The sequence below is a fragment of the Pleurodeles waltl genome, chromosome 4_1, assembly GCF_031143425.1.
Source record: "Pleurodeles waltl isolate 20211129_DDA chromosome 4_1, aPleWal1.hap1.20221129, whole genome shotgun sequence".
In the NCBI taxonomy this organism is placed as follows: domain Eukaryota; kingdom Metazoa; phylum Chordata; class Amphibia; order Caudata; family Salamandridae; genus Pleurodeles; species Pleurodeles waltl.
The window spans coordinates 13,488,913-13,633,091 of record NC_090442.1 but is presented as its reverse complement, the minus strand read 5'-3'; the positions used below and the strand labels follow the sequence as shown (position 1 = coordinate 13,633,091).

General features: G+C 47.3%; 1 pseudogene; it reads right to left on the bottom strand.

The window, feature by feature from the left end:
- Positions 1–92,856: 92,856 nt before the first annotated feature.
- On the bottom strand, positions 92,857–143,884 carry LOC138286904 (zinc finger protein ZFP2-like; annotated as a pseudogene).
- Between the last annotated feature and the right edge of the window lie 295 nt (positions 143,885–144,179).

Genomic DNA, 144,179 nt, shown 5'->3' with positions numbered 1-144,179 from the left:
TATATATAAAGCAATTCTGCTCTCTCCCTTTCACGCAATGAAAGTTGCACACTGAGACTCAGTGACCAGTCTTAGCACACAGTGATACTCAGTGACCAGCCTTGACCAATGCACTGAGACTCAGTGAACAGTATTGGCACACATTGAGACTCAGTGACCAGTCTTAGCACACACTAAGACTCAGTGACTAGTCTTGGCCCACACCAAGACTCAGTGACCAGTATTCTCATACATTGAGACTCACTGACCAGTCTTGTCACACATGAAGACTCTATGACCAGTATTGGCACACACTGAGATTCAGTGACCAGCCTTGGCACACACTGAGACTCAGTGACCAGTCCTGGCATACATTGAGACTCAGTGACCAGTCTTGACACACACAGTGACCAGTGTTGGCATGCACTGAGCTCAGTGACCAGTCTTGGCACATACACTGAGACTCAGTGACCAGTCTTAGCACACACTAAGACTGAGTGACCAATCTTGACCAGCACCAAGACTCATATATTGAGACTCAGTGACCAGTCTTGGCACACACGTGACGTAGTGAACAGTGTTGGCATGCACTGAGCTCGGTGACCAGTCTTGGCACAAACACTGAGACTCAGTGACCAGTCTTGGAAAACACAAAGACTGAGTGACCAATCTTGGCCCACATCGAGACTCAGTGAACAGTCTCCTCATATATTGAGACTCAGTGACCAGTCTTGGCACACACGTGACTTAGTGAACAGTGTTGGCATGCACTGAGCTCAGTGACGAGTCTTGATACATACACTGAGACTCAGTGACCAGTCTTAGCACACACTAAGACTGAGTGCCCAATCTTGGCACACAATGAGACTCAGTGACCAGTCTTGGTACACACTAAGACTGAGTGCCCAATCTTGGCACACAATGAGACTCAGTGACCAGTCTTAGCACACACTGAGACTCAGTAACAAGTCTTGGCATGCACTGAGCTCGATGATCAGTCTTGGCACATACATTTAGACTCAATGAACCAGTCTTAGCATACACTGAGACTCAGTGACCAGTATTGGCAGACACACTAAGGGCCTCATTCCGACCCCGGCGGGCGGCGGGCAGCGGCCGCCGGGCGGAAACCGCCAAAAGACCGCACCGCGGTCAAATGACCGCGGCGGTCATTCTAACTTTCCCGCTGGGCCGGCGGGCGATCTCCAAAAGATCGCCCGCCGGCCCGGCAGGAAAGCCCCTGCAAAGAGGAAGCCGGCTCCGAATGGAGCCGGCGGATTTGCAGGGGTGCGACGGGTGCAGTGGCACCCGTCGCGATTTTCAGTGTCTGCTAAGCAGACACTGAAAATCTTTGTGGGGCCCTGTTAGGGAGCCCCACGACACCCGTTCCCGCCAACCTGGTTCTGGCTGTGAAAACCGCCAGAAACAGGCTGGCGGGAAGGGGGTCGGAATCCCCATGGCAGCGCCGCCATGAGGACTGCAGATGAAATGAAATGGAGGCTCCTAATTCTACATTTTAACCATAGAGGGACAGTTTGTAAGATGTCATCGAGCTCAGCAGTAATGTCTGACTCAAAGGTTTATCTTAGATAGTGTTTGATATTGTACATTCTGCTGGATGATGATGGTTAGGGCGGCGATTATGGTGAAGGTCATCAATATTATTATTAATATTATTATTAATATTATTATTATTAAGTGTTCTGAGTCACAAGAGCTGTGGAAGGGGGCGCCTTGGTCAGTGATGATGATGAAGATGGTAATGATGATGATGGTTATGTGTAGGAGGCTGGCCTGGCTTATAGTGGGTATCTGATGGTACTTACACCTTGTGCCAGGTCCAGTTATCCCTTATTAGTAGATTAGTAGTGTTCTAGCAGCTTAGGCTGAACTAGGAGACATGCAAAGCTCCTACTATACCACTTATATCATATAGCACTATATCATAAGAAACACAATACTCAGAGTTACTAAAAATAAAGGTACTTTATTTTAGTGACAATGTGGCAAAATATCTCAGAGGATATACTCCCTTAGGAGGTAAGTAAAATACACAAAATATGCACACAAACCAAAATCAGGTAAGTAAACAGTTAGAAAAATAGTGCACACACTGTAGAATACAAAAGGATGCAATAGGCTTAGGGGAAACACAAACCACATACTAAGAAAGTGGAATGCGAACCACTTAGGGACCCGTGGCCTAGTGTAGTGTGTAGAGGGTCGCTGGGAGTGTAAGAAAACACTAAGGGTGTCCAAGATACCCCACCCCAAGACCCTGAAAAGTAGGAGTAAAGTGACACTACTTTCCCAGAAACACATTAAACACTTGCTAGGAGATTCTGCAAAGACCACAACAGACTGCAAAGCACTGAAGACGGATTCCTGGACCTGAGGACCCGTAAAGGAAGGGGACCAAGTCCAAGAGTAACGAAAGTGTCCAGTGGGGCAGGAGCCCACTAAACCCCGGATGAAGGTGCAAAATGGCCGCCTCCGGGTAGAAGAAGCTGAAGATTCTGCAACAACGAGAGATGCCAAGAACTTCTCCTTTATGCAGAAAACGTCCCATGGAGTGCTGGAGGATGCAGAGCTATTTCTTTGGCGAATGACTGCAAACAAGCCTTCCTAACTGCAAAGGTCATGGTTGAAGAAAAAGGGGGCTGCCCGGGCCCAGGAAGGACCAGGAGATCGCCATTCGGAAGAGAAGATAGAGGGGGCCCTCAGCAATACAGAGAGCTCACGCACAAGAAGGCAGCACCCGCAGAAGTACTTGAACAAGGGTTCAAGAAAACTGGGCACGGTGGTCATCTCAACACTACAAAAGAGGGTCCCACAAAGCTGGTGGTCAACTCAGCGCAACACCTGCTTGTGGCTGCTGATAACAACGCAAACTCCACGCAGCATGGTTTTCTAACACCGTGTGACCGTATTTCTCATGCATCGTCCCTGGGCATCAAAATGGTTGTGAATATGCACGGATCTGAGGTGCCCCATCCAGAAATCGCCGCATTGCACTCTTGCGAGGGAGAAAAACGACGAATCGCCGAGCCGATTGGAGAAGACATGACGCCGGCCTCACTTTCGAGTAAGGAATTGATGTATCTCTGACTTTTCCGATGCACGCCCACCCGTGCAGCTTTATTTTTGAGGCACACCAGGTACTGTGGGCAAAATCATAGTTTCCATTGTTTTCTATGGAGTAAGACTCTTATTCTTTTGAAAATTCATATCTTGACTTGTGTATGTTGGATTTTTGTCATTTTGGTCTTGTTTGACTTAGATAAATATTACCTATATTTCTAAACTGGTGGTGTCCATTTTGTAGTGTTTTCACTGTATTACTCTGTGTGTTGGTACAAATACTTCACACATTGCTTCTGAGTCAAGCCTGCCTGCTCCAGACAAACGACCTCCTTACCTTCAGGAAACTTCTCAAGACCTGGCTGTTCGAGCCGTAGCAGCCCTCCCCTCCCCCCCCCCCCCACCTCAGCACCTTTAGACCCTCACGGGTGAGTAGTGCACTTTACAAATTCGTGATTGATTGATTGCCTGCTCGTGCCAAGCTACCAAGGGAGTGAGTGGGGGTTAACCAGGTGTCTTTCTCCTTTGCCCTGACTAGAGTGATGTTCCTTGCTTGGACAGGGGGTAACCTGACTGCCAACCAAAGACCCAATTTCTAACAAAGAGGATGATTATTATTAAGTGTTCTGACTCTCGAAAGTGCTGTGGTCAGTGATGATGATGATTACTAAGTGTTCTGAGTCTTGAGAGCTGTGAAGGCTCCTAAATGGGTCTGTGTGGCCAGTGATGATGATGGTGATGACGATTATTAAGTGTTCTGAGTCTCGAGAGCTGTGGAAGGCTCATAAAGGGGGAGCCGTGATCAGTGTTGACGATGATGGTTGCGACAATGGTTAAGATGATAATGGTGGTGATGATGATGATGATTATTAGGTGTTCTGAGTATCGAGATGTAGAGTAGATTGGTGTAGAGTGGCGTAGAGTAGAGTAGAGTGCCATAGAGCAGAGTGATGTGAAGGTGAGTCAGGGGATGTGGAGAGGAGTGACATAGAGTGGAGTACCATAGAGTACATTGGCATAGAGCAGTACAGTTGTTGCTGTAACTAAAGCATCAATATAAATGGTAGATAAGGTGAAAGCAATATGAATAAGCTGCATACCTGTGTTGAAAGCAGTAAAGCACATTGCACGTCCGGGAGTAGTACTGGAACACTTATAAAATAGAAAAAAAGTGCATAAAGATGAGGAAGAACACATGTACTTGGACCATGCTCTAGGGAGGACCTAACACAAGAAAAGAAGGAAAGCCTATGGGAGCTAAGCAATTGAACAATCGCAAATGTGAGTGACAATGAAAACAACCAATGGGTTGCTGTGGGTGAGTTGTAAGCCCACTGAATAGTAAACAATGCGTCTCGAAGAGCAAGGTGTGTGCTGTGTAGGCGAGACATAAAAAGCTGACATTTGAGAATAGAATTTGTACTTAAAGTCAATTCGATGCTTGTTTTTTTTTAATGGTAATTTTTGCTGAGCTGGGGACATGCATTGCCAATGCCATTTACTTAGTTGTTAATTCACACTCTACACACCTCTCACATATGCTCACTAGTGCTGTTTTACCTATTCCTGTGACGCATTCCTTCTCTTTCCTCCTAAGGGACACATTTCCTAATTGGATAGTCGGCATCTACAAGACCGCCTTAATAATTCTTGCTATATCATGTGTAAATAAATACTACTACCAATGTATCCTTATTTGTACCTGTATAGTGTAATAGATTACCCACTGCGTTACTTTCAATACTTTTAGCCCTGATGATGACCCGTCTATTCATTTAGGGTCGCAACGTCATCTACATCTTTACAGCAAAGGATAGACAATTGTTTGAGTTTTCCTATGTAGAGCTGAAATCCCATGTCTTGTAATTTTCTCATGAAAGCTCTTTATAGCTAAATGTATATCGTACTACTGGGTGATTTCTTCTTCTTCTTATGTGTTATCACTTTTGCTGCCCATGTTTTTTAATTGCTCTTGTAAATCTTTAATCCTTATTTTAAATGTGGTATAAATGCACACCTCCTTTTGCAATTCTTCATGTTGGTTTCTTTAATGTAAATGTTTTGGTATTCACATCTACTAGTTCACAGATACAGTATCAGTTTCTAACTATTTTTTTGCAAATTTGCATTGTCACTAAAATCTGTTTTGAACACTCCAACTGCCAATTACCACACAAACATAGACACAGTCAGTACGTCACACAGCCCCAGCCTGCGGGCTCTGACGGCTGGTAAGAGCCCTCAACCTCCTCTCTTCCTTCTTCCTTTTTGGGGTGGGCCCTCTCCCTCCCCTGCCTAGATTAGTTCACTTCCTGAGTCTGACGTTCAGTGTCCTGAGTGTCTGTGGACCTCAGCCTCATCCCCTCTGCACTTTACACCTCAGTTGTGGCTCAGATCTGCACTGCTTTGGTTCCCCCGGCCCCTCCTCCTAGTTTCAAATTCCAGCCAACTTCTTATCTCAGATGCAGAGAGACCTCTGTTCTGCTGACCAGGCCATAGTGATCAAGTGAAACACTACAAGTATAGTCAGTAGAAATAAAGGGAAATATACCCCTCTCTTTACTCACTCATACACGTAATGTACCAATGACATTATCATATCTCACTACACAGGCTGCTCCATACATCATGAATTACAGATACACAAACAATGTCTGTAATGAAGGCTGTACAGCCTGTTAATAACAGACTCAACGACCAATGGCTGAGAACCTCTGAGATGCCACACCTGCTAGGAAGCTGGAGCTCCCTCAAGCCAGACCTAGAAATGGAGAACAGAGTTAGATGTGAGGGGGTGAAGATCATCTCCTGTACCCAAAAAAACAGTAAAACAAGCACTGGCAATGCCAAAGGCCTCTCTTAATTTTTAATTGTTTAGGTGGTATGATGACATTGATAGTTTAGTTTTATAGTTTTTCTTAATAATACAAATCTTGGCATTGTACACTAGTACAGAGTTAGTAAGATAGAAAGAGAGGAGAGGAAGTTTCTTTGTAGAAATGTCCTTGATGATTTCTTTTTTAAAATTTTGTTCAAGGAGAGTTGAATTGTCAGCAACTGAAGATGATAGAACTGTAGTTTAATTTGTTTAGTGTTGATGTTTTGACATAGAGTGACTGTTGTGAGAGTGTAGCTATGTTTGTCTTTAGTTTATTGTAAAGTTCACTATGAGTCTTTGTAAAGTGTGATGTTTGATTCTTGTCCATTTGTACAAGGTTGTGCAAATGTGAGTTTGTGTTACTGTGCAAATGATTAGGGTGTGAGAAGTATGTAGTTAGCATTTTTGAGATGTGTTAGTTTAATCACAGGGTTTAATAATTTCCAGGACACTCGTACAAAAGAAAATGTAAAATATAAAAGAGTCATGGTTAGTGACTTCTCCTTCAATGTTGTCAAATTCAACAACACACACAAAAGCTACAACTGCCAGACAGGCGTAACTTATACACAACCCAGAGGTGGAAGGAAGTTAGGCGTGGTAGGTTTGGTAAGTGGGCAGGATACGAGTAGTAGATTAGGTGTAGTAGGTTAGATAGGTATCTTACATACGGGGTGGGTTAGATAATGGCAGGTTAAGTATGGTAGGTTTGTTAACGAGGTACAAAAGGTTTGGTAGTTATGGTAGATATATATGGTAGGTTAGATAGGTATCTTATGTACAGGAGTATAGTGGGTTAGATAATGGCAGGTTAAGTATGGCAGGTATGCTAACTAGGTACAGGAGGTTTGGTATTTATGGTGGATATCTATGGTAGGTTAGGTATCTATTTTAAGTACAGGAGATATGGTGTGTTAGATAATGGCAGGTAAAACTGGTAGGTATGTTAACTAGGTACAGGAGGTTTGGTAGTTATGGTAGATATCTATGGTAGGTCAGATTGGTATTTTAAGTTTGGGAGATATGGTAGGTTAGGTATTGGCAGGTTAAGTATGGTAGGTATGGTAACTAGGTACAGGAGAGTTGGTAGTTATGGTAGATATCTATAGTTACGGTAAATATCTAAGGTATGTTAGGCAAGTATCTTACATACGGGAGGTATAGTGGGTTAGGTAATGGCAGGTTAAGTATGGTAGGTAAAGTAACCATGTACAGGAGGTTTGGTAGTTATGGTAGATATCTATGGTAGTTTAGGTGTTCTATGTTAGGTATGATAGATATGGGATGATAAGTATTGTAGGTTGGTTGTGGTAGGCAGCTGGGGTTGGTGGTATTCTAGGTCTGTGTCTGGAGAGGGTTAGCTTTAAGCCATGGTAGTGAGGAAGTGAGATGGCTTTGGAAGGTGTGGTGGATTATGTTTGACAAACAAGCCAATGGCTAAAGAAGTCGACCCAAAGCCTCTCTATGAAGATTACATGTAGTCTTGTGTGTGTTGTGCTGTTTCTATAATGTAGGAATGTGACTTATTAGTAGGTGCAGGTAGAACCACTGCTATGACCACTTCTTGAAAAGTGAGGCATATTTGTGACCCAAAATGCACTTTTTTCAAAAAATCTAAATGGGGAAAATCTCTCCTTGGAGTGCAGGTCCCTTCTCACCAAATGCCTGTATTGTTTCAGCCCTAGGCCTCTTCACACCTAATCAGGGAGCAGCCTGTCTCCGGCTGTAAACAAGCTGACCAATCAGAAGAAGCTGCTACAGGGCTGATTTAGGTAACTGCAGGATAGTACGTTCTAATGGCAAGTTGTTGGATTTATTGTAACTAGTATTTTGATACCTCGAATCAGGTTGCTAGCTAATGCCAAACAAAAGTTAGACTTTATTAAAGTTTAAGAAAGCCTTCCCATGTTAGCCGATGGGGCTCGGCTAGCAGCACTACAATGGGGACAATGACTTTGGCTGTTTTTCCCTACCAGGTCATATAAAACATATTTAACCATGTCTCTGTTTTTTATATCGAGGCCCCCACCCCTGGGGCACCTAGGGCAGACCTTAGTGGTGACATATATGTAATAAAAAGGTAGTTTATGACCTTGGAAGTTCTCTTAGTTCCAAAGTCGAATTTGGATATAGTTTTTACCAGCCTGTAAGGCAGGTCTGGGTTTAAAATGACACTAGACACCACATCAGTGCACACTTAAGTGCATTTAGTCCACTGTGATATCTAAACCTCCCTGCCCTATTATATACCAGGGACATACAGTAGAGTGTCTTGGCCAATTATAATGATACCAAATGCCATATACCTTTAGGACAGAGCACAGGCCCTGGGCCTGGTTAGCACAGCCCAGGGCCCTTTCAGAGTCAGTAACCATCAGTAACCATCAAAAGGTGGGGTGATCAGGGCAAAAAGGGTGACTTTGCTAGACATAATGTGTAGTTGTGGACTGTTGTGGTGACATGAGGTCCAGTCAAACAGCTAAAGCTTTGTGGAGCTAAAAATGAGCCCTCAAAGAAGAGAGTAATGAAAAGGAGAGAGAAGATGAGGTTGTAAGTAGAGAATAAACAGACGATGCAACATTTTGCACAGTCGATACCTATGGCTAAGTTTGAGTATTTTCATACTACACTAGGTTTGAGCACAGTGTAATAAGCCTAATCTGCCCTTCTGGTTTTCCCCCTGGGGTACATCATCCCTCATACCTGGAGTAAGAAGCCTGTAGTCTAGAGAGACACCGTCCCCATGTGGATCAGGTGTCTGGCCGTCTAATCAAGTAGCTGCAGTGAATCAGCGATTTGCACACATTCGTGGTCATTTGGCTGGAATCTCCCTCTAAAGTGTCTAGGACAAAGGGGTGTTTTATAATAAAACAGCTGACATTCTAGAAAATAGTCCCCACGTATGAGTGTGTGTTTTCTCTGAATGTTGGAGACACACCATACCACGTTTGTCAGCAACCCTGACTGTAGCCTTGGAGAATGCAGTGAAATAAATGTCCTACTAAGAACGTGATGCTTTCCTAGGCGAAAGTACAATTAGATAAAGAAAATAAAACAGCCCCACAAATGTGGCTATTGCTAGAAAAATAAAGCAATGCTGATTAATATGTAACTGGATTAAAGTGCACAGCGGCAGGCCTAGTTAGCTTAAAACACGTCTAAAACATGGTTAAAATAGCTATACAACACCCTCCCCTTGCCGATCAAAAGTGGTTTAAAAGCTCAAGGTAAAAGAAATCTAATAAAATCTTACACCACAAAAACATATATGTCAATAGTGACAATTCAAGAGACACACAAGCCGGAAAAGGACAATTGGAACAAGTAATGAGAGAAAAAATCTAAGGCCCATATTTATACTTTTTTTTGCGTCACATTTGCGTCACTTTTTGATGCAAAAGTGGCGCAAACTTACAAAATACAATTATATTTTGTAAGTTTGCACCACTTGTGCATCAAAAAATGACTCAAATGCGGTGCTAAAAAAGTATAAATGTGGGCCTAAATTCAATAGTCAGTGTCACTTTGGAAATTGCCAATTACGTCCGGGACAATTGAAGCCAGGAGACGTTCTACTTCGGAAGGGAGTAAAATATCCAGATCAAATCCAAGGAAAGCCACAGAGCACTCATGTTCCAAAGCCTGAGCTCCAGCTGAAGCAGCAGCATTCTGTGTCATGCCTGTCACTGAGTTAAGAGTCGCGGACTCCACAGAAGGCAACTCATGAACGGCTTCCTGTAGCAAACGCACCCTCAACGCGCAGGTCTGATAATGAGCCCTCATCGAGAACATCAACAGATCAGCGTCCAATGAAAGTAAGCGCTTTGTAGAAAGACAGACTTTCAGTGCACATTCGAAGAGACACCAGAGGTATCGAAACACGGGCTGCACACAATCCAAAACCGGTCCGAATGACAAAGATCAGTCACACTCCAGTGGTTCCAGGAATGGTGCTTCGAAATACTGCATCATGCATTCACGACACAGTTGTGCTGGCGGTATCGCTTTCGGTACTCCTTGTTGCAATAGGACAGCCATTGCACAGAAAAAGTAGCAACAGCAAAATGCCACCTGTTATAGCAAAAGTAATTGAAAATCCACCGAAAATACTCACAAATATTGAATGTATGGCTGGTGGTATTAAACCGAATATAAAGGAGAAGGTGTAAATAAAACCAGAACCAACAGCCTTAAAAATGTATGCGATTCCAGTAGTACTAGACACATTAAATATTCATCTCACGAGTTCACCAAAGTGTCTCAGAAAGTTTGTAGTTAAAAGGGACTGAATCTCCGCCGATGACCTCACAACCTGAAGCGCATAGGTCTTGCGTGCAGATGTAAGTGCCACATGTTTTTGAAACAATAAAGACTTTAGTCTGCTCAACTTGTCATAATTCACGTCAGAAGTAGCAATGTGAGGCCAAACGTCTGCTACTCTTTGAAACTGCGTTGGGGGAAAAAGGACATTCCTGCAACACGTAACAATTTGGGAGACAGAAACGACATAAGCTATTCAGGCTCGCCCTCCACAACAGCTCTCACTGTTAAGGAGCGCATAGCTGCCATTCGAGAGCACCTGGAATGCAGGTCTAATAAAGGAGAATGAGACTTCCATCAGATAACAAGCCAAATTTGCCATGGAGGCATTGCATGCCCTGTGCAAGGTCAGCTGTTTACAAACCATTGAATGGCTCACAGAAGTCTTGCATTCACTACAGCTAAGAAAGACCTCTTTCATGCCATTGAAACATTTGTTCAAGAAAAGAAGCTCCCACTCCTCATGTATGCAACTATCTCCCAGCCTTTCATATCTACCCACTGGAATGTGTTTCAAACAGGATGTAAATTGAAGTGTTGAAATGGGCAGATTTATAACCCCATGTATTAGCCATTCAGCAGATGGTATTTCAGCCACAGTAAAAGGCAGCTTTTCTAACTTTTCAATATTCAACATAACATATGTTGCTTCTTTCATGGCCATTATTTGTTGTTGTCGAGTTAAATTAAATGTGGAAAATATTTCCCTTGCGCTCACGTGTTGCCAGGGAACGTGACCTACTTTCAACGTTTGTAGTGTCCAATCTATCTGCATAATGGATCTTAGCTCACTTTGTCCATATTGCAAAAATGATACATCACTCTATACTATATATACTGCAGAGGATTCAATGTTACTCAAGGTGTATATTCGGTTGGACAAGGTGATAATTCCATTATCTACAATGACTAATGCTTACTGTACGTTTTTCTGATCTATATGCCTTAACCAGACAGCTGCTTCTTGTTGGGAAAGCTTCCATATTTCGTTATATGCAGCATATAAGAAGCGTTTCCTGCGTCGTCTTCTGGGGCCTAACAGGAAATCCTGTAAATCTGTGTTACTGGACAGGACACTTAGATGTTCATTGACAGCATCCAGCGAGGAATCCTTTAACCATTGCCGGCATAGTTTCCCTACACTATGGTAGTCATTATGACTTTGGCGGTCCTGCCCCGCCATGCCTGCAGTCGCGGTCTGACCGCCGACAGCGTGTGGGTGGATCACTGCCAAATGATGACAACGCTAGTGAACTGGCTGCATCGCAGCAAGTTCACCACCTGTACCGTCAAGGTGGTAGGACCGCTTGGGCCAAGGTTGACCACCTTCGACCCAGCGGTCCACCTAACGACGCCTGCGGTATTTTGAGTATCCTTACCACCAGGGATTCTGTGACTGCAGCCCTGCCACGAAATCCCTGTCAGTAAGGATACTGGTGACAAGAATACTCATTCTTGTCACCAAAACAGGACTCCCCAACCACCCCCCTCCATGGAGGAGCACCCCCTATCCCCAGAGCCCATCAGAACCCCCCCCCCAAGCAGTGACACCCCCCCTCCACGGTCTGACCCCCTGCCCCCATCAATGCACAGCCACACCACACTTACGTTTATACATGCACACATCCGCGCTCACTCATTCACACACATGCCCATACGGCCACAACACCCACCCACCCCCACATACAGGGATTCACACAAGCACACGGACATTTCCACACATGCACACACAACACCCCCGCGCCCCTCCATTCACACACACCCCCATTCATGCACACAACACTCAACATCCCCCCTCTCCTGTCGGACGATCACCTTACCTGGTGGTCGCGTTGGTCATCCGGGTGGGAATGGGGTCCATGGAGCTTGCTTCACTGCCAGCACCCCACCAACACAACACCACCGTGCTGTTTACAATGTTGTAATACGGCGGGCAGTGTAGTGGTGACATGGCGGTGGTGACGGAGCAAGCTCCACTAGAGCGCTGACCGCCAGTATGCCTGCTGGTGGCTTCCCCACCAAATAGTGGCGGAGAGCACCTAGCAGCCATAATATGGTGGTCTGAAGACTGCCAACACTGGTGGATATATGGCAGGCATGACTTCAGCGGTATACAAAATAGACCGCCAACGTCATAATGCGGGCCTACATGTTGTCACTATAGTCGAGTGTTCTGCAGACACATAGCAAGGGTCTGGCCTCTGCGTTCTAAACCCCCCCCCCCCGGAGTTAACAAAATGTGTATGGCACTCAATGGTGCCTAAAGGCCACAATAACCACCCATCAGGATGCAAAAATGATGTGTTAAATGTACGATTCTGGACCCATTCATTGAGCTGATCATCTGAGGAATTTATATACTTTTGCCATTTGTAAAATTTTGCAGGTGTAGGAATACTGGCCGCATTCAATTCCTTAATAATTGCTAAGCCTAAACAAGTTGTTTGTTGTACTGTTTCATTTAGAAATAACAGGAATCATACATGCTCTAAATAAAGCTTCTCTTCCTCTAATTTGCCAATTTTTTGTTCCCCACACACTCTTTAGGTCAATTGACTTCAACCGGTACTCATAGCCTTCTATAGACAATCAGGAAACAAAGGAATCAGAGTACATCACTGTTGTATATGTCAATAAAACATGTTGGCTGTCCATTTCTGGTAATTTGAAATAATATAACTCAGCATTTTTTACATTGCGCTTAGAAAAATATGCACATTTTTCAGTATACATTTTGGAACTCCCCACTGGCAGTCGGGCAGTGTTCCCATTGTGTATATTTAAAAATAGTCTTTGGGGTACTTGCTCTGTGAATGAAATAGTGTCCAAAGTAATTATAACAGAACATATTACCATAATTTCCTTTAAACTGGTACACATCTTAATTTTCAAATACTGTATAAAACTTCATATCAGGCATTATGGCATCAACAGTTTTCACTACACTATCATCAGAAATACACCAAGTGAGATCACTTCTGTCATAGAGAGTTTGAATACATATGGTATTTTATATGATCTTAGTAGACCCATATATATTGAATAATACTTTCTCCCAAACCATCCCATTGGGAATAGTATGGCTGTAATGTTCACCCGAGACAACTCTCTGCAAATATTGCGTGATGAAAAATGTGGTTTTAGGACCTCATCCACCAGTTCAACCGTAGAGCGTTCTGGAAGAAAATTACCATGCATATGGAGAAAAAAGACAATGACAAACCCAGTCCAAAGGAGGAAGGAAAGCAAAGTCAATAAGAGTCATAGATAAATCCATGGACAAATTAAATAGTTAAATTTAAGCCAATGTATTAGCTTACGTGCTCTTGACAGTTCTGTTGCAGTAGAGGCAGATGAGTCACTGAGAGGGTCGTTAACGTCGACAAAATACCCAGAATTTGTCTGTGCAAAAACCGGAGCTGTGTTTTGAACTTGCTGAGGACTCCCTTGGTGGTTCATAGTAAATTACAACATCCACTTGTGTAGAATTTGTAAGAAATTGCTCATTATTTTCATTACTGGTTGTAGAAGTAGTTGGAAGTGGAACCAATGAAAGCTCATTTTCCACCCTCCCCAAGCTCGGAGAGGTGTCAACATTGCTGTTGAAGACTAGTAGGGGAATATCCTGGTCTGTAGTGGGAGGGATTTGGGCACTAATCAGGGGTCCACTAGGTCTGCTGTGAAGGATCAGCCACATGGCGTAGCTTGACATTGTCGATGGAGACAAAGTGATTGTCCTTAGAGCCAGGCAGCGGTGGTAGAATCACCGTTTTGGTACTGTGTATTCCCAGGACTGGAACCGGTGCATAATAAGAAGAACCAAACTCCTTTTTCACAGCAATCTTTTCACGCACTAGATCCCCAAGTTTAGGAATCCAGTTGGTAGATGTTACTGGTACATCCCTGATTCCAAAGGAGGAAGCATTGGCAGATGCGTTGTCATCACGGAACTGTTGTAAGTCCTGCAAGACAGTGACACGTTCATTAATGTCTAAGGGTGTACCAGCCACCTCCACTCTAGGACCATCAAGATCTGGAACATACATTCAAGTTAAAAAAAGGCATTTTTATGATGTACGCCACCCCAGGGATCTTCTAGGCAGATTGTTAAGTGCTCTCTGGACTCCATATAGGTGTGTAAGCCAACTATGACCCATGCCTAAGCTGTTAATGATTGCTTTAAATCTCAGCTTTGTCGCTCCACAACACTATTTCCCTCGGGATGAAATGGAGTAATGCAGTTGGACCCCTAATGAAGCCATGACATCCCTGTAAGCCCTTGAGGCAAAGGCAGGGCCCCGGTGCGGGCAGAAAGCACTGTGGCCAAACCCATAGAAATCTGGAGCATGATTCAACAGTGACTAGGATGTATCTGTATGCACTATCTGGTGTTAGGGGACCACAATGGTCCAAGTACACACATTGTGAAGGTTTCTTGGAAATTAGGAGGGGGTGGGGTCTGTGGTGAGTGTTTCACAGTGGACCCTTTTATTTGCTGGCAGATGTCACAACAAAGGACACACTGCTTGGTCTCTTTGTAGAGCCCAGACCACCAATACTCATGGGCTGATTTTATTAAATTAGGTCTTAGGTCTTTATTGGGAATCACTTGAATTCCCACACCTGGGATCGTTACTTGGGCATCAAACAAGCCTGCCAGCCGGTAGGAATATTTTTAGGTAAAGGTGTGCCGTCGCCTGAAGCTTTCATGGCTGCAAGTGTTTCATCATCCACATTCAGCTTACAGGGAGTTACTGCAGCAATAGAAGCTAGGGCTACTGCTGATTTGGTTGCTTCATCAGCCAGAGTATTGCCTTCAACGTATATTCCTACATGCTGATGTCCTAGTGTATGCAAAACATGGACGTTAGATAGCATTTCTTTCAGCTCCGCTACTTTCCCCCCACAGAAGTCTGTGTTTAACGGTTTTGCTTTTTGAATCTCTGAATCCATTTTGGTGCCAATAATGCAGATATTCATTGAAGGACTGGAAACAATAGTGCGAATCACAGATAATCACAGTCATCTGCTCTTGATCCGTATGTTGCAGTGCCATCACCAGAGCCTTGAGCTCTGCCAGTTGTGCAGTGCAATTTCCTAGAGTCTGCGTGTAAGTATTTTGCGGATTGAACTTGCCATCCTTCATGTATCCACTCACCACTGCGCAAGCAGCGGAGTTTTGATGTTTGGTTCCTATCGCTGGTTGAGCTGAACCATTAGTGTACAAAATTCTATGATATTGTTCAATAGGCAATGTATTTGCTGGACCTGGGTACTCAAGTTCATATTGTAAGAATTATTAGGTCTGTAATTTAGAGTCAAAAACATAAGCAACATCAGTGGCTGTCAGAGACGTTGCCTATTGCGTCTAACGTGGATGTAATGCTTTAGCGTTTGGAACGCTTGCTTTGGTAACAGCCTCAAGGGCTGTAATCAGGGATACAACAATAATGCACTTCCCCTGGGCAAGAGGTCTCTCTTTAAGGACTGCCAACTGAACAGCAGTGAGTATTTTCTCAGGGGGAGCAAAGCTTTGTTCATCTGTGGAATATTAGCGTGATTTATACGCAATTGGGACGGTCTCACCCTCATTGAATATCACATAGGTGAAACAAATGGCACCAGCAATTACTCTGATAACCAAGTGTTTTTTATTGTCCCTTGTGTGCAAGTGTTTTGCTTCAAGCATGTCTTTTTTCAAAGCTTTTAGAACGCATGTATGTTCGACTGTCCAAAATGTGCTAGTAAAATCAGGACGTATTAATTCATACATAATGGTTTGATGCATTGTGCAAAATCTGGAATATATGTTCTGCTAAAGTTTAAAAAGCCCAACACTGACTGTAGCTTTTTAATTGTGTTTGGAGGTTGTAGGTGTGCGCATTTTTCTAAAAATTGGGATGCCAGGCTCCTGACTTCATCAGACAGTTTGTATCCCAAAAACAGGACACTAATGAAGGCTATTTTCATTTTTTTTAAGTTGAATTTGTAGCTGATTTCGGTAAATCCTACAACAATACGGGCTGCCCATCTTAAATGTTGCACGAGGCTGTCGTCCGTGAGATAAATGTCATTCACATATGACAACTCCTCAGGGTCAATGTCATGTAGTATAGATGTTACACGAGCTGAGAACAGCCCTGGGCTGTTCTTGTACCAATGTGGGAGTCAGCAGAATTTTTTTCTGAGAGCCAAGGGCGCTAAAGCTTGTTAAGTCCCTACTTTCAGCCGCTATATTTTGGCAGAAAAACCCGTTGGATATATCCAGGGTCATCTTGTATTTTTGCTGTGTTCTGTGCATTTTGTATAGCAAATGTTTTTGTGTGACTGGTTAAGTGTCTGTAGTCTAAGATTATTCTATATCAATGGTCGGGCTTCGAGACTGGAAATAATGGATTATTCATGGATGAGTCCGAGGGTTCAATGACACCCTGGTACTCCAATTGATTGAGGATTTCCCTCACAGGTGCTTTTGCATCATATTTGATTAGGTATTGAGGTTGCGGTTGGGGTTTTATTGGTATTACATGGTAGGGGGAATATTTGTCCCATCCTACATGATTCCGATATAACGCAGGTGCCTGTGCCACTGCCCAGTCAATGGCATGCATTTCAACGAGCTTTCTGGGAACAAGGGGGGAGAAGGCTTTTTCAATCACCTCATGTCCATAAGGGAGATTGTGGATGAATTCTGGAGGCCAATCTTTTTCAGCCAGCAAATTGTCATAAATAGAAACAACGAGTTCCAAAAGGTGGCGTCAATGCCATTTTCAATGTCTCCTTCTAACTGAGTAGTTACTCTGTACACCCTATCGGGCGTGCAGACACTCATGCCCGCAGTCTCAACTTGTAAAAAGTCATCAGTTGCTTTCACCTCCAGATGCTCTTAAAGACCCTGGCGAACTATTGTGACCTCTGCTGCACTGTTGAGCAGTGCCCACTTCCTGTTCTTCAGTGAAGCCCTCTTCTTGAGTGACATGTCGAATTGTAGCTGCTGTCACTTTTTTCATTTTAAATTGGTTTTTTTTTTGGAGAAGTTTCTCTCCTTTTTTCACTGAAACTTTTGACAAGCGTTGTGAGTCCTTTCACATACTCAATTTGTTGCTTTGACCACCTACCTCTCTCACTGCGTTTTCCCGGTGAGACCTGAAAGGAACGAGATTGGTGTGTATCAGTACATTGATATCTGTCAGATGTTTTTATATTATCCCAATTTCTTTTCTTTTTTAGGTGTTTGCTGTATTTTATCCGAGCGATTCTTGGACCCTTCAAACACTTGCTTGGTAGTATCTTTATTAGATCTGCTTTGAAATTGTGGTTTAAACGGTCTGGCACCCAGACTATCTCGACCAGTACTAGAGTAGGTCTCTGCGATAATCTTTTGTAGCTCACGTTCTTGATCCCGTAGAGGAACATCATGGAGCCAAATGCGCACTGTTAGTACAACTGTTTCCCCTTCATGGATCAAATCTGTTTATTGGTATTTAACATACAAAAACAATACAAAGCTCTATATCAATCCTCCAAACATTTCGACTATCGGCATGTCAAAAAGTCCCAAATCGTTCATGTTTAAGGGCTGTTTCACAGGACCACTGATCTTAGTCATGTTACATGGCCATGTTCGGAGTTACCATTTTGACGCTATACATAGGTAGTGACCTATGTATAGTGCACGTGTGTAATGGTGTCCCCGCACTCACAAAGTCCGGGGAATTTGCCCTGAACAATGTGGGGGCACCTTGGCTAGTGCCAAGGTGCCCACACACTAAGTAACTTGGCACCCAACCCTCACCAGGTGAAGGTTAGACATATAGGTGACTTCTAAGTTACTTATGTGCAGTCAAAAATGGCTGTGAAATAACGTGGACGTTATTTCACTCAGGCTGCAGTGGCAGGCCTGTGTAAGAATTGTCTGAGCTCCCTATGGGTGGCAAAAGAAATGCTGCAGCCCATAGGGATCTCCTGGAACCCCAGTACCCTGGGTACCTAGGTACCATATACTAGGGAATTAAAAGGGTGTTCCAGTGTGCCAATGAGAATTGGTAAATTGAGTCACTAGCCTGCAGTGACAAATTCAGAAAGCAGAGAGAGCATAACCACTGAGGTTCTGATTAGCAGAGCCTCAGTGATACGGTTAGGCATCACACAGGGATCACATACAGGGCACATACTATGAGCACTGGGGTCCTGCCTGGCAGGATCCCAGTGACACAAGGGCTAAAACAACATACATACAGTGAAATATGGGGGTAACATGCCAGGCAAGATGGTACTTTCCTACAATCATGCCACCAGTACCATTATCAGTATTGGGGTATGATTCCGACATGTTTGATACCAAACATGCCCAAGTTGCCATTATATAATTGGACCACAGGTAGTGATCAGTGGCTGGTATATAGATAAAATGTCTTTCTGCACTTATGAAGTCCAGGGAATTGGAACTGGAGTTCGTAGGGGCACCTCTGCTCATGCAGGGGTTCCAACACACACAAGGACCTGCATCCTGCCCTTTGGGCTGAAAGGTCCTACCACAGGGGTGCATGCACCATTTCACGCAGGCTGCAAATGGCAGGCCTGCAGACACAAATTTGCCTGATGGTGATTTTTAAATGTTTTCAGGGTTGAGAGCTACAGATGGCTCCTGAGGGGGGCACTGTGGCCAGTGATGATGATGATGTGATGATGATGGTCATCATCATTAAGTTCTCTTAGTCTCGAGAGCTGTGGAAGGCTCCTGAAGGGGGCGACGTAGCCAGTAGTGATGATGACGATGATGCATCCGAAAGGGCCGCGGTGAAGAGCGGTCGCTGATAAAATGTGAAAGTGATGTAACATCCTACACTGACTCTGACGGACTGAAATAAGGGCACACACATTCAGCAGGGAGTGGGGGGAACTAGGTTTTGAAGGCAAGGCACACAGTGAGCACGTCACCAATGTAATCTGGTTATAAACACTCCACTTTTCACAACCTTTGCCACCAAGTCCTCCTATTACATTAAATATTATTTGCTCCCTTCACTCCTTCAGTGACCGCTCCACCGTGGTGTCTCCTTTTATGCTTTTCCTCCTGCACCCACCTTCTTTCTCCTTCTTTAAATCCTCTCACTCTATATCACCTCCCCTCTAACTTCTCCCCCGTTGCTTCCCTCCCTCCTCAGTCCTTCTCCTTATCTTCCATGTCCCTCAGTTTGTGTCCCTCTCTCTCCATTCCACAGCAAGCTGCACTGATCCTGCCCTGAAGACCCTTCACACCCCCTCCTGGGATCACAGCTGCGTTTTGTACTAAGATGAAATCACAGTTCTAAGTCAGTGAATAGAAACAAGCGGTTTATGTCCGACTCGAGGAGCTTTAGTCTGACTTCTTAGTTATTATGATTCAGTAAAAATGTATTAAATTAAATGTACTAACATGAACTTGAAGTTGCGCACCCTAAGGAGGTGTGATGGTACCACATGAGCTATTGAAATAAATAAAATGCAAAAACCTGCCGTCACGTACCTGTGTATGTGAGGGTATTTATGAAATGTGAACCAACAGAGCTCAGAGTTAACTGGGAAGTGCAGAAGAAAACACTCTGGCCCAGATTTCAGAGGGCCTAGCGCCATTCCAATGCCACATTAGCGTCATCTTAATGATGCTAATGTGGCGTTGGAAGGCCAAAAACTCTGCACCATATTTACAAAGTGCACAGTGCGTGCATTGCACCACTTTGTATCCCCTTGCGCCACATTATGCCTGCGGCAAGCATAATGTATCCAAGGGGGGCGTTTGGGCGCTAGGGGGGATGAAAAAATGGGGCAAATAAATCTAAGAGATTTCTTTGTGTCATTTTTATCAGCATTTTTAACGCCTGCTAATAGCAGGCGTTAAAAGGAGGCTTCCATTGTTTTCAATGGGCCTCTGGGTGCTTTGCAGGATTAGCGTCAACATTTTTGGCGCTAAACCTGCAAGGCGCAGGACTACCATAAAAAATGATGATGCTAGTACCCCTGACTACTGCCATGGTGCGCCGTATGTGAAATACGGCGCACACATGGTGGCATTAAGGGGGGGTACTAAGGGGCGCAAGAAAAGAGGCGCTGCACTAGGTACAGCGCCACTTTTCAGAAATCTGCCACTCTGTATTTAGGCAGAGTCTGAAATATACAGCAGTAATTACAAAACAATTGGGCAGAAGAGTGTGGAACATACATGCATACCACTTAATCTATACCTTGAGCCATACCATGGAGAAATGAAGTGAGTTTCACTGTCAGTGGCCTTCACTGGTCCTCCTCCTACCTTTTCAATCTACACCAGCTTGTCCACATTGACACCTTCAGGTCCCAGAAGATCCCATAAACCTGCAAAGTCCCACGGAGATTGACACCAACATGTTCACAATTAACACCTCCAGGTCCCTAAAGATCCCATGAGGAGTTCCACATGGATCACCACCAGCTTGTTCACCTGGACAGCTCCAGGTCAGAGAAGATCCCATCGCCTGTGGAGTCCCACTGGTGTCACACAGGGATATACACCATCTTGTTCACTTGGACACCTCAAGGTCCCAGAAGATGCCATCACCTGCACAGTCCGATGGAGAATGACACCAACTTGTTCACAATTAACACCTTCAGGTCCCAGAACATCCCATCATCTGAGGAGTCCCACAGGGATCCACACCAGCTTGTTCACATGGACAGCTCCAGGTCCCAGAACATCCTATCACCCTCAGAGTCCCACGGGGATTGACACAAGCTTGTTCACATGGACATCTCCAGGTCCCGAAGACCCCCATCACCTGCAGAGTCTACCAGGGATCGATATTAGCTTGTTCACATGGACCCCTCCAGGGATCGACACCAGCTTGTTTACATGACCACCTCCAGATTCCAGAAGATTCCCTCACCTGCGGAGTCCCACAGGGAACCACATCAGCTTGTTCACATGGGGACTGTCATGCCCCAGAAGATCCCATCACCTTCAACATTCCACAGGGATCAACACCAGCTTGTTCCAAAGGACACTTTCAGGTCCCAGAAGATCCCATCATGTGCATCATCCCATGGGGGTCGACACCAGCTTGCTTGTTCACATGGAAACCTCCAGGTCCCAGAAGATCCCCATCACTTGCGGAGTCCCCCGGGGTTTTACACTGTCTCCTGTTATCTTCCCCTCCACAAGAAGCCCCCTGGGGCTCTAGGTACAGATAACACCATCAAGAGTCACAAACCTGCACAACACCTACTTGAAGCTCAATCCAACCTTGACAGAATTCATGTTGTTTGCCATAAACAAAAGACAAGAAATAGAACAAACCTGGCTCAATGAGAAGAACTTTGATGGCTTTGAACCCCAACGTCCACCAAGTGTCTAGTCACTTGGCTGCACCTTGGACACCAAGCTCTCCCTCAAGGAACACATTACCAAAACCACAAAGAAGGGCTAGTTCCAGCTCTCTCTCCAAAATAAAGAGGAACTGTTTCTTCCAGAAAGTGACTTCACAACTGCTCTTGCATCTGGATGGTGGTGACGCCCCGCTCCGTGCCTCCCAGTCTCCACACTGACACCCACTAATCATCATAGAAGGTGCAGCATGTCTCTTCCAGAGCCTGAACAAATATCATGTGACCCTCATCATATCACCCCCACCCCATGGCATGGTCAGTTAGATAATGTTTGTAAGCAGAGGAGGAGTGGTAGGTTAGTTAATGGTATGTTAGGTATGGTAGTTATCTATGGTAGGTTGGCTGTACTAGGTTAGGTATGATGGATATGGGAAGTTGAGTATTGTAGGTTTGGTTTGGTAGCTAAGTGTATGGTACGTTTGGTAGTTAAGGTAGGTTGGTGTACTAGGTTAGGTAAGAGAGATATGGGAAGTTAAGTATTGTAGGTTTGGTTTGGTAGCTAGGTGTATGGTACGTTTAGTAGTTATGGTAGGTTAGGTGTATTAGGTTAAGTAACAGAGATAATGGAAGTTAAGTATTGCAGGTTCGGTTTGGTAGCTAGGTGTATGGTACATTTGTTAGTTATGGTAGGTTAGGTGTACTACGGTAGGTAAGAGAGATATGGGAAGTTAAGTATTGTAGGTTTGGTTTTGTAACTAGGTGTATGGTACGTTTAGTAGTTATGGTAGGTTAGGTGTATTAGGTTAAGTAACAGAGATATAGGAAGTTAAGTATTGCAGGTTTGTCCTGCCAGTTGATTAATTTTGTTTGACCAATGACTTTGTGTTTCACTACTGCGCATATTAGTTGCTCAATGTTCACCAGTAGCACATTGTATGTTTTGTTCAGTTGAGCCGCCTATTGGCTTTGACATGGCATTAGCCATTACTTTCTGTATCTAGTTTCGCCGCCTATGGGCTTTGACATTGCATTAGCCATTACATTCTGTATTCTGCCTATTGGCTTTGACATGCTGTATTCAGTATAGTTGCCTATTGGCTTTGACATGATATTATATATTACATTTTGTATTCAGCTCAGCTGCCTATTGGCTTTGACATGATATTATATATTGCATTTTGTATTCAGCTCAGCTGCCTATTGGCTTTGATATGACATTAGACATTGCATTTGATATTTAGGTTAGCTACCTATTGCCTTTAACGTGGAGTTAGACATTGCAGTTGAGAATCCAAGCTGTATTTTTCCAAGCTGTGTTTTTGCACAAGATGAACCAAGCTGTTTTCTTCTCACAGTAGACTAGACCTGATAAGAGAGGATACATTGGTTGTTTTTCTCTCTGCTTGCGCTTGGGAAGAGGAGCAGTCTTGGAGATCTGGCCAGTCTCCAAAGGCTTGGACAGTTTTCCCGGGTCTGAGAGGAGGGGGCACACCTTTGTAACGAATGTCACAGGCTTCAGAGAATTAGATTCGAATCTGCCTGACTTTGTGCTGGAACTAGGCGCCAGTTGCCAGCATCCCGTGTGGGTAGATACATCTCTTTCTCGCAGCTGACAGGGAGTCATCAGCTTGCAGACCCTAGAAAGATGAAGCTGTAAATAGTTTCTCACACGGTGAAGTATTTGTTTTGCTTTGCATTCAATATCTTATAAATATAACCTGCTGTGTATATTGCAAACTGATATATTTTGTTTTCATTAACGTGTGCTTGAAATCTAATAATTCGTCATTCATAAAATTTGCGGTTGGGGAAGAATTAACAACAATAAAAGTCTTCTTTGAACTCAGAAGTGCATTCTTGATATGTTATGTAAGTGCTAAAAACTAGATAAGAGCAAAATCACTACATTTGGTACCAGGAGTGGGGTCGTTAAGAGGCGGTTTAGAGGTTTGACGAGTTAGTGGATTTCTATGTGCACACTGTAAAAGTGTAATTGTTTTTGTTGTTTGGAGAGTTACAGAAATTGTTTTCTGTTTTGAGAATCACAGAAGCACGGCAGACCATGTTTGAAAATGCATGTGTAGCTAAACTGCCTGATAGTGCTTTGAGAAATATTTATTGTGATAAAGCATATTTAGAAAATGTGCCTTTTGGAAGTAATGATGACAGAAAGGTTTGGATACCTTTATCTGCTTACAGAGGAATGCAGGAGAAATGTAGGCAGTTGGAACATGAAAATAGGAATTTACGTGAGCAAATTAGCCAGAATACATTAATTCAAGATAATGCTGAAAGTTATAAAAATGCTGTTTTAGAAGAATCTTTCTTTTCCCATTCCAGTAATGAGGGGGTTAAGACAGCTTCCAGCTGCACTGAGCCTTCGTGTGAGCCAGGGTTTTTGGCAGTGAAAGCGCATTCCTTAACTGATAACACGGATGAGAACGACGGAGCTCAGAATGTGATTTACGAGTTACCGTTGCAAAATGCACAAGTAAAACAAAAGATTTTAGAGCAAGAGACACTGAGTTTCATTAGCTTGTTTGATTTTTGGAAACAGAATAGCCCTCATTTGAGTGAAATCCTAACACTTTGGTATATGGTCACTGTGAAAAATAATATGCAGCTGCGCGCTTGTGATTTGGCAAATGAAATAATGCTGACTTTAGGTTTCTGCGCAGTGCAAGAAGGAAATACTTATGTACATGTAATTCAAGAACAAGGAAAGAAAAGAGTGCCCCTAGCTAGGATCATACACTGGATCTGGTACTTGCAAGACAGGGCTAGAGTACCACAGGTAAAAGAGTCACCAGTGAAATTGTGTGCACCATTTGAATTCGTGTCCACTGAAGATAAAAAGCATGTTTGTTTTACTAATGATTCATTGACTGAAATGTTGTTTTATGGCACAGGAGAAGGAACAGCGTTGTACAATGTGTGCCAGATTTTAAAGCAAGAGCTACGTGAGATGTGTCATTTTTACGCTGATTTTTGGTTCATTGCTAATGTTTTAGCTGTTTGTTTTTCCACATGGCTTGCACCTAACTGGTTCAATTACCTTGCAGATGTTAATGAGAAAAATTCAGAGAGAGAAGTGTACACCCAGAATTCTGCCTTAGTGGGGATGGCTAAGTGGGTGCCCCAGAAATGTGAACAGCTGAGAGAAAAAGCCACTTACAGGTGAGCAGAGATGAGAGAGATGCACATTCCCCTAGATTTGAAAAAAACTGTGCAGCACGCACAAAAGCAATCTGTCATGCAAGCAGTCACAGAGCAGTTGGGGAGAGGAAAGTTACCAGGACAGAAATGGCAAATTGATCAGGTTTTAGGGAGAGTGATTGCTGCAAATTACCAAGGAGAAATCGAAATTATGCTGATACCTAGAAAAGAATCTGATTTATTCATACAAATTGGAGACAGAATGGCCCAACTTGACAAAAATGCAGTGAATGGAGGTTTGGTAAAGAATGAGTCTGCCCCAGCCCTTCTGACAGTGAAAGAAAAAGGAAGCTGTGGTGCAGCAGATAAAAACCTCAGTGCTGATGTGTGGGCTGAAGCCCCAAGTGATCCTCCAGAACCTGCAGAAATCATAACAAAGGGCCCCAAAACCATCCTGCTGATTATAAAACAGGGAAAGAAAGAGGAAGGGTGCAGTTTAAATGACAAATGTTATTTGCAAGAAAAGTCATACTTGTTTCTTTTGCAGATCCTACCACGTTTCGCCACTGTCCCTGAGTGTGCTGTGTGGTCCCCCTTCCGGTGTGTGCGTGTGGGGTCGGGGAAGGGACCGAACCCCCAACCTGAACCTGGCTGAGTAAAGTGCCATCACCATGGATCCATATTGCGCAAACTGCGCCTTCAGTTCAAGTTAAACTTGTTTGATTGCATTCTTCCACTGGAACTAAGCTGTGTTTTTTTTTTTTTTTTCCCTTCTCGTATGGAACTCTGACTTTCACTTATCTTCCAGCAAACCTTTCAGGTGGACCGTGCATCTTTACATGAGTAGAACTCATGCCACATCAAATTGCTAACACTGTTGAATTAGAGACACTATAATCTCATGCAGAGTACAAATTGCTCAGTCTTTTCTATGTAGATGTATCTGATGTGAAAGGTTATGAGATCAATGTGTTAATCCACTTCTATTGCTTTACAGGTATTGCTTTGATCATTCAAATCTGATTTGCTGATAATGTTTTTTGTGCTGATGTTTTTTGTTTTTGTGTGAAACAAGAGATATGTGAAACAAAAATTCATTGGTCAAAGGATGGAATGTCCTGCCATTTGATTAATTTTGTTTGACCAATGACTTTGTGTTTCACTACTGCGCATATTAGTTGCTCAATGTTCACCAGTAGCACATTGTATGTTTTGTTCAGTTGAGCCGCCTATTGGCTTTGACATGGCATTAGCCATTACTTTCTGTATCCAGTTTTGCCACCTATGGGCTTTGACATTGCATTAGCCATTACATTCTGTATTCTGCCTATTGGCTTTGACATGCTGTATTCAGTTTAGTTGCCTATTGGCTTTGATATGATATTATATATTACATTTTGTATTCAGCTCAGCTGCCTATTGGCTTTGATATGACATTAGACATTGCATTTGATATTTAGGTTAGCTACCTATTGCCTTTAACGTGGAGTTAGACATTGCAGTTGAGAATCCAAGCTGTATTTTTCCAAGCTGTGTTTTTGCACAAGATGAACCAAGCTGTTTTCTTCTCACAGTAGACTAGACCTGATAAGAGAGGGTACATTGGTTGTTTTTCTCTCTGCTTGAGCTTGGGAAGAGGAGCAGTCTCGGAGATCTGGCCAGTCTCCAAAGGCTTGCGTAGTTTTCCCGGGTCTGAGAGGATGGGGCACACCTTTGTAACGAATGTCACAGGCTTCAGAGAATTAGATTCGAATCTGCCTGACTTCGTGCTGGAACTAGGCGCCAGTTGCCAGCATCCCGTGTGGGTAGATAAATCTCTTTCTCGCAGCTGACAGGGAGTCATCAGCTTGCAGACCCTAGAAAGATGAAGCTGTAAATAGTTTCTCACACGGTGAAGTATTTGTTTTGCTTTGCATTCAATATCTTATAAATATAACCTGCTGTGTATATTGCAAACTGATATATTTTGTTTTCATTAACGTGTGCTTGAAATCTAATAATTCGTCATTCATAAAAATTGCGGTTGGGGAAGAATTAACAACAATAAAAGTCTTCTTTGAACTCAGAAGTGCATTCTTGATATATTATGTAAGTGCTAAAAACTAGATAAGAGCAAAAGCACTACAAGGTTCGGTTTGGTAGCTAGGTGTATGGTACGTTTGGTAGTTATGGTAGGTTGGTGTACTAGGTTAGGTAAGAGAGATATGGGAAGTTAAGTATTGTAGGTTTGGTTTGGTAACTAGGTGTATGGTACGTTTAGTAGTTATGGTAGGTTAGGTGTATTAGGTTAAGTAACAGAGATAGGGGAAGTTAAGCATTGCAAGTTCGGTTTGGTAGCTAGGTGTATGGTATGTTTGGTAGTTATGGTAGGTTGGGTGTACTCGGCTAGGTATGAGAGATATGGAAAGTCAAGTATTGTACGTTAGGTATGGTCGGTGGGTGGGGATGGTGGTAATGTAGGTTTGTAGTTGGAGATGGTAGGTGTTTACGGTAGGCAGGTCTGGTAAGTTAAGTATGATAGGTAGGCATGATATATTTGGTAAGTATGATACATTATGTATGTTAGGTTAGGCATGGGAATCAGAGTAGGTAAGGTAGATTAGGTATGTGAGGAAGTTATGTAGTTAAGGTAGATAGTGTAGGTTAGGTACAGTAGGTATAGTAGGTGAGTAGGTCAGGTGAGTTAGGTATGGGGTACATGTGGTCGATAGCTAGATAGTTTAGGTATATTAGGTTTGATAGGTAAGCAGGTTAGCTATTGAAGTAATACTAGTTAGGTATGGTATATGGCTATGTAAGATCTGGTTTGTTGTGTGTGATAGATTACAAATGGCAAACAAGCAAATGGCTAAAAAAGGCTGACCCAAAGCACCTTTCTGAAGATGATATGTTGTCTTGTATGCGTTCTGTTTTTTCTACGATGTGTAGCCTGTAGCGTGTAGTGGTGACATGAGGTCTTGTCAAACAGTCACACTGTGGTGAGCTGAAGTTGTGTCCACAAAGAAGAGTGTTGTGGATGGAGTGATAAGATGACCTCTGCCCTGCAACATTTTGTATAGTTGACACCTTTGACCTAGGGCTAATATTTTTAATTGATTATTTTTATTGAATGTTTAAGAAAGCCTACATGGGCACACATGAACTAAAAATCTGTAAGTCCCACAACAGCAAAGTAAAACTTATGACTGTGCAAGGGTGATTAGTGTGGTGTCTTAAAGATGGGCTCACCCATTCATACAGCGAGCACCTAAAAAGGCATAAACCATTCTTCTCTTATAGATTGATGTTTTAAGAAAGGAGGTTTATGTGGACAACTGCATGTGACACCTTCCATGTGTGGTGCATCAATGGATTGTGGATGGTTCAAGGTTTGGGAGCCGGAACCTGTCCTGCTGGTCATTACTGCGTCCACTCTTAATAGGCCAGGCAGCGTATTACTCTTCATTCGGCGGCCCCTCCTCCATCAAAGGTAGCTTCATGTCAACAGAGTCAATGTCCACGGAAACCTTACAGTCCCGCCTTCTAATAATTAGGCAAGTAGACTGAGAGTTTGGGGGACAGGGTACTCTAAATCAGGCCCTCTGTGTCTATTTGAGCAACTGTACTGTTGCAGCCTGACTTAGCTTTTTATGGTCATCGTCAACAAATGTTTCACACCTTATTTAGAATCAGGGAAAAAAGCTACATTGGGACTTATTCACAAAGATAAGCTTACTCTTTTAGGTAAGTTTAGAATTCTTTGCTATTCACAAAGGTATTTTATGAGTAGTTTCTTGATGACAGCGGAGCCTCCACATATAAAAACAGTGTTCTATCTTTTATGTGCGGCGACTCAGAAGTCGTAAAGATACTGGTAGTAAAATACCTTTGTGAATAACAAACAAGTTTACCTTTGTGAATCAGGCTCATTCACAAGCACACAATTTTGTATCTTGAGATGAACAAGAATAATAGCGCATTGAAGTTAAACATGTCTAACACCCTGTTACTGCCCTACTAGAGGGTGCAAAGTGCTGAAGACTTTCTTGGTTATTGTCAGTGAAAGTTAATTAGGGCCCTGCAGTTTGAACTGGAAAAAATTCACACCTTCTTTCCTCCCTTAATCTCTTGTATTTGTTTTCTCTCTCTCATCTCCACCTCCCCTCTCTTCGGGTTCTACCACCCTGCAGTGGAGAGAGAAGTGTTCTACCGCCCCAGGGTGCAGAGCTGTGCTGGTCTCCAAGGCCAGGCTGGAGATGGTCAAGGGTCTTCCCAGAATCCTCCGCTCTCTCTTCTGAAAACCTCTCTGTGCCTCCATACAGGTAAAACACTTCTCTTACTTTGAGTCTACATGTTATGTCTCTGTGTCTCTACCCAGGTAAAAAGCTTCTCTTCGTGAGAAAAGGCCTCTTTTTGACATTGTTATCCCCCACTTTTTGCCTGATGTATAATGTAGCCTAGAAATAATTGTGCCCAGGGCCCCTGCTAACCAGGTTCCCTGGGCCAGAGCTCTTTCCCTAAAACTGTTGTGATGCATTGGCACAAATGGATACACTCTTAACTACCACTATAAGTCACTAGTAAAAGACTACTTAGGTACCCTGGGCATGGGGTACTATGGGTAGGCCCCTGAGGTCAGCAGCACTGATTGTGCCACCCTCTAGGGCCATGCACCCAGATGAACCCAGCACTGCCTTCGCAGGCTGAAAGTCCTGGTGCAACCTAAAACACAAACTCGACATGGCACACTGCCTGTGTGCCCTGTCCTCCATCAACTACATTTACTATGGGTAAGTGTAGGAGGCTGGCCTGGTTTGCAGTGGGTACCAAAGGAGTCATGCAAAGCTCATGCAATACTACTGTAGTCACACAGTACTTACACACATGACAGAAAATACTTTACTTTGGTGAAACAAATGCCAAAAATACCTTAGAGGCTATACTCCCTTAGAAGGTAAGTAATATACACAGTATATACACTTGAATGCAGAATTAGCTGTAAAAACAGTTCGAAAACAGTGCAAATAGTGAAAAACACAATAGTTAGAAATGGGCCTTTGGGAAACACAAACCATATACTAGAATAGTAGAATGCGAAAGTCGGTTCCCCACCCAGGCAAGTGTAGTGTGTAGAGGAGCGCTGCTGGGAGTGTAAGAAAACACCAAAGGTAAGTAATAGATCCCACCCCAGAGCCCAGGAAAGCAGGAGTAAATCACAGTAAGTTTCCCAGAACACACAAGAACACGTGATATAAGATTTGGAAGAACCAGAATGTGAGAAAGTAGCCTCTTTCTAGCATGGTTACCCCCATTTTTGGCCTGTTTGTCAGTGTGTCTTGACTGTGTCACTGGGATCCTGCTAGTCAGGACCCCAGTGCTTATGGTTTGTGGCATACTAGTTACACCATCTCTCTTTGGAAATAGGTGTCATGGGCATGGGAGGAGTAGCCTCCCCCAGCTTCTGGAAATGCTTTGAAGGGCACAGATGGTGTCCTCTTTGCATAATCCAGTCTACACCGGTTCAGGGACCCCCAGTCCCTGCTCTGGCGCGAAACTGGACAAAGGAAAGGGGAGTGACCACTCCCCTGTCCATCACCACCCCAGAGTGTCCCTGGATTTTGCCATCTTGGATTCCAAGGTCACCCCACCTAAACTTACCTGCAGAGAGCTTTTCCACATGCAGTGGCCCGCAGTGGCCCTGCATCAGATACAGATACTTTTAACCGCTGCTCCCGCCAAAACCGGGAGCCGCCTGAACTTCTCCAGCTGGCACAGTGTGCCCATTAATAACCTCGACCAACCTGCAAAAGAAGAACTTGGTAAAGCAACTGTGTGATTTGATATGTATTTTTAAAGGTAACTTTCCATTAATTCCCATGGTGCGTAATTACGCACTAAACAACTATTTTTTTTAATCTTCAAAAATCCATATATCAAAAAGTACTTAACCGATATTGAAAATCTTGGTGTTAAAAACTATATAAAACTCTGAAGTAATTTTATAAATTGGTTTCGAGTTATTCCTTTGAATGTTTGAGTTGCATGATTGATACTGTGAAAAAATGCTTTGCAGTTCTCCAAGATTGGCCTAACTGCTCAACCAACCTACCATAGAAATCAGAGCATTAGGTGAGCTAGTTTTTACCTTTGTAAACCAAAGTGTGGTTGCCGGACCCCCTGCACAGTGTGCCTAGCTTTGCACACTATATGGAGGGCCAGCCTCCTACACTCTTACTTTGAGTCAACATGCTATGTCTCTGTGTCTATGGCCAGGAAAAAAGCTTCTCTTACTTTGAGTCAACATGTTATATCTCTGTGTCGTTGGCCAGGAAAAAAGTTTCTCTTACTTTGAGTCGACATGTTATGTCTCTGTGTCTCTCTCCAGGTAAAGATTGTTTCCTGCTCTGTTCCAAGATGTTGTGGTGCATGACATCATGTCAGATGTGCATAGTGCCCCTGTGGCATGGCCTGACCTTCATGTAGGTTTGGGTTCAGCCATGTTAGTGAGCATCACTCTGGGAGAGTAGATGCTGAAAGTGAGGGTGGTGGCTGTAGACACAGGGGTGAGGTAGCAGCTCGTTCAACATATCTGTCTTGTACCAGTGGTGCAGCAGGGATGCTGAGAGCTCTAAACCAGATACAACTGGAGTGCAGTGGGCCCCTCACAGCCCTGGGCCCCTCACAGCACTGGGCCCCAAAGCCACTACACCAGCGGCACTCTTGGCAGTTACACCCCTGCCTCACACCCCTTCCACCTCACACTCTCACATGTTCCTAACATGTCATGTTGTATTGTACTAGGATGTTTGAGCTCACACCCCTTACAGCCCTGGGCCCCAGTGCCACTACACCTGCTGCACGCTTGGTGGGTACGCCCCTGCCTCACACCCCTCCCACTCTCACATGTAAGTATGTTCCTAACATGTCATATTGTACTAGGCTGTTTGAGCTCACACCCCTCACAGTCCTCCGTGACCTGGTCTGTGATACCTCCACACTGCCGATGCTCTCCTGTTACTGTGCACAGCACTTCTGTCTGAAGTTGAGCAAAGAAACACAAACACAAAGAGGGTTGAGTGTCAGAGAATCATCAACAAAATTAGGGCCTGATTACAACTTTGGAGGAAGGTGTTAATCCGTCCCAAATGTGACAGATATACCACCAGCCATATTACGAGTCCATTATATCCTATGGAACTCGTAATACGGCTGGTGGTATATCCGTCACATTTGGGACAGATTAACACCTCCTCCAAAGTTGTAATCAGGCAATGTCTTACTTTAGTATTGTGACTTAAATGTCATTTACAAAACAGCTCTCTCTTTGGCGGTTGATTTTCTATTAACTCCAGAGGGGCGATGATGGACATTTATGCCACAATGGCCCAGATTTAAGAAAAGTGGCGCTTCATTACATGATTCATTACATGGTTGATTCATTATCTGATTCACTCATTACGTTATTTGTTCATTAAATGATTCATTCATTACATGATTCATTCATTACATGATTCGTTCATTACATGATTTGTTCATTACATGATTCATTCATTACATTATTCGTTATTACATCATTAATTCATTACATGATTTGTTCATTACATGATTAATTCATTAAATGATTTGTTCATTACATGATTCATTAATTCCATTATTCGTTATTAAATCATTAATTCATTACATGATTTGTTCATTACATGAAGCGTCACTTTTCTTGCACCCCATTGCGCCCCCCTAACGCCACCATGTGTGCTCCGTATCAATGATTCAGCACCCTATGGCTCACGTTAGGATCAATAGCATAATCATTTCTGACAGTATTGTGACACTTTGGAGGACTAGCACCAAAAATGTTGCACCACTTTGTAAATTTGGCGCTGTGTTTTTGCCAACCTAACGCCACATTAGCGAGAAAAAAAATTGACGCTAATGTGGCCCTTGGTGGCGCTAGGCCCTTGTTAAATTTGGCCCAATATTTTTCTCTGACAATATATGAGATTGATCTGAACTCTTTTTCTCCTCTCTCTTTCTCTATTACTGTTTCTGTTCCTCCTTCCCTTCCTCTTCCTCCCTTCCTGTTACTCTCTGTACCCGTCTCTCCCTCCTCCCTTCCTCTATCTCTCTTTACCTGTCTGTCCCTCCCTCTATCTCTCTGTACCTGTCTCCCCCTTCCATCCCTCTACCTCTTTCTACCTGTTTCTCCTCCTTCTATCTCTGAGTACCTGTCTCTCCCTCCCTCTCTCTATCTCTCTATACCTGGCTCTCCCCCCTGCCTCCCTCTATCTCTCTGTACCTGTCTCTCCCTCCCTCTATCTCTCTGTACCTGTCTCTCCCTCCCTCTATCTCTCTGTACCTGTCTCTCCCCCCTCCCCCCATCTCTCTGTACCTGTCTCTCCCCCCTCCCTCCATCTCTCTGTACCTGTCTCTCCCCCCTCCCGTCCATCTCTCTGTACCTGTCTCTCCCTCCCTCTATCTCTCTAGCTCTCTAAACCTGGCTCTCCCCCCTGCCTCCCTCTACCTCTCTGTACCTGTCTCTCCTCCCTTTCTCTATCACACTCTACCTGTCTCTCTCTTCTATCACTCTGTACCTGTCTCTCTCTTCTTTCACTTTCTACCTGTTTCTCCCTCCTCCCTTCCTCTCTCTGTACCTGTCTCTCCCTCTAACTCTCTATACCTGTCTCCCCCTCCCTCTCTCTCTCTGTACCTGTCACTCCCTCCCTTTATCTCTCTGGACCTGTTTCTCTCTCCCTTTATGTCACTGTCTCTCTCTCCTTCCTCTATCGCCCTGTACCTGTCTCTCCTCTCCCTCCCTCTATCTCTCTGTGCCTATCTCTCTGCTGTCTCTATCGCGCTGTACCTGTCTCTACCTCCCTCTACCTCTCTGTACCTGTCTCTCCCTCCTCCTCCCTCCATCTCTTTGTACCTGTCTCCCCCTCCCTCCACCTCTCTGTGCCTATCTCTCTCCTCTCTCTATCTCTTCATACCTGTCTCTCCCTCCCTCTTTCTGTACCTATATCTCCCTTCTCCCTCTATCTCTCTGTACCTGTCTCTCCCTCCCTCTCTCTATCTCTCTATACCTGGCTCTCCACCCTGCCTCCCTTTATCTCTCTGTACCTGCCACTCCCTCCCTCTATCTCTCTGTATCTGTCTCTCCCCCCCCTCCCTCCATCTCTCTGTACCTGTCTCTCCCACCCTCTACCTCTCTATCTCTCTAAACCTGGCTCTCCCTCCTGCCTCCCTCTACCTCTCTGTACCTGTCTCTCCTCCCTTTCTCTATCACGCTCTACCTGTCTCTCTCTTCTATGACTCTGTACCTGTCTCTCTCTTCTTTCACTCTCTACCTGTTTCTCCCTCCTCCCTTCCTCTCTCTGTATTTGTCTCTCCCTCTAACTCTCTATACCTGTCTCCCCCTCCCTCTCTCTCTCTGTACCTGTCACTCCCTCCCTTTATCTCTCTGGACCTGTTTCTCTCTCCCTTTATGTCACTGTCTCTCTCTCTTTCCTCTATTGCCCTGTACCTGTCTCTCCTCTCCCTCCCTCTATCTCTCTGTGCCTATCTCTCTGCTGTCTCTATCGCTCTGTACCTGTCTCTACCTCCCTCTACCTCTCTGTACCTGTCTCTCCCTCCTCCTCTCTCCATCTCTTTGTACCTGTCTCCCCCCCTCTATCTCTCTGTGCCTATCTCTCTCCTCTCTCTATCTCTTCGTACCTGTCTCTCCCTCCCTCTTTCTGTACCTGTATCTCCCTTCTCCCTCTATCTCTCTGTACCTGTCTCTCCCTCCTCCCTCTTTTTGTCTCTCCCTCCTCACTCCATCTCTCTGAACCTGTCTCTCCTTCCTCCCTCCATCTCTCTGTACCTGATTCTCCCTCCCTCCATCTCTCTGTACCTGTCTCTACCTCCTCCCTCTCTCTGTCTCTACCTCCTCATTCCATCTCTCTGTACCTGTCTCTCCCTCTCTCTGTACCTGTCTCTCCCTCCCTCCATCTCTCTGTACCTGTCTCTCCTTGCTCCCTCCATCTCTCTGTACCTGTCTCTCCTTGCTCCCTCCATCTCTCTGTACCTGTCTCTCCCTCCCTCTCTCTCTCTGTACCTGTCTCTCCCTCCCTCCATCTCTCTGTACCTGTCTCTCCCTCCTCCCTCCATCTCTCTATACCTGTCTCTCCCTCTCTCTCTCTGTACCTGTCTCTCCCTCCTCCCTCTATCTCTCTGTACCTGTCTCTCCCTCCTCCCTCCATCTCTCTGTACCTGTCTCTCCCTCCTCCCTCCATCTCTCTGTACCTGTCTCTCCCTCCCTCCATCTCTCTGAACCTGTCTCTCCTTCCTCCCTCCATATCTCTGTACCTGATTCTCACTCCCTCCATCTCTCTGTACCTGTCTCTACCTCCTCCCTCTCTCTGTCTCTACCTCCTCATTCTATCTCTCTGTACCTGTCTCTCACTCTCTCTGTACCTGTCTCTCCCTCCTCCCTCTCTCTGTACCTGTCTCTCCCTCCCTCCATCTCTCTGTACCTGTCTCTCCTTGCTCCCTCCATCTCTCTGTACCTGTCTCTCCCTCCCTCTCTCTCTCTGTACCTGTCTCTCCCTCCCTCCATCTCTCTGTACCTGTCTCTCCCTCCTCCCTCCATCTCTCTATACCTGTCTCTCCCTCTCTCTCTCTGTACCTGTCTCTCCCTCCTCCCTCTATCTCTCTGTACCTGTCTCTCCCTCCTCCCTCCATCTCTCTGTACCTGTCTCTCCCTCCTCCCTCCATCTCTCTGTACCTGTCTCTCCCTCCCTCCATCTCTCTGTACCTGTCCCTCCTCCCTCCATCTCTCTGTACCTGTCTCTCCCTCCCTCCATCTCTCTGTACCTGTCTCTCCCTCCTCCCTCCCTCTCTCTGTACCTGTCTCTCCCTCCTCCCTCCATCTCGCTGTACCTGTCTCTCCCTCCCTCTATCTCTCTGTACCTGTCTCTCCCCCTCTATCTCTCTGTACCTGTCTCTCCCTCCTCCCTCCATCTCTCTGTACCTGTCTCTCTCTCCCTCAATCTCTCTGTACCTGTCTCTCCCTCCCTCCATCTCTCTGTACCTGTCTCTCCCTCCTCCCTCCCTCTCTCTGTACCTGTCTCTCCCTCCTCCCTCCATCTCTCTGTACCTGTCTCTCCCTCCCTCTATCTCTCTGTACCTGTCTCTCCCCCTCTATCCCTCTGTACCTGTCTCTCCCTCCTCCCTCCTTCTCTCTGTACCTGTCTCTCTCTCCCTCAATCTCTCTGTACCTGTCTCTCCCTCCCTCTCTCTCTCTGTACCTGTCTCTCTCCTCCCTCCATCTCTCTGTACCTGTCTCTCCCTCCTCCCTCCATCTCTCTGTACCTGTCTCCCCCCCTCTATCTCTCTGTACCTGCCTCTCCCTCATCTGTACCAGTTTCCCAGTGCAACCTTCATGGCAGACAAGGAAGTCTCCCTGGACAGAGCTGCCCCTGGGTGAGAGATGAGCCAGGAACAGAAGATTCCTCTTCATGGAGAGATTTACAGCCTCATCTGAGAGAGACTCTCTGTCTGCACAAAGGTGGGAATATTTTACTTTTTAGCTTTCCACACCCACATTTGATTTAGGAATAAAACAAATATTGTTTCAGAAATTTACATAACTTACACCGAACAATATTTGATTTCAATGTGCTTTTTTGAGGGTTAGTGCCTTTCATTTTTTTTTTTAGGTTTAAGATATCTTTTATTCATTTTTTAAAGGCAAGAATGATACAGTTTCTCCCACCTACAACCACCGGGCGGTGGGGAGACAGGTAGGGGGGAGGGATGGGGGAACAAAGGGGGGGATACGGCACCTACAGTGCAATAGTTTCCCCGCTCAGTATGCATACTCAAAGCGTACGTGGCGAGCGGAGAAGAATCTCAACAGGCAGCCTGTTCCAAGGGAAGTCTGGCAGGATTCGTCAGTCAAGGATGCGCGAGTAGGAAGGGCAGGTTTGTTCCCTGAATTCGTCCTACAAGTCTTGGATACGTGGTCCCCATGTTTTATCAAAGAGGGGCAACAAGCCAGTCGCTGCCGCTGTCAATCCTTCCATAGCCATAAGAGTCCAAAGCCGATGCAGGCAGTCAGTGTGGGTGGGAATGGTCTCGGTACACCAATGTGAGAGCAGCCCCCAGTGCCAAGGTAATAGCCCTCCCTTGGGTGCGCGGAGAGGATATGTTTGGGGGTTGGGGAGGCATAGTAGTACGTAGCTTGGGAAGCGCGGTATGGTTGTGTTATATATGTCCTCAATTGCTTGGAGGATGGACTGTCAGAAGGAAGTGATCTTTGGGCAGTGTCATAATATGTGAGTAAGCGTACCTTTCTGTCCGCACCAACACCAGCATTTGCTGCCGCTTTGCGCCCTCCACTGGGCCACCCATAAAGGTGTGTAGTACATGTAATGGGCTATTTTGAGAAACATTTCTTTGGTGTTCGTGGCTTGCGCTGTGACCCGTGCCCGGTGAAGGACACTGCGCAATTCCCGGTCTGTAAATGTACGCTCGCATTCCCTCTCCCATCTGCGTCTCGCTGGTGTTACAGAGAGTGTAGTTGATGTGATCAGTAGAGCATAGATGTCAGACAAGAGCCGTTTGTCCGTATCATTGGTCAGTAACCATTGCTCAAATCTCGTAAGGGGTTGAATAGAATGCGGACGTATCGCGGGCAAGGTCATCCAGTGATGGACGGCCATGAATTGCCAGTAGGTAGAATTCGGGAGACCGTACCCTGCTTGGAGGCTGTGGAAGTCCATGACTCCGTCCTCGTCAAAAAGGTTGCGTATCCTCTTGCAATTCATTTCCTGCCAAGGTAGGAAGGCAGGTTCATCAAGTGCAGGGGGAAATCTGGGTTGCCAATGACCGGTGTCTGTGGGAATACCAGTGTGGAGAGCCCTTTCAGCACCTGGTCTTTGTCCCATGCACTCATAGTGGCCCTCAGAATTGGTGAGACATACACCCCTTGTGGACGGTGTTTCCTAGGCAACCATGGTACCTTCCAGATGTGAACTCCTGCCACCTCCTGGTCGATAAAACACCAGTATTTCTCCGTCAGGGGTCGGTTCCATTCAACCATGTAGCGCAACTGTGCTGCATGGTAGTAGCTCAATAGGTGTGGAACTCCCAACCCACCTTCTGCCTGAGGAAGGTATGTTTGGACTCTGGACATTCTGGCCCTCTTTCCGGCCAAAACGTACTCCCAAATGAGTGTTTGCATTTTGTCTAGGAGGTTAGGGGGTGGTTGCAGTGGCAGGGTCTGCATGAGGTAGAGTATCTTGGGCAGGAGTGTCATCTTGACCGCAGCCAGTCACCCCTGCCAGGAGAGGCCATGTGACTTCCATTTTGCTAAGTCTGAGCGTGTAGTGTCAGGTATCTGGGTATAGTTACTGTCTATTGTGGCCTCTATGGTGGGGACTATTCAATCACAGTCCTAAGTATGTGAACCACTGTGCGGCCCACAAAAAGGGGAGGGTGGCCTCCAAGGATGGGGTGGTAAGATTCAGTATGGACGATTTTGCAAGGTTGGTTTTAAAACCTGATACCCTGCCAAAGGCTGACAATTCCGCTAGGACCCCGGAGAGAGAGGTCTGGGGCCTGGTCAGGTGAAGGAGCATGTTGTCTGCGTAGAGAGCTACTTTATGCGATCTACCACCCATTGGCACTCCAGAAATATCTGGATGTTGCCGTATGTGCTCAGCAAAGGGCTATATATATATAGAGCAAATAATAGAGGCGAGAGAGGGCATCCGTGTCGAGTGCCTCTTAATATGGGGAACTGCCGAGACAGTCCCCTATTCACAGCGACCATGGCTCTAGGCGTGTCATAATTGCATCGAATCCACTCACGGAACCTGGGGCCAAGCCCAAGTTTCCCTAAGACTGCGTGAAGATACTGCCAGTGTATTCGGTCAAATGCCTTCTCTGCATCAATGGAGAGAAGAAGAGCTGGGGTTTTAGAATGATGGACCTTGTCTAGCAAGTGGCATAGTCTCTTAGTATTATCACGACATGACCGTTCAGGTATGAAACCAGTGTGGTCCGGGTGTACCAGATGCTGCATGCACGGGTTCAACCTATGTGCTAAGATACCCATGAAGATCTTTGTGTTCACATCTAGTAGTGTGATGAGGCGGTAGGATGAGCAGAGCTGTGGATCCTTCCCTGGTTTAGGGATTACTGTCACTACACCCAGTTCCATCGTAGGCGTAGGGGGGAGAGATGAGCCCAACTCATTGTAGAGCCTGGCTAGTACCGGGGCTAGCTGGGTGCCGAAAGATTTATAAAATTCCACCCCAAAGCAATCCGTGCCTGGAGCTTTACCTGGCTGCAGCTGGTGTATGCTCACGAGGACTTCTGTGGGTGCAATATCGTTCTCCAAAGTGGCACTGTCCACGGGTAGAAGTTGAGCCACAGGCACAGAGTCCAAATAGTCCTCCACACCCGTATGGTCGATCCCCTCTGTGGAATATAGGTCTGAATAGTTCGAACTGTTGACGGATCAGCTCTTCCTGACATGTCAGTGTACCATCGGGCAACCTTAGTTCTGCCACCTGTCGCTCCGCGGCCTGCTTGTGGAGTCTATGAGCCAGCAGACGACCCGCCCTGTTCCCCCCAGCGTAGAACTTTTGCTTGGTTCGCAGTAGGGCGTATTCCACCTTATCCTTATCTAAGGCCCATAGCTGCTTTCGTTGTGTGGTGAGCTGTCTCCTCACAGCCAGGGACCCAGTCTGTCTATGTGTCACATCTAAAGCCCGTATGTCGTCCTCAAGCTGTTGGCGATTGTTACGGCGTACGGCATTCTGTCTCGCTGCTATCGATATAAACTGACCTCTAACGACTGCTTTAAAGGTTTCCCAGAGGGTCACGATATTGGTTGTGGGAGTATCATTTATAGGTAGAAAGTGGATGATTGTGTCTCTAATCTCTGCCAACGTGTCCTCATACGCTTAAAGTCTTATGTTAAGACGCCAGTGTCGTCTACTTGGTGTGTAGGCAGGTAGAGTAAGGGAGAGCGTGAGCGGGGAATGGTCTGAGATTGCCGCCACTCCAATGGCAGAGCTGGTGGACAGGGTGGTAATACGTGGAGAGGTGAGGAAGAGGTCTATACAGGTGTATGTCTGGTGAGCAGCCGAGAAGAAAGAGTATGTTCTGTCTGCTGGGTGGTGTCGGTGCCAAATGTCAGTCAGTCCCGCCCTCCCGAGCCAGTCCTGAAAGTCCTGTGAGAAGGCACCTGTCTCGCCATATCTCTGGGTGGACCTGTCTAGGTGAGGATCTGGGGCTATATTAAAATCTCCGCCTGCTACAATATCTTCGTCGGACGACACTAGGACCCTACCCAGTGCATCTTTTAGGAAGCATTCTTAGTGCTCATTTGGCCCATAAATGTTAGCTATCATCAGGCTGTGCCCTTGCATGTCAATTTTTAGCGAAAGGAGCCTCCCAGGGATCTCAGCCTGCACCCGAATCACTTTCCCTGGGAAGTTTGTGGCCAGCAAGGTCGCCACCACCGCCCTCCGTCCAGGACCCGATGAATGAAACTGACAGTCAAACCAGCGTGTCCTCATTTTTTTCCAGTCCTGACGGAGTAAATGTGTCTCCTGTAGTAGACATATGTCGCCCTTCAGGTCTCTAAGCTGTAGCAATACAGCCTGCCTCTTCACCGGGGCGTTAAAGCCTCTTACATTAAGACTAAGGTGGTCATTACAACCTCGGCGGTCTTTTTACAAGACCGCTGTGCGGAAAACCGCCAGTAGTGGAGCTTTGTCGCTCGGCGTATTATGACTGTTGGCTGGCCTCCGTCCTTTTACGGACGGAGAGCTGCCAATAGCCATACTGGCGGGCGGCGGGGAAGTGGAGGTTGCTCCACCTCCACCGCCATGCCAACAGAACACCGCCCAGCGAATCACGTCCTGTGATTCTGCACAACGGTGTTCTGTTGGCGGTGTGGTGTCGGCAGAGCAGCCCCCATGGCTCCTGTCCCCTCCCGGAGGATCGACGGAACAGGTAAGTCGATCGTCCGTTAGGGGAGGGGGTGGGGGGGGTTGTGTGGGTGCATGGGGGTGTGCGTCTGTGTATGTAGAGGGGGTGTGTGAGTGTGTGTATGCTTGCGGGGGTGTTGCGTGTTTTGGGAATGAGTGCGTGTATGTCTGTATGTATGTCTGTATGGATGTGTGCGTGTTTGTTTGTATATAAGTGTTCGTGTCTGACTGAGTGTGTGGATGCAGGCATGTATGTTGGTGTGTGTGCGTGTGTGTGTTGGTGGTGTCTGCGTGCGTGTCGTGTGTGTGTGAGTTATGTGATGTTGGGGGTCGGGTTGGGGAGGGGGGCCCTGCCACCTTTGGGGGGTGGCAGGGGTGGTGGGGGGTGTAGGGGAGGGAGTCAGGGTGGGGGGTGGGGGAGACCCCTATCAGTGCCAGGGAAGGAATTCCTTGGCACTGATAGTGCTTACCGCCATGGATTTCATGGCGGTTCCTACCGCATGAAATCCAGGGTGGTAAGCCGGGTCAAAATACCGGCGGAGGTATAGTGACGGCCGCCGGGCTGGAGACCCAGGACTCCAGCCCGGCGGGCGGAACGGAGAAGCGGCGGATGACCATGGCGGTAACCGCCACGGTCATAATACAAAAAAAAAGACAGCCAGCCTGTTGGCGGTCTTACCGCTGCTTCTCCGCCTTCCACCAGGGTCGTAATGACCCCGTAAGTGTGGTTATCATTGGGAAGGATGACGGTGTTGCTGTGCTGTACATCGTCTAGTTGGTGCAGTGTGTGAGTGTCCCCATACACATGTTCTGGAATAATAAGGTAAGAGGATGCCGCCCCCTCTGGGATAGTGTGGGGAGGTAATAAGAAATTAACATTTAACTTGGGATAAACTATTAACAACCTTCCCCACCTGGGAACAGTCATCAGCAAAGCCTGGGGTCAGTGCCTGTTCATCAGTCCGTCGAAATATCAACCACTGCTCCAGTAGACTGGAGCTCCGCCAACTGGTTATCCCAGCCTATTGTTTCCATGTCTGTAACCTCGCGCGGACGACCCGCTGACATCATCCAGGATGCATCAGATTAGGAACCGAAGGAGATCCCACATAACGGTCCAGTCCATCTCAATGGTCTGAATCCACTTCCGATATGCTGTCCTGGCTGTGTAGGCTTCTGAGCATCGCCGCTCTCTCCTTTTGGCTCTCAGCGGTTGAAGGTTTGTGAGTTTTGCATCACCGGTTGTGCGTTTTCAGGCATCCCTTGTCTGTGCCCGGCAGTTGTGCCTGTGATGCTGCTTTTTGCGCCAATCCCTTTGGTTCGGCGGCATCTCATCCAATCTCTGTGCCTCCTCCAATGTGCAGATGCCACAGAGTTTGTTTTGCCATGTGAAGTGTAGCCTGAAGGGGTTGCCCCATTTGTATCTGATACCTTCCTCCCTGAGGAGGTCTATCACAGGCCGGAGCAATCTACGTCGCTGCAGTGTTATCATCGAGAGGTCCTGATAGAGGCGGATCCAATGGCCCTCAAACTCAATAGATGTTGTGTCGTGGACCACTGCCATTATGACCTCCCTCTGTTTATAGTGATGCAGACAGGTTAGTATGTCCTGAGTCTGGCATGGCGTGTGAGCAAGCCGGCCAGCCCTATGCGTTCTGTCAAACACAATGTTCTGTTCCTTCAAGGCCGGTGCCACGTGGCGAAAAACACGCACCAAGAAATCCTTCAGGGTCCCCGTCACTGCCTGCACAGGTACTCCTCTTATCCAATGTTAGAGGGATGTGATCTGTTCTCTAGGTACTCTATTTGGTACTGCAATTCTTGGTTCTTGTCTTGTAGGGTGAGGAGTTCTCTCCTGTGATAGTCCATTTCTTCCTCTCGTGTATTGTGTGTCTGTTCTATCGTGTCCACACATTGTCCCAGATCGATCACCTCCCTTTTAAGGTCTTTAATGTCAGCCACTATTTCCTGATTCAGTGTTGTGAAGTCTTCACATAGGGACCTGAAGAGGTGTTCCATGAATGCTCTCATCAATGGTGCTCCACCACCTTCCAATGGCCCCGGCCCAGCCGTCTCTCTGCTCTTCACTTCCGGTGTCCCTGACTGTGCCACTTTTTTGGCAGGGTTTTATTGAAGAGGTCCTTAAGGGAGCCCTCCTTCTTGCTGTGCTTCTGAGACGCCATTCCTGATTACCCGTATCAGGGGGGCCTCTAGCTCGTCCAACATCGTCCTATTGCTGTCCAAGCTTACTCGTCTGCTCCGGGGACTCCATTTGAGCGGATAGCTGCGTGGGCGTTGCTCTCTCTCTGAGAAGCGGCCCGAGTAACATGATCCTTCAAATGTACAGAGGCCCCCTCCAGCCGGCTCCCATTTCGTCCTACCCGGGGACGGCTCCTGGAATGTCCTCATCTTCCTGCTTGGGGTGGTCCTGCGACCCGTGTCAGCGGGCCCGAGCAGCTCAATTCTGCTCAACTGTGGTGGGCGGCCACACGCCCAGTCCCCGTCCAGACCCCAGCCGGGGCTCCTCACCTGCTCTTGACTATCCTCTTTACTCGCACTCCGGCGGTGAATGCTATTCTTCCGTGCCTCTATGCTGTGAGCATCTGTCCTCTTCCTGTCGTGCTCAGCCCGGGCTTACAGCGCACCATGGCCCATCCGATGCACCAGGCTGTCCGGCACTTCATTCATGTGCCCAGCGCGGGTCCCCTCTTGCTCTTCTCCGCAAGGTTCTGCACTGTTTTGGCCCTTTCACTGCGCGCCTCACCAGGGTCTGTCGGCCCAGCCCCTGTTCCACTTCACTTCTCTGTCCACCCGGGGGCAGCCGGGCTCACAGTTTTTTGGGGGCCCACACTCCAGCTCGCCGCATCCACCGCCTCTGCGCGGCAATCGAGTCCCGATCACGACGCAGCCGCCATTTTCCAGCTGCTCCAGCCGCGGCTCGTCTCATCCCGCACCTCCGGTCGCTGCATGACCCAACACTGTGCCCGCCGCCCCCAGCCAAACTCAAGGGCCTCCAGGGGACATAGGCGTGTTTGGCTGTCCGTTCCGGTACGTGGTCTGGCGGCGGAGCTCCAGTGAAACGCTCCTACTCGGCGGCCATCTTGGCCACGCCCCCTTTCATGTATTTTTTTAAAACATCTTTCCTCTTGGACAGACTAAAACAAGAATTCTGAAAACAGTTAAGGTTTAAAAGTGCCTATGTCTTTTGTGAATATATACAAAAGTGATGGATGGATGCTTGAATTAATCTCAGCCACTGGTAATCACTCGGGCTGCATCGCAATCCCTTGTAATTCTGCACACAAAACCACCTCAGTTTGGACCAGCCATATGCAAATCAGTCTTGGCCCTGCTCCAATAGGAACAGTCCAGCCCGGCCAGGTCTTCTCTGAACCAGAACACAAGCAACCCAGGACCAGTTTCACCTTAGTTATGAGTTCAAGAAGACCATGAAAGATGGACGAAGGGTCTGGGGAGGGACTGAGAGAGGCAGTGGAGAGAGCGGGTGGATTTACCTGGTGCTTTGACTCCAGTTGGCCAGTTAGATTCAGCAAATCATACATGTTTGGTGTTTGGGTTTGGAGAACAAAGGAATAGTCAGAAAGACTGAGAGAGAGAGAGATAGAAATGGAGGAACACTGCATTCAGCACTGATACATATGTTTGTACATGTGTGTGTACACACACACTCATACACACATACACACACACATACAAACACACACTTACACAAAGAGATGCATACAGCCATGCAAACACAGGGATACACAGACACACAAACACAACCAGGCATACTCCAAAGACACTCAATGAGAGGCTACGTATGAGGCCTAGGTGGATATATAAGTAACACCCAATGAGAGGCCATGTATAAGGCCTGGGTGGATATATAAGTAACTCCCAATGAGAGGCCATGTAGAAGGCCTGGGTGGGTATATAAATAACACCCAATGAGAGGCCACGTATTAGGCCTGTGTGGGTATATAAATGATATCCAATGAGGGGCCACGTATGAGGCCCGGGTGGGTATATAAATAACACCCAAAGAGAGGCCACGTATGAGGCCTGTGTGGGTATATATATAATTTGCAATGAGAGGCCACGTATGAGGCCCGGGTGGGTATATAAATGTGCACCAGTATTAACTGCTGCTCCTGCCCCTCCCTCACTGCTGCACTCCCTCTTAATCACTCATCCCTACTGAGGCCTCTGCGCACAGTCCTGTTTCTGTGCTTCTGACACATGGGCTTCTCTTTAGCCCAAGAGACAAAGAGATTTGGGTTGCTGCTCTTTGTATTCTCAAGGGAAGCCTATCTCTACACCAATAACACATTCATCAAAAGCTCATGCGGCACAGTGGGTCACCTTGCTGCACTGCCGGGTGTGATGGTGAAAGGGTAGGAATGTACCGTATTCAACAATCTATGGGGCATTCCTGTCTTTCCCTCCGCTGGCACACAATCTGCTGCCCAGCGCCAACATAGGTACCCTTGCTCCATGATAGTGCAAGTGTGCCTGCGTTGTTTTTGTGCAGGAAGGATTGTTTCCTGCACAAAAACAATCTACTGAGGCATTTCCCTCTTTCTATGTGTGCTGCAAAATGCATCACACATAGAAAGAGGAAAAAGAAGGAGAAATAAAGGTATCTCTCCTCGTTACTCCCCCCGGGGATGCACACCATTTTGACACATTTCCAGGTCTACCAGTAATGGTAAATCTAGAAACGCGCCAAATCCATGGGTGGATGCGTAGGAACACCAAAGCTCCACCCATGGAACGCCTCCCCGGAGCAGAGTAACAACGCAGAAATTTGTGCTGCGTTGCATTGATCTAAATTTATCAAGCCCCTCAGGTGGCCTTGTGTGCCTTGATAAATCTAACTTAAGAATTGCATTGCTTTTGCACCCTGTTGTGTAGTGCAAGGGTGATGCAACTACTTGAAAAATCTGGCCCCATGTGCCTGGACAGGAGGTGGGTGTGTGTTAAACTTTTAATTTAATGCTTACATGTATTTTAATTACTTTTTAAAATTGAATTGTGTGTGTGAGTGTGTGTGTGTGTGTGTGTGAGAGAGAGATTGTGTGTGTATGTGTGTTGTGTGTGCATGCATGTTTGTGCATGTGATGAGATTGCCGGACACATAATGGTTGCTTTTTGGCCTGCTGTCCTGTACTCTAAAGCACTATCCAAAGTTATAAACTCTTTCATATCTTCCTCCATATTTTATACAAACGTTTTATCAGGAAATAGTCAGTTCTGGACAAGGTTTAGTTTAGGGCAGAGCAGTGGGTGCATTCAAGGGTTTATGGATTTAAAGGTCTCCATACACATGTATAACCAGTGATGTGACACCAGGTACTCTGTGGTGCAGACTGGGCATGAGGTTACCAACACAGCTATTTATGGTGGATGACAGTGTTTATAGCGCCACATGTGTGGTAAGCATTGGCTGTCGTGCATGATGGACGCGGATGTGCTCCAGTCTTCTTGCTGCACACTTGGTGCTCCGCCTTGGCATGTCAGTCATTCATAGAGAAGGGTGTGAGGACGATAGGTCATGTTAGTTAGTGTCCTGCCTGGTTTGTGTGACAGGGATGATGTATCTTCATTGTGAACGGCGTGCGTGGATTGGGGACCACTGATGCTGTTTTGCTGCAGACTTGGTGCCGTCGGTTTCAACCTATCTCAAATGATCACACCAAAGCACGCCAATGGCTGGGACCGGGAGTGGTACGGACTTTGGTGCCACCCCAATTAAACCTGTCAATGGTATATTTGAGATCAAGTTCAGTATTCAGTACTGAGGCATTCTAATGAGAATGACAGACACCGGTTATGGTTTGAAAGTTTAAATGAGGAGATTATATGCAAAATACATGGAATAGACCATCAATAAGTTAACAGCTAAAGTGCATAATTAATAAGTATAAGGAACTCAGTAAAGTTCTATATAAAATCCGTCATAGATTCGCCTCCTAAAGATGCGAGTTAGAGAGTTCCAGAGGACAGAGAAATGCTTGTCCTTTTATAGGACTTTAGACAAAGGGAATGCACCAATGAGGACAAGCTTGAAGAAACGTTATATATTAAAATATTACCATCAAATTTGGAAGGCCTGGACAAGAGACCCAGCAGCAAGGATTAAACAATCAGAGAACTCCCTTAGAGAGGTATATAGGATAGTAAATTTGTTTCTGGAGCATGATACTCCAGAATATTGCATCAGTAGAACGAAGTGAAGCTCTGGCACGTCAGTTTCTCGGGAAAGCGAGCGGCATCTATGATGCCCTGTCAGACTCTGTAGAGGAGACGGTTAGTGTAGGCGATTACATTTATTGAATGGGGCAAGACGATGGTTGGTATGTTGGCCGATATGTTCAATCTCTCTCTGGAAGAGGGTCGCCAACTTCCCTGGGTTAACGAGCCTGGGAATGATTTTAGATGAACATCTGACAATGGCGCCTCAAGGGAAACAAGTGGCCAGGAAGCTGTTTAATTGGCTCCCTGTGGAAGCACACGGAGCGGTGATCCAAGGAGTGATCCTTTCACACCTTGATTATGGAAACGCTTTCCATTCAGGAAGTCCAAAAGCAGCGATAAACAAGCTACAGGTCATCCAGAATGCCGCTGCTCGCATACTGCTAGGGATCCCAAAGCACAGTCTGCAGCCACTGCACTCAAAACGCCACAACCAGGAGCTGTTCGTCGTTCCCAGAATCCAAAGAGCAAGAAGCGGAGCGAGGTCTTTCACATACTTACCACCTAAATTATGGAATTCATTGCCCAGAAGTCTGCGAGGTGATAGTAACCTCTTGAGTTTCCTGTTTCATGAATCTTCTGGTTAGTCACTCACTCCATCTTGTTGGATAGCGGACTGGGAAACCAGAAGTTCGGGTAGCCATGAACTTTATAAATGATTTGGAATTTAGAATTTGAATTTGGACAATACATTTGAGGGTTCTCCTATGGAAGTATGACATTGGATTTAGACGTTCTCACTGTTTGTTCAAGCGGACTGGTTGATACATTGTGCACAGATAGCCTACAACAGTTAGAGAGTCCTTGGCTAAGCACGGAGCTGGGAAAAGTCTCCGGAACATTCTTCATTCATTAAACTTGTGCTCCTTTATTTAGAACAAGACACAGTAGCACAGACATCACACGGTATACTATGACAGTGATCCAAGATGGAGGACAGTGTAAACGCAGACTATGTTAGCGTGAACCCAGTTCCTAATGCATTTCATTTGAGGAGAAGGTAAACAGCGCTCACAGTGCTGCACTTGGGAGCTGGTGACAGAGATTCATCTCAGGTAGATAAGGTTTCACTTGTCAGGCCTTACCGCCTCCAGCTGGGTTCCTACTCAATGTGCAGGGACCTGGCTCTTGGGACTTGTAGGAAGCTGGCTCTGTATATACTATCTCAAAGTGAGAGATAGTGGGCACAGAGTCCAAGTGTTCCCCTTAGAGGTTGATAGTGGCAAAATTAAATAATTCTAATGCTCTCTTTTGTGGTAGCATGGTCGGACAGTAGGCTTATCAGAGGGTAGTGTTAAGCATTTGTTGTATACACACAGGCAATAAATGAGGAACACACACTCAAAGACTTACTCCAGGCCAATCGTTTTTATATAGAAAAATATATTTTCTTAGTTTATTTTAAGAACCTCAGGTTCAAGATTTGAAGTAAACACATAAAATGCAAGGTACTCCACACAGGTAGGTTAGGAACTTTGAATTAAAGCAATATCATATACAGTATTTGTTAAAATGGCAATAAGCTATTTTAAAAGTGGACACAGTGCAAAACTCAACAGTTCCTGCGGGAGGTAAGTAAAGGTTAGATTGTGAGGTAAGTAAACACTTACAATTCTTAGTTCTGGGGCATAGCAGCCCACCGTTGGGGGTTCAAGGCAACCCCAAAGTTACCACATCAGCAGCTCAGGGCCGGTCAGGTGCCGAGGTCAAAGAGGTGCCCAAAACACATAGGCTTCAATGGAGAACAGGGGTGCTCCGGTTCCAGTCTGCCAGCAGGTAAGTGCCCGCGTCCTAGGGGAGCAGACCGGGGGGGTTTTGTAGAGCAGTGGGGGGGGACACAAATAGGCACACAAAACACACCCTCAGCGGCAAAAGGGCGGCCGGGTGCAGTGTGCAAAGCAGGTGGCGAGTTTCAAATAGGAATCAATGGAGGGACCCAGGGGTCACTCTAGCGGTGCAGGCAGGCACAGGGGGGGCTTCTCGGGACAGCCACCACCTGGGCTGGGGGTGACTCTGGTGCTGAGGTTCGGTTCCTTCAGGTTCTGGGGGCTGCGGGTGCAGTGCTGGTTCCAGGCGTCGGGTCCCTTGTTACAGGCAGTCGCGGTCAGGAGGAGCCTCTGGATTCTCTCTGCAGGCCTCGCTGTGGGGGCACAAGGGGGTCGTATCTGGCTACTCACGGGCTCGCAGTCGCCAGGGAGTCCTCCTTGTGGTGTTTGTTCTCTGGATCTTGAGTCGGGGGCATCGGATGCAGAGTGTGAAGTCTCACGCTTCTGGTGGGAAACGTGAAGTCTTTGAAAGTTGTTTCTTTGTTGCAAAGAAGTTCCTGGTTTTGAGCAGAGCCGCTGCTCACAGGAGTTTCTTGGTCCTTTAGTCCAGGGCAGTCCTCTGAGGCTTCAGATGTCGCTGGTTGCAGGTTTTCGAAGTAGGAGATAGGCTGGTAGGGCTGGGGCCAAAGCAGTTGTTGTCGTCCGTCTTCTCTGCAGGCTTGTAGGTCAGCAGTCCTTCTTGTTTCTTCAGGTTGCAGGAATCTGATTTCCTGGGATCTGGGGTGCCCCTAAATACTAAATTTAGGGGCGTGTATAGGTCTGGGAGGGCAGTAGCCAATGGCTACTGTCCTTGAGGGTGGCTACACCCTCTTTGTGCCTTCTCCCTGTGGGGAGGGGGGCACATCCCTAATCCTATTGGGGAAATCCTCCAAAACTAAGATGGAGGATTTCTAAAGGCAGGGGTCACCTCAGCTCAGGACACCTTAGGGGCTGTCCTCACTGGTGGGTGACCCCTCGTTTTTCTCATTATCTCCTCCAGCCTTGCTGCCAAAAGTGGGGGCAGTGGCCGGAGGGGCGGGCCTCTCCACTAGCTGAGATGCCCTGGGGCGCTGTAACAAAAGGGGTGAGCCTTTGAGGCTCACCGCCAGGTGTTACAGTTCCTGCAGGGAGAGGTGTGAAGCACCTCCACCCAGTACAGGCTTTGTTCCTGGCCACAGAGTGACAAAGGCACTCTCCCCATGTGGCCAGCAACATGTCTGGTGTGCGGCAGGCTGGCAGAAACTGGTCAGCCTACACTAGAAGTCAGATTGGTATTCAGGAGGCATCTCTAAAATGCCCTCTGGGTGTATATTACAGTAAATTGCACACTGGCATCAGTGTGCATTTATTGTGCTGAGAAGTTTGATGCCAAACTTCCCAGTTTTCAGTGTAGCCATTATGGAACTGTGGAGTTCGTATTTGACAGACTCCCAGACCATATACTCTTATGGCTACCCTGCACTTACAATGTCTAAGGTTTTGCTTAGACACTGTAGGGGCATTGTGCTCATGCACTTATGCCCTCACCTATGGTATAGTGCACCCTGCCTTAGGGCTGTAAGGCCTGCTAGAGGGGTTACTTGCCTATGCCACAGGCAGTGTGAGGTTGGCATGGCACTCTGAGGGGAGTGCCATGTCGACTTAGTCTTTTTCTCCCCACCAGCACACACAAGCTGAGAGGCAGTGTGCATGTGCTGAGTGAGGGGTCCCCAGGGTGGCATAAGACATGCTGCAGCCCTTAGAGACCTTCCCTGGCATCAGGGCCCTTGGTACCAGGGGTACCAGTTACAAGGGACTTATCTGAGTGCCAGGGCTGTACCAATTGTGGAAGCAAAGGTACAGTTTAGGGAAAGAACACTGGTGCTGGGGCCTGGTTAGCAGGGTCTCAGCACACTTTCAATCAAAACTTAGCATCAGCAAAGGCAAAAAGTTAGGGGGTAACCATGCCAAGGAGGCATTTCCTTACAGGACTTCCAGATGATTAGGAATGTTTCTTATTCTTGCTGACAGAAGTTCCAGAGATTGGTTCTCTGTAACTCAAAGGAGGTAGGGCTCTCTAAACCTGGCAGGGGTCAGCAGTGGGACTAGTCTTGATTAGAGAGCTCTGATTGGTTGGTTGTTATGGATACTTACAAAAGAACGATCCCCAGGCTCCATGAAAGGCTTGGTGAGCTATACAGAGAGGATCTAGAAGGGATAGGTCTTCCCACTGGGAGCCAGTGACATGCTTGAAGAGCAGGCATCATGTATCACAATATTGTGTCCCGAGATCCCCTCTGTTTTGAGGTTGATACCCAGATAGATTTTTTCCAGCCATGACAGCAGTCCTTTGAAGAGAAGGAGAAAACAGACAGGCATTTTGCACCTGCTCCTCTAGTCCATGATTACAGGAGTATGGGTGTTAGACCTGGCATCCTTGGTGTGGTCTCCCCTGTCTTTTTTGCCTCTGCTTCCCTGTGTGCTGGACTCTGTTTTTACTGTTTTTGGTACTCTGGGCACTTTACCACTGCTGGCCAGTGCTAAAGTGCAAGTGTTCCCTGTGTAAATTGTATGTGCAATTGCCTTTTCCATGATTGGCATATCTGATTTACTAGTAAGTCCCTAGTAAAGTGCACTATGTGTGCCCAGGGCCTGTAAATCAAATGCTACTAGTGGGGCTGCATCACTGGTTGTGCCACCCACATGAGCAGCCCTGTAAACATGGCTCAGATCTGCCACTACTGTGTCTGTGTGTGCAGTTTTAAACTGCCAATTTGACCTGGCAAGTGTACCCACTTGCCAGGCCCACACTTACCCTTTTTGTACATGTAAGGCACCCCTAAGGTAGGCCCTAGGTAGCCTCCTGGGCAGGGTGCAGTGTATGTTAAAGGTAGGACATGTACTGATGTGTTTTACATGTCCTAAAAGTGAAATACTGCCAAATTCACTGTTGCAAGACCTATCTCTCTTATAGGTTAACATGGGAGCTGCCTTTAAATAGCCTTAAAGTTCAGTTTTCCTTTGAGAGCAGATAGAAATGTGGAGTTTGGTGTCTCTGGACTCACAATTTAAAAATACTTCTTTTAGTGAATTTGGTTTTTAGATTGTTAGTTTGAAAATGCCACTTTTAGAAAGTAGGCATTTTCTTGCTTTAACCATTCTGTTACTTTTCATGTTTGTGGTTTCCCTGTCTGGGTCAGGCTGACAGTTCGGCTATTTGTGAATCTCCTCTAGATAGTGACACAAAGGGAGTTGGGGTGTAGCCTGCATATCCTGATGAGCCATCTGAGCTAGAGTGGAGGGAGGCGTGGTCACCCACACCTGAATGGGCTGTGCCTGCCCTCACACAATGCAGTCTCCAATCCCCTGGTGTGTGTGTGTGGGGCCTGGCCTGGGCAAGTCAGGATCCTGTAAACAACAGACTTTTCTTTGAAATTGGGCAACTTCAAAGGCAGAAAGGGGTATAAGTATTGGACCCAAAAGTCCAGACTTAGGATTACTTCAAGGATTCAAGAGGAACCTCTGCAAAGGAGAAGAGCTGAAGAGCTGAGGAGACGTGCTGCCCCTGCCTGTGACTGTGCTTTGCTGGGCTATCCTGCAGTTGCTGCTTCTGTCTGTGAAAGGGGGACAAAGACTGGACTTTGTTGTGCATTCCTGCTTGAGAGGTATCTCCAGGGGCTTTGACTGAGCTTCCCTCCTGTTTTTGAAGTCTCAGGGACAACAAGGGCTTCACCAACCAGTCTCTGAGTGCTGTGGACTCTAGCTTGTCAGACGGTGCAAATTCCAATGAAACGACATCGGACAAAGCCCTGTGACTTTGTAAGGATGCCGCTGTATGGAACTCATGACGCCGCCAGCACCTGAAGCCATGGACCTCGCAGAAGCGCGACGACCCCCACTGACATCGCAGGTTGACATCCCAAGAACTTGCTAAATCATAGTGTCGTAACCCCGATGTTCGTGATACCAGACTCCGGTGCAGCACTGTGACCCTGCGACGTGACCGCCACCCTATGAGGTCACCCCGCAGCATCCTGACTTTGACCTCGCAACAAACACCGCCTTACCTCCACCGCTCTGCAGCAAGGACCCGACTCCTCTTCGTGACACCTCTGCTCCTTCGGCCCACAGCACCGGAACCGACGCTGCATCAGATCCAGCGAAGCCTCGCTCCCCGAATCTGTGCACCAACCTCTTTTTCACCCATTTTGCTAAGGTACTGTACTTGGGGGTCCGCAAACGGTGGCAGAGGTGTCACATTTTGGGGAATGACTACGTCAGAATGCCACTTAACATCAAATTGCAGCATTGGTGCTTCTAGGCACTATTTTTGTGTTTTCAATTTCAAAATTCATATTTTTTATTGTGGATTGTGGATTTTTGGTGGATTTGGTCTTGTTCTACTTATAAATATTTACTATTTTTCTAAACCTGTGTGGTGTCCATTTTGTAGTGTTTCACTGTATTACTGTGTGTGTTGGTACAAATACTTTACACATTGCTCCTGAGATAAGCCTGACTGCTTGTGCCAAGCTACCAAGGGGTTGAGCATGGGTTCTCTTGAGTGTGTATCTCCCTTGCCCTGACTAGAGTGAGTGTCCCTGCTTGGACACTGTTCAAACTGACTGCCAACCAGAGACCCCATTTCTAACAGTGGGTTGTTTGGAATCTATTATATGTACCCCAGAAACTCATACTCCTCTAGAGGATTAATAAGGGACCCCGTCCTCAGCTCCCAGAATCAAACCACAAACTATCATCAGCATCCTATAATAATCAGTGTTTGTTATGTACTAATCTAATGTAAATCATAAGGATTAGGTCTATGATCATAATAGATAAACGGACAATCATAAATAAAATAAAATATATATCTCAAACATTATTCACTACACAACCCTAATCGACAATGTCAAAACTGTTTTCTTACGCATCATACTTTCATGAGTCTGTTGCTGAGTTTTATAGTACTCCCTGCATACCTATTGTGAACATGAACATTCTTCTAAATCACCCCATCGGTAAAATGAACCCGAAGCAAACCCTAATGATGTGTCAAACTACGGGCGTCGGGCTTGGTGACACGTTAAAGAACTACTAGAAGAACTGCGACCATCAGGTGTAGCCAAGCAGATCCCTCACCCACTTATCAACCCCCAAAGGTTCAGGCACAGATACCCCTACATTAAAATTCCTCAACGACATACCTGTCATATTCGACAAGGGCACCTGTGCTCTGACCCTTCTCGATCTGTCACCACTTATGATACAATCGACCCTCATAGACTGTGCCGGGTCCTTGAGACCCCAATAAGCTTCGGTGGAGAAGAACTGAGCTGGTCTCAGGCTTCACCAACCACAAGCAGATGGTGAGAGTAGGAACAGCCACGAGTAGGAACAGCCACCTCCAACCCTTCACCCATTACCCCTGGCATCCTCCAGGGTTTGGTTCTTCATGACAATGTTGCACAGAACTACCTGAAAGTAGGAAACAAAGTCTCTCCAGCACATTCTCCCCCTGAAGGTTGGTCTGTATAAACTACAAGACTGGATGGCATCGAATGTCCTCCCACATGACCCTGAGAAAGCTGAATTAATTCTTCTTCAGAGTCACCAAGACTACAGATTCAGTATGGACAGAGTCATACTGACAGATTCACCCCTCTCTGGCAAACAACATTAAGGGCCTTATTAAGAGATTGGTGGTTGGCGGAGGCCGCCCGCCAAACTCTTTGGGTCGGAAAACCGCCACTCTGGTTTTCCGCCCGCTGGTCCTATTATGAGTTTTCCGTTGGGCCAGCGGGAAACAGGCCACAACATTGACGCAGGCTCGTGATCAAGCTGGTGGCAATGTTGCAGTGTGTCAGGTGCGACAGCACCTGTCACGCTTTTCACTGCCTGTAATTCAGGAAGTGAAAAGCGTGATGTGGGTGCCCCAGGCACCCCATCTTCACCAGCCTTTGCATGGCAGTGGAACTGCCATGCAAATGCCGGCAGACAGGGGACTCGTAATCCCCAGGGCAGCGCTTCTTGCAGCGCTTCTTGTAGCGTCAACCGGCGGAAACTTGGTGGTGCCGGCGGTCCGACCGTGGCAGCTCCACCACGGTCGTAATATAGCCACCGCAAGTGTGGCAGTCTCAAGATTGCCACACTCGTAATAAGTCCCTAAGGGCAAGATGTAGATACATTCTGAATTGCGCCCCGCAAATTGCGAGTCAGACGACTCGCAATTTGCGAGACGCAATTCAGAATGTTGGATGGTGTCCCTGACACCATCTGCGATTCGCAGGGGGGTCGCAAAGGCCCACCTCATGAATATTCATGAGGTGGGTCGCAATCTGCCCATGGGGACCCATTCCCTTTTGCGAATGGGTTAACACCCATTTGAAATGGGTGCTAACTACGATTGTTTTGAGACCGCGTTCGCGGTCACGTAACAATACAACATCGCGCTGCGACTCGCAATTAGGAAGGGAACACCCCTTCTTAATTGCGACTCGCAGTCCTGTTTTGCAATTCGGTAACCAGGTTACCGAATCGCAAAACGGGGTTTGGGCATCGCGATGTGCTTTTTGCACGTCGCAAACAGCAAAATTAGCTGTTTACAACGTACAAAAGGTTTTGTACATCTGGCCCTAAGTTCTTTGTCTTTTGGTCCAATCACTTCTTATGAACATCTCCATAAAAGAATCCCACTGTCTAAAGCTCTTTATTTTCATTGAAAACACTAAATCAAAAGCGGTCACTGTGCAAACACTGCAACTCTTATGCGACCAGAGATGGATGTATAAATCCCTCATGATACAAAAATGGCACTTCAATAGGATTTGAAGCCTACGAGGTGCAGATGTCTGTCACTGCATTCCAAATCACAAAATGCCTGTTTTTGTATTACCACCCCTGTCCCCCAGATGGCCGGGGTCTGCAATAAAGAAATGTCACGATGTGAAATTCTCAAAGCCCTCCACTCTGCCCAGTCTGATTATCTATGATCATATGGGAATAAACAGCTATGAATCAGAGACCTGCTCAGTCTTAGACTGAAATAGGAGAAGTATGGCTGCCACTTGCAGGGACATTAGTTTGAGAAGGAGCCAATCGCTGTTAAAGATTCGGACCATATCTTGGATGTTAAACCCATTAGGATTAACCCCAAGCATTGTTGATTTCTGACTAAATTATCCAATGAGGAACTCAGTGAATGCCCAAGTGGACAAGTTACCAAGATGAAGCTTAATTACTATGACAACTCTGCAACACATCTTCCCCATCGTGGATTTCCACACAAGGTCCAGGCTGCTATCTGTCTAAACTTGATTACACTAATGGCCTCTACCACGGATCATCCCTATCAACTATGAAAGGACTACAACACATTCAGAACTCGGCTGCCAGACTACCTCTACAAGTAAAGCCACAAGCCCACATCTCCCCTGCCTTGAGGGCCCTACCTTGGTTACCAGTTGCCAGAAGATCCACCTTCAAGTTGCTTTGTATCACCCACAAAGCAGTACATGAAACAGGACCGCTTTTCATCAGGAATAAAATCACCAAATACACTCAACAACTACTAATTATGCTTCACATGTATATAGGTCAGTGCATAGTTTACATATAAGGCATCTGATTATATGCTTATGAGTCTCTGTTTTATTTTATCTATCACAATGTTTTTTGTTTTTTTATAATTGTTTTTATTCACATTTTGTTGTGGTGTAAGTACAGACAAGAACTTGACATTCACAGTTTCTTATCATATCATTTGCCGACGTTATTTGCTTCCCCAGCACACATTTTAGGGTCTATTATTTGTCTTATTTTTGATACCTTATCCCTATGTCTGTGCCTCGCTTTTGCACGTTCTCTGCTGTGTACCTGGGAGTAGCATCCTCCGGTGGCGTCTGTCATGTACCATGCTGTCTCTCACCTCCCCGTTCAACTATCTTAACCAAACCCTGAACAACGTATTAACATGATGGTGCGCGTGGGGGCATGCTAGGGATAGTTGCTGTGTGATGTTGGGGTGGACCCACGCCAGGGAAGGGGCCCGGCTCTCAGCTCCATCCTCATCACTTGATTGGCCTATCTGTATGTCAGGGGTCACCCCAGTTGCTGTTTAACTACTCTCCCAATCCGTTCAATACGAGGTCTGTGGAGGCCTGCATCTCATTCTTGCTTCTCATTACACCGCCCCACATCTATCGTGGTCCTGGCCCTTTCCTCACAGTCCACACAACTTACATTGCAGTTTTGTGTCTTCTATATCTCAACATTATACTTTACATGTCAGTCGGCCCCACCTCCGTGTCTCCTTCTCCCTTAACTATACGTTCCCATTTCATCAGTATTTCTTCCCACGCCAGAGCAATGGGTGTCAGTCTCAGGCCCGCACCTCTTTGCACTTTAGGGCTTGTAATTCAGCTCTGGCCTATTTCAACCCGTCTCGTCTCCATTCAGCCAGGGAAGGGCTCCTGGGTGACCCCCAGCCATGTGCAATTAATCTCCTAAATAGGACCAGCGCCAGGACCAGGAAGCAGTCATTTACCCTCCCCATTACTAAACCCGTTTTCAGGCCCAGTAGACACATTGCTGCGGTCTGGGTCATTTCCATCTCAAGCAATTCTTTCAGTTCGGACACCACCGCTCCCCAGCCTCTCTGAGTATCGGGACAGTGCCATACCATGTGGTCAAAGTCAGCGTCCAATTCGCCACATTTGGGGCATGTCCTGGGGGCTCCTCCGTATATTAGGGTCAGTCGATGTGGAGTAAGGTACGTCCTATGTACTATACTATACTATTGTATTGAAGATATCTTAATCGTGTGTTCCTCGATACCCCCGTGGTTGTGCCAGTCCTTCCCACCATTCCGAGTCCGAGAGATCCCTGCCCAAAGCCCTCTCCCACCTTTCCCTTTGGGGTTGTAGTGGGTCCAATACGCTTCCGACTTGTGTTCTATATAGCTTAGTTATTAAGTGAGCATCATCTCCTGCTGTCACCAGGAGGTGCAGCACTTCGTGTGTGGTGGGCTCCGCGTTAACCGTGTCCCAATGCTTCTTTAAATTATGTGTCAACCTCTGATACAGGAGGAACTGTCCACTCGGTACCCCTCCACTATCCATCAAGTCCGTGAATGGCCTCAACACCCCATCGCGGAAGAGGTCTCCAATTGTCTCCACCCCGCCTTCACCCATGCTCTCAGTCCGGCGCCCTTTCGGCTCCCGTCCACTGTGTCTAGTAGTAGTACCGATAATGGTAGTCCAGACAAATAAGCCGGTCCTACACCTACCCGTCGTGTGCATCTTCTCCAGCAGGCCAGGGCCACTTTCGTCATTTTACTTTTTTCTTGGGGTTCCACCTTTCGGTGTATCATTTGCGCTATGATCTCATCGCAGTTCGTTTCGTCGCTGGTGGTGCATCTGTCTAGTCAGTTTCCTCCTGCTAACCACTTGGAGGCCCATTGTAGCTGGCATGCCAGATAATAGAATTCGAAGTCTGGGACACCAAGTCCTCCCTCGAGCGCTGGCCTGCAAAGAACTGTGAGCGATGTGCACCTTCCCCCTCCATCCCACACCAGTTCCCTGAACAAAGTATTCAGCTCCCTAAACCACGATGCAGGGATCAGCACCGTAAGTTTAACAAAATAGTAAAGGAGGCAGGGCAACATAATCATCTTAGATAATGATATTCTGGCCATTATCGGCAATTTCAGTGTCAGCCAGAACCTAACCGAGGTCCGGAGGGAGGAGAGCACCTTCCCCAGGTTCCCATCTCTGAGGTCTTTAACGTCGTGAAACACTTGTATACCCAGGTATTTGAAGGTATGTGGTGCCCACACCACATCCCCAGGACACGAGGAGCGGCGGTCACATCCCGCCAAGATAGGGAAGACGAACGTCTTGCTCCTATTGAGGCGTAGTCCCGACAGGCCCCCGAAGCAGTCCACTATTTGTAGGGCCCAAGGCAGTCCAGTCTCCCCTCTCTGAGATAGATTAGGACATCGTCGGCATAGAGTGAAACTATGTGTTCGGTTTGTCCCCACTTCACTCCCTTGCCCGCTCCCTCCATCCGTAACTGAGCAGCCAGGGGTTCAATAGTCAGGGCAAATAATAGTGGTGACAGCGGGCAACCCTGCCTGGTACCTCTGTATATGGGGTAGGGCTCTGAGATCGTCTTACCCGTTCTCACTCGCGCCAGTGGGGTTGTATACAGTAGGTCCACCCATCTCACCCATTCTTCCCCTAGCCCCATCCTGAGCATCACTGTTCACAAATAGTCCCATCGAACTAAATCAAAGGCTTTCTCAAAATCAATTGCTAGTAGTGTACCAGCTGGAGGTCGCTCCGTCCTAGGCATCTGCAATATGGCAAAGAGGCGTCTGAGATTCAGCAATGTGCTACGGTTCGGGACAAACCCATTCTGGTCCACATGGACCAACATGGGTATATGTTGGAGCAATCGATTAGCTAGGATCTTACTGAGGATTTTAAAATCACTATTCTGCATGGATAGCGGGTGAAAATCAGTGATGGATGCCTCACCCGATTTCAGTTTGGGTAAGGGCACCACAGGGCATCTCTAAGCGAGTCTGGTAGTTGACCGCGGCGTAGCGCTTCTGCATATAATTCCACCAGCTGGGGCGCCATCAGCGCCATGTACTTTTTGTAAAAGTCCATTGGGAGACCGTCTGTGCCAGGTGTCTTCCCAGGGGCCAGCTGTGTAATGGCCTCCCGAACCTCTTCAACCGTCACTGGGCCCCCCAGTACGCCCCTTCCCTCGTGTGTCAAGATATTCAGTGGGACCGGTCGTATCCCGTACACTCACGATGGGAGATCCCTCCCGACTTCACCAGCCAGGCCAGCAGCTTACCGGCCCTACCCTCCTCCACTTGTAACAACGCTAAATATTTCTGCGTGCAGTGGCATCTGAGCTGTTCCTCTACCTGAGAGTGGGACCTCCTTGCTTGCATATATTCTTCTTGGTTCGGTATGCCATTGCTCCCTTCTTTTTCCGCCTCATGTATGGTTTTCTCTAGTTTGATCAGTTCGCGTTCTAGGGTGCGCTTTATCCCTACCGTTTGCTCTATACTGTATCCTCTTGTCGCGACCTTAAGCGTTTCCCATTCTATGTACCTAGAAGTGGCAGATCCCTTATTAATTTTAATATGGTCTGTCAGGAATGTGCGGAGCGTTTCTCTGTATGCTTGGTCCTCGAGTGCAGCTGGAGATAGTCTCCACAGCAGTATGGGAGGCCTGTCCTCAACCACTCTCCAATTGAGCAATAGGGGATTGTGGTCAGATAATGTGCACCCCAAGTATTCTGAGTGGGTCATCCCCCGTGCTAGGTTGGCAGAACACACCACCCTATCTATCCTGGTGTATATGCGGTGTAGCCCTGAGTAATATGAGTAGTCCTTGTCACCAGGGTGCTGTTCACGCCAAATGTCAATCAGTCCCAGTCATGCATCCATTCTCTCATTTTTTGGGCCACTTTGTGGACTACCGCTCCCGGTAACGGCGGGGTGGAGCGGTCCAATTCTATGTCCATTATGCTATTGAAGTCCCCCCCCCCCAACAGTAACTCTCCATGTTGTTGGCGCGTGAGGTGGCTCGACAAGCGCAGGGAATCTGGTCCTGGTTGAGGGCATAAATACTTCCCAGTACCACTGGGACCCCATGGAGTTTCCCCTCTACCAGCACGTACCTACCCTCTACGTCAGTTGAAACCACCTCGAAGGGGACACCCGCCCGCACCCAGACCAGCGCTCCCCTAGCATACGCAGAGTATTTAGTAGTGAACACCTGCCCTCTCCATCTGTGCCTTAGCTTTTCCACCTCTATGGCTGTTAGATGGGTCTCCTGCAGCATTGCTACATGTATGCCTCTCCTCTCCAGATGGGACAATATTCTGTGCCTCTTAGCTGGTGACCCCACCCCTCGTATGTTCAACGTTAGGAAACTATAGTCTGTCATGTAAAAACCTCAAAGGAATTACGGCCCCTCCCACCACCCTTGGCATCCCACTCCCTTCCATCTGCTATCTTGTGCTGCTGACATGCAATCCGCAGCCCCCAGGTGCCATCAGAACTCAAAATTGAAAACCCCAACTCCCCATCCCCAGGGCGCCTCCGAAAATGCTGGCAGCCCAAATAAACAGTGCAACAGTGCAACTTTGTCAACCAAGTAAATATAGTTCTCGCCGGTCTGATTGAGTGGACGAGAAGCCGGTAGATAGGGGGTGGGACCGTGCCCGTCGGGGCCCGCTACGTGCTCAGTGCGCCCCGCCTCTAGACCTGATCGCGTACAGTTACCCCAGGTCGTCTGCCGTCTACGGGGTCACCCTTGGGGGCTGCCCGGAGCAGCCGGAGCCATCCACCGACAAGAATGTTGTGCCGGCCGAGTCTCTCTCGTTGCTCTCTGGAGGAGATACTTCTCTGCCCATGGAGGCCACCGCCCTCAGGGCCTCTTTCCTCCCAGACTCCTTCTGGAATCTTATTGGCTCAGCCCGGAGACGGGTACGGCGGCACCGCCCCCGGGATGCTCCCCATAGCCCTCTCTCAGCCATGTCCGACCTCATGGGCCGCCTTGTCCGTCCTCCGCGGGTCTCCAGCCACTCCCATGCCTCCTCCGGATTCTGGAAGAATGTGGTCTTGTCCTCCATTATCACTCTCAGTCTTGCCGGGAAGAGGAGTGAGTATTGGATCCCTTCGTTTCTGAGGGCCCTCTTCACTGCCATAAATGAATCTCTCTTAGTTTGGACGTCCATAGTAAATTCCGGAAAGAGAGTTACTTCTCCGTTCGCCACCTTAAATGGTCCCGCCTCTCTGGCCCTCTGGAGTAGGATGTCTCTATCTTTATAGTGGAGTAACCTGGTGACCACTGCACAAGGCGGTCTTCCAGGAGCCAGGGGCCTGGAGGGGACCCGGTGTGCTCTCTCCAATGTAAAGAATGGTGTCAATTGTCCCAGTGCTACCATGGTGCGCAGCCATTCCTCAAGGAATTCCATGATATTCGTGCCTTCGCGCCTTCTGGGAGCCCTACCACCCTTACATTGTTCCTTCGATTCCTTCCCTCTGCATCCTCTGCCCTGCGCTCCAGACGCATCACTCGGTCTGTGAGGCTCAGTCTCCGTCTCCTTGACTCTATCTACAAGCTTTTGGTGGTCCGCTCGTAGGAGGCCCATTTCCACCGCCACCTGGTTAATATTGTGCTGTAGAGTGGCTTTTGTGTCCAATATTTTGTTCAGGGTGTCTTGTACTTTGGTCTGCGTGAGGTCTCGCAGGTCCCCTCCACTGCGTTCAGCGATAGTGGCGCGTTCCATTGCTTTACTCCTGCGTCAGCTCTTAGATGTCATCGCCATAGGGCAGCTCGGAACCTGGGACTTTAACGATGCCTGGGGCCCCCAGCTGCAACACCGCCCGCCCCGTCACCTTGGATTCCAGTGCGCCCAGTTCAGGCTCTTTTAGCAGTGCGGCAGCGTCCCGGCAACCCTCTGCTGGTTCCTCCGGTTAACTATGCGAGGCGTGTTCTCATGTGTGTACTGCCCTTAGGTGGGGACCCTCCGGGGCCGGCCACGGCCATCCCCAAGGGCCAGTTCCAGATTCAGCGCTGGGCCCCACTCTGCATAGCCCCCTGGGGCCTCGCCTCCCTTCCGGGGCCCCAAGGTTCTTTCACCGATGACCCGGGGTCCTCTCCGGTGCCTCATCGGTGTGCCCAATACCTCATTTGCTCTGTGTGGTCGGCAAACGCTGGGCCCTGCGGTCAATTCGAACCCTCGGCGGCTCAACCTCTGTCCAGGCATCCAGTCCGCCGCTCCTCAATGCCCTGGGACAGCCAGGGAGGCCTGGGGCATCCAGGGCTCCTCACACCTCTCTGTTTTGGAGAGTTCTGGGGCCTCCAAGCCCAGCGCCATCCGTTCAGTCGGCCCGAGCCAGGCGTCCGCCCCGGCCCGGCCGCCCCGCGGGGCGCAGCGCACCACTCTCCGGTTCAGCTAGGGCCAGCTGAGCTCGTCTCGCCCGCTGCCCCAGGCGATATATCCTCGCCCCCTATCAAGGGGGTCGCAGGGTCAGAGCCGCCGCTCCTCCTCACCGCAGTTCTACGCGCGCCGCTGCACCACTGACAGGCGGACCCGATACTCGAGTCCCCAGCTTCAAATCTCCTCCGAGCCTCGACCGCCCCGCTCCGTAACTCTCCTCCAGGAGCGGTCTCAGAGTCCAGGAGTCCGCTCCGCCGCCCGGCCTCAGCCCCAACCAGGTTCCTCATCCAGCACACATGGCGATGATCCCGGGGTGGGGTTTGTTTATGCTGATGAATGGAAGGCCCCGCGGGAGCCGAAGGATTAAGCGGTTGCCATCTTGGGCGGTCTAACCACGCCCCATCTATCACAATGTATAAATATGATCCTAACAATTGTATATATAGGTGCTTTACTATTGAAGATTGGGAACATATAAAATAAATAAATATAACAAAGTAAACAAGTTCATAAAAACACAAAAAACATAAATAAACTAGCGTTATGTACATCAACACTTGAAAGTCAGAGTTTCTACCTATCTGTATCTGTTATCCATACATGTACACATGGGACTTTATATCATGCAACTTTATAATTCTTTATTATTTTCCTTATACATGTATACATTTCTATGTAGTTATGTATTCATATATTTATTATTCTACTCCTACTGAAAAGAAAAGAAAAAAAAGACCCCTACAACTCACACCAATGCAATACCCTGTGTCTCATTATAGACCTCTTTCAATATGTACTCCACGTCCACTCTCTGCCACTATGATCTCCTTAATAACCCGTTCTAGACTCTTCCCTCGTCTATCTGTCCTTTGACTCATCCCAAACCTCATCTCACCACTATGATCCCCTTAATAACCCGTTCTAGACTCTTCCCTCGTCTATCTGTCTTTTGACTCATCCCAAACCTCGTCTCACTTCTATGATCTCCTTAATAACCCGTTCTAGACTCTTACCTTGTTTATCTGTCCTTTGACTCATCTCAAACCTCATTTCACTACTATGATCTCCTTAATAACTTGTTCTAGACTCTTCCCTCCTCGATCCATCCTTTGACTCATCTCAAACCTCATCTCACCAATATGATCTCCTTAATAACTTGTTCTAGACTCTTACCTCATCTACCTGTCCTTTGACTCATCCCAAACCTCAACTCACTACTATGATCTCCTTAACAACTTGTCCCAGACTCTTCTTTACTCTATCCCTCCTTTGACTCATCCCAAACCTCAACTCACTACTATGATCTCCTTAATAACCCGTTCTAGGCTCTTACCTCGTCTATCTGTCCTTTGACTCATCTCAAACCTCATCTTACTATTATGATCTCCTTAATAACCCGTTCTAGACTCTTCCCTCCTCGACCCATCCTTTGACTCATCTCAAACCTCATCTCACTACTATGATCTCCTTAATAACCCGTTCTAGACTCTTCCCTCGTCTATCTGTCCTTTGACTCATCCCAAACCTCATCGTACTACTATGATCTCCTTAATAACCCGTTATTGACTCTTACCTCGTCTATCTGTCCTTTGACTCATCTCAAACCTCATCTCACTACTATGATCTCCTTCATAACTTGTTCTAGACTCTTACCTTATCTAGCTATCCTTTGACTCATCCCAAACCTCAACTCACTACTATGATCTCCTTAATAACCAGTTCTAGGCTCTTACCTCGTCTATCCGTCCTTTGACTCATCCCAAACCTCATCTCACTACTATGATAACCTTAATAACCCGTTCTAGCCTCTTCCCTCGTCTATCCGTCCTTTGACTCATCCTGAACCTCATCTCACTACTATGATCTCTTTAATAACCCGTTCTAGGCTCTTACCTCGTCTATCCATCCTTTGACTCATCCCAAACCTCATCTCACTACTATGATCACCTTAATAACGTGTTCTAGCCTCTTCCCTCATCTGTCCGTCCTTTGACTCATCCTGAACCTCATCTTACTACTATGATCTCCATAATGAAATTGTTCTAGACTCTTACCTCGTCTAGCCATCCTTTGATTCATCCCAAACCTCATCTCACTACTATGATCCCCTTAATAACTCGTTCTAGACTCTTACCTCGTCTACCTGTCCTTTGATTCATCCATAACCTCATCTCACTACTATGATCTCCTTAATAACCCGTTCTAGACTCTTACCTCGTCTGTCTGTTCTTTGACTCATCCCAAACCTCATCTCACTACTATGATCCCCTTAATAACCCATTCTAGACTCTTCCCTCGTCTGTCCGTCCTTTGACTCATCCTGAACCTCATCTTACTACTATGATCTCCATAATAACCCGTTCTAGACTCTTACCTCGTCTAGCCATCCTTTGATTCATCCCAAACCTCATCTCACTACATGATATCCTTAATAACCCCTTCTAGATTCTTATCTCCTATATCCCTCCTTTAACTTATTCCAAAGCTCATCTCACTACTATCATCTCCTTAATACTCCTTCTAGTCTCTTCCCTCGACTATCCCTACTTTGACTCAACCCAAACCTCATCTCACTACTATGATCCCCTTAATAACTCGTTCTAGACTCTTACCTCGTCTACCTGTCCTTTGACTCATCCATAACCTCATCTCACTACTATGATCTCCTTAATAACCCATTCTAGACTCTTACCTCATCTATCTGTCCTTTGACTCATCCCAAACCTCATCTCACCACTATGATCTCCTTAAAAACCTGTTCTAGATTCTTCCCTCGTCTATCTGTCCTTTGACTCATCCCACACCTCATCTCACCACTATGATCTCCTTAATAATCCGTTCAAGAATCTTACCTCGTCTATCGATCATTTGACTCATCTCAAATCTGATCTCACTACTAAGATCTCAATTACCCGTTCTAGACTCTTACCTTGTCTGTCTATCCTTTTACTCATCTCAAACCTCATCTTACTACTATGATCTCCTTAATAACCCGTTCTAGGCTCTTACCACGTCTATCCCTCCTTTGACTCGTCTCAAACCTCATCTTACTACTATGATCTCCTTAATAACCCGTTCTAGGCTCTTACCACATCTACCCCTCCTTTGACTCATCTCAAACCTCATCTTACTACTATGATCTCCTTAATAACCTGTTCTAGACTCCCACCTCGTCTATCTGTCCTTTGACTCATCCCAAACCTCATCTCACTACCATGATCTCCTTAGTAACTTGTTCCAGACTCTCACCTCGTCTATTCGTCCTTTGACTCATCCCAAACCTCATCTCTTCACTATGATCTCCTTAATAACTTGTTCTCGACTCTTCCCTCCTCGATCCCTACTTTATCTTGTTCAATCCAAACAACAGAGTTGTGTGTCCACCGCTCGAATTAACAGCTTAGATTTCCCTGTACGAATCCATATCAAATCCGCTTTAAGATCTGGAGTACGTGCGACTACCAAAAAGGGATTCAACGCCTCGTCAGGCTATATAAATACAATGACAATAAAGACAAACCCCTATGAATTATTCTAGATAACCGGGTCTCAGAAGAACACATCAATGAGCATTGTCTCTAGGCCACTAAGCAGGATGACTGAGAGGGATTTCTAGAAATTTCTCAAAGATTTTCTCAAAGATGCCCCTGGACCCAGACAGGACACTGCCCAGTAACCACTGAGTGCCCTAGGTCTTAGACAGGACACTGCCCAGTAACCACTGAGTGACTAGGGACTCGGACAGGACACTGCCCAGTAACCACTGAGTGCCCCAGGACACAGACAGAACACTGCCCAGTAACCACTGAGTGCCCAAGGACACTGCCCAGTAACCACTGAGTACCCAAGGACTCAGACAGGACACTGCCCAGTAAACACTGAGTGCCTGAGTACCCAGACAGGACACTGCCCAGTAACCACTGAGTGACCAGGTACTCAGACGGGACACTGCCCAGTAAACACTGAGGGGCATATTTATACTCCGTTTGCGCCGAATTAGCGTCGTTTTTTTCGACGCAAATTCGACGCAAAACTAACGCCATATTTATACTTTGGCGTTAGACACGTCTAGCGCCAAAGTGCACAGAGTTAGCGTCATTTTTTGGCGTGAACACCTCCCTTGCGTTAATGAGATGCAAGGGAGGCGTTCCCGTCTAAAAAAATGACTTCGACGCATATGCGTCGTATTTATACTCCCGGGCAAAAATCACGCCCGGGAGTGGGCGGGGCAAAAACCCCCGCATTTGCGCCTCTTTTTAACGCCTGGGTCAGGGCAGGCGTTAAGGGACCTGTGGGCTCAAAATGAGCCTACAGCTGCCCTCCCCTGCCCCCAGGGACACCCCCTGCCACCCTTGCCCACCCCAGGAGGACACCCAAGGATGGAGGGACCCACCCCAGGGTCATTAAGGTAAGTTCAGGTAAGTATATATTTTTTTATTATTTTTTTTTTTGTGGCATAGGGGGGCCTTATTTGTGCCCCCCTACATGCCACTATGCCCAATGACCATGCCCAGGGGACAAGTCCCCTGGGCATGGCCATTGGGCAAGGGGGCATGACTCCTATCTTTACTAAGACAGGAGTCATGTTAATGGGGGATGGGCGTCGTAAAAAAATGGCGCAAATCGGGTTAAGACGATTTTTTTGCCTCAACCTGACTTGCCCCATTTTAAGAAGCCCATACGCCATTTTCCCCCTACGCCGGCGCTGCCTGGTGTACGTGTTTTTTTTTCGCGCACACCAGGCAGCGCCGGTCTGCTAGCGCCGGCTAACGCCATTCAATAAATACGGCGCCCGCATGGCGCTTCAGAATGGCGTTAGACGGCGCTAATTTTTTTCACGCTAAACTGCGTTAGCGCAGTTTTGCGTCAAAAAGTATAAATATGGCCCTGAGTGCCCCAGGGCCCAGACAGGACTGAGAGGATACTGCCCAGTAACCAGTGAGTGCCCGAGGACCCAGACAGGACACTGCCAAGTAACCACTGAGTGCCCGAGGACTCAGAAAGGATACTGCTCAGTACACACTGAGTGTCCCAGGAACCGGACAGAACAGAGCTCAGTATCTACTCAGTGCTCGAGGACTCAGACAGGAGACTGCTCAGTAACCACTGAGTTCCCCAGGACCCAAACAGACAAACCCCTATGAATTACGTACCCGAGGACTCAGACAGGGCCCTGCCCAGTAAACACTGAGTGCCCCAGGACCCAGAGAGGACATTGCCCAGTAACTACTGAGTGCCTGAGGACTAGGACAGGGCACTGCCCAGTAACCACTGAGCACACGAGCACTCGAACAGGACACTGTCCAGTAATCACTGTGTGCCCGAGGACTAAGACAGGACACTGCCCAGTAACAACTAAGTGCTCCAGGACATTGCCCAGAAACCACGGAGTGTCCAAGGACTCGGACAGGACACTGCCTAGTAACCACTGAGTGCCCCAGGACGTGGACAGGACACTTTCCATTAACCACTGAGTGCCACAGGACACTGCCCAGTAACCACTGAGTGCCCCAGGACACTGGCCAGTAACCAATGAGTGCCCCAGGTCACTGCTCAGTAACCACTGAGTGCTTTGGGACCCATAGTGGTCACTACCCAGTAACCACTGACTGCCCCAGGACCCACAGTGATCACTGCTCAGTAACTACTGACTGCCCAAGGACCCATACAGATCACTGCCCAGTAACTGTGTACCCAAGGACACTGCCCAGTAACCACTGAGTGCCCCAGGGATCTGCCCAGTAACCACTGAGTGCCAGAGGACTTGGACAGATGCTGCCCAGTAACCACTGAGTTCACCATGACTCAGACAGGACAGTGGCCAACAACCACTGACTTCCCCAGGATCCATAGTGGTCACTGCCCACTAACCACTAAGTGCCCGAAGACACTGCCCAGTAACCATTGAGTGCCACATGGAACTGTCCAGTAACCACTGAGTACCCCATGACCCATATAGGACACTACCCAGTAGCTACTGAGTGCCCCAGGACCCAGACAGGACATGGCCCAGTAACCACTGAGTGCCCAAGGACACTGCCCAGTAACCACTGAGTGTCCCAGGGTTCTACCCAGTAACCACTGAGTGGCTGAGGACTCAGACAGGGCACTGCCCAGTAAACACTGAATGCCCTAGGACACTTGCCAGTAGCCGCTGAGTGCCCCAGGACCTGGACAGGACACAGCCCAGTATCCATTCAGTGCCCGATACCTCAGACAGGAGACTGCCCAGTAACCACTGAGTGCCCGAAGACTCAGACATGACACTGCCAGGTAACCACTGAGTGCTCCAGGACACTGCCCAGTAACCACTGAGTGCCCCAGGACCCAGACAGGACCCTGCCCACTAACCATTTAGTGCCTGAGGACTCACACAGGACACTGCCCAGTAACCACTAAGTGCCCAGAATGCTGCCCAGTAACCACTGAGTGCCCCAGGGCACTGCCCAGAAACCACTGAGGACCCAAGGACTTGGATAGGACACTGCTCAGTAATCACTGAGTGTCTCAGGACCCATAGTGGTCACTGCCCAGTAACCACTGACTGCCCCAGGACCCACAGTGTTCACTGCTCAGCAACTACTGACTGCCCAAAGACCCATAGAGATCACTGCCCAGTAGTGGAGTGCCCAAGGGCACAGCCCAGTAACCACTGAGTGTCTCAGGGAACTGCCCAGAAACCATTGAACGCCCGAGAACTCGGACAGGATGCTGCACAGTAACCACTGAGTGCCCGAGGGCTCAGACAGGACACTGCCAAGTAATGAGTGAGTGCCCAAGGACACTGCGCATTAGCCACCAAGTGCCCCAGGAACCAAAACGGACACTGCCAATTAACCACTGAGTGCCCGAGGATTCGGAGAGCACACTACCCATGTACCACTGAGTGCCAGAGGACTCAGGCCCATATTTATACTTTTTGACGCTAAACTGCGCTAACGCAGTTTAGCGTCAAAAAGTTTTGCGCCGTCTAACGCCATTCTGAAGCGCCATGCGGCGCCGTATTTATGGAATGGCGTTAGACGGCGCAATCAGACCGGCGCTGCCTGGTTTGCGTGGGAAAAAACCACGTAGACCAGACAGCGCCGGCGTAGGGGGAAGATGGCGCATGGGCGTCTTAAAATGGGGCAAGTCAGGTTACGTCGAAAAAATCGTCTTAACCCGACTTGCGCCATTTATTTTCGACGCCCATCCCCCATCAACATGACTCCTATCATTGTAAAGATAGGAGTCATGCCCCCTTGCCCAATGGCCATGCCCAGGGGACTTCTGTCCCCTGGGCATGGTCATTGGGCATAGTGGCATGTAGGGGGGCACAAATAAGGCCCCCCTATGCCACCAAAACAAAATATAAAAAAAAAAAAATCATACTTACCTGAACTTACCTGAATGTCCCTGGGGTGGGTCCCTCCATCCTTGGGGGTCCTCCTGGGGTGGGCAAGGGTGGCAGGGGGGGTCCCTGGGGGCATGGGAGGGCACCTGTGGGCTCATTTTGAGCCCACAGGCCCCTTAACGCCTGCCCTGAGCAGGCGTTAAAAAGTGGCGCAAATGCGCCGTTTTTTGCCACGCCAACTCCCGGGCGTCTCTTTTGCTCGGGAGTATAAATACCACGTAAAGGCCTGGGAGTCATTTTTTAGACGGGAACGCCTCCCTTGCATATCATTAACGCAAGGAAGGGGTTCACGCTAAAAAATGACGCACATTCCGGGAACTTTGGCGCTATTCGCCTCTAACGCCATAGTATAAATATGGCGTTAGTTGGCGTTAGTTTTGCGTCGAAATTGCGTCAAAAAAAACGACGCAATTTCGGCGCAAACGGAGTATAAATATGGCCCTCAGTCAGAACACTGCCCAGTAACTACTGAGTACCCTATTAGTGATACGTCTGAGATTACACAGTGTGTCATTACCTCTCTCTATTGTCTGCAGTGCTGGGGTCTCTGGGTAGTGATATGCCTGAGGTCACACAGTGTGTCATTACCTCTCTCTCCTCTCTCTGCAGCGCTGGTGATTCTCGATCCAGACACAGCTCATAGAAGCCTGACCCTCTCTGAGGACGGGAGACGCGTGGGATGCACAGACAGACCGCAGATCCCTCCGGACAACCCCAAGAGATTCACTGACTCCCCCTGTGTGCTGGGGCGGGAGGGGTTCACCTCGGGGAGACATTACTGGGAGGTGCAGCCGCTGCTGCAGGGGGGAGAGTGGTGGATAGAGGGCGTCGCACGAGAGTCCATGAGAAGGGAGGGGCCTATCGATCATTCCCCTGAGAGGGGGTTCTGGGCTGTGGAGCGGTGGTATGCTGGTAAGTACGTGGCTCTCACCTACCCTGGCACCCACCTGAACCCCCGCCAGCGCCTCCCCGAAGCTGGGGCTGTACCTGGACTATGAGGGGGGGAGGCTGTCCCTGTACAACGCAGACACCTGGGACCATCTCTACACCTTCAGTGACACCTTCACCGGGGGGCTGCGCCCCTACTTCTGGGTCGATCAAGGGGCAGACCTGCGCCTGGTGTAACTACTGATGGGCCCCCTTCACCTCAACATCAGGAAGACACGACCAGCGCCTGGGAGGGGTGGGGCGTCTGCTTCAAGTACATGTGTGTGTCCCTAGCGCCTAGAGGCCGCGCTGCAGCGCTTTGGGCCAGATGTATGAATCTGGCTTATTGCGATTCGGTAATTGCGATTTTTAAGAAATCGCAATTACTGACTCGCAAAGGGCCATGTATCGCATTTGCGAGTCGGTAATGCAATTACCGAATCGCAAATTGCGATACTGGCCCCATTCGCAGCTATGGGCCTGTTGGCCCATAGCTGCAAATTTTTGGCATTTCCTAAATTGTGATTTCTGAAACAGAAATCGCAATTTGGGAAATGAAAAGGGCCAGGGTGCTGGGGGCCTAAGGCCCCTCCTCCTGCACCCCAAATTTTTTTTTTTGCACATGTAAAGTACACACATGGCAAAAGGGCATGTGTGCTTTACATATTTAATTTAAAAATGCAGTTTTACTACATTTTTAAATTTTGCAGCAGGTTACCAGGTTTGCGATTTTTTGCAGAATTGCTTTGCGACCTGGATTTTACGAATCCCAAAATGCGATTCGCAAAATCCAGGTCGCAACGCAGAAAATCGAAATTTTTGCGATTTTCATTTTTTGGTCTACGAATGCATTTGATGCATTGCAGACCACGATTTTGCACTCGCAAACGGCCGATTTTGCTGTTTGCGAATGCAAAATCAGTTGATACATCTGGCCCTTTGTTCCTTGCTCCCGATGCCTGTGGATCCCCCCTCCTCCTACAGACCCTGCTCAGCCCCGGCAGGACTCTCAGGCAGCGCTTTGTATGAAGTGTCCGCGCTCAGTGTAACAGGCGCTTTCTGTGCAGTTATCACTCGGGGTCATCAGGGAGCTGCAGAGCGCGTCATAAAGCGCCGTCTCCTGACATTTACTGCTTAAATAAAGTGTGAGTGATGAGAACAAATACCGTCTGAGGGTGTTTTTTCCAGTTTTTGTACCAACAGGGACATTAAATACCGCTGCTGCCGGTATAAAACCCACCAGGAGATAACCCTGAGTGTGTCTAGCGCCAAGAGGCCTCCAGCCCGGACTGCACTACCGACGCCTAATGGCGGCCCGCGGTACTGGTGCAGGTGAGTCTGGAGTGGGTAGTGAGTGCAGGTGGGGCAGTGAGTGGGCAGTGAGTGCTGGTGGGGCAGTGAGTGCCGGTGGGTCTGGAGTGGGCAGTGAGTGCAGGTGGGTCTGGAGTGGGCAGTGAGTGCAGGTGAGTGTGGAGTGGGCAGTGAGTGCCGGTGGGTCTGGAGTGGGCAGTGAGTGCAGGTGGGGCAGTGAGTGCCGGTGGGTCTGGAGTGGGCAGTGAGTCTGGAGTGGGCAGTGAGTGCCGGTGGGTCTGGAGTGGGCAGTGAGTGCAGGTGGGTCTGGAGTGGGCAGTGAGTGCAGGTGGGGCAGTGAGGGGAGGTGGGTCTGGAGTGGGAAGTGAGTGCCGGTGGGTCTGGAGTGGGCAGTGAGTGCAGGTGGGGCAGTGAGTGCCGGTGGGTCTGGAGTGGGCAGTGAGTGCAGGTGGGGCCGTGAGTGCAGGTATTGAATGAATATCACGCAGAGCTACCCTTGGTATTTGTGTGGTACGCGCCAGGATAGATTGCACTCGTAGCCGCCCTTTGCAAGATTACCAGCCACGATCACTTCAGGGCAAGAGTGCCAGGACTAATGCAAACAAGCATTTGCAATGCAATGGGTCTCGTATTTGCTTGAGTTAGGGTTATTGGCGTTGTAAATGCATAACTGGATTCTTCTTGCCACATAAATTGGTCAACCCTGCCTCATAATTTGGTCCTCTCTGCCACATAATTCCAGTGACCCAGCATACACCTAAAGCGCTCCCATTTACCTTCTTCCTCTGTCTGCAGAAAAAATGAAAATGTTGCCATTATTTACTATATTTTTTATATATTATTATTTTGGGGTCCCCCCAACGTACCAAATGCTGTCAGTTGCAAGTGCCATAGCTGTGCGAATTGACAGATAAAGGGGTTTAAAAAAGAGATAAAGTGTAGTAATGAGACTGAAGTTTGCGCACAAGGTCGATACAAAAATGTGCATTTTCATTCCAGTGTATTGACTTATCATCTATCTCTTGCATTCAGAAAGAAATATACATTTATCGAGTAAATAAATGCAGAAATATAGTAGTTTCCGCTTTATTTTTTACTTTAAAAATATCTTAAATATTTATGGACAAAGACAAATTTAACAAACAATAGATTTGGGTAAATAGAGACTGAAATTAAAATAAATAAAAAGCATATAACCGCGAGCCCTACTTATAACACATGCACAGATCCTCATCCGTCCTCAAACCGCTTTTAAATCTTTGGTGTTCAGCTCAATGCTGCGTTTGCAATTCTGTACAATAAAAGTGGAGTCTGCACTGGAAAATGAGAATCCAATATTCACGTTGTAATTGATTTTAAAACATATTTAAAGCAATTTCATCTGCATTTTCAAAAGCGGCTGCAGGTTGGAACAGGTGATAACTTGCAGATAGGTTGTCGATTTGTGCAATAAACTGCTGAAGTGGAACAAACATTCTGCCATAAGGCCTCCCTATCAGCTAATGCCCTTGGATTTTCATCGAAAACTACTAAAGGCGAAGGACACATTTACAAAGTGGCTCAACGCATGCAATGAACCACATTATGCCTGCGCCCGGGATTATGTATGCAAGAGGAGGGGGGGCGTTCCTGCATTAAGAAGCCCGCAAAAATGGCGCAATCAAATCTACAAGATTTCATTGGGCCATTTTTGGTGTCATCCGTCAAATCCGTCTCGCTCAGCAACTTAACGATGGCCCGCTGTGCATGAGAAGAAACTTCGCCATGCAGTGGTTGCGTAATTTTTCCAAAACTCTAAAACCCGGTGAAGTTTACAGCCGCCTCTTTTTAGCACCTGACATTTTGTTCAGGCTTTCACTTTTAATTCTCTTCCTTTATTTAAAAAAAAAGCTGTATATGTTTTCCCCTATTGGTGCAACGGTTTTAATTAAGTGCGCACTATGGAATTAACTGAACTGAACTCATTGGTCTGTGGACGGTGTGTAGTGGAACAGTAATGTGTCACACCAGCCTGTTCCCTCTTCTCTCTCATATAAGAGGAGATGAAGTTGGTTCCCTGGTCGGAAATCAGAGTCTTAGGAAATCCAACCCTAGAAGAGCGCCTGGGAGAGCGTTAGATATCACCCTTGGAGTTGTACTGGCCAAGGGCACCACCTCTGGATGCCTGGAGCATGAGCAACCACAATCGAAATGTACTGATGCTGAGGATGAAGATGTGTAAAAAGGAATAGCCAGACCATGATATGGTGATTATAATAGGTGTTTATTTACATTAGTTAACTAAAGTGGTGAAGGTGATCATATTCAGAAGAAATTATTTACAATCTGTTGCCGCCTGCGTATACCAGCAGCTGTGTTCTGTAGTTCCCCCTCCTGTTGCGGGCCAGCATCCTCCTCTTCCTCCTCTTCAGGCATGTGTGGCTCTGGTTCCAGGAGGGGAATGTTTCTTCTGATACAAATGTTGTGCAATATTGCACATGTGAGGATGATCCTACAGACCATCTCGGGGGAATATAGGAGGCTACCACCAGTGATGTCGAGGCAGCGGAACCTTGACTTGAGGATGCCGAAGGTCCGCTCGACAATGCTGCGTGTCCTCCTATGGGCCTCGTTGTATGCACGCTCTGCAGCAGTACTCGGGTTGCCAAATGGTGTCATAATCCATGGCTGGATGCCATACCCCTGATCAGCTGCAAGAGAAAATGAATGGGATCATGTTGATGTAGATGGCACTATTGAAAAGACCTTTAATGGCAGTGGTTGTCTTGTGCTGTCTGTGACTAATGTGACATCCTATGCTTGTAGGCTATACCATCTGCATTGTGTTGCTTCTTTTGGCTGAACAAGTGTTTGTCTGCTAACCGTTTGTCAGCAGTATGTTTTGGGATTTTCAGTACAGTGTGCCCTCCCTAGCATTGTGACTTGTGATACAGGTGTCCGTGTGTCTTCACTGGGGGTGAGATGATAGTTTCATGCACAGTTAAAATTGAAAGTGTTGTTAACACGTTCATATCAAAGTACCCTGGACATCCCATACCTTTAGACTTATGCAATGTATTAATGTAAAGGTCATTGGGACACTTACAATTTGCAAGGTGACATTTAGGCAACCACACTCATTGACGTCTTCACATTAGGCTGTACAGTAAATTCCTATGTGTGACAGGTTCAATGGTGACTTAAGAAACATGGCTAGCAATGTCACGACCTCAGTGTGTTCCTGTTGACATGTTGCTGTTGTGGTGTATGTGTTGTGTGTCCTAGACGGTTGCTGTGCAGTGTGTATATAAGTAGGTTTCTGTACTTACCAACAAGTAGTCCATTGCCATACCGTCCATCCTGGAAGTGTTCATTGATGGTGCAGTGACCGAAGATGTATGAGTCATGTACACTCCCAGGATATTTAGCCACGATGTTGGTGATCAATCCTTGGTGATCGACTATGGCCTGCACGTTGATGGAATGTGTGTGCTTCCGGTTGCGGTAGAAGTGTTCAGTTGCAGCAGGTGGCACAAGGCGTACATGTGTGCAGTCGATTGCACCAAGGACGTGTGGGAAGCCACTGATTGCGTAGAACCCCTGTTTAGTTTCCTGCTGCTTCTGCAGTGTGTTAGGGAAGCAGATGTGGTGGGTGTCAGTCGAATGATGGCGTCCAGTACTTTGGGCAAAAAGGCGGAGACTGATGGTTGTGATATTCCGCCAACCAGGACACCAGTTGTTTGAAAAGAGCCACTTGCCAGCATGTGAAGTACAGCAAGCTGCTTTGTTTTTGTTGGGATGGTGCAGGGTGTCACCAAAGTGGGTGCCAACTGCTGTTCAATGTTTCGCAGCAGCTGCTGAATGGCCTGCCAGTTCAACCGGTACGTCTGTATGATATCGTGTTCCCTGAGGCCCTGAAGGGTTGTTCTTGGGTGGAATTTCCTCTCCTGCCTTCTGCGCTACCTTTGGGGTCCCTGTTGGTGTTGTTGTAGCTGCTGTTGTTGCTGCTGGGCTCTGCGTCTGCGTGCATGCTGGATTAGAATCACCTCCATGGCTCCCTGTTGCTGCTCTGCTGCTCTGCTGTTTGTTCTGTGTGTTCTGATTAAATACAGGTGTGTTTGCTCCATTTTAACGCCTGCCCTGACCCAGGCGTTAATTTTTGACGCAAACTGGGCTGTGCGTCATTTTCTGGCTCCGCCTCCCGGCCATTTTTGCCCAAAAGCATAAATTCGACGCACGGCCCTTTAAGCCATTTTTTGGAAGGGAACGCCTACCTTGCATATAATTAACGCAAGGCGGGTTGCCGCATCAGAAAATGACGCACACAGCAGAATTTTGTCGTCCGCGGGCTCGGGCGTCAAAGTTTAAATACGGGGCAACGTTTGCGCTGATTGTGCGTCAAAGATTTTGACGCACAATCGGCGCAGACGGAGTATAAATATGCCCCTTAGTAACTTTGCACCTAACCTTCAGCAAGTGAAGGTTAGACATATAGGTGACTTATAAGTTACTTAAATGCAGTGAAAATGGCTGTGAAATAACGTTATTTCATGCAGGCTGCAATGGCAGGCCTGTACAGGGGTTTGTCTGAGCTCCCTATGGGTGGCAAAAGAAATGCTGCAGCCCATAGGGATCTCTTGGAACCCCAATGCCCTGGGTATCTAGGTACCATATACTAGGGACTTATAAGGGGGGGGGGTCCAGTGTGCCAATTGAAATTGGTAAATGAAGTCACTGGCCTACAGTGACAACTTTAAAAGCAGAGATTAGCAGAGCCTCAGTGGCACAGTCAAGCACTACACAGACACACACATTAGGACATAAACTATGAGCACTGGGGTCCTGACCAGTAGATCCCAGTGAGACAGGCAAAAACATACTGACATACAGGTAAAAATGGGGTTAACATGCCAAGGAAGATGGTACTTTTCTACAGCTACTAAATAAAAACAGCAGTAACTCCACTATTACACATGGCCAACCACTGGTACTACAGCACTCTCCCACTGAAGTTAAATTGCATTAAAATAAAAGTCCATAAGAAATAATGTAAACATTAAATTACATTATTTAAAATAGTTAAAATATAAATACATGAATAAATTAATGTTAAAATATACATATACAAATTGTACATATTCCTTATTTGATTATAAACTATTTTAATAGGCAATTTTGAATTTCAAGATTAATGTAACAATAATAATTATTAAAATATTTCAATAAATTCTACACATCCCTTTTAATAATCATGAATGCATAGGCATATTTTCATGGTTGGAAATTTATTTTTTTCAATTTACAATTCAGAAAAATAATTTTAATTTAATTATATATATTTCCACAAACTAAAGATGTATTTCAAAATTAACACTGTTGCAGAATTTGTTTTATTTTGGTAGAATATATATACAAATATTGAACAATAATATTTCATGCAAACATTTTTAAAATATTTATTTTGGTGATAACATTTTTAACATCTTCTCAATAATTTACCGCTAGGAAACTCTGCTGTGGTTTTCAATAGTTTTCTAGCTCTCTTCGGGTAGGAGCCCCCCTCCAATTGACACTAGCTTCTAGCACAAACCCCATCATGGTTGAGTGATTCTGCTGCAAGGCATCTGGGATCTTCATCCAAAAGGCCACTTGATTCAGTGCAACAGTGTCCTCTGAGGTCCCTTCACTCAAAGCCAGTACACTACGATGGGTACAGCTGGTCTTCTCTCTTTTAATGCCCGTTCTTGTGGCACTTAAACTAAGTAACCCCACTCGGTTTGGAAGAAGCATCCAGTCCACCCTTCTCCTAGTACTGTTCCTGACTTGAAACCCAACTCCTGTTCGGTGTCTGTCCCTCTAGGAAACCTTGAGATTTGCCCTGGCCCCTAACTTCAGGTTTAGAACAAGTTCTGTTGGGAATTATGTTTTCCTTTTGTCTTAGAGTCATACTGCCCCACCCTGGTAACCAACCACTTGTCAGTCAACACTGCAACCTTTTCTAGGTCCCTCCCTGATAGGTCTGTCAGTTAGTGCCTGACTGGGATATTGCAGCCTTCCTTGGGTCTCTCTCTCTTACAATGAACAGGTTACGGGAATAAACATTTTTGGCCTCCATCCCTCTCAGCCACTCACTTCAATCAGACAACACACCATGAATCCAGCTCTCAAATCTTTGCTCTTTCATTGCTCTCTCACCATCTTAAAAACCTTTGCAGTTACTGAGCTGGCTTCAGCCCAAACCTTCTAATTAGAGCCTCTTTCATTCACTCAAAATTCATTTTTTTAGTCCCAGACATCCTTCCATTTACTAATGACTTGTGGGAGTGGCTGTCTTTGACACGTCATTCAAAGCCTGAGCCCTGCAAACAATCTCAAAGCTCACAAACTATTTCAAAACATCTTGTCCATCCACATGTGAATGGACAAGCTCTTCTGGTAGAGTTATTGTTTTCCCCAGATGTAGCTGTCTTCGCTTCTATCCTGAGTTTCTCTCTCAGATCTCAGCATCTCCTTCTCCAACTCCTTGGTCTTCTCCCCTTCCTCAGCCCTGTCCGTCTGGAGACCCAACTGCATGTGCAGGGTCTTAGCTAGAGCTAACACACCCAAGGGAATAACATCTGGAGTCGGTGCCAATGATACACTAGAAATCAGTGGAGACTGCCTTGGGAAAACACTGAAAGGAAAAAATGGGGATACCCTAGGGTGTGTTTGGAGATCTGAGCTAAAGAGCTAACAGAGCATGGCGCTACAACACTTACTCCAAGGTTTCCTATCATGGTTCCCTTCCAAGAGTCCATCACAGGTTCTCCACTCTGATTTCTAACTGGTCACTAATGTACAACTACTGCCTGCCCTTGTTCCCGGTAACCTGCCACACTCTCTCCAAACATAGATCCCTCAACTGATCTCGGGACAGGGTATAGAAGTCTATCCCCACTAGCCTTGCACCTGAGATGTTGCTGGGTAGGTGTTAAAGTCTCAGGACAAGCAGAGGTTTCTGGACTTTAGCCATGGAGCCTGGGCCTTTTGCCTCTGATGTTCCAGGGTATGTTCTACTATGCCTCTGCAACTGGGCCAAGTATAACTATTTCAGTGGAAGCGATACAAAACATTCACTGGGTTCTCAGAGAGGTAGTTTGGGGGTGATTGAAGTGCAACACTCCACAATCACCATGCAGCGCTTAACTGATTGTCCAATTGAGTTCTTGTCTTCTGTGAAAAGAAAGTACATTAATACACTCAGAAAACTCAATACTGCACCCTACAGTATGCAAGTATGAATATCTCACTGATGCAAAATCACTGTATCCTGGGATTGACAATCCCCCTCTCCCTACTGACCCCCACTCTCTGCCCTTATCCTAGGTTTAAGTGATGTATGACCAAGTGCAGATATCAGGCACCCCCTCTCTAGAGTTCCTGCACCCAGTTACTTTCCTCAGTCCCAAATGTTCTTGGATCTCACAAATTCATAGCTCTGTGGAGGAGCCGGTCACAGCAGGGACCAGGAGCATGCATCTGACTTTACCCCCTTTTCCTGAGAAGAGACGCACTGCCTGTGAGTGCTCTGGCACTCTGGTCAACTCTGCTGAAGTAGCAGCAAAGGCTGCTGCCCTGAGGCTTTAGCATCATTGAAGGTCCCTGGCTGGCCGCAGACCCTCTTCTTAGCTTTGGATGAGTTGGGCGGTGAGCAACGAGATCAGAGGTCTCAAAATGCAACAGGGCACATCTTCACCTGTGACACAACCCCACCTCAACTCTCTATAGTGGGATAGTGGTGAAGTTTGCTCTGGTTCAGTCAGTCATAACAGTGATGCACTCAGTTTTGAAACAACTTTAAAAATCTGCAGTCACATTCTGTTTGGCACAATTTTAGGTTCACAGCTGCACAGTCGAATTGGGCATAACTTGCAGACAGTGCCATGGGGGAGGCCACTCAGGCACAACTCCTGGATCACAGGTGCATAATATGCTCAGGAACAACCTAAGGACAATGCCACAATAGAGGCCGCTTGGGCAGAAGATCCAACAAACTGATCCTTGAGGCATGCAAATCTCTCTCCACGTGGATGGACCATCAATTCTGGGGTCAGCTGCTTCTGCTCACTCTGAACAATCACACCTCCTGCATGGTTGGTGTATTCCTTCTGTGTCTCAGCATGCAGGTTAGACTGCAAGTCCTTCAGGAAAAGGCAACAACTCTTTCTTCCAGGTCAGACTCAAGGTGAAGTCCACCCACCGCTGGGACGCTGGCTGTCAGGCAGGCACCAGTTCTAGCTGCTCAGTAGTCCAATAAGTACTCTGTAGATCATTCCCTTCCTCAGTCGTAGAGAACTTGGAACCAACTTGGAACTGGTGGGACAGCACCTCCCACTTTTATACACCCAAAGCAAACAAGGGATGTGGATTCTCTGTCTACACTCTCAGAGTGTGTTTTGGTTGGTTCTTCTTTCTTGTGTCCTCTCCAGGCAGTCTTTCAAACACAGCTTTTGTTTACAGTGATAGTCCTCACAGCTGAGTCATCTCCAGTATGGACCACCCACAACAAAGGCACAAAGAGGTGTGTGAGCTTTCTGCACCTAGCAACAGCAGCACACAGAACAGTGAAGAGGAAGTAGACAAAAGGCTAGCCTCACCTAAAGGATCCTTCATGCTATGAGGTAACAGAGAGTTCCACCTTTCAATCCAACTATCGACAGAGCTCAAGGAGACTAATCAGCAGACCCTCACAGCAAAAGGAGCTAATCCAGTGTCTAAAGTGAGCCCTGTCTCCTCTTTCCTCCCTCCAGCTCCAGGAAAGTCAGCAATACCCTTCCACTGTCTAGGAAAACAACTGAAACGCCATCCTGAGTACTTGGATAGTCCATGACTCTCATTCACTCTTACACCACACTGGCTACACACAAATACAAACACATAAAACACACTGGAATGTTAGCACCACAACCTGGGTAAGAGCATAAAAGCAGAATTTTACACAAATGGGCCAGTAGGCCTCCATTCCTGTGACTCAGATAAAAAGGTATGTTCGACTCAGATAAAAAGGTATGTTCACCAGTACAATTTCACAAACCACAGTATGCTGCTACCACAGCTCTACATGCTGAACCTACAATGGACATCTACTGTCCAACCCATGACAGCATTGCCCCTCCAGATACGAGCAGGTCCTGGACCTCACTCGTGAAGGAATAGGGTTAGGCCTTCCATCACACACTGGATTAGTGTGAAACTGGGGCAAAATCTAAACCCAGGCAATCAGGGCAGGGATGCATGACTGTCAGGGCAGGGATACATGACTGCACTCCATGCCGGGGACATTCCCAACACAATACTAATGCTAACCCTATTAACCCTATTAAGCACCCTACAATGTTGCAGATTCTTAAACAGAGGGACCATAAACTCCATCATGACACTGCACAGATTTCCGAGGAAGAGCCTGCAGCCAGTCTCCCCATTGAGGGTCATGTATAAAGGCCTGGCAACAATCACTATAATCAGCTGCTACCAACCACTGGTAGTGTCAAGATTTAGGCCCTCATTACGAGGATGGCGGTCATCAGACCACCAGCCTCGCTGTGGCGGTCTTACCACTGCAGACCTGGCGGTAAAGACCGCCGCTTTACAAGTTGTGGGATTTGGCAGAAGCCAAACCTCCACAACACTACCTGGCCCGACTGGTGCAGTTGCCCAGACGCAGCTGGCAATGAGCACCTCCAGCACGGCGGCAGACCTCAGCCTGCTGGCTGGATTTCGGGGCTGCAGACCACCAGGCTTTCCGTGGTGGTCACCCCACCACAAAAACCCTGGTGGTAATGCACCCGGCGAGAGGAATACTCATTCCTGTCGCTGGCACACACATGCACACATTTCCCCACACATCCATGCACCCCCTCACCCGTCCACACACTTACAAACACCCCCACCCGTCCACACACTTACAACTCCCTCCCAACAATATACATCCATCCAAACGCCCCCACCCGCTCTGACACTGACATGCACACACGCCCACTCACACATACGCACTCCCCTCAGCAAACATTCACACCCCTTCCCCCTGCACTGCATACATGCACTCACCTGCTCTCCCCGTTCATGCACACAAACTCATGCACACGCTCCCACAAACACCCTCCACCTCCCCATCCACAATCGCTCACACACGCAGTTCCATCCACATTCATTCACACCCCCACCCCCTCTATGCACGCAAACATTCACACACTCCCCCTCTGCATACACACACTTGCACACATGCACCCCCAGTCGCTCGCAGACTTGCACACATGCACCCCATTCGCACACATACACGTACTTAGACACCCCCATTCACACACATACACACACTCAGACACCCCCATTCGCACACACATACACGCACACACTACACACATTTGCACCCAAAACTCTCCACCCCCCCTTTTGCACCACCATCACCATCACGCCGGCAAGACTCCGCCAAGCCTTATTACCGCTCGTAATATGGCGGGCAGGGTATTGTTGGTATGGCGGTGCTGGTGATGCGCCTGCCTCTTCAACTCTTTCGGCCTTGCCGATGGAGTTGGACTTCCGCCTATAAATGGGCAGAAGTCCTTGCACAACTCCAAATATGACAGTCAGCAGACCGCCAGCACTTGAAAAAGACCGCCACAGCCGTAATGAGGACCTTAGTCTTTGGGACAATAGTCACCCATGTATAAAGAAGTACCATATAGATATCCCTATACCCACCAGAATATAGCACACTTGTGATGAGACTTGTGAGGCAGGTCTCCTGCACAAGAAAACATACTAGTTGTGCCAATGTGCTAAAATGAAGAACAGGCTATCACATGAGCATTGTGCCAGGGACTATCCACTAATCCTACAGACAGTGTCTGCTGTTCACCCACCAGACGTTTTTTCGTATGTACTACCGTTTTCTAAGAACTAGAATCCTTTCTTGGGTCGGGTCATATCTGAACAGCACAGGTTGCTAGGACTTGGGTTTTTTGGTTTTCCTGATTCTACCTGCTCCACGTATATGTGAATGTCTCCTTTTAAAAGTAACATTCCTATGAAAATTAACATCTTTTTAAAAGTAACATCTCTAACGAGAGATGAAGTAATTTGTGTGAAATTACTCTGTCGTACTTAGGATGACCCATGTTCCCAGGATGCCACTTTTCCAAGCCTTCACTTTGCTGTTATTTATCAATGTTATCAGATGTGTTGGTCCAATATGCTTTATTAAAATGAACTAAGACTACAAATCCCAGAGTATACCGCGAAGTTAAGTCAAATCCCAGATCTGGAAAACGTGTCTCCCAGTGACATGGATTCATCTTGTCGCCTGAGTCATTCCTTATGTTGAGTTCCAAACCTATAACCTCCTGACGTAAACCTTTACTTCCCAGAAAAGCGAACCAAATATTTCTAAGAAAATCTTGCATGTTGGAAAAATGAATGCTGATCCCGCTAAAGGACAGCCTGGTAATGACTGACCAAAAGATCCAATAGAAACCAAGATGTTTGAAGTTTGGTGGGTTTCCCAGAGCCAGCTCTGACTGTAGTGATCTAGGGAAAATGACTCTTGCACCTTCAAGAGTCTGACACTAGCTGGTGTGCTAGTTATCTGTAGATTATCAATAAATTACTTAGTGGGGGCCTAGTCGCTGTGGGTCTTAAGCACTCCCTGGCCAAGTCCTTCCAGAACAAAGTTCGCCCATTCCCTGTGCACACCAAGTATTTCTGGACAGAAACCAATGAAGTTTTACCCACACATGAGACCAAACTAGCCCTAGCAGATCTCTAGGTCAAGCCACTCTGTGCTGTCTCCTACAGGTGCTGCAGGGGAATGTGTAAAAGGGGTTGGGTTTATTAGAGAGTGCCTCATGCTCACGCAGCAGCCTCCTACTGATGGGGAGGTTGTAGAATAGGGTGTGTTTGGCTGAGAGAGTGTCTAGTGTTCGCCTACCGGTCTTATACAGGTGCTGCTGGAAAGGGGATCGATTAGGGTGGGTTTGACGGAGAGAGATGCAGAGATTTAAGGTGCATCTAGCCTATTTCATAAAATGGCACTGCCAGGGTATAAATATTTGCACTCCTGTTTGCAGTACTTGATTACGGGGAGTCACACAGGACGTGGTGTTGCCCCCTCTCCTTTTTAATGCTTACATGATCCTCTTGCCTTTATTCTTCACATCATGAAATCCTGATTCTATCACAGGACCGGAGGCGAGGATTATGCAAATCTTTCTTCACTCTTTATTCAACAGCAAGTTCAAAGTTAAACAAAACATGAACAGAAAAACTACAAGTTCCATGAGCCCGCCGCCATGGTAACGAGTATCCAATGAGGTGCCCTCCTTCACAGTCAGTATAAATGGCCCGAGACACGTCACACTTTCTCTTTCTTCACTGCTCAGATAAGTGCCTTTTCTGCCTCCGTTGGGAGTTTGTTTCCTAAACTTGGCGCGCTGCCGCTCAATTGTTTTGCGGGGCTTTCTGTTGTTGTAGCAACTTTATCGCCATGAGCGGTCCGGAACGGACGGGCCGCTCGAGCGTTTAATTTCCTTTCGGCCCTCGGCGTGTTAATACACGTCGGGCCCACCAGAGGGAGCGCGCGCTGTGTTCTTTATCGATCGGAGAGCGTGCCTCTCAGTGCGCGGCTCGCGTTTAGCGTTTGCTTCTTTTTCTTTTTTTCCCAGAATTGAGGGCTTCTCCTCTACTGCATGCTTGGCACCTTGGTGCATTTTTTCCTATTCCCTACCCTGACACCCGTTTGGGTAAGAATTACCCCATTAGGGAAGGCATTACTTCTTGGCTTGCTATCGGTGACAGAGAGGGTAGGGATTTTTTACCCTATATATTGTATATTTTTTGTTGGGTGTACACTCTGTCATAGTCCTCATTATGCATTCCTCCCAAGAGAATGAACCTTTTACCAACATGTCCCCAGGTGAGGGTCCCTCTCACCGTACCCTTCCCCCCGGAGTGGACACTTTGTTTTCCCAGGCTATTTCTCACGCTTTAGCCCCTCTTAGGGATACTGTAGCTAAGCTTACTGAACAGGTGTCCAGAGGTACGGGCGTGTTTGGTGTGACGGGAGCGGAGGGTGATTCCTCTACCCTTTCGGCCCCCAGGAAAATGCGCAAGCGCGACGCGGGGCACCTGGGGGATGGTGTATTTTCACCCACTCCCAAGAGTGCGCGCGCGCATAAGCGCGTACCCTCCCGGGAGGACCGTTTGCCCGGAGTTCTGGGTGACAAGCTTCACCACCTATGGAACCCTGACCTGGGATCCCCCAAAGGCTTCATGGGAGGTTCAGATGAGGACTCATCGTCTTTAGATGACGACTCGGGTCGCCCTTGGCGTCCGGGTGCTACCCTACCAGATCCTTCGGATCACGCTGATTCTGACTCCGATATGTTTGAGCCGGAGGGTATCTACCATCCGCGTTCCTCGGAGTGGCGTCCAGACCACAAGGTGGCTGAATATGTCGCCAGTAAAATTAGGCAACCTCTGGACAAAGAGGTGCGCACTCGTCTACGGGCGGAGTGCCCACGCCCGTCTTTATCGGATAAGGTCGCTTTCACGCCAGTTATTGACCCAAAAATGTGTACGTTTTTTTTTTTCCAAGTACACCAAGGATCCCAAAAAAGGGATTGATCGCTCCTGGAGGGCATGCCAGGATAAACTTCTTGATGTGTTAGGTCCCCTCACACAGATTATTCAATTGGCGGAGCGGGCCAAGCAAGGGGAGATTGAGGTTTTTCAGGGACAATTGGAGGCGCATTACCTCCGACGCATGGGTTCTGCAAACTGTCTCAGGTTTTCAAATAGAATTCTGGGGTACCCCATTTCAGGAGAAACTGCCTCAGCCCATCGCGTTCTCGGCAGAAGACTCAGAACTCATAGATTTAGAGGTTCAGGCCCTTCTTCACAAAGGTGCCATCTCCTTTACTTCCCTTCACCCCACAGGCTTCGTAAGCAACATCTTCTTGGTGGAAAAGAAGGACAAAGGGTTTCGTCCCGTTATCAATCTTCGCGCTTTCAACGAGTGGGTGGTTTACAGACATTTCAAAATGGAGGGTATTCACATGCTCCGCGACCTCCTCTTACAAGAGGACTGGATGGTTCGTCTAGATCTCAAGGACGCGTACCTCACGGTCCCTATTTTTTCCACCCCATCGCAGATTCCTGCAATTCTTATGGAACAACCAGGTGTTCGAATTCACCACACTCCCCTTCGGCCTGTCGTCGGCGCCGTGGTGTTTCACAAAACTTCTCAAACCAGTAGTGGAAACTCTGAGGTTACAAGGCATTCGCCTCATAATTTATCTGGACGACATCCTTTTGATGAATCAGTCCAGGTCTCGGTTGATGTTCAATCTGAACACAACTATTGCGCTTTTCCAGGACCTTGGTTTTGTGATCAACCAACAGAAGTCGCAACTTACTCCGACTCAATCGTTAGTCTTCCTAGGGTTTCTGGTGGATTCCCGCTCAGCGTCTCTCAGTCTCCCGGCGACGAAGATTTCCAAGATAAAGAGGGAACTGAGAAAGGTCCTACAACGGGACCAGATCTCTCTACGCCAGTTAGCCAGAGTGGTAGGCCTGCTTTCGTCTTCGATTCAAGCCATTTTTCCGGGTCCCCTACACTACAGAGCCCTGCAACGCTTGAAAGCGTTTCACCTTCGCCGAGGGGTGACGTACTCCGAGTTGATCTCCCTGTCTCAAGAGGCAAGGACGGAGTTGTGTTGGTGGCTGGACCACATGGAGGCATGGAATGGCAGGGCCATCTTTGGAGCGGCCCCGGATCTGGTGATCGAGTCAGATGCCAGTCGCCAGGGATGGGGGGCTCGTTGCGGGGACATCTCGTTGGGGGGACGCTGGACCCCGCAGGAACTAACCATGCATATCAACTGCCTGGAGCTCCTGGCGGGTTCTTTTGCAATCAAGTCTCTCACGAGAAACAAGGTCTCATGCGTAGTTCTACTACGGATGGACAACGTATCGGCAGTGCAATACATAAATCGTTTAGGGGGAACAAGATCAAGAGCCCTAGCGGGGCTAGCGATAGATTTTTGGCATTTTTGCCTTCAACACCAAATCTCAGTCACAGCGGAGTATCTTCCGGGAACCCAGAATGTGTGGGCAGACTGGAATTCTCGGTTTCTCCGGGATCCCAGCGATTGGCGACTACATCGCTCGGTTTTTCAGGCGATCATGGATCATTGGGGTCCCTGTTCAGTGGATCTCTTTGCGTCTCGTTGGAATGCCCAGCTTCCCCTATACTTCAGCTGGCGTCCGGATCCGGGAGCGATGGCAGTAGATGCGTTTCTCCAACATTGGGGCACTCTTCAGGGTTATGCTTTTCCCCCGTTTCTTCTTATCCCGCGGGTTGCTGCTCAAGTTCGCCGCCAAGAGGCGACGGTGATTCTAATAACCCCCTGGTGGAGATCACAGGCATGGTTCCCGACTCTGCTGGAACTCTCGTGCGAGTGTCCTCTTCGCCTCCCGGATTTTCCCTCGATACTCCTGGATCCGTCGGGGTTCTGCCACCCTCTAATCCTTCAAGGTCATCTTCCCCTCATAGCTTGGAAGATTTCCGGCATCATTGGCAAAACAACCGGCTTTCGCAGGAAGCTAATAACTTCATCGCACAGGCCTGGGCCCCTGGTACATGCAAACGATATAGATCAGCATGGAATAGGTGGTCTAGTTGGTGTGTGGGCAAACACTGCGATCCCATGGGGGCCAGCATTGCCGACATCATCAATTTCCTGGCGGAATTAGCTGCATCCGGCTTAGCGTATCGCACCATCAATTCTTTTCGCTCGGCCATCTCTGCGGGCCATCCTCCCCTGAATAATCTCCCGATTGGGGGGGCATCCCTGGGTTTGTAAACTTCTTAGGGGTATTAGACTCTCCAGACCTCCACAACCTAGATATTCGGAGCTCTGGGATGTGAATTTGGTTCTTAATCTCTTATCCTCTTGGCGGGACAACCAATATTTATCGATGAAGGAATTGTCGGCAAAATTAGCCATGCTTCTCTGCCTCATTTCCTGTAAGCGTGTATCAGATATCAGAGCACTGGATGTTTCCGCTCGAGTCTTTACTCCAGCAGGGGTCACGTTTACTATTGCAAGGAGAACAAAGAATAATACCAGGTCGGTGTCCTATCCCGTTTTCCCTGATTCCCCGAGGCTATGTGTGGTTAGATGTCTCAAAGTCTATGAGGAAGTGACCAGTTCTTTACGACCTCCAGGTGAGACTCAATTGTTGATTTCTATTAAGAAGCCGTTTAGGGCGGTTTCTTCTCCCTCCATTGCCAGATGGATTCGGTGGATTCTCTCTGAGGCAGGTATAGATATTCGAGTTTTTGGGGCTCATTCTACTCGGGGAGCTATGGCTTCCAAAGCCATACAAGTGGGGGGCAGGTTGGAGGACATCATGCATGCTGCTGATTGGTCTTCAGAGTCTACTTTTAAGAAGTTTTACTTTAAACCAATTCACGACGCAGCCGCACTGGTGGTAAGTAAGCTTTGAACTTGCATAATCCTCGCCTCCGGTCCTGTGATAGAATACGAAATTTCCTAGCTATCGTGAAGGAAAGTTTCAATTCTATTAAGGACACGGAGGCGAGGATTATCCCACCCACATACATTTCGCGGATATGTTCCCTCCCGATTACATCTATCTGCGTAGCAAGGTAGTATACTTGCGTTTATGCCTTTGTTTATTGGTTATTCTGCTCATATTTTTTAATTTTTCAGGTAAACACTTGATTCAGATATGTTTTCATTTATATGTGTTTCAGAGTTCATAACTTTGTGGCCTTTGGTAGGTTTCCTGTGTTCTATTGGATTTGCATCTAATTACACCTATTTTTTAGGTTCCGAAACTACGACCAATTGACTCTACCAGGATTCCTTCCGCAGTGAAGTCGAGGAAGTGTGACGTGTCTCGGGCCATTTATACTGACGTGAAGGAGGGCACCTCATTGGATACTCGTTACCATGGCGGCGGGCTCATGGAACTTGTAGTTTTTCTGTTCATGTTTTGTTTAACTTTGAACTTGCTGTTGAATAAAGAGTGAAGAAAGATTTGCATAATCCTCGCCTCCGTGTCCTTAATAGAATTGAAACTTTCCTTCACGATAGCTAGGAAATTTCGTATTTTCCAATGTATGCTGAACTCACCCAGCTAGCCGTCCATCTGGACAAGGGAGAAGGTTGCCAGATCGAGTCACTTACTTCAGTCAGTTAGGATGAGAAAGTATTGATATACAGGTCTGAGACTGAAATCCTCTGGGTGTGAGTCTCTGTGCCTCCACTTTAAGTTTTGACGGACCAACAGTGTTAGATCGGGCCCCTCACACCTCCCTGATGAAGAAGACCCTAGACATACATTTCAAGCTCTCTCTGTCCATAAATAAGAAAATCACAGAAGAGTTGACAGAATGTGAGTGAATGATTGAATTAACATTTATTTTAGAATTAAATTATATTCCATTAAATTGACACATTAGAATATTATAGAACAGCATTTCCCAAACTGTGGGTCACAACCCACTGGTGGCAGCCAGCCAATTTCTAGTGGATCACAAAAGAGTAATAAATAACAGTGCCTTTACATTTTGTAGTTATCTTGTCACATTTGCTGTGCTGTAAAGGCAGAGGTCTAATGTTAGGATACGTCTTGTGACAAATTCCTGTTTATTCTGTTAGCATGGTGAATGTTGTTTACTTTTCTTACTCTGGCTGCAAGGCAAGAGGAGTTTTTAAAGTGAACTGTGTGGCCACCTCGCTGGTGCACATGAGGTGTGAAAGGAAAGGCTGTGGGATGTCGTTTTTGTAACACACAACATTTAAATACCTGTAACTTTCTTAACTGCAGATATATTTTCAGAATATATCAACAGTTAGGAAAGCAAAAATGAAACCAGTTTTTTTGTAATTCTAAATTGTGATGGGAGCAAAGATTTTAAAAGGATCAAAACAAATCAGGACAGTTTTACTGGGTGATGCACAAAGGATATTCACTGAAACCCGATTTCCATACATTATCATTTCCCTGCTTTATACCTTAGTAAAGCTGTATGTATGCAAATTTAGTGGTCATTTGAATGGAAAATGTGCTGTCTGTAGATGACACTGCTTTACTGCATGATGCTTTAATAATGTATTAGCGACTCACGCCCGCCATGCATCGTTCTGTTATCAATGTTGTCCCTTCAAATGTTGCAGTGATGGCATCAATGATGCTATAGAACATGTGATAAGTGATATAATATGTTTGGTAATTGGCTGTGCATGGTGCGAGTGTGAGTTATAGTTACTTTAGGGCATGAGTTACGGTTACTAAAGATAATTATAACTGGTGGATTTCAGTGATTTTTTTAATGTAAAACGTTTTGTTGTGACTGAAATTTTCACCTAATTATAACACCGCTTTAAACTCTTTTTTTTCAGTGAATTTCTAAGGTGTTTTGTAATGTAAAGCAAGATATAATAACTCATAACTATAACCTCACTTTAACCTTGTTTATTTCAGAGAATTTCTAGTTTTTTTTTTTACATAAACGCTTATATTACCATACGTAAAGCCAAGCCCCGCCGCACTAAGCCTTTGTCCGTGCGCAGCATGGAGTTACCCACAGGGCTAGCCTGCTGCCAGGGCCTGCCTCCAACTACCAGAGGGAAGCCAACCCCTGTCATGCCAGTCATCACTGTCATTATGTTAAAGGTTTTGCGGCCAGGCCCTGCGTCCAACCTGTCGCACAAAAGCAACTCCAAGCCACACATGAACGTTTGCTGTGTACATCATGAGGTTGGCCGCAGGTCTGGCCTGTGGACAGGCCCTGCATCCAACACCTTGCGAGCAGCCAATCCCATGCAACACACGGCCTTCTGGCATGCGCAGGGTCGCAGGGTGCGGTTGGTCTTGCAGGTCGTGGTCGCACTCAGGAAGACTAATGATTTTGTTAAAGAGTCACAACACCAAAATATAACAAGTGGGTCTATTGGTTTCGTAAAGAGATGAGCATATCAACATACCTAAAGCTTATACAGCATTTTATATATATATATATATATATATATATATATATATATATATATATATATATGTATGTAATATCATCTTTCTTGAAAAATCTAATGTATTTTTCAGTAATTCACACAATGCAATGTTTAATAATAGTAATTATTAGAAAAATGGTAAATAAAGTTTTAATTAAAAGAATCATCATGTCTGTGGGTCTTTTGTTTAACACAGTTTATTATCAAACCAGGTTGTGGTCTGCAAAATGTTAAAAGAAAGACCTGAAGACATTTTTTATTTTATAAAACCAACATGTATCTGAGTCTTTCTTTTGACATTTTTTCAGCTCACAAAAGGGAATCAGAAAAAAACACAAAAGGGCCTTACACTCCAGACCATAGAGCTCCTGCTAGGATTGTTTTTGAAAAAAAGGGTCTGTTCTCCTAGAGTCATCGATTCAAAGACCCCAGGAGTTTACTGTTTTTTACAAAATGCTGCTGGAAAGCTGCTGCACTCCATGCAGCTCTCCCACAACATTAAAAAATGCTTGATGCCCCGTGCCTTCTAGGAGCACCACCAAGCTGTAATAAGTATGCTTAAAAAGCCCTTACAGGGCATTGTGGGGCATTCTTTCAAGGAGCAGTGAATAATCAGTCTGTGGCTCTTCTCTCTCATTCATTATTCTTTTCTTTTTTCTTTTTGGGTGTTTCACGCAGCTCCACTCCACAACCCTTTACAGGACCCAAGGACATTATGGAACACTCTTTCAAGGAGCAGTGAATAATCAATCTGCTGCTCTTGTCTCTCATTAATTACTCTTTTCATTTTTATTTTGGGTGTTGTTTTGCTTTACTTTTGAGTGAGCCAAAATATACACACTGAAAGGAGTCGAAAAGATTCTCTGGAATGCACTTCTTAATCTGAAGAAGACATTTATTATAGTTTTTTGCAAGGTTTGTGAAAGAATGCTTGAATAGTAAAAAGTGTACTTTTAATATGTGCAACAATGAAGTAAGAACATGCATGAAGACTTTTCAATCTATAAACAGCAAATACATACATGCAAGGATACAAACACTTATATTAATGTATGGATATATATACATACACATTGCAAACCAAATAATTAATAAAAATGCATCACCGTAGGGCCTGCCAGAGGCTTCATCTTTCTCATGCCAGCAAGACAATGACCCTGTTCGACTGCGAGAAAGAGATCTCCACCCTCACGGGAAATGTATCAGGCATTCAACGTCTAAAATCCTGACTGAGGTCTCGGAATCTAAAACTGCTGATCAGGGTCATCTTTTATATCTTAAAGAACAGGAGAAGGGGCTTTCTGGAAAAACCTCTCCCACCAAGAAGAAATATTCAAAAATGCTGGCTAGTTTAGGTAAGCTGTGAAAGAAACATGTTGGGAATTGGACAAAATCCCAAGGCGTCCCTCCCAAAGTCAAACCGTTCCCTGCTGTACCATAAAAATCAGTCTGGTACATCCTTATCATGCTGACTGACTAACTCCTTCAAATTATGTACTAGCTCTTTGGTGATAATATGTCCTAGCTCTTCAGTGAGAAAGAGAACATGCAGAAGTAGAAAACACATTGCATAACATGTTTGTACAGAAAACTACTCGCACCTGTAACGTGGCAGTGAGGCTAAGCTGAACAGAAAATGGAGTCTAAGCTGAATACAAAATGGAGTCTATAACTAGTGGCCACTAAAGTGACAGTAGGCAGCTAAGCCAAGTGCGACATGAAGTCAGTGGTCAACACACAAATATCACTGCAGGTGTTTCATGCAGCTCCACTCCACAAACCTTTACAGGCACCAGGGACTCCATCCCCGGGGCAAAACTCATTTGTTTAGGGAAGGGAGCATGCACCTCTGCGGGACCCCATCCCTGGGGCTGTTTTCTACTTTAAAAGGGGGGTGCAGTGTACCCCCTCCCCGAGCCTCTGAAGATTCACTAAAACTACTTCCACATTCATTGCAGTGGTAAGGTTTTTCCCCAGTGTGTGTTCATTGATGTCTTTTCAGGTCTGATAATTGACTTAAGCTCTTCACACATTCACTACACCTGTATGGTTTTTCCCCTGTGTGTGTACGCTGATATACTTTTGGATGTGCGGATTCACTAAAGCTTTTGCCACATTGATTGCACCTGAGTGTTTTTTCTCCTGTGTGTTTTTTGACGTCTTTGTAGGACTGACAAATGATTAAAGCTCTTCCCACATTCACTGCATTTGAATGGCTTTTCCTCAGTGTGAGTTCGCTAAAACTACTTCCACATGCACTGCAATGATGTGCTTTTTCCCCATTATGTGTTTGCTGATGTCTTCGTAGGTTTGCTAATGGAATAAATGGAATAAAGCTCTTCACACATTCACTTCACTTAAATGGCTTTTCCCAATGTGTGTTAGCTGATGAGTTTGTACCCATCATAACCAACTAAAGCACTTAGCACATTCACAGCACAGGAATGTTTTTCTCCTGTGTGTGTTCGCTGATGAACCCTTAATGTTCACTGCATTAAACAAACCTGAGATGAAGTCTAAGAAAATATTTTCAGTGCTCAAATAAGTAGAGAAAACCAGAACAGAACAGAGCAAAACTTAAACCATTATTAGTGATCCGGCATCAGACACACAGGCTCAGAAAGACAGATGTGAGATTCTTTTAAGATCTGTACCAGGAAGACAGTGAGGTAGAGATGATACAGAGGAAGGAAGAGTGTCAGACAATCTAGTTTCCAAAGAGATATCAGCTCAGAAGCTGAGACATGAGATTCTCTTAAGAGCTGTACCAAGAGGGCTCTGAGACAGACAAGGGAGAGACAGCGGCACAACTTCAGACACTCAAGTTTCCAGACTGAGCTAAAGTAAGTGAATCATGTGCCATAAAGAGGATTTTATTCTTCTTGACAGGTTACAGGATTCTAGTTCTAACCATCAAGCTCAATTTGCTTTTCAGATAAAAGAAACTAACCACTAACTGCACACGCTGGCTAGCAATTCTAACGAGGTCCAAATTATCCTCATTTGATGTCACAATCAGCAGTTGAACTTGTCCTTCCATCAACTTCTCACTGATAGTAAACCCTGCAAGTGGGTCTTTGTGGCTCATCAATGGACATCTCAATCCGAGAAAATACTAAAGATACATGACAAGGTACAACAAATTATACTACCACATGGATGCATTTAAGCCATGTGTGCCATCCTGTGCATGTGTCCATGGCCACCATCGTGTTTGCAGATGCTGTGAGCATCATTCAAGGCTCTAGCCTGAGCTGTAGAATAAGTTAACGTTTTGTTGACCTGAATAAGGGACACGTATATACTCCATATTTTTTCTTTTTTTCCAAAACAGAATGTAGCTTCACTTTATATAGCAGTTTTCTGTTGGACATTGGGCATGGCAGCATGTTTCCCTATGTCTAAGGCAACTTACTGTACCCTTTGGCATCCCTATTTTCAGATCTCTGTGCCCCACTCTGGCTCCTGGTGTGTTTACTGCTGCCCACCACAGGTCATACCAATGTATATATAACTGTACATGTGAATTGCATAGTTTACAGTTTGTTGAACTAATACATATTTCAATCAATTGACAGATTCCAGACTTGTATTTGTTCCAAGGGTGTTTATTTAAGTGCTATGAGGTTGACGGGGATGTGCAATGGGCTGGGGCAATGGTAGAGGAATGTCCAGTTACAGTCTAGTCTCTTTGTATCACAGGTGCAATGTCCAATGGGGCATAGGAAGGGGAGCAATGGCACTTCAAGGTGGACAGGGTAACAGATTGTAACAGAAGGGTGACAATCAGGGGAGTCTTATTTCCTGGCGGGGGTCGTGGCAATGTTCTCTGGCTTCTGCCTGGATCGCATGGACCGTTTGGGGGGTGGTTCTCCTTCTGCAGGGGGTGGGGTGCTGGTGGCCTGTTGGTTCTGTTGCGGGGCCTCCTGTCCACTAGCGCCAGCGGAGGTGGAGGGCTGTTCTTCGGTGTGGTAGTGTCAGGGGCCCGTTGGTGTGCCACGGCCTCGCTCATGGTGTTGGCCATGTCAGCCAGCACCCCTGCAATGGTGACCAGGATGGTGTGGATGTGTTTGAGGTCCTCCCTGATCCCCAGGTACTGTCCCTCCTGCAGTCACTGGGTCTCCTGCAACTTGGCCAGTATCTGGCCTAAGGTCTTCTGGGAATGGTGGTATACTCTCAGGATCCCTGCAAGTGCCTCGTGGAGAGTGGGTTCCCTGGGCCTGTCCTCCCCCTGTTACACAGCAGTTCTCCCAGCTTCCCTGATGTCCTGTGCCTCTGTCCCCTGAACCGTGTGCCCACTGCCACTGACCCCAGGTCCCTGATTGTCTTGGGTTTGTGGGGTTGCCTGGGGTCCCTGTAGTGGTGGACACACTGCTGATTGACGTGTCCTGGGGACAGTGGCATTGGCCCACTGGGTGGGTGCTGTGATGGTGTTTTTCCTAAGAGGGGAGGCTCTGTGGTGGTGTGGGACTGTGGCAGGGTAACCGACTGTCCAGAGGTCCCTGATGGGCCAGGTTGGTCATCGTGATCCAGGTGTGCAGAGCTGCTGTCATCACTGTGGACCTCTTCTGTGGGGGACTGGATGTTGGTGGCACCTCCTCTCCAGTGACGTTGAGTGGGGGTCCTGTGGGGATGTAAATGCAGTGTTATTGTCTCTGCGTGTACCATCTTGTACATGGGTGTGTTTCCCTGTATGGATGTGATTGCCCTGTCAGCTTTGCCTTGTGTGAGTGGCGTTTTGTGGGCTAGGTGATTCTCTCTAATGGGCATGCTTTAGAGATGGGTGTCCATGCAGGTCTGTGATGGGTGTCCATGCATTGGTGTGGCATGCAGGGCTTGGTTTTGGGATGGGTGGGTTGTGATAGTGGGGTATATGTGAGGTGGGGGAGTGATGGGGGTGAGGGTAGGGGTAGGAGTTTGTGATGGCATGCAGGTAGGGTGGGGGATATAATAGTAAGAATTTGACTTACCAGAGTCCAGTCCTCCTGCTACTCCTGCGAGATCCTCAGGATGCATGATTGCCAAGACTTGCACCTCCCATGTTGTTCGTTGTTGGGGAGGAGGTGGAGGTCCACCTCCAGTCCTCTGTACGGCTATTTGGTGTCTTGCAACCACAGAACACACCTTCCCCCGTAGGTCGTTCCGCCTCTTCCTGATGTCATCCCTTGTTCTGGGGTGCTGTCCCATGGCGTTGGCCCTGTCCATGACTCTCTGCCATAGCTCCATCTTCCTTGCAATGGACGTCTGCTGCACCCGTTATCTGAATAGCTGTGGCTCTACCCGGATGATTTCCTCCACCATGACCCTTAGCTCTTCCTCTGAAAACCTGGCGTGTCTTTGGGGTGCATGGATATGGTGTGAGTGGTATGTGTGAGGATGTGTGGGGTGATGTGTTGGGGTATGTGATGTGAGGTGCGTGGATGGTGTAAGGGTGATGGTGTTTTGTGCCTCAGATTGAGTGGGTGCTCCTGGCTTGTCTCTCTCTCTTTGGCAATCTTTTTTTTTCGTTGAAAGGGTTGTGGGTAATGTGGGTGAGTGTTTTATATTGGATTGGGTGTGTGGGTATGGTGTGTGTATGTGTGTCAGGTGTGTGTAGTTTGAATTGTTCAATGTGGTGTAGTTTTGTAAGTGTGTGTGTATTTTGAGCGCGGCGGTGTGTACCACCAATGGTGTCTGTATAGTGGCGGATTTCTTTGAGTGGGTCATAATACCTGTAGCAGTATACTGTCGCGGTCACAGTATGTTGGCGGCTGTCAGCACGGCGGTAGGTGGCATTTACTGCCAAGGTTGTAATGAGGGCCACAGTGCGTAATAGCTCGCCGTTGATGCTGAAAGACCCGAATACACCCAGGTCTCCATTAATGCCTTCGGATACGTTTCCGTTACAAGCATTAAAGATGCTGTGTTGTAGCGCATCCTGTATATGGCCAACAAAGCTATTAAAAGAACGAGAAAAATGGCGTGACCATTAAGGTACAGAACCAAACCTTCATTAAACAAGCAATTAGCACTGTAAATTCCTAACCGGACTTTTCTTGCCACCTGAATTGAAAATAAAAGTAAAACAGTTTCACGTAACTAACTGGACTTTTCTTGCCATATAAACTGAAAAGTAAAAGTTTCACATAAGCGAGCTGACGGCCGCCATCAGTACAAAGCAGACACACAAAGGGAAATAAAAGTTCACTCACAGTGAAACCTATCGGCAAAAGTGCAATTATCTACATAACCGGCAAAAGTGCAATTAACTATGTAACAGGCAAAAGTGCAATTAACTATGTAACAGGGTTGATGTCATGCAAAGTGCTTGACTTCTGCCAAGCGAGAACGCACTGCGAAAAAAGAGAAAAAGTAGTCCACAAACCGGACGGAAAACGTGGAGCCTCGTATCTTTTCAGTACTTCGTCGCTGCACCAGAGGAGGGCTAACCACCAGAAAAGGCATGACGTATGTGTGCCTTCCACTAATGAAAGCAAGCAGATTTTAAAAGGCAAGCCCACGACCAATGAAAGACACTGACGTGACATGGGCGGGGCTCCGAGCCCTTTTCTAAGTACCACAGCATCTCGCAAGCGATACCCATGCGCTAGCGCATGCTACGCAAGCGATACCCTAAAAAAGGCCAAAAATGCATCAGAGTTCTTTCAAAATGGCAGCTTTGTACGTGATAACAAGGAGAATGACGATTTTGGCTCAGCTGAGAAGGAGGAGAAGGAGGCACGAGAGGATATACAAAGTCAGGGTGACCATCTTTGACCAGACCAGTGCTTAATTTGTGCTTGTTGTTTCCATTGCTGAGCACAGGCACTTATTTTTGAGGGCCGGCGCTTAGTTTTCTGCCTCAAGCATTTGCTGCGAACAAAAGACACGTTTGGGAAAGACGGAGGAAGACAAAAAAAAAAAGCGTCACAATGAGAGAAAGCAGAAAGCTGCAGTTGTGAGCTGAAGGGGCAGGGAGTAGCTTTATATGGGTTGAAGAGGTCCGAGATGGCTTCGGGATTACACTACCTCAGTATTCCATGTTTGCACATTTAATTGCAGCAGCGGCGTGTTTAAGAGGAGGGCTTTGGGCACCGGCACCTTTTTATTTACAAATTAAGCACTGAACCAGACAGAGCAGCGCTACAATGTGGCACATAAACGCACAAGAGGGATAATTGAGCAGACATTTGGGCTGTTGAAAAACAGATTTCAGTGTTTGCACAAAAGTGGGGGTGCACTGCAGTATGCACCAGAAACAGCTCGCAAAATCATAGCTACTTGTGCAGTGCTGCACAACATTGCCACCAGGAGAGGACCACACATCACAGCATCGGACTCTGAATCTGAAGATGACGATATCGCACCTCCAAGGCAGCAACGCACAGAGGAAAGGAGGGCAGTGGAGGGATGATTGCAACTGGCCCCCAATGCCAGCAATTATTTTGGAAGGTAACTCCCAATTTCTCCATGCATTTGATCATGTGGCCAAAAAACAGACAGTTAATGATGCTTGGAAACGTCTGACATTGTTGACTGGGATCAATATGTTAAGTGAATCATTAATAAAATCAACAATAGTGAGGTATGCAATGCTGGTTAATTCACCAGAAATGTTGATTGCAACTTATGAGTAACACTTATTTAACATCATTGTTACTTTCTGCCTCTGCGGATTGGTGGTGTTCCTTGCTCATGTGCCTCAGTACGTAAGCGGATGCTGCGTCTTTGTGTTGAGGTATTAATGGTAGACACGCTGCTAATCCTAGAGTGGTCCTCCCTACCCTGACCGTCACCAGCTACGCCGCCTGCAATGCGCTCACATTGCATGTCTCCACGGCTGATGTCAGGAGCTGTAATCCTCTTGTAACATCACCACTGAAGTGGCCCAATCCTACTTGGACATTAACACTCCCTGCATAGGTTAGTCATGGCATGAGCCAATCTGCCAACTGAGTGACTTAGGGCCTGATTTATACTTTTTTAGCACCGCATTTGCATAATTTTTTTAAGCAAAAGCGGCGCGAACTTACAAAATATAATTGAATTTTGTAAGATTGCGCCGCGTTTGCATAAAAAAATTACGCAAATGCGGTGCTGAAGAGTATAAATCAGACCCTTAGTGTGTCCAGTTTGGTGGCAAGGTGCCTCTCCTCGCGCTTCTGGTTGGTGTCACATGTAGCACGTTGGACACACAACTGTTCAATTGCAGCTGTCGTGCTGTCCATCTTCGTGTCCATGTGATCCTGATTTTCTGCCAACTGCCTGGAGACATTGGCCAGTCCTATTGACATTGTTGTTGCATAGTCTGCAACGTTCTATTCATGATTTGTATCTGTTTTTGTTGCAGGCATTGAACATGTAACATGGATCCTTCTAGGCCTCCAAACACCTCAGTGTCAACAGTTTGTGGACTGGCGGGGATTGCCTGCGCAACGGGTCTTGGCCTGCGTCATGGCCTGCCATGACCTGCCATGACCCAGAATGCGCTGCTGGCGTCGTCTCACCACCAGAGCTGTGGCGATGCTTGACTGTGTTTGGGCCATGAAAGCCTCTTCAGATGTATGCTGCAGTGCATGCAGCACTACTGATGTGCCCTTGTGACGGTGGAGATGCACAGTATGTGTGCTGTGGATTGTCCTCCTCATCAATATGAGTGGTCCCACAATCATCTGGGTCAGCCCCCTCTGTGTACTGTGCAGAGCTGTCTGTGGTGCAGAAGAAAGTGACAATTATTGCCTGTAGTGGATTTTGATTTGTCTCTGCATGGCATTTGTTTGCTGTTAATACAAATTAAAATGTAATGCACATTGCATTGTGTCCAATGTATTACATATCCCAGTATGCACTAGTATGGCTGTAGTGTAGGTTAGCTATAGATGTGTCTATATACATATTACATTGTTAGGAGAACGTGCTGCACTTACCTGGGCTAGGACCTGCTGTTGAGGTGTCTATATGCTGGTGAGCTGTTGACTGAAGGCCTTATCAAGTACTTTGCAGAGAGATGGGTTGGTAATTTGTGAGTTCTCTGGGTTTGGCAGAGGGTTTCTTTAGGAGGGGTCTGATTTCCAAGTGCTTCCATTTGTCTGTAAAAACGGCCGAGGTGATGGAGGTGTTAAGGATGATGGGGAAGTTCCATGTTTGACTATTCTGAATAGTTCTTTCATATGCTTGGTAGCTAGGGAAATGCGGGCGGTGATGGGTGCTCTCTTGGCTTCCTTGATTTTCCAGTGGTAGCTGTTGAGGGCTGCTTTGTAAGTGGCTCAGTAGGAGGGGATCCTGGTGGATCCCCATCGTTTCTCAAGTCTGTAGCAGCTGCGCTTGGTGGCTCTGAGCTCTGGGATGTACTGGCTGGCTTGTCCCTAGGTTTTATTGGTTCTGACCGGTTTCAGCAGGGCGACTGTCTGCACATTCGAAGATCCAGGTGGAGAAATTTAGGATAGTCTGGTCAAGGTTGCATGATGCCTTGAGTTTGCAATTGTCAAGGGCCTGCATCCCTGTCACTTTGTCTTTTTCTGTAACTTTGCCCCAGCTTCTTTAGTTGCATCTATGGTGCTTGGGGGTAGTGTGTTGAACGCCAGCAATGCTGAAGTGGATGATGCTGTGGTCGGACCAGGTGAGTTCTATGGCGTGGCTGTATCTGACTGTCACTGGAGGTTAGATACAGACAAGTGTGTGTCCTACTTTGTGTGTGGGTATGGTGACTAGTTGGGTGAGGCCAATGCTGCTCATGTTCCCAAGGAGAGTGGTGGAGTTAGCACTGTAGATGTGGAAATTGAGGTCTCCGAGTAGGATGTAGTGGTTGGAGTCGATGGCTAGTGGTGCAATGATGTTGGGGATCGCGTCACAGAGGGGCGGTTGAAGTCCTAGGGGTCGGTAGACGAGGGTGCCTCTTTATTGGCATCGGATTGCAGCTGGAAATTGAGGTGTGCCATGAGTGGGTAGGGTTGTCTCTGGTGGCGATGCATCGGATGGTGTTATTGAACATGATGGTGAAGCTCAAGCCTTGTTTGTTGGTGCAGTGTCAGTGTATCATTTTGTAGCCGTCGGGTGTTGCGGTGGCGATGTGACGGTTCAAAGTGAGGGTGAGCCAGGTTTCGGTGATGAAGGCCACGTTGGAGGATAGGGAGGTGATGGTGTCCTAGATTTCTGTGGCATGTTTGCAGAGTGATCGGGTTCTGAGCAGGATGCAATGGTGTGGTTCCGGGTTGTTCGTGGTCTTCAGGATACGAGTGTCCCTGGGTCACTCCATCAATCAGAGAGTGCAGCAACGCTTCGTAGCATTGTCATGCAAATAGCATTTCATGCCTTGGAAGTTACATAAGATGTGGCATGCACATGCACCAGAGCCTTCAAGCCTCGCACACCACGACTGACAATCACATATTTAGAGTTTGTGCTGAAGTCTCACTCACACCTGGCTATATCTTATAAACAGGGGAAGGGGGGGAGCTAGAACATGAACTCCACATGTGACTGTGTTCAGAGTTCTACTGTGCAGATTAGCACCTTACACCAAACGAGGGAGTAACAATCCTCTTCAGAGTATAGTAACTTTTCAGCAGACCCAATATCCCACTTTTTGTACTTTTCCATATTTTACCTTGACTTTTGTAAATATGATCAGACCTGCCAACGAAACCAAAAATCACAGCGTGTGAGGAGAGGTTTTGAGGCGGGTGCCTCATTCTGAGAAGGACCTATGAGGCACTTGTGTCCTCAGCCCACTCTCAAACCCTCTCCTAAAAACACATACGCTTGCTGAGGCTGCTGATGGTGACTTGAGATGTTTACACACCCATTAATGGATGTCAGCAGTTCAAGGCCTCTGAAACCGGGCTGAAACTCCACTGGTTACAGTTGTTTTCAGCTCATCTTCTCTGCCATCATGGAATATCAGCTCCGCACTGGATGAATGTGTGAAGGGAGTTGATATTGTGTGTCACACAGTGGCATTGTGCGAGTTGTCAGGTCTGTAATACTAATTTGTTTGTTTCAGTGACTTAGCATTATCATTTTACATGTGTAACCATCATTTCTACAGTTTCACTAATGTTTCTTTCTTCAAAGTCTAATGTTATGGGACATCACTTCCTGTGTGGTCATTGATATATTCATTAGTTTTGGCTCCTAAGAAAAGCTTGAGCGCTCTAGGGCACTGAACAGGGTATACATCAGAGGCAAGGGGACAGCCCAATGTCTTCGCTCAGAGTTGAAAATGGCAGGAAGCAGAGGAGACCCTACTCTGACAAGTTCTTGCCAAGCTCCGCTCAGCGTTCAGACCAGAATTTTTTTTATAATTTTTTGTTTTGTTTTTGTTCAACTGCGCTTCATGTCAATGTTGTTGATCTTTATAATGGTAACAAAGTGTTCCTCACATGTGTTCCTAGGCGTACTGTCAGTGTCCTGAATTACATACTGTGTTAATCCAGTCAGCAAAGTTAGGTCTTCTCAGTGAGGTATAGCTTGCGTCCTGTGGAATAGTGAGCATGGGACTCACATCTGGGGATACCAGTCACACTTTGAGAGTCCACAGCAACACACAAGTTGATGGAAGAAATGTTTGAATGAATCTCTGCCGTTTTCGAGAATGGTCTGCACAAGCCGCACCCTGCCGACAAGGCATGAATAGGCTGAAAGTACTCGGGTTGCTATTGCTTGCATTCAGAGGGGATCGGGCCTGGCAGTTCAGCCGTCACTGTCCTTTCAGAAGGTCTGATTTGCATATGTCTGTGGTGGGACGGTGGGCAAACAAGCAATGGACTGGACTGGGATCCGTGCCCGAGTAATTACCAGTGGCAGATAATTTCAACATTCCACTAATCACTTTTTTGTTTTCCTTGGTGTAGTAGGGATGTTTATTGCAGAAGAGCATCCCTGCCCTGCGTTCCAGCCGGCATGCCCAGTAGCACAGGATGAGAAGGGTAGAATTTGTGCCATCGCCGCGGACCCAACACTTCCTGCTGTTGTTGAACTCAGTGATTTATAACAGAGAAGGGACCTTGAGAGAGTAAAAAAGACGAACAGGCGCCCAACACCAGTCTGCACTCTTACTGACAGGATCCTACCTAATAACTCTGAAATCACTGAGGAAACGAGAAATCAGAGGGTCATAGCCAGACTGTGGAAACTAAGAGGCAGATTTTTTAAAAGAGGTGCTGCACCTAGTGCAGCGGCACTTTTCTTGAACCCCTTAGCGCCCGCCTAACGCCACCAGGTGTTTGCCGTATTTATTATACGGCACACCATGGCAGTGGTTAGGGAATTTCTGATGCCAGTTTGGCACTTTGCTGGATTAACGTAAACATGTTTTACGCAAATCCTGCAAAGTGCCCAGAGGCCCATTGTAACCAATGGGAGCCTCTTTTTAACACCTGCTCAGAGCAGGCGTTAAAGTGCCTTAAGAAATCTCTTAGATTTCTTTGCATAATTTCCCCCCCACCAATGGGGGATTGACCCCTTTGCATACATCATGCCTGACGCAGGCATGATGTAGCGCAAAGGGTTACAATGTGGCACAATGCATGCATTGTGCAACTTTGTAAATATAGTGCATTGTTTTTGTCCATCTAGTACCAAATTAGCATTAAAAAATGACGCTAATGTGTTGTTAGAATGATGCTCGAGCTCTTAAATCCTGGCCTGAGAGACTGATTTGCCAGAAAGTGTGCTTCCATTTTTTGACCAACTCAGAAGAAATGTTTTGTGGGTGACATATATGTCAAAGCTGAGTAAAGACAGTACACATGTGCCTCCCCAAGGGCCCCCTCGATTTACTGATATTTTGAATGTAGGTAACTCTGGAGGCAGAATTACCAGGCAATTACAAGTGGAATCCTTGGAAATGATAATTAACCGGACAAATCGATAATTCTGCATTTGGTTTCTCCTGTAAATCCTCATTTCTCCTGATTTTCGCCCAGAGCTTTCACCTGCCTAGAGCTGATGACATCTCCATGAAGAAAGCACCAGGACTGTGGTAAATCAGATGACCTTGTAATTGGATGGGCCACAGATTGTTAAATGAAGTTGCCGACCATCAGTATTAAAAGGGTAAATCACTAGTATTTGGGCTCCTCCGTGTGCGGCATATCACTCTGTCTGACTGTGCTATATTGTCTTTAAACACCTGGTAATGAATCATATCACTCAGCACATGTACCCCACCTGAGTGTGTTATATTGTCTTTAAACACCTGGTAATGAAGCATATCACTCAGCACATGTACCCCACCTGAGTGTGTTATATTGTCTTTAAACAGGAGGTAATGAAGGATATCACTCAGCACATATACCCTGCCTGAGGGTGTTATATTGTCTTTAAACACCTGGTAATGCAGCATATCACTGCACTGCATGAACTGTCCTACTCTCAAGGCCTGTAATAACCCTTTTACCACCAGTCTCTCAACTCCCTGCCTCCCAGGTGGTGTGAGGTGCTAGTGGTTACTTTTCCCCTTAGGTCTGGAGTTGATAAGTCAGGGGCTGCCACTCCTCTTCATGTGGCCCACCCAGTGCCAGCCCCGGCAGGAAGTGCCCTCAGCAGACTGCCGGCTATCACGTCCCAATCAGGCATCCCCCCAAATTCTAAGGTGGCGCAAGGCGACACTGACACTCTCCCCTCCTGGGCCCTGTAATAGTTTGTTCTTCTGTGACGTGTCCTCTCCAGGCTGCCTTCCACACACAGCATTTGTGTAGAATGATGCTCTTCACAGCAGGGTCATTTCCAGTTTCGACCACCCACAACAGTGGAACAAATAGCTGTTAGCTTTCTGCACCTGGCTATCAACATGTTCTACTTTCCTGCTCTTATCTCATAACCGAGCTTACAGAACCTCTCTGAAATGCACTTCTGAGTTTAAAGAAGACATTTATTGTTATTATTACTTCACCACGAGGTTCCTGAGAGACAAAATTAGTAGATTGGAAGCACACGTTCAAAAGTAGTTGCAGCAATGAAAGCAAAATATATCAAAGTACTTCTCAGTTGCAATGTACACAGCAAATATATGTGATTATATTGTAGCATAACTTCAAAGCAAAGAATAAAAGTCAAAATTCATCACCGTAGGGCCGATAGCTCAGCTTCATCTTTCTGGGGTTTGCAAGTTGATGACTCCGGTCAACTGCGAGAAAGAGATTTTCTACCCAAACGGGAGACAGGCAACTGACATCTACACTCCTGTCTGAAGTCAAGCAGATTCAATCTACCTCTGCTGTAGTCCAGAGTCATCCTTAAAAGCAAACTCAGTGTGAGAACCGAAGAAACTTGGAGAGTGGCCAATTCTCCCGAGCTCCCGAGCTCTCAGAATGGATTGCGAGGTAAACACAAAATCTATGTGCTCTTATCAGCTAAGGTCTGGTGTGAACAACACGGCTTGGTCTACCATGTGGAAAAACACAGCTCATCTGCAATGTCTCAACTGCAATGTCTAACCCCACGTTAAAGACAATAGGCAGCTAACCTAAATAGCAAATGTAATGTCAAAGCCAATAGGCAGCTAAACTGAATACAGAATGTAATGGCTAATGCCATGTCAAAGCCAATAGGCAGCTAAACTGAATACAGAATGTAATGGCTGATGCCATGTTAAAGCCAATAGGCAGCTAAACTGAACACAACATGTAATGTGCTACTGGTGAACATTGAGCAACTAATATGCGCAGTGGTGAAACACAAAGTCATTGGTCAAACACAATAAATAGCATCACACAACAGTCACACACAACAATGATCAAGAAACACACAAAAGACTGGCCTCACACCCTAAACAACAGAGACTGCAGTTCCACTCTTCACCCCCACCAGCTACCAAATGGCAGTGCTCCCGAAGACAAATAACGCTCACTGCAAAAGGAGACACTCAAATTTCAAAAGGGAGCCCTGTTTCCCTCTTCCCCCCTTAAGTGCCCAGGCCTCTTCCCTCCAGCTTCAGGAATGTCATGAAAACTCGCCAACTTTCTAGGAAAAAACGCTACCCCATCTTGTACCCTTGGCCAGGTCCAGGACTTCTAAAATGAAACCCACGGGTCTCCAATTCTCTGGTTCATTTGTACACATAATGACTGTCTCATACAGGTAACACACAGATGCACACACATACCATGCATAGGATGTTGGCAAGAGGACATGGGTTAGTGCATAGAAGCAGAACTTTACACGAGTGGGCAATAGGCCTCCATTCATGTGAAGCAGATAAAAAGGTCTGTTTACAACTATTGATTCACAAAATTCTGAGCCATCACCGCTCTACATGATGAAACCATGTAGGAAAGTCCTCCTTTTTTGCCTGATCACCCCCACACTTTTTGGATAGGTACTGGTGGTTACTGACTCTTGGCTGTGCCCTGGGTACTGCTTACCAGTCCCAGGGCCAGTGCTCTGTGTAAAATGGATATGCAAATTAGGCTAATTATAATTGGCTAAGTTAACCTACCTATAAGTCCCTAGTATATGGTAGGTCATGTAGGTTTAGGCACCACAGCATAGGTGGTGCACACGCACACGTAGGTGCACTGCTGAGGTGCCCAGTGTCATTTTAAAAGCAAGCCTGCCTTGCTGGCTGCTTTTAAATTAAAGTTATATGCAAATTCGACTTTGGAATTAAAAGTACTTCCGAAGTCTTAAACTACCTTATTTTTACATATAAGTCACCCCTATGGTGTGCCCTATGTGCCCCTAGGGCTGGGTGCCATGTAACTATAAGCAGGGACTTTATAAAAATAGATTTATAAGCCCTGGTGAGGTAAAAACAGCCAAATTCGTTTTTCCCTCATTGAAGTAAATGGCCTTCATAGGCTAGAATGGGGAGACTTTATTTTAAATTTTAAAGTCTCCTTAAATGTTGCATACCAAGAATTTGGTATCAAATTAATTGTTGTAATAAATCCCACAACTTCCAGTTGTTGGATTTAATATAACTTGTTCAGGTAAAAAGTTTGGACTTTACCTAAAAAGTTGCCAATTTCAGCTCTGCATTGTTTTTGCTGCTGTGCTCTGATTGGCCAGCCTGCAGCAGCTTTGCCAAGCTGCCTTGATGAGGTGTGAAGTGGCCTGGCTTCACACAAAGGAATGTGCTTGGGGGAGAGAATCTCCCCTCAGCAGATGGTGAGGCAGGAAGGGGGAGGGCGGCCAAACTGGTCTTCAAAGGCAGAGAAGGACATTTGGAGCACCCAGCAACACCCCCACATCCTGCAACCCCAGACAATTAGGTGCCCCCTTGATTAGATTAGGAGAGGGCAGGAGAGGGGTGTGTTTATGATTTTTAGCCACACCAGTGGGTGGGCTCAGCCAGATGTAACCTCCAAAAATCAGATTCAGCCATGTTGGATTTTTAGAGACTGTTGCCTTCTGGGATGGATTTTTACCACACTTCCCAGGAAGTGGTCATCACAGGGGGACGACCCTGTACCTGATTGGAGAACCAGGGCCCCCCTGCTTTTCACCCAGGAGCAAGGATAAAACTGGCAGACCTGCACCCACACCTCAGATCCCCATCAGATTCCAACAAGGAAGAACCAAAGGAGAAGAAGGACTGCCCTGCTGGACCCCTGGCCTGCACCTGGAACCTGCACTCAAAAGGACTGCACCAGCTGCACACTTGGGCTTCACCACAAGAAGGACTTTGCCTGGCTTCAACTGGTTCAAGGAGGGACTCCCTGTTTGCTACAGGTGAAAAATTGCTAACCAGAGTCCCCTGCACCAACTCCTGAAGAAAGCGACCAGCTGATCACTGCCCAGTGGCCAAAAAGGAGTTTGTGCCAGGTGCATTCTGGGAGTTGTAGTCCGCACCCCCCAAGGACCATCTCAGAACTTCTGGACCCTTGGGGTGAGCTGTGGACCCCAAGAGAGCCTTAGAAGAACATCTGGGTGAAGCCCCAGAAGTTTGGAGAAGATTAGAGAATTTTTGTAAAAAAGCTCCATAGAGGGACCGACCCGCCGCGGAAATTCTAGCCGGCTTGCCTCAACCGCGACCCGGCCTGATTTGGTGGTTCGTCCCGGTAAAGAAAAATCTCTGAAAAAGAGACTAAGTCCGAAGGTAAAAAGTTGACCGGGACCTCCCAGCCATCGTATCCGAGAAGGGCTCCATGGACGTCGAATCAAGATCCAGGTTTACCCCAGTCGAAGGATTTTCACCTCGAAAAAACGACTAAGTCCGAAGGTAAAAATCTCCACCGAGGAATCCAGCTTCGCGTATCCGGAGAAGGGCTCCAGGAGGTCGGATAGGACTGGCAGGTTCGTCCCGCTGAAGAAAATCTTCAAAATAAAGACTAAGTCAGAAGGTAACTTTTTAACCGAGGCCTCCCGCGACCTGTAGCCGAGCAGGGCTCCATCGCGGTCGGCCTGAAACTTTGACTTTGCCCCGGTCGAGGTGCAACCAGATGACTCGATTGGCGCTTTTTGTTTCTAAGCGCTAGAAAAATAATAATTGGTTTTGGATTTTTAAACTGTTTCCTGTGTTTTATTTAATTACTGTTTTGTGATATTTGAATGCTTTACACACTGTCTCCTAAGTTAAGCCTTGATGCTCGTTGCCAAGCTACCAAGGGTTGAGCTGGGGTTAATTTACTGAGACCTAACTGGACCTAAGTGGAGGTTAGTGGCTTGTTGCTAGGTGTAGGTACCTACCTGCCCTTACCAATAACCTATTTTCCAACAAACCATGACTGGGATTTTAGGCCACTGTCCAACTTATGAGGGCATGCTTTGGTTGCCCCTTCAGGTCCAGGGACAAGTCTAAGCCTTCACACACACACACGCAGACAAACACACACAAATACACCAGATAATTGTGGGAAAAATGAAAAACCATTACGCCAGATGGTCACAGTTAGTCACTCAGGACAGTGGAACACAAACGGACACCATGCACTGGACATTCCCACCCCAACACCTTTGTGACTCTATGAAGCACCCTATAAATTTAGGGTTACTTACACAGAGAGGAACCCAAATCAGGGTCATGGAATGCTGCAGAGATTAACAAAGAAGAGCCAGCAGCCAGTCTCCCCACTGGTGGTCAGGTATAAAGACTTATCAAACACTAGTTTAATCAGTTACCACCAACCATTGGTAGTGTCAAGACTTAGGCCCTCATTACAACCCTGGTGGTTGGTGTTCAAGCGGCGGTAACACCGCCAAAAGGCCGGCGGTAAAAGAAAAATGAAATTTCTACCACGGTGGAAACCGCCAACATAGACAGCCACTTTAACACTCCAGGACGCCATGGAGCCCGGACTGCAGGTCCACCCCATGTTGGTGTATCTACTAATACACCAGGAAGTAGAAAGGTCTGGGAAGTTGGCCCAGGGGTGGAATCAGGGTACACTGAGGTCACCTTAGTATCCGTGGGTGGGGTGGACATTGCAACTATGGCCACCTTACCTCCCATCATGGAGAGGTATAGGCAGAGGCCTAAAGTCAATGGGACTGAAGTGGAAGCTCTGAGAGATACAGGAGCCAGTGTGACAATGGTCACAGAAAAGCTGGTTTCTCCAGAGCAGGTCTTACCTGGTGTCTTCCACCAGGTGACTTATGCAGATAGCAGAACCAGGCCTTTCTTGGCCTGACTGGGTACTACAGGAGGTTTGTTCAGAATTTTGGGACCATAGTGGCCCCTCTGACTGAGCTTACCTCCAAGAAACAGCCCAAGAAGGTCATTTGGACCCCAGAGTGTCAGAAAGCTTTTGACACCCTAAAACAGGCTATGTGTTCAGCACCAGTGTTACTGGCCCCTGACTATAGCAAGGAGTTTGTAGTGCAAACAGATGCTTCAGAGGAAGGGATTGGGGCAGTGTTAGCACAAGTTAATGAAGAGGGCCATGATCACCCAGTTGCCTTCATCAGCAGGCGACTACTCCCCAGAGAGAAAAAATGGAGTGCCATTGAGAGGGAGGCCTTTGCTGTGGTCTGGTCCCTGAAGAAGTTGAGGCCTTACTTGTTTGGCACTCACTTCCGTGTACAAACTGACCACAGACCTCTCAGGTGGTTGATGCAGATGAGGGGGAGAACCCAAAACTGTTAAGGTGGTCCATTTCCCTACAGGGGATGGACTTCACAGTGGAGCACAGACCTGGGACTGCCCATGCCAATGCAGATGGCCTTTCCAGGTTTTTCCACTTAGCTGATGAGGACTACCAGGGTGTAGGTTAGGACCCATCACCTTTCATCTGGGGGGGGGGCAGTGTAGGAAAGTCCTCCTTTTTTGCCTGATCACCCCCACACTTTTTGGATAGGTACTGGTGGTTACTGACTCTTGGCTGTGCCCTGGGTACTGCTTACCAGTCCCAGGGCCAGTGCTCTGTGTAAAATGGATATGCAAATTAGGCTAATTATAATTGGCTAAGTTAACCTACCTATAAGTCCCTAGTATATGGTAGGGCATGTAGGTTTAGGCACCACAGCATAGGTGGTGCACACGTAGGTGCACTGCTGAGGTGCCCAGTGTCATTTTAAAAGCAAGCCTGCCTTGCTGGCTGCTTTTAAATTAAAGTTATATGCAAATTCGACTTTGGAATTAAAAGTACTTCCAAAGTCTTAAACTACCTTATTGTTATATATAAGTCACCCCTATGGTGTGCCCTATGTGCCCCTAGGGCTGGGTGCCATGTAACTATAAGCAGGGACTTTATAAAAATAGATTTATAAGCCCTGGTGAGGTAAAAACAGCCAAATTCGTTTTTCCCTCATTGAAGTAAATGGCCTTCATAGGCTAGAATGGGGAGACTTTATTTTAAATTTTAAAGTCTCCTTAAATGTTGCATACCAAGAATTTGGTATCAAATTAATTGTTGTAATAAATCCCACAACTTCCAGTTGTTGGATTTAATATAACTTGTTCAGGTAAAAAGTTTGGACTTTACCTAAAAAGTTGCCAATTTCAGCTCTGCATTGTTTTTGCTGCTGTGCTCTGATTGGCCAGCCTGCAGCAGCTTTGCCAAGCTGCCTTGATGAGGTGTGAAGTGGCCTGGCTTCACACAAAGGAATGTGCTTGGGGGAGAGAATCTCCCCTCAGCAGATGGTGAGGCAGGAAGGGGGAGGGCGGCCAAACTGGTCTTCAAAGGCAGAGAAGGACATTTGGAGCACCCAGCAACACCCCCACATCCTGCAACCCCAGACAATTAGGTGTCCCCTTGATTAGATTAGGAGAGGGCAGGAGAGGGGTGTGTTTATGATTTTTAGCCACACCAGTGGGTGGGCTCAGCCAGATGTAACCTCCAAAAATCAGATTTAGCCATGTTGGATTTTTAGAGACTGTTGCCTTCTGGGATGGATTTTTGCCACACTTCCCAGGAAGTGGTCATCACAGGGGGACGACCCTGTACCTGATTGGAGAACCAGGGCCCCCCTGCTTTTCACCCAGGAGCAAGGATAAAACTGGCAGACCTGCACCCACACCTCAGATCCCCATCAGATTCCAACAAGGAAGAACCAAAGGAGAAGAAGGACTGCCCTGCTGGACCCCTGGCCTGCACCTGGAACCTGCACTCAAAAGGACTGCACCAGCTGCACACTTGGGCTTCACCACAAGAAGGACTTTGCCTGGCTTCAACTGGTTCAAGGAGGGACTCCCTGTTTGCTACAGGTGAAAAATTGCTAACCAGAGTCCCCTGCACCAACTCCTGAAGAAAGCGACCAGCTGACCACTGCCCAGTGGCCAAAAAGGCGTTTGCGCCAGTTGCATTCTGGGAGTTGTAGTCCGCACCCCCCAAGGACCATCTCAGAACTTCTGGACCCTTGGGGTGAGCTGTGGACCCCAAGAGAGCCTTAGAAGAACATCTGGGTGAAGCCCCAGAAGTTTGGAGAAGATTTGAGAATTTTTGTAAAAAAGCTCCATAGAGGGACCGACCCGCCGCGGAAATTCTAGCCGGCTTGCCTCAACCGCGACCCGGCCTGATTTGGTGGTTCGTCCCGGTAAAGAAAAATCTCCGAGAAAGAGACTAAGTCCGAAGGTAAAAAGTTGACCGGGACCTCCCAGCCATCGTATCCGAGAAGGGCTCCATGGACGTCGGATCAAGATCCAGGTTTACCCCGGTCGAAGGATTTTCACCTCGAAAAAACGACTAAGTCCGAAGGTAAAAATCTCCACCGAGGAATCCAGCTTCGCGTATCCGGAGAAGGGCTCCAGGAGGTCGGATAGGACTGGCAGGTTCGTCCCGCTGAAGAAAATCTTCAAAATAAAGACTAAGTCAGAAGGTAACTTTTTAACGGAGGCCTCCCGCGACCTGTAGCCGAGCAGGGCTCCATCGCGGTCGGCCTGAAACTTTGACTTTGCCCCGGTCGAGGTGAAACCAGATGACCCGATTGGCGCTTTTTGTTTCTAAGCGCTAGAAAAATAATAATTCTTTAAAAATTCATATCTCCGGTTCCCCTTAGCCGATTTTATTCGTTTTTGTGTCATTTTAAAGATAAAAATATAAACTATTTTTATAAATTGGTTTTGGATTTTTAAACTGTTTCCTGTGTTTTATTTAATTACTGTTTTGTGATATTTGAATGCTTTACACACTGTCTCCTAAGTTAAGCCTTGACGCTCGTTGCCAAGCTACCAAGGGTTGAGCTGGGGTTAATTTACTGAGACCTAACTGGACCTAAGTGGAGGTTAGTGGCTTGTTGCTAGGTGTAGGTACCTACCTGCCCTTACCAATAACCCATTTTCCAACAAACCATGACTGGGATTTTAGGCCACTGTCCAACTTATGAGGGCATGCTTTGGTTGCCCCTTCAGGTCCAGGGACAAGTCTAAGCCTTCACACACACACACGCAGACAAACACACACAAATACACCAGATAATTGTGGGAAAAATGAAAAACCATTACGCCAGATGGTCACAGTTAGTCACTCAGGACAGTGGAACACAAACGGACACCATGCACTGGACATTCCCACCCCAACACCTTCGTGACTCTATGAAGCACCCTATAAATTTAGGGTTACTTACACAGAGAGGAACCCAAATCAGGGTCATGGAATGTTGCAGAGATTAACAAAGAAGAGCCAGCAGCCAGTCTCCCCACTGGTGGTCAGGTATAAAGACTTATCAAACACTAGTTTAATCAGTTACCACCAACCATTGGTAGTGTCAAGACTTAGGCCCTCATTACAACCCTGGTGGTTGGTGTTCAAGCGGCAGTAACACCGCCAAAAGGCCGGCGGTAAGAAAAAAATGAAATTTCGACCACGGTGGAAACCGCCAACATAGACAGCCACTTTAACACTCCAGGACGCCATGGAGCCCGAATTGCAGGTCCACCCCATGTTGGTGTATCTACTAATACACCAGGAAGTAGAAAGAAGGCGAAGACGACGGTGAGTGCTGCACCTAGCACACAGGGGAGGGGGGAGGTAAAAGACAGTTACACACACACGCGGCACGCAACACCCCCACCCCACACCCTCACCCACAACACCATACACACTAACACATCCAACAACATTACAGATACACCCCATTTCCCCCTGGAAGAACGCAAGGACAAAAGGAATTGAGTTTAACCAGTGATATTTTGTACAATCAGATATAGCAATCAAATATAAATAAATCAGTATATACAAATATCCACATTATGTACAGAAGGCCGTACACTGTCCCTTGTAAATGTCCATGGACCAGTGGACCCAAAAATCAGGGGCGAAGCCTACACATGACACCTGCCTCAAAACGGAGAGAACACTGCAGGGGCATCAGGTCAAAAAAACACAGGCACCTCAGGGGGAAGGGGATGGGGGGGCACCTCAGCCGGAAGATGGTACTAGGCCACTGCTCCTCAAGGGGGCTTCAAGCCCACAGCTTGGTCCTAGGGAGTGCAAAGCCACAGTCTCTCAAGTCTCTCCAGTGGGTGGTTTGCCCACTGCTTGGTCCTGGGGAGTTCAAAGCCACAGTCTCTCAAGTCTCTCAAGTGGGTGGTTTGCCCACTGCTTAGTCCTGGGTAGTCCAAAGCCACAGTCTCTCAAGTGGGTGGTTTGCCCACTGCTTGGTCCTGGGGAGTGCAAGGCCACAGTCTCCCCACTGGGTGGTTTGCCCCCTGCTTGGTCCTGGGGAGTTCCAAGCCACATTCTCTCAAGTGGATGTTTTGTTCCACTGGTTCTGGAGGGGGCAATGTGCCCAGTCTGCTTCATCCTGCGAAGGATAGAGGAGTGGATGCATCTCTCCACTGGTTCTGGAGGGGGCATTGTGCCCAGTCTGCTTCATCCTGCCAAAGATTCGGGAAGTGGATGCATCTCTCCACTGGTTCTGGAGGAGGCATTTTGCCCAGTCTGCTTCATCCTCCCAAGGATGGGGGGAATGGATGCATCTCTCCACTGGTTCTGGTGGGGGCATTGTGCCCAGTGATGCTGCACCTGGGTTGTGGCAGTTCCCATTCTCTCACCTGGGTGTCTGAGCCACAAGATGCGCAGGAAACAGGTAGCATGATGCTCCATGGAGGCAGAGCCACACTCCATCCTGCGGCGACTTAGGCTGCAAATTGCTGGTAGTGCCAGTGCTGGTGGTGGTGCCTCATGTGGTGTGTGCAGGCTCCAGGACGTCACCTGCAGCCTCGGACGGCTACCCACTGGGGATGCTTCTGATGTCCGATGCGGTGGCACTGGCTGGGCATGTAGCGGTGCAGATGGCAGTGCAGGTGGCGGTGGCTGTGGCGGTGTCCTCGGCAGAGATGCTGCCGGTGCTGCCCGTGGTGCAGATGTCTGTAGTAGTGAAGGGAGACACCAGACAGTCTCTGGCAGCCTCGGACGGCTGATCACTGGGGAGGATGCTGGTGACTGACGTTGTGGCAGCAGTGGTGCAGGTGGCAGTGCAGGTGGCGGTTCAGGTGGCGGTCGTTGCGGTGGTGCTGATCGTGGTACAGGTTGCTGGCCTGTCTGGGGAAATTGTGGTCACCAGCCCCTCACCAGGAGGCTTCGTGCCCTGAGGTGATGTCATGACCACACAAACATGCCAAGTCAAAACAAAGAAGTGCATGAGAAAAGCAAAGAGATATCCTCAGTGGAGACAGCAAATCCCAAACTGGAAGAAGGTTTGCAGAATAATCTTGCGCTTATTTCAAAAGAAGAATCAAGAAGAGAAGATCCAAGATGGCCGCTGTGAGTCCTGAAGGTTAGTTACAGTTCTAGTCTTGCAATCGGTTGGTTGCTAGGTTACGAGCTCTCCAGCTGGAAGCCTTGCACTTCAACTGAGGTCTGACAGGAATCAGCTGTGTGGAGAGAGAGCGCGCTTCAGAACAGAAACTCCTGTGAGGTAAAATTACATTTGAAGATTATATTACAGAAAACGGATAAATATAGTGAAGGTTTATTCAAAGAGTTTGATAGTAGACCGTTCCCGTGGAAGTCGGCAAGGCTACAGAGTTAATGTGTGAATTAACCTTATGTTTACAAGGTTCTTGTTTAAGATATTGAAGTCAAAGAAAAATTGAAGTCAAAGAAAAAACGAACTTTAAAAGAGCAAGTATCTACAAATGTCAAGGTTATAAACAAAGGCCAAGTTTAAAGGAGAAACGAACTGTTAACAAATAAGCATTTACAAATTCAATGGTAATAAACCAAAACAGAGTTTAAAAGAGAAACAAACTTAAATAAACAAGCATTTACAACTACAAGTTATCGACAGATGTCGAAGTAAGGAAGGAGAAACTAACTGTAATAAACAAGCATTTACAAATACAAGTTATCAACAAATGTCGAAGTAAGAAAGGAGAAACGAACTTTAATAAACAAGCATTTACAAATACAAGTATTGACAGAAGTCACAATAAGACAGGAGAAATTAAATAACATCAGCTGATTTGAAGAACGCATTATCACCAACTATATATATATATATAGCAACTTAAAACCAATCTCTAACAAAGGTTGAGAAGTTCTTCCAGAATCAGTAATAAGCATTTTTTTAAGAAGAGCTATCATTTATAGAGAGAAGCAAGGCTACAGAGAACTCAGGGTGAGTGAAGAAATAATAGAATTAAAGAGAATTAAGTGTTGAGAGTAGAAAGTGAAAAAACTGATGTTGTATGTCCCTAGTAATTGCGACTGTGACTCTTGCAGGTGCTGTATCCAATCTTAGATGTGAAGAGGCAGACTGAGTACTGGCGTTCATCATCTCTGTGGCAGTCTCTCTACCATCCCATTCCCCTTTCCCCCTCCGGGGTACTCAGCACGAAGGATTAATATTCATTGTGAGTAGCTCGGGTCGGGACTGAGGAGTTGTCTTCTGCTTCTGAGGAAATCGAATAGAAGTATCCTGACAGGTGACTTGCCCTTGCTCTTGTGTCCCTTCCCCACCTTGGTAGTCGCTGCTGGGACCTTGGCACTGTCCTCTTTGGGTTTGGATGAGGCCTTGCTGGGTGGGTGGCGCGACTTTCCCCTGCTGCATGCCGGCCGCTTCTTAACCTTCGCAGGTGGTGGAATCGGATGGTCCTTCTCATCTGTAGGTGGCACACTAGCAGCCCTGATGGGTGTCCCCTCCCATCCTACCAGACTTGCAGGGACCGCAGCGGATGCCGATTTGGTGGCTGAGGTGCTGGCCTGGGATCTAGGCATCCTGGCCCTAGGGGGAGGACGGGGAGGTAGGTGTAGGGAAAAGGTTAATGTTAGCTAGGAAATGTTTTTTTGACACATTGGGACGGGAAGATGGAGGGGGTGTGGGAGTGGAGGAAGAGGTAGTGGTTGTAGGAGGTGTACGTCTGCTCAGTTTGGGTGAAGGTGCATGGGCTGGAGGCTGTTGTGAGGTGGGTGGCTGTTGAATGGGTGTGTGCCTGCGTTTGTGTACTTTGGGAGGAGGGCTCTCAAACACACCGGGAGAGGACACAGGGTACGTGCGAATGGTTGTGGGGTGGTGATTGCTTGGGAGCGGTGTGTTGCGATGGGCGTGCTGGTGAAGGAGGCAGTGGCTGATGATGTAGTGCATGCAGGTGTGAGTGTAGACGATACTGGGAGGGAGGTGGAGGATGAGGAGGAGGGAGACACAGTGGAGGCAGTGGATGTTGGTATGTGTGCATGGGGATGGTGCTTGTGTGAGTGCCTGTGTGATGATGTGTGGTGCTTATGTTTTCAAGAGCCACTTTTGTGTGTTCATGTGTGTGCATGCTGGTCTGAAGGTGTGTTTGGGATAGGCTGAGTTAGAGGGGATTGGGTCGGGGTAGTGGAAGTTGGAGGGGGGAGGCTGGACACAGGGACAATGGCTGCCATCAGTGCTGAGGCCAGAGCCTGAAATGCTCTGTTGGGCCGCCACGCCAGAATGAATGCCCTCCAGGTATGCATTTGTTTGTTGCGAATGGCTCTCGACACCCTGGATGGCATTCAGAATGGTTGACTGCCCAACAGTGAGGGATCTCAGGAGGTCAATAGCCTCCTCACTGAGGGCAGCAGGGCTGACTGGGGCAGGGCCTGAGGTGCCTGGGGCGAAGGAGATGCCCACCCTCCAGGGTGAGCGGGCAGGGAAACACGATGAGGGGCTGCTGGGAGGGCGGTGCTGGTAGGGGGGGTGCCGGCTGTACCTGTTGTTGGGGTGGGCACAGAGGTGTCCGCCACCACCAGGGAGCTTCCATCGGAGGAGGAGTCTCTGTCACTGGTATCCCCTGCTGTCCCCATCGTGGAGCTCCCCTCGCCCTCCGTCCCACTGGTGGCTTCACCCTCCATGGTTTCACCCTCATGTGCCATGTGGGATGCAGCTCCCTCCGTCACCGGTGCCTCTGCTCCTCCGCCAGATTATGCTAATGCACACAAGGACAGGGTGACAAAACAAGAAGGGGGGAAAGACAGAGGACACACATGGTCAATGCCAGCAACACCACTACCGTTGGCGGACACAACACACACTGAGCTACCCTATGCACTAGGTCTTGGCCAACCACTCACTAAGGTAGTCACCAGTCCATGGGGTACAATGTCTAACGCCAGCACCTGCACACCTGACACCCACAGGACCCTGCCCAGTAATAGTTGCCCATTTGTACCACTGGGGTAGGGGTGCTTCAGAGCCTGCAAACAAGGGACCTGCCCTGGCATGATCGCCCTCGCCTAGGGGCACCCACAGCCCACATCTCCCAGCCATCTAGTTCCTAAAGCGCGCAAAGTCAGCTTTCTGAAACTGTATTCACCCCCTTGTGGCTGCTGTGATGCCCTCAAGCTCCCATCTAACTCCGGATAGGCCACCGCCAGGATGTGGAACATCAGGGGGGTCATGGTGTGACGGGCACCCCTTCTACAATGGGAGACCAGCCCCAGCTGTGCAGGTCCTCCCATCTCTTGCGGCAGTGGATGCTCCAACTGTGATAGACCCCCAGGGTCCGCACCTCCTTGGCGATGGCACGCCAAATACCCTTATTATTATGGGCGCTGACCTAGAGGGTAAAGACAGAGGAAAATGTAATTACTCACCCGTCCGGACCGTCATACTCATTGCCCACCAGTTCCCACCCATGCCCTGATGCACATACACTGACCACCTCCCAGGCAGCACTCAGGCCAGGACACCTTAGCACCCCCAACATGTGCCTTACATCCACACCACTCCAAACAGGTATTGCCCACACATCATGCTCACAGTGTACTCACCTTTTTGTCTGGAGGACCATAGAGTAGCGTGTACTGAGGAAGAACCCCATCCACCAGTTTCTCCAACTCCTCCGCATTGAAGGCAGGGGCCCTTTCCCCAAGCACTCTAACCATTGTCGCTTCCAGACTCAGGTCACAGAAGCACTTGCAGTGTAGGTCCTCTCCTGTTGATGGTCAGGTATCAAGTGAGTGAATGGGTAGAAAAGGGCAGTGACGTCCGTGGCGGTGCGTACCATCACCGCCGGCGTACATCACCATTGGCTCCTGGAACCCATAGGGCCCAATGATAACCAATGCAGAGTTGGGTGGCGGTCTACGATTGCCTACCACGACACTGCACAACGCCAGCGCAGTTACCTCATTTCCTCTTGTCCTGCCTCAAAGGTCAGGCAGCTTCCATTTCAGGGGGGCACACGGCATGGCACTTAACTGCGTCACAGCACATATTGGCACATATACTGACTCACTATTTCACACACTGCTTCTGTTACATTAATTCCGACACAGTTGTGTTATCTATGTGGTAATCGACCTTCTGCTCACCATTCTCCCCTTAGGCTACAACCGCTGGGGCAGATGATGAGATGGCGGCATCCTCCGGTGTACAGAACCCTAGTGGACCTTTCGACAATGGAGGACAGACACATTATAATCACATACAGACTTGATTGTGCCACAATCCAAGAACTGTGTGCCCAATTAGAGCCAGACCTGATGTCACCTATCCGCCAGCCCACAGGTATAACCCCTCTAGTGCAGGCCCTGTCAGTGCTCCATTTCCTGGCAAGTGGCTCCTTCCAAACTCCGGTGGCCATGGCATCAGGGATGTCTCAGCCAATGTTCTCAAACATGTTGAGCAGGGTGCTGTCTGCCCTGCTGAAACATATGCACAGCTACATTGTGTTCTCTCAGGTAGAGTATTTGGCCACAGTGAAAGCTGACTTCTATGTACTGGGACATATCCCCAACATCACTGGTGCCATTGATGGTACACATGTGGCATTTGCCCCCCCCCCCCAGTAGAAATGAATAGGTGTACAGGAACGGGAAAAGCTACCATTCAATGAATGTGCAAATGGTGTGTTTGGCAGACCAGTACATCTCCCAGGTGAATGCCAAGTATCCTGGCTCTGTGCATGACACCTATATATTGTGCAATAGCAGCATCCCTTATGTGATGGGCCAACTCCAGAGGCACCGGGTGTGGCTAATAGGTGAGCCCAAGGTCCCCACACAGTATGAGTAGGTGTCTGGGTATGGGGGTGTCCCTTAGGGTTAGTGTGTGTCTCACATTTGTCCCTCAGTATTTGCAAGTGACTCTGGTTACCTCAACCTCTCATGGCTACTGACCCCAGTGAGGAATCCCAGGACAAGGGCAGAGGAATGTTACAATGAGGCACATGGGCGAACTAGGCAGATCATTGACAGGACATTCGGCCTCCTGAAAGCTAGATTCCGGTGCCTCCATCTGACAGGTGGTTCCCTGTACTACTCACCCAAGAAGGTGTGCCAGATCGTCGTGGCATGCTGTATGTTGCACAACCTGGCATTGAGATGCCAGGTGCCTTTTCTGCTGGAGGATGAGCCTGGTGATGGTCTTGTGGCAGCGGTGGAGCCTGTGGACAGTGAGGAAGAGGAGGCAGAGGAAGAAGATGTTGACAACAGAACAAACATTATCCTGCAGTACTTCCAGTGACACACAGGTAAGAGACAGTAACTCCTCTTCACATTTCAGTATACTTTAGTGTGAGAAGGTAGCCTCTTTCTAGCCTTGTTACCCCCACTTTTGGCCTGTTTGTGAGTGTATGTCAGGGTGTTTGTCACTGTTTTCACTGTCTCACTGGGATCCTGATAGCCAGGCCTCAGTGCCCATAGTGAAAACACTATGTTTTCAGTATGTTTGTTATGTGTCACTGGGATCCTGCTAGTCAGGACCCCAGTGCTCATAGGTTTGTGGCCTATATGTATGTGTCACTGGGACCCTGTCACACAGGGCCCCAGTGCTCATAGGTGTGCATGTATATGTTCCCTGTGTGGTGCCTAACTGTCTCACTGAGGCTCTGCTAACCAGAACCTCAGTGGTTATGCTCTCTCATTACTTTCAAATTGTCACTAACAGGCTAGTGACCAATTTTACCAATTTACATTGGCTTACTGGAACACCCTTATAATTCCCTAGTATATGGTACTGAGGTACCCAGGGTATTGGGGTTCCAGGAGATCCCTATGGGCTGCAGCATTTCTTTTGCCACCCATAGGGAGCTCTGACAATTCTTACACAGGCCTGCCACTGCAGCCTGAGTGAAATAACGTCCACGTTATTTCACAGCCATTTTACACTGCACTTAAGTAACTTATAAGTCACCTATATGCCTAACCTTTACCTGGTAAAGGTTAGGTGCAAAGTTACTTAGTGTGAGGGCACCCTGGCACTAGCCAAGGTGCCCCCACATTGTTCAGAGCCAATTCACTGAACTTTGTGAGTGCGGGGACACCATTACACGCGTGCACTACATATAGGTCACTACCTATATGTAGCTTCACCATGGTAACTCCGAATATGGCCATGTAACATGTCTATGATCATGGAATTGCCCCCTCTATGCCATCCTGGCATTGTTGGTACAATTCCATGATCCCAGTGGTCTGTAGCACAGACCCTGGTACTGCCAGACTGCCCTTCCTGGGGTTTCTCTGCAGCTGCTGCTGCTGCCAACCCCTCAGACAGGCAGCTGCCCTCCTGGGGTCCAGCCAGGCCTGTCCCAGGATGGCAGAACAAAGAACTTCCTCTGAGAGAGGGTGTGACACCCTCTCCCTTTGGAAAATGGTGTGAAGGCAGGGGAGGAGTAGCCTCCCCCAGACTCTGGAAATGCTTTGTTGGGCACAGATGTGCCCAATTCTGCATAAGCCAGTCTACACCGGTTCAGGGACCCCTTAGCCCCTGCTCTGGCGCGAAACTGGACAAAGGAAAGGGGAGTGACCACTCCCCTGACCTGCACCTCCCCTGGGAGGTGTCCAGAGCTCCTCCAGTGTGCTCCAGACCTCTGCCATCTTGGAAACAGAGGTGCTGCTGGCACACTGGACTGCTCTGAGTGGCCAGTGTCACCAGGTGACGTCAGAGACTCCTTGGGATAGGCTCCTTCAGGTGTTAGTAGCCTTTCCTCTCTCCTAGGTAGCCAAACCCTCTTTTCTGGCTATTTAGGGTCTCTGTCTCTGGGGAAACTTTAGATAACGAATGCACGAGCTCAGCCGAGTTCCTCTGCATCTCCCTCTTCACCTTCTGATAAGGAATCGACCGCTGACCGCGCTGGAAGCCTGCAAACCTGCAACATAGTAACAAAGACGACTACTGCAACTCTGTAACGCTGATCCTGCCGCCTTCTCGACTGTTTTCCTGCTTGTGCATGCTGTGGGGGTAGTCTGCCTCCTCTCTGCACCAGAAGCTCCGAAGAAATCTCCCGTGGGTCGACGGAATCTTCCCCCTGCAACCGCAGGCACCAAAAAGCTGCATTACCGGTCCCTTGGGTCTCCTCTCAGCACGACGAGCGAGGTCCCTCGAATCCAGCGACACCGTCCAAGTGACCCCCACAGTCCAGTGACTCTTCAGCCCAAGTTTGGTGGAGGTAAGTCCTTGCCTCACCTCACTGGGCTGCATTGCTGGGAACCGCGACTTTGCAAGCTACTCCGGCCCCTGTGCACTTCCGGCGGAAATCCTTCGTGCACAGCCAAGCCTGGGTCCACGGCACTCTAACCTGCATTGCACGACTTTCTAAGTTGGTCTCCGGCGACGTGGGACTCCTTTGTGCAACTTCGGCGAGCACCGTTTCACGCATCCTCGTAGTGCCTGTTTCTGGCACTTCTCCGGGTGCTACCTGCTTCAGTGAGGGCTCTTTGTCTTGCCCGACGTCCCCTCTCTCTGCAGGTCCAATTTGCGACCTCCTGGTCCCTCCTGGGCCCCAGCAGCGTCCAAAAACGCCAAACGCACGATTTGCGTGTAGCAAGGCTTGTTGGCGTCCATCCGGCGGGAAAACACTTCTGCACGACTTTCCAAGGCGTGGGGGATCCATCCTCCAAAGGGGAAGTCTCTAGCCCTTGTCGTTCCTGCAGTATTCACAGTTCTTCAGCCTAGTAAGAGCTTCTTTGCACCAACCGCTGGCATTTCTTGGGCATCTGCCCATCTCCGAGCTCCTTGTGACTTTTGGACTTGGTCCCCTTGTTCCACAGGTACCCTCAGACAGGAATCCATCGTTGTTGCATTGCTGATTTGTGTTTTCCTTGCATTCTCCCTCTAACACGACTATTTTGTCCTTAGGGGAACTTTGGTGCACTTTGCACTCACTTTTCAGGGTCTTGGGGAGGGTTATTTTGCTAACTCTCACTATTTTCTAATAGTCCCAGCGACCCTCTACAAGGTCACATAGGTTTGGGGTCCATTCGTGGTTCGCATTCCACTTTTGGAGTATATGGTTTGTGTTGCCCCTATCCCTATGTTTCCCCATTGCATCCTATTGTAACTATACATTGTTTGCACTGTTTTCTCAGACTATACTGCATATTTTTGCTATTGTGTATATATATCTTGTGTATATTTCCTATCCTCTCACTGAGGGTACACTCTAAGATACTTTGGCATATTGTCATAAAAATAAAGTACCTTTATTTTTAGTATAACTGTGTATTGTGTTTTCTTATGATATTGTGCATATGACACTAAGTGGTACTGTAGTAGCTTCACACGTCTCCTAGTTCAGCCTAAGCTGCTCTGCTAAGCTACCATTATCTATCAGCCTAAGCTGCTAGACACCCTATACACTAATAAGGGATAACTGGGCCTGGTTCAAGGTGCAAGTACCCCTTGGTACTCACTACAAGCCAGTCCAGCCTCCTACATTGGTTGTGCAGTGGTGGGATAAGTGCTTTGAGACTACTTACCACTCTTGTCATTGTACTTTTCATAAGAGAAAAATATACAAAACAAGGTCAGTGTATATACACATAGCCAAAAAGTTTTGCATTTCCTCTTTTCACTCTTTTCTAAGTGCTGAAAAGTACTTCTAAACTTTCAAAAAGTTCTTAAAAGTTTAAAAAGTTTTTTTTCTGTCTTTCCAAAAAGTTCTGAAAACTTTTTTCTCTTTTTCTATCACTTTAACTCTCTCTAAAAATGTCTGGCACAGGCCAAAAAGTTGAACTGTCCAAACTTGCATATGATCACCTTAGCTGGAAAGGAGCAAGGAGTCTCTGCATAGAGAGAGGTTTGAGTGTAGGGAAGAATCCTTCCTTAGAACTGTTAATTAATATGCTTAGAGTACAGGATAAGGCCATAAGTGCCCAATCTGTAGAAAAAGTAGCTAATGGTTCTCAATCTGATCCAGGGACTCCCCCAGGAAAAGGTTCAGGAAAGAAACTTCTCAGCCTGCCCATTACTAGACAGTCTAGCATAGTTGGTACAGAGGTTGAATCACATCATACTGATGATGTGCTCTCACATTATGCTGGTAGCCAAGCTGTTAGGGTGCCCCTTGTAAGGGACAGGTCTCCTTCTGTTCATTCCCATCATACCTCTGTATCTAGAAATGTCCCTCCCACCCACCCTGATGACAGATTGTTAGAAAGGGAGCTCAATAGATTGAGAGTGGAGCAAACCAGACTGAAGCTCAAGAAGCAACAGCTGGATTTGGATAGACAGTCTTTAGAAATAGAGAGGGAAAGACAGAAGTTGGGTTTAGATACCCATGGTGGCAGCAGCAGTATTCCCCATAGTCATCCTGCAAAAGAGCATGATTCCAGGAATCTGCACAAGATAGTTCCCCCTTATAAGGAGGGGGATGACATTAACAAGTGGTTTGCTGCACTTGAGAGGGCCTGTGCTGTACAGGATGTCCCTCAAAAGCAGTGGGCTGCTATCCTATGGCTATCATTTACTGGAAAAGGTAGGGATAGGCTCCTTACTATAAAAGAAAATTATGCTAATAATTTCCAAGTTCTTAAGAATGCACTCCTGGATGGTTATGGCTTAACCACTGAACAGTACAGGATAAAGTTCAGAGAGACCAAAAAGGAGTCTTCACAAGACTGGGTTGATTTTATTGACCATTCAGTGAAGGCCTTGGAGGGGTGGTTACATGGCAGTAAAGTTACTGATTATGAAAGCCTGTATAACACAATCCTGAGAGAGCATATACTTAATAATTGTGTGTCTGATTTGTTGCACCAGTACCTGGTAGACTCTGATCTGACCTCTCCCCAAGAATTGGGAAAGAAGGCAGACAAGTGGGTCAGAACAAGGGTGAACAGAAAAGTTCATACAGGGGGTGACAAAGATGGCAATAAGAAGAAAGATGGTGAAAAATCTCAAGATAAGCATGGGGATAAGGGTAAAACCAAAGATCCCACTTCAAATCTTAAACACTCTTCAGAGGGTGGGGATAAAACAAATTCTTCCTCTTCTTCCCAACCTGCACACATTAAAAAGCCTTGGTGCTTTGTGTGTAAAAACAGAGGCCATAGGCCAGGGGATAAGTCCTGTCCAGGTAAACCCCCTGAGCCTACCACCACTAATACATCAAGCTCTAGTGCCCCTAGCAGTAGTGGTACTAGTGGTGGGACTGCTGGCAACAGTCAAGCAAAGGGTGTAGTTGGGTTCACTTATGGGTCCATAGTGGAAACTGATGTAATCAGTCCCAAGACAGTTTCTGTCACACCTAGTGGCATTGGCCTTGCCACACTGGCTGCTTGTCCCCTTACAATGGATAAGTACAGGCAGACAGTTTCAATAAATGGTGTTGAGGCCTTGGCCTACAGGGACACAGGTGCCAGTTTCACTTTGGTGACTGAAAACCTAGTGCCTCCTGAACAACACATCATTGGACAACAGTATAAGATTATTGATGTCCATAACTCCACTAAGTTTCTTCCCTTAGCTATAATTCAGTTTAGTTGGGGTGGAGTTACTGGCCCTAAGCAGGTGGTGGTATCACCTAGCTTACCTGTAGACTGTCTCTTAGGTAATGACCTAGAGGCCTCAGGTTGGGCTGATGTAGAGTTTTATGCCCATGCAGCCATGCTGGGCATCCCTGAGGAATTGTTCCCTCTCATTTCTACTGAAATGAAAAAGCAAAGGAGAGAAGGCCTGAAAACTCAGGATCCCTCTCCATCAACAGGTAAAAAGGGTATCACAGTATCCCCTAACCACCCTACCATTCAGGATACCATTCCTGTGGTGGGAGAAACCTCTCCTGGGGTGGCACCTGTTCCAAGGGAATCATCAGCTGGCATAGCTGGACTCCCTGAGGTAGAAGTACCTCTCTGTGGGATAACTAACATTGGTGACAAAAAGAGCACCATTTTAGTTAACATGGAGCATCCCTCCAACCCTCCCAGAGAAACTTTAGTGCAGAAACCCTGTACTGCCTCACAACACTTAGGACAGCATCCCTGCCCTAGTGTGGAGCTCATAGGACAGCATCCCTGCCCTGCTCCAACTCAAGAGAAACAGCATCCCTGTTCCCTCTTCCAGCCAAATGGACAAAGTTTTTGCCCAGCTATGGCTTTACTGAAACAGCATCCCTGTCTGGCATTTCCATCATTACAAATAGGTTCAGTGGATAATTCCCACTGCTCTAAACTAAAACTTACTGATAGAAACTCTGAAAATACATCTTCACATTGTTGGTTAGCTAAAAAACTTCAAACAGGGTGGTTTACATCCCCACAGGGAAGTAACCATATAGTGGATGATAAAGGGAGTAACCAGTCTATTGCAGAGCTACTCTCTACTTATCACCACTTAGACAATAAAGTCTCAACTGGCCAAGGTTAGCCTTATTGTCCTTCGTTTGGGGGGGGGTTGTGTGAGAAGGTAGCCTCTTTCTAGCCTTGTTACCCCCACTTTTGGCCTGTTTGTGAGTGTATGTCAGGGTGTTTGTCACTGTTTTCACTGTCTCACTGGGATCCTGATAGCCAGGCCTCAGTGCCCATAGTGAAAACACTATGTTTTCAGTATGTTTGTTATGTGTCACTGGGATCCTGCTAGTCAGGACCCCAGTGCTCATAGGTTTGTGGCCTATATGTATGTGTCACTGGGACCCTGTCACACAGGGCCCCAGTGCTCATAGGTGTGCATGTATATGTTCCCTGTGTGGTGCCTAACTGTCTCACTGAGGCTCTGCTAACCAGAACCTCAGTGGTTATGCTCTCTCATTACTTTCAAATTGTCACTAACAGGCTAGTGACCAATTTTACCAATTTACATTGGCTTACTGGAACACCCTTATAATTCCCTAGTATATGGTACTGAGGTACACAGGGTATTGGGGTTCCAGGAGATCCCTATGGGCTGCAGCATTTCTTTTGCCACCCATAGGGAGCTCTGACAATTCTTACACAGGCCTGCCACTGCAGCCTGAGTGAAATAACGTCCACGTTATTTCACAGCCATTTTACACTGCACTTAAGTAACTTATAAGTCACCTATATGTCTAACCTTTACCTGGTAAAGGTTAGGTGCAAAGTTACTTAGTGTGAGGGCACCCTGGCACTAGCCAAGGTGCCCCCACATTGTTCAGAGCCAATTCACTGAACTTTGTGAGTGCGGGGACACCATTACACGCGTGCACTACATATAGGTCACTACCTATATGTAGCTTCACCATGGTAACTCCGAATATGGCCATGTAACATGTCTATGATCATGGAATTGCCCCCTCTATGCCATCCTGGCATTGTTGGTACAATTCCATGATCCCAGTGGTCTGTAGCACAGACCCTGGTACTGCCAGACTGCCCTTCCTGGGGTTTCTCTGCAGCTGCTGCTGCTGCCAACCCCTCAGACAGGCAGCTGCCCTCCTGGGGTCCAGCCAGGCCTGTCCCAGGATGGCAGAACAAAGAACTTCCTCTGAGAGAGGGTGTGACACCCTCTCCCTTTGGAAAATGGTGTGAAGGCAGGGGAGGAGTAGCCTCCCCCAGCCTCTGGAAATGCTTTGTTGGGCACAGATGTGCCCAATTCTGCATAAGCCAGTCTACACCGGTTCAGGGACCCCTTAGCCCCTGCTCTGGCGCGAAACTGGACAAAGGAAAGGGGAGTGACCACTCCCCTGACCTGCACCTCCCCTGGGAGGTGTCCAGAGCTCCTCCAGTGTGCTCCAGACCTCTGCCAACTTGGAAACAGAGGTGCTGCTGGCACACTGGACTGCTCTGAGTGGCCAGTGCCACCAGGTGACGTCAGAGACTCCTTGGGATAGGCTCCTTCAGGTGTTAGTAGCCTTTCCTCTCTCCTAGGTAGCCAAACCCTCTTTTCTGGCTATTTAGGGTCTCTGTCTCTGGGGAAACTTTAGATAACGAATGCACGAGCTCAGCCGAGTTCCTCTGCATCTCCCTCTTCACCTTCTGATAAGGAATCGACCGCTGACCGCGCTGGAAGCCTGCAAACCTGCAACATAGTAGCAAAGACGACTACTGCAACTCTGTAACGCTGATCCTGCCGCCTTCTCGACTGTTTTCCTGCTTGTGCATGCTGTGGGGGTAGTCTGCCTCCTCTCTGCACCAGAAGCTCCGAAGAAATCTCCCGTGGGTCGACGGAATCTTCCCCCTGCAACCGCAGGCACCAAAAAGCTGCATTACCGGTCCCTTGGGTCTCCTCTCAGCACGACGAGCGAGGTCCCTCGAATCCAGCGACACCGTCCAAGTGACCCCCACAGTCCAGTGACTCTTCAGCCCAAGTTTGGTGGAGGTAAGTCCTTGCCTCACCTCGCTGGGCTGCATTGCTGGGAACCGCGACTTTGCAAGGTACTCCGGCCCCTGTGCACTTCCGGCGGAAATCCTTCGTGCACAGCCAAGCCTGGGTCCACGGCACTCTAACCTGCATTGCACGACTTTCTAAGTTGGTCTCCGGCGACGTGGGACTCCTTTGTGCAACTTCGGCGAGCACCGTTTCACGCATCCTCATAGTGCCTGTTTCTGGCACTTCTCCGGGTGCTACCTGCTTCAGTGAGGGCTCTTTGTCTTGCCCGACGTCCCCTCTCTCTGCAGGTCCAATTTGCGACCTCCTGGTCCCTCCTGGGCCCCAGCAGCGTCCAAAAACGCCAAACGCACGATTTGCGTGTAGCAAGGCTTGTTGGCGTCCATCCGGCGGGAAAATACTTCTGCACGACTCTCCAAGGCGTGGGGGATCCATCCTCCAAAGGGGAAGTCTCTAGCCCTTGTCGTTCCTGCAGTATTCACAGTTCTTCAGCCTAGTAAGAGCTTCTTTGCACCAACCGCTGGCATTTCTTGGGCATCTGCCCATCTCCGAGCTGCTTGTGACTTTTGGACTTGGTCCCCTTGTTCCACAGGTACCCTCAGACAGGAATCCATCGTTGTTGCATTGCTGATTTGTGTTTTCCTTGCATTCTCCCTCTAACACGACTATTTTGTCCTTAGGGGAACTTTGGTGCCCTTGCACTCACTTTTCAGGGTCTTGGGGAGGGTTATTTTGCTAACTCTCACTATTTTCTAATAGTCCCAGCGACCCTCTACAAGGTCACATAGGTTTGGGGTCCATTCGTGGTTCGCATTCCACTTTTGGAGTATATGGTTTGTGTTGCCCCTATCCCTATGTTTCCCCATTGCATCCTATTGTAACTATACATTGTTTGCACTGTTTTCTAAGACTATACTGCATATTTTTGCTATTGTGTATATATATCTTGTGTATATTTCCTATCCTCTCACTGAGGGTACACTCTAAGATACTTTGGCATATTGTCATAAAAATAAAGTACCTTTATTTTTAGTATAACTGTGTATTGTGTTTTCTTATGATATTGTGCATATGACACTAAGTGGTACTGTAGTAGCTTCACACGTCTCCTAGTTCAGCCTAAGCTGCTCTGCTAAGCTACCATTATCTATCAGCCTAAGCTGCTAGACACCCTATACACTAATAAGGGATAACTGGGCCTGGTGCAAGGTGCAAGTACCCCTTGGTACTCACTACAAGCCAGTCCAGCCTCCTACATTTAGGACAGTGGTTCCCAACCTGTGGTCCAGGGATCCCTGGGGGTTTGCGAAGCCTCCTCAGGGGTCCGCGGCTGCTTAGAAAGTTCAATATTATTAACAGATTAGGTCCCTAGCTTTCAGTAAAGACTCAGTGGGGGGTCCCCAGATTCCTATAATGATTCAGTGGGGGTCCCCGGGTTCCAGTAATCATAAAGTGGGGTCCACAAAAGTCAAAAGGTTGGGAATCATTGCTTTAGGACATTGTACATGGCAGCCTCTTACTCTCTGTCTATGGACATTGACTGTTCCCTTTGGGTTTCCTTTTTAGGTCGAGCATTCGAGGCCTCTTGTATATACTTTAGTATATACTTCTTTGTGGGGTCTCTGCTTTTTCACTGGTTTGTTTCATTGCCTTGTTAGTGGTCAATCCTTGCTCTTTGTCCCACCTTTTCCACAGTTGTACACTCCCCTGGAGCATGGCCCTAGTACTTGTACCCTTCCACTTGTGCCTATGTAGCATGTGCTAAGGGATTACTTTTTTCTTAGGCTAATAGCATTTGACCAGAGCGCTGGATGTTTCAGTGGCTCCAGGCTGTTTCTGTTTACAGGGCTCTAGTCTACTACTTACTTTCATCTGCAGTCATGTGTGACTTTGTTTACTCCATTCCTTACTCTCCCTCGCACATTTTCTGTTCTTGCATTTCAAATGCTTGTTCCTTTTGTCTGTCTCTGTGAGCTCACGGAGTTGCTTTGAACCAGCCTCTTATGTCAACTGTTTTAAGTTTTATTTTCAGTTTATGTGGCAAGAAAAGACTAATAGCTCTAACTCGAGCGAAGGCGAAACCCACTGCAGTTCAAATGTTTATTTTTGTTTGGCATCCAGGACATGTCTTTCTGCTTTTATGAGCTAAAACATGTCCCGGATTTCAAAAACAAATCCTCGGCTAAGCGTCTCTCAAATGGACCCGAGAAGCATGAAACAGCTGGTCTCTTCCCTGTCCTTCGCTCAGCTGCTCCCCTCCCTGCCTTTCGAATTCCATTGTGATTGAAAACAGGGTCCAACCCTGCACATCTTGTGCACGTTTGTCTGAGCCCTTCGCGCTCCATGGCCACTGGCGGCTGGATTGTTGGTTTTGCTTTCTGAAATGAGTCCCTCTCAGGCTGCGCCCGGTCGGCGGCCAACAGAGGTCATAAATCGTTACTATTACAACAATTTTGTTCCCCAGAAAATACGGAGCGAACCCCCCCCACCCCTCCTCATAAATTGTGATAAAAATCTGCTCTTTCTAGACAGATGTCAAATGCATTTTACCTTTGACTGGAGAATGAAATCCCTAACAGTGAAATACAAAAAAAGTGAATATGTAATGAAAAAATGCACTACCACCGAAGGCATATACGAATTAGTTGTATAATTGCTTCTCTAAAACTGAGAAAATTAACGCAAAATACTCAACGCACTGCTATCCTTACTCGCTTAACATTGGAAATAAAAAGCAATTGGGAAAAATACGAGTTCGTTAGCATTAGTTAGTAGCTTTCATCTGTTATTCATTAGAAAATATTTGACCCCGCATAGTTTACTTTCAGAGTGTAACGCCAGAGATGCTTTTAAACATCATTTACTGGTCCTTGTTAATGAATTCACTAATTCAATCGTTGGGCAGCTTGCAGAGCATCCTTCACTAAGAAAACACACGTATAATCTGCTTTGGAACAATGAAATTGATTGCAAATAAAATGTAATGTTGTTTTTTGTGCAGATGGTAGCAAATTCACAACGTTAAAGTAACTCAGACATATTTAATTGAACTACACAAATCGAAAAATAGATGCACCATAGGATGATCATGTGAAAAATAACAAAAATGTATTATTACTAGCAGCTTGGTCCTATGGCATTGGTGTGCTGAAGCATCACTTCAGGAGGGCCACACAGTCCTGCTTAAACAGACAGTATCAACCCTGAATCCTCTTTCTGGGACTCAAGTGCCCCTGACTACCATTCATTTCATGTCCTTGTAGGATGAGTTCATGGGATTAACTGATGCCCCAGGAGGGCTCATGAAACAGCATCAAACTGTAACCACCTCCTTGAATTGTTGTTTCAGGAAGCCTTGGTCTCTACAGCTCCACCAGAAGTGCACATTGCTGTCTGGGTAATGTATTCCCAGCAAGTATTCGGAATGGAATTAGCACTACATTTCATAGTTTATTCATTTGAGGGCAGCTGCGAATGGAACATATTTTACTTCGACAAAGAGATTTCCATTTTGAATCTTTGCTGCGGCAAAGACGGGGTAATTTGTAAAGCGAACAGTGGGTGACACTTTCCAATGCTAATAAGTACACAATTAGCACATGTGCAAGAATACATTCAGCTAGCGTGTGCGCGCTAGGTGTACATCATCTCTGTGATACCCCTCGACATTACAGTAACTGTAAGCATTGCCAACGTCATGGAGTACATAGGAGGTCATGGGAGTCACTGGCATTTGAATTTTAAGGCAATTGTTGTTTTAGCAAAGTTGGTTTACGGCTAGTCGGACGTGGGCATCACTATTAAAACCGTTCTATCCCATCAGCACATGCTTATGCCTGTAATATACACAAGGTTTCTAGCATTGATCCAGGGAATAGATATGGCATGGCTGTGAAACATGAAGGACTGCGCATCCATTGTGGGGTTCCAAATGTAATCAAACCGTTATGCAAGGATTGAAAGGCGGCAGTTCGTAGGTATGTGGCTTAAAGTGTGCTGGCCCCAACCTCGACTTTCCACCCAGATCGATTATTTGCCGTTTTGTGTTGTTGGATCCCAGTAAATAGGGGCCGTGTAGCGCGCCCTGCTTCTCCGGGAAGGTAAAGAGCTCATGGGCCACCTACATTACTGTAAACAGGGGACCTTGGCACAGATTATAAGTGAGATGCGTCGAAGCGATGGGTCCTTCTGATTGGTAGGCAATGGCATATCACTCCAGGTAATGCGTTAGGGAACAGGTAGACCCTCCTCCGACAATGACCAGGAAACAACAAGGCATAAAGGATCAAAGAGATAATGAAGCTGGCAGAAGAGACAACAGTTTATCTGCCTCTTACCATTTAGGGAACTGCCAGAGCAACAACCACGAAATAACACTATACATGGGTGCGTTGTGGTGCCCTCTATGGGTTGTTTTGAGCATTACAGACTAATGCCAAAAATGTATTCCTGATAAATGTTTTTGGGTGATTGTATATGTTTTATTAATTTCTCCTTATTGCAGTTATGACCCTGTTTTAAGCCAGCATAACATCCTTATTACACTGACTGTGTGAACACTCTTGATATGTGTTGGTGACACTTCTAGTTTATTTCTCTCGTTACTCCTCTGTGACTGTCTTGAGTATTTGTGGGGGGACTTGTGCTACCCCGCCAGCAGCTCTGATGGTGGGTGGTGAAAGTGGTATTCTATTAGAATTAGCATGGCAGATTTATACTAGAATGCTAAATGGTAACCTTTTACATTTTTGCTACAGATAGATGAAGAAGGTAAATGGAAGTGCGTTAGTTATAGCCAGGATAACTGGAATTATGTGGTAGGAAAGGACCAAATTATGAGGCAGGATTGACCAATTTATGTGGCAAGAAAAGTCCAATTATGCATTTACAATGACAATAGCTCTAACTCTCGTAAATGCGAGACCTATTGCATTTCAAATGCTTTTTTCAGATCTGTGTACCCCACTCTGGCTCCTGCTATGTGTACTGCTGCCCAACAAGTGTCATACATTGGCATGAGTAAATGAGCATATACCTTGCAATGCTTTGCTAATGTTCTAGTAATACATTTGTGATTCATCAGACTGACTCCAGATTGTTATTTGTTTCAAGGATGTTTATTTCGGTGATAATAAGTATAGGGGCATGTGCAAAGGGCTGGGGTGACGGTGGAGGAAGGTCCATGGTAGAGTCCAATCTTATGGCATCACAGGTACATTGTCCAAGGGGGCTTGGAAGTGGAGCAATGTCAGTACAAGGTGGACAGGGTAACAGAGTGGGACAGAAGGGTGACAATCAGAAGAGTCCTATTTCCTGGCGGGGGTCTTGCCAATGTTCTCTCTCTTCTGCCTGGATCGCAGGGACCGTTTGCGGGGTGGTTCTCCTTCTGCAGGGGGTGGGGTGCTGGTGGCCTGATGTTTGTGTGGCAGTGCCTCCTGTCCACTAGCGCCGTTGGAGGTGGAAGGCTGTTCCTCCATTTGGCTAGTGTCAGGGGCCCTTTGTTGTGCCATTGCCTCCCTCATGGTCTTATCCATATCAGCCAGCACCCCTGCTATGGTGACCAGGATGCTGTAGATTTTTGTGAGGTCATCCCTGATCCCCATGTACTGTCCCTCCTGCAGCCGCTGGGTCTCCTGAAACTTGACCAGTACCGTGCCCATGGTCTCCTGGGAATGGTGGTATGCTCCCATGATGTTGGAGTTTCGGTTTCCTGGGCCTGTCCTCCCCCTGTCGCACAGCAGTCCTTCCCAGCTTCCCTGTTGTCCTGTGCCTCTGTCCCCTGAACCGTGTGCCCATTGCGACTGACCCTAGGTCCCTGATCGTTGTGTGTTTGTGGGGTTGCCTGGGGTCCCTGTTGTGGTGGGCACACTGCTGATTGACGTGTCCTGGGGACAGTGGCATGGGTCCGCTGGGTGGGTGCTGTGCTGGTGTTTCCTGAGGGGGGAGGCTCTGTGGTGGTTTGGGACTGTGGCAGGGTAACCGACTGTCCAGAGGTCCCTGATGGGCCAGGTTGGTCATCGTGATCCAGGCGTGCAGAGCTGCTGTCATCACTGTGCGCCTCTTCTGTGGGGGGGGCTGGATGTAGCTGGCACCTCCTGTCCGGTGACGTTGGGTAGGGGTCCTACTGGGATGCAAATGCATTGTTATTGTATCTGTGTGTGCCATCTTGTGCAATGGGTGTGTTTCCCTTATAGAATTGTGCTTTCCCTATCGGTTTTAGCCTTGTGTAATTGCTGATTGTGTGGGATGGGTGGGACTCTCTACTGGGCATGCTGTGATGATGGGTGTCCATGCAGGTCTGTGATGGGGGTCCATGCATTGGTGTAGCATGCAGGGCTTGGTTTTGGGATGTGTGGGTTGTGATAGTGGGGTATATGTGAGGTGGTGGACTGATGGGGGTGAGGTTAGGGGTAGGAGTTAGTAATGGCATGCAGGTAGGGTGGGGGATATAGTAGTAATGATATGTCTTACTAGAGTCCAGTCCTCCTGCTACTCCTGCAAGGCCCTCAGAATACATGATCGCCAAGACATGCTCCTCCCATGTTGTTAGTTGGGGGGGAGGAGTTGGGGGCCCACTACCAGTCCTCTGTACTGCTATCTGGTGTATTGATACCACGGAACGCACCTTCCCCCTTGGTCGTTCCACCTCTTCCTGATGTCATCCCTGGTTCTTGGATGCTGTCCCACGGCGTTCACCCTATCGACGACCTTTGGTGTGGCGGAATTGTGTGGGTGTCTGTATTGTGGCAGTATTCTCTGTCTGAGTCATAATACCCGTGGCGGATTACCGCCACGGTCCCGGTATGCTGGCAGGCGTCAGCACGGCGGTAGGCAGCATTTACCACCAGGGTTGTAATGAGGGCCTTAGTCTTTGGGGCGGTAGTCACCAATGTCTAAAGGAGCACCACTGTGTGACCAAATAAGCCCTGGTTGATCTCCAGGACCAGTCACTCAGGGCCAGTGATCAGGTCCCTCAGCAGTCCTCCTACGATTCTTGCACAGGTGCTGCAGAAGGTGGTGTGCAATAAGTTGGGTTTGACATAGAGTGTCTGGTATTCACCCACCAGTCTTCCAGAGGTGCTGCCAGAGAGGGTGTAGAATAGTTTCGGTTTGAGGCCCTCATTACAACCCTGGTGGTAAATGCTGCCTACCGCCGTGCTGATGCCCGCCAGCATACCGGGACTGGTGTTCACCCACAAGCCATCTAGAGGTGCTGTTGGACAGAGTGAAGAATAGGTTGGGTTTGAAAGAGACAGAGAGAGATGTTCTTAAAGGGGTGCTGTTAGCATATAAATGATCGCACTCCTGCCTGCAGTAGTTGAGTAGTTGAGTAGGGGGAGTCACACAGGAGATGGTGTTGCCCCCAACCCTCCTTCTCAATGCCTACACAATTGTCTTGCCTTTACATCATGAGATCTTGTTATTGAAATTAATTCAGCCAGCTAGTGGTCCATCTGCACAAGGGAGGAGGGGACATGATCCAGCACCTACTACGATCAATGAAGATGAGTAAGAGGCGATCAACAGGTTCGAGACTGAAATCCTATTGTAAGGAGTCTGTACCTCCACTTTAAGCTGTGACTGACCAACAATGTTGAATCAGACTTTTGATATCTCCTTCATCCTAGACCAGCAATACTAAACCTTTTGAGTTCGACGGACCCCTGCGTCATTACTGGAATTTGGGGACACAGACTGACGCCCTCATTATGAACATAGCAGTAATGAGCGACGGCATGGCGGCTTCAGACCGCCATATTCTGAACAGCAGCCAGTTCACTACTACCCACTGCCAGGTCAGAATCGACCACCGGGCCGACGGTAGGCACTCTCGACCCGGCGGTGGAGGCCGGACCGGCCGTGGGATAATGATCCCATTTCCATCAGGTTTTTCCTGGCAGGTAATCTCTGGTGGAAAGCATACGGGTGACAGGAATTCTCATTCCTGTCACCTGTTTGTGACATGCCAGCCCCCCCTTGAAACTACCCACCCCCAAAACCCCTAGAACTGCCCACACCTCCCAAACCTATAAAACCGACCCCATCCCTTCACCCTCCAATCTCCCAGTAGGTCTCACAAAACCCCACCCTCACCATCCACCACCCACCCCCCTCCACACAGGTACCCCCAAACCCTAACCCCCCACATCCACATGCATCCATATTCCTACATGCACACATGCATTCATACGCGCAGACATACATCCTCCCCTTCACAAACACACACACCCATGAACTCAAACACTCAATACACATACACCCCTTTCCCCCTTTCCCTTCCGGACAGCACTTACCTGTTCTGTGGTGCTGCTCCAAGAGGGAATGGGCTCCTTGGATGGTGCTCCGCCGGCATCGCCGCGCCTCCATACACCGCCACTCCTATGACTGCATCATTATAGGCGTGGCGGTGTCTGGACTGCCGTGGCGGTGAGGGTGGAGCAGCATCCACCTCCACAACCGACCGCCAGCATGGCGCAAGGCGGGCCTCACCGCCATCAATGGCGGTGAGGCTCCATGCATCAGAATATGGCGGAATGCCTGCTGCTGCCACTGGAAGTCTTCTGTCGACCGTCAGCATGGTCGGCGGCAGGCTATCCCGCCATGTTCATAATGAGGGCCTGAGTCATTAGTGGAATCCGGGGAGCCCGGCATAGGCATTTTTGATTTAAACCACAGAACAATGCACAAAAAATAGAATCAAACAAATACACATTTTCATTTTAATAGAAAGGTTGGAGCTTTTCTAATTCAATTGGGGCCACTCATCGTCCATACTAAATTCTGTTTGATGCACTTGCATTGCTCCCACAAATCAATCTGAGGATAGCAACTTAATTTTGAGCCTCCCATTTTAAATTCCTTGACATTTACAGAAATTTTAAAAAAACTTTCAGTTGTACGTTTTGGTGGTCATTCCGACCCTGGCGGTAAAAACCGCCAGGGCCAACAGGCTGGCGGTGCTTCCAGGGCCATTCTGACCGCAGCGGTAAAGCCGCGGTCAGAAAAGGGGATCAGGCGGTTTCCCGCCGGATTTCCCCTGGCCCGGAGAATCCTCCATGGCGGCACTGCTTGCAGCGCCGCCATGGGGATTCCGACCCCCTTCCCGCCATCCTGTTCCTGGCGGTAAAACCCGCCAGGAACAGGATGGCGGGAACGGGTGTCGTGAGGCCCCTGGGGGCCCCACAAAGATTTTCACTGTCTGCTTTGCAGACAGTGAAAATCGCGACGGGTGCTACTGCACCCGTCGCACCCCTGCAACTCCGCCGGCTCCATTCGGAGCCGGCTTCCTCGTTGCAGGGCCTTTCCCGCTGGGCCGGCGGGCGCTCCTTTGGCGGGCGCCTGCCAGCCCAGCGGGAAAGCCAGAATGGCCGCCGCGGTCTTTTGACCGCGGAGTGGTCATTCAGCGGTTTCTGCCCGGCGGGCAGAGCCCGCCGCCCGCCAGTGTCAGAATCAGGGCCTTTGTGTCTTTTCTTAAATACACTTTATCCTAGTTAATATTATTTAATTTTCTAAGCAGTCATGAACCCCGGAGTAGGCTCCACAGACCACCATGGGTCCCCGAATCACAGGTTAAGAACCATTGCCCTGGACATATATTTCAGTATTTTCTTAATAAATAAGAAAATCACTGAGGAGTTGACAGAATGTGAGTGAATTAATCAATCATAGAATTAATGTACATTAATGTATATTCCATGGCATCATTACATCAATAGTACAGAAGAGTGCAACAACAGAAATATATGTTAACATTAGCTAATCAATTCATAAACAGTAGTAGGGAAACAAGCAACTGAAGCACCAAAAGTATAACATACACCTAATGTCTGAAAATTATTATACGTTTGATAGAATTTTCAATAGATAGACTGACTTAAAGGAGTCCATAGTTTAAAATACCACTGGTTGAATTAAACTTGCAGAAATAAGTATCAGCAGCTTCTAACAACCTATGGATGACGTGAATTGTTAGGCTAATGACGTAAATTTATTACCAAAAACTCACAAACTTAGTCAATTCCTTTTTAGTGTTATGTTTCATACTATTGGCCAATTATTACAGAACACTTGGGCCATGAGATGTTAGGAGGAATGTTATTACACACTTACAGCGCCCCACGTTAGCTTATTTAAAATCAGTATTTCCATTTTAAGAGCAACAATACATTGGCAAATGCAGCTTTGAAAATGCAATTCTGTTCTGTTATCTGTCGCCTCAGAGTCACACAACTGGGTGTAAGAGTGACTATGTGCGCCTCCTTATTCTGAACATCTGCACTGAAAGCTAAAGACAGATTTCTTATCGATCAACAAACTATTTAAAGTAGTCAAACTTCCAGAGAAAACAATTCTCAGTGAACTCCCACCATGTCACACAAACCGGTAACAAGGAGGGCAGGAAGAAAAAAGTTACCTGTGGTAACTATCTTTCTTGTGGATACTCTTATCCGCCTGCAGATTCCTTGTCCAAAGAATAATCCCAGGCACCAGTCTGGATCCGGAAACTTCAAAGCTCTCACATTGCCAGTAGGGGGGCGCTGATTCACATCAGACCTGGAAGTGCCATCTGATGAGGTCCCCAAAGTCATAGAGTGCACAAGAACTCCTGTTTTTAGCCATTTTTCCCACCTTTTAGGCCCGGAGATTGACTGACATTGATAGAGTGGTGCAGTACCAAAATCAATTTGGGATCTTATTAACTGTCCCATAACACATCCATCAAATGTGGAGGAGGGAGAGTCATTGAGGAATCCGCAAGAAGACAGAGTATACACTAGACAGGTTGTTATCCCAGGTAAGTAACCTCTTGATCTGATGGACTTGGTGGTGGGTCAGCGCACTGACAAGATGATGTCTACCACATCCGGTGGCAGCTGCAAGGAATTCAGATGTCCCCTCTCAATCTCATCTCAGCCATGAACGAGAAGGCCTTGGAAATTGGGATACAGCACCATTTCCTCCGACTGGGAGAGAAGGTCTAGTCTGCATGGCAACTTGAGAGGGGGGACATATAGAGAAGCGCTGAAGGTCTTCATATCACACACCCCTTGGCCAATCTGGGGCAATTACAATGAGTTGGGACTGATCTTGGTGTATCTTCCGGAGAACCCATGGAATCAATGGAAATGTGTAGTGCATTTGAAAGTTACACCTCAAATGAAACATGTTCTCCAAGGCATCCATGAATGGATACTGGAGGGCACAGAACTGCTGGTGTTGAGAATTTTCTGAAATGGTGAACAAGTCCACAGGAGGAGTGCCCCCTGGGTGAAGATGTCGTGGACTCATATCCGTAGCGGATGCTACTCATGATCGCAAAGATAACACCAGCTGAGGCTGTAAGATCTCACATTCAGGGACACTCTGCAGTTCCAACAGGTTGATATGGAGAACCTGTTCTTCTACTGACCAAAGGCCTCTGATCTCCAGATCCTCTAGGTGAGCTCCCCACACTGAAGTGGAATCATTTGTTACTACCATAGCCATGGCTGAAGGGGAAGCAAAGGCCATCTTGCAATTCAGGTTCACCTCGTTCCCCCACTAAACCACTTCTGTTGCAGCACTGGGGGAGATTATGATGGAGTCCAACAGGTCTCTGCCATACTGTGGCCACTGTCTGCAAAGGCACCACTGCAAGGCCCACATGGGCCAACATTCATGTGGGACTATGAGAATGCAGGAACCCATCAGACCTAGGAGTCAGAGGACCTACAGAACTGGGACTTTCGTATTGTGTTGCAAAGAGGGAACCATTTCCCCCGAATGTCTGCTATCATTGGAGGTGGAGGAAAGGTACGAAGAAGAGTGGTGTTCAGTACTGACCTTATAAACTGGAGTCATTGGGAGGGTGTCAGGTGAGATTCTGGCTCATTAGTCCAGAAACCCAGGTCAAACAGTAGGGCTGCTCTTGACTGTAGATGTGGAAATATCAAATCTAGCGACCTGACTTTGGTTAGCTAGTCATCCAGGTATGGGAAAATAGGTGTGCCCGACCCTTGGAGATGGGTTGTAACCACTGCCATCACCTTTGTGAAAACCTGAGGTGCTGATGTTAACTGAAATGGTAGCACTACAAGTTAGTGGTGTGTAGAACCCACTACATAAAGCATATACCTCTGATGCAAATGCAGGATCGGGATGTGGAAGTACACATCCTACAGGTCGACTGACACCATACAGTCTCCAGCTTTGAAAGCCATTAACACTTGCACAAGGGCCTGCCTCTTGAACTTTTCCTTTTTGAGCTGTAGTGTGGTCGGAAGCAGTGTCGACTGCGCTTCTCGTCCATGGCCTGGACCATGAGGAGTCTTGCCTCATGGTCTTTGATGTCCTTTGGGTGCTGGTAGTAGTTACAGGACCAGGACTCATGGTCTCAAACAAGGGACTAGTGGCGGATGAAGTGGGGATCAGTTATGGACATCTGTCCTTCCCAATCCCTACAGGGTTTGAACCCCGATTTTTTGGTAGGAGGCATGGTACTGCACTTGTGAAAAAATGTCAATGAAAAAACTCTAGACTTTTTGAGAGAGTGGGCTCCGGATCTGCGCCAAAAGAGATGGAAAAAGGGAACAGATGTCCCTGTACCGGGGTGAGTGCTATATGGCTTTGTTGTCATCGGATGCCACTTTTGACACCGATGCAATGCCAGACCCCCTACCATCAATATGATAACCTTGAAGTTCCTGCTCCAGACTGACACCTGGGGATTATGCTATAGATGAGGAATCGTCAGGTAGAAGTATCCATCAAAAGTGATCTCTCCTTAGTCACAGGTGCTGAGACTCTTGATTCTCACTGCTTCACAAAACCTTCAATGTGAAACATGCCAGGACGGGCAGAGCTCTGGCGGCATTGATGTGCTGTGCTCATTCTGGTATTTAACAGCAAGTCCACTACTAGGTGTTGGTGGTCGGCAGCAAGGACTCTGAACTTTTTTAAAATTAATTAAGAGGATTACATTTGTTTTCTGCCATCTTTGGCTACTGAAGATGTTTCCTTTTCTTTCTTCTCACATGAATATTTTATCGTAGAACTCCTTCAACTACACAAGGCTGGGTTATGAAAACACTGTTTATTTGGTGGCTCCAGCACCACAAAAGCAAATTTCAGATGATTCACAAAGCTGCGATCTATCTTATTTGAGGTCTGAGAAAGTCTCACCTGCATACTGATGAGGCAGCACAAACTTTTAAAGGCCTTGCATTTACCCGCAGAGTTTATAAAACAAGGGTTCCTTTTTGCTTATAAACACAAGCCTGAATATAATTTGTGTTTCTTTTCTGCTCAATCCAGATTTCATTTCCAGTGCCAAGGTTCCAGAAATGTATAGCAGGAAGTCAATAGTTCTGGATTCTAGCTTCTAAGAGCTGGAATTCTTTACAGTTCAAGATTCCATCTTTACTTAGCCGTCAACACTTCAGGAACTTATTAAGAACATCTTTTTCTCCTATCAGTAATTTTGCCATCATACACTAATTCTATCCTTGCACCCAGTCAGGATTCGGTTGAATGATTCTCTGCAAATAAGAAACTCATAAAATATATTTACATACAATTAATCTAACAATTAATCATTACCATAGTCTGTGGTGAGCCGTCCAGGGCCATAGCGGGCATCGAGTGTTTCCCCGAGAGGCTGGAAGGGTGGGGGCCAGTTCTGAAGCAGTGAGGGACGGTTCTGCAGCAGTGCTTCATACTCTCCATCCCCCCATACCCAGTGGATGGTCTGACAAAATTGCCAGGGCTATTTTGGGTTCCCAGTCCGGCCCTGGAGCCGTCCAATTTCCCAAGGATGCAGCTGTGGAACATCACTGAGGAAGTAACAGTATGGTGGGTGCATTTACAGATGCATGTGATGATGGAAATAAGCATCACTTCTCCTGAGACAGGTCTTGGGGGGTAAATGTTGTGCACTGGAAGCATTAATCCTAAGAGTTACAGCTCATATTTCCTACTTTCACTTCTCGTGCTTTTGGTCTCTGTTCTCTGGCCACAGTCACAAAATGTTGCAAAAAGCACCCAAACACCACAATAAGCTATGACTATTCTCCAGTTTGTGCTTCTTTAAACGGTTTGAGTGTGTTGGGTTTATAGGTTTTAGGACTAATTCCTGAAGTTAGCTGAAAATACACTTGTTAGTCCAAGCATTGTTCACAATGTTGCTTTTACAGGCAGCATGAGTAGGTGTGCTTGGATGTTTTCCTTTATAATTCTACTTCATCGAAGAAAAAACACTGTTTCTTTTCTTTTATTCCACACTCTGCTGATGTCTTAATGTGTTGCTTGCAACTTCTTTTCTTTTTCTTATATGTAGAGAAATGAAATAAGCAATCACTGACAACAGATATTTTTATAATTCTACAAATATATGCATGTTTCTTCTTTTCTGAATAGTTGGAGCTTATATCATCAACCCTTTTAGCATCTGGAATTTGAATGTTCCACATACTTGTAATGTGATCCTCTTCTGTAATTTGCTGATGACTATGTAGGCTCAGTAATTGACTAACGCCCTTCTCTTATTCACTGCACTTGAATAGTTTTTCTGATTTGTGTGTTTGCAGATGACGCTGGAGGTGTGATAATCGACTAAAGCTCCTCACACATTCAGTGCGCTTGAATCGCTTTTCCCCTGTGTGTATTTGCTGATGGTTCCTTAATGTTGAAGATTCTCTAAAATGACTTCCACATTCACTGCAATGGTATGGTTTTTCCCCGGTGTGTGTTCGCTGATGGCTTTGGAGAGCTGTTAATCGACTAAAGCTCTTAACACATTCAGTGCACTTGAATGGCTTTTCCCCTGTATGTATTCGCTGATGAATCCTGAGATTTGAGGAACCACTAAAACTAATTCCACATTCACTGCAATGATATGGTTTTTCCCCAGTGTGTGTACGCTGATGTTTTTGTAGCGTTGATGAGTGACTAAAGCTCTTCACACATTCACTACAATTGTATGGTTTCTCCCCTGTGTGTGTTCGCTGATGTATTCGTAGTCGTGATAATTGATTAAAACTTTTCATACATTCACTGCATCTCAATGGCTTTTCTCCTGTGTGTGTTCGCTGATGGTGCTTCTGTAGCAATGATAAACCAAAGCTCTCACTGCCTGTGTATGATTCTTCTTTATTGGGAAGTGCCTCTGGATCGGGTATATATTTGTCTACATCCCATGACTGTGGTTCCTGACCAGCCAACATGGTTGATAAATCACTTGTAATATTCTCACATTGCCTGTATTTGTTAGTATTTAGGGCATTTGATTTTTCATTTAAAAGTAAAGTACAATGGTCATTAATACCTGCCATTGTCATGATATGAGCAAGGCTTCCTTTCAAGAGATTATGGGGGTCATTACAGCATTGGCGGTAAAAGCCGCTTACCGCCGTGCAGAAGACTGCCAATACACGGCCGTGGCGGCGGGAGGCCGCCACAGCTATTATGACACACATCACGGAATCCGCCGAAACTCAGACACCCATACAATACCGCCAC